This window comes from Leptodactylus fuscus, chromosome 2 (assembly GCF_031893055.1).
Source record: "Leptodactylus fuscus isolate aLepFus1 chromosome 2, aLepFus1.hap2, whole genome shotgun sequence".
Classification (NCBI taxonomy): Eukaryota; Metazoa; Chordata; class Amphibia; order Anura; family Leptodactylidae; genus Leptodactylus; species Leptodactylus fuscus.
The window spans coordinates 96,710,692-96,832,374 of record NC_134266.1 but is presented as its reverse complement, the minus strand read 5'-3'; the positions used below and the strand labels follow the sequence as shown (position 1 = coordinate 96,832,374).

At 41.7% G+C, this 121,683-nt stretch overlaps 1 protein-coding gene across 1 annotated transcript; it reads left to right on the top strand.

The window, feature by feature from the left end:
* The first annotated feature begins 45,150 nt into the window (after nt 1-45,150).
* On the top strand, nt 45,151-114,088 carry KCNC4 (potassium voltage-gated channel subfamily C member 4). Its single transcript, XM_075264215.1, has 3 exons — nt 45,151-46,014; nt 47,108-48,038; nt 113,652-114,088. The coding sequence occupies exons 1-3, from the start codon at nt 45,406-45,408 to the stop codon at nt 113,900-113,902; spliced, it is 1,791 nt and encodes a 596-aa protein (XP_075120316.1). The 5' UTR covers nt 45,151-45,405; the 3' UTR covers nt 113,903-114,088.
* Nucleotides 114,089-121,683: the final 7,595 nt, after the last annotated feature.

The window sequence follows — 121,683 nt, the reverse complement described above, 5'->3', positions numbered from 1 at the left end:
GCGATTTCCAAAAACATTCCGATTTTAGAAATCACAGCCTGTCAATTATACCTACGGAAACTTCAGTGGTTTCCCTATAGGAATACAAGCACAAAGTAAACCTCTGCGGACTCTCTGTAAGAATCGCTGAGGGAAAAACCATAATGCGTTCCCGCCACGTTTTTTTTGCTGCGGCCTGTTACGTGGAGTCTATAGCCATAAGGAGTAAAAGACCAGGTATTGTGTTAAATAATATCAGTATAATGTAAGTCATTAGCCTTGTAAATAAAAAGAAGCAAAAACCTTATAGCAATAAATAAGATAGGTGGAAAGATGTATAGTTTACAGATGTGATAGCACAGCATGAAATACAGTAAATGAGGATAAAAAGAGAACTTATTCACCAGCACATTAGACTGCTGCACATATGGTTACTGTTATATACTAAAATATGGTAATATTACAATTCTAATAAAGCACTGTAACAATTTACATGATAATGTAAAGGTATTGGTCCCAGAAATGGGACAGTTGCCAAGCAATAATACAAGAGACATGTAATGATTAACCTCTTTGGACTATTTCAGTAGTTGATGACAATGATATCCTATGAGTAACATCTGGCCAAGCTCTACCTACTCCATACTGTAAGGCCTTATTCATACAAGAGTGCCTAACATCCCTGAAAAATGGCCATGTTGATCTGTTAAAGCCCATTGAAAGGGCTTATTCACATAACTAACTGCTGGGTGATGGACGTGTTTTTGAACTGCAGTCACACAGCCGCTTTAAGTCCCATGACTTGGGTTGACACACATAACTCTGTCTATGTCCGTCAAAACGGACAAAGATAAAGCAAGTCAGTTTTTTTTTGTTGGCCGTGAAAAACAGTCCATTAAAGAAGGTAGACATTCATGGTTGGGCGGATGAGGCCTAAAATGGATATATTTGCTCAAAGGGGTTGTCCAACTGCTTTTTATTGATGATACTCAGGATTGCTCACCAGTAAGAAATAGTGGGGGTCTTTTACCCAGGACTACTACTGATCAGATGTTTGAAGCGGCAATAGTTACATAGTAGATGAGGTTGGATGAAGACATCAGTCCATCAAGTCCAACCTATAACCCTACAATCCCCTACAGTGTTGATCCAGGGGAAGGCAAAAAAACTCCATGAGGCTCATTCCAATTGCCCCATTTCAGGGGAAAAATTCCTTCCCGACTCCAAGCTGGCAGTCAGTATAAAAACCCTGGATCAACGTGTCCTTAAAATCTAGAATTCATTACCTGTAATAGTGTTGTTATGGTCTCCTCAATGTTTACATCCCTCACCATCTGTTTTATAGTGGCCATGCAATGTAGCCTTGGACTTGATGTCACCTTATCTGCAATATACAGTAGCAGAAAAGGGATAGGATTGACAAACAAATCTCATCTACACTACAAAATGAAATTGATTTTAGAGTTACTATTGACAGCCCTTTCCCCTTCCTCATGTAGAATAGTATAATACTATTTATGAAGACGGGCATGGTGCATGGCGGTATTCATATCTTTGGCGCTGGGGAGAGTGCACCTTATTTATTAAGAGGTGCACCTCTCGTCGTAAATAAAGCACGTTCTCCACCATGGCCATACACATGCACTGAAATCTATGCCAACTCATAGTTGCTATACATTGCAGCCATCATATACACCAGTCAATATGTACAGCTGAGATATACATTTTAGTCCTAGTTAAGAAAGTTGCATTAAACAAAGACCTTACTAAGAAATATTAATGGTATTGCGGAGAAGCGTCCTACCATTAGAGACCACCACTTACAGCACTATGGGTTATATGTGTTGAATACAGCAGCTTGTCAGATTCTGTCTGGAAAATAAAAGCAGCTGTCTGACATAGGAAAATGGTGACAGATTCTCCTAGCTTTATACATCTCTGACAGTCTCTCACCATTTATTTTCCCTGTTGTCTTGTCTGAGAATGGATTTTGTTAACTGCAGGAGGTGAATATCTTATATAACATAATTGTTGTTTTTCCTTACATAATAAATGTATGATGTTTCAACCTTATGTAACACCAAGAACTATATATTTCAGGTCAGATAGGTTTTACTTAAAGGGTCTTTACAGCAAGAATTGCCATTAATGCCTTACTGATGTGGGTCAGACATCTGGGACCTGCACTTGTCTTGAAAATGGGGGTTGGGTACTCCTGTCTTCTTAAACCTGGATTAAGAGGTGGCCATGCTTTTCTCTCCATTCATCTCTGTAGGAATTCAGAGAAATGTATTGCTTGCTTGGCTCTATTCAGGACTCTGAATGAATGAAGAAAAGCAAGCATCCACCTCTCCATCCACATAGACCCTGACTCCAGATCTCGGGATATGTTTAGATCCCAAAACCGAGCCCTGCACCTATAAGGCACTTATGGCATGTTTTCTATATCTTGCATATCTTTGTATGTCTATATGTTTTTTTTTTAAAATAGGTAAATCCCTTTCTGACTATGTTCTCACCTTAACTTTAAAATTCACGGGGGAAAATTTATCATTCCAGTTTTCTGAAGCAAGAGTGGCATATTTTATGACCACTTTGTTCATTTTCTGACTCATTCACCATGGTCAGGATACCTCAACATGAGAAATCTGTTATAACTTTTGCCACAAAATTGATATGAGGACCTACCCCAAGAATTGGTCACAGCTTCAAAAAAGGATTAGGATAAGTTCATACAGGTTTTTTGGTCAGGATTATTCACCTCAAAATCCTGACCAAAAGACAGCTCCCATTGAAATCAATGGGAGCCGGTCAGTTCTTTTTTCCGGGAGCCGTTTATTCCGGCTCCTGGAAAAAGAAGCGAGATGCTCATTCTTCAGGCCGAGTCACCTTGCGATTCGGCTTGAAGACACTCCCGACTAGGCCCATTCATTGGGCCTAATCCGGAGCAGAGTGCGCGACTGGATGCCGTGCATTCAGTTGCGGCTATCCATTTTTGGTCTCCGCCTCAGGTTCCGGACCTAAAAACCCTGTGTGAACCCAGCTTTAGATGCCTTTTTATAGGAAAATAGCATTGATGGTTATGGTTAAGACGTGCCTCTTAATAATTCTGGCATGTGTGCCACCAGCGCTCGCCATGTTAAGACTAGCATACTCTACACTGGTCTTAATAAATCTCCCCACTGTATTCTCCATGGCAAAAATCCAAGGCTTTGGATGTGCAGTTTGCATTGCAGGAGACACACATGAGGATTGCCCTTGTTGTTATCCAGATTTCATAATATAAGTCGAAACCTACATGAAATTTAATTGTGTGAACATAGCCAGAGGTTAATCCCATGACCGCCTTTTGAATTACATTGGTTGTGAAGCCATCTTATCGTGTTCTCAAACTGTGTAGACTCTCTGGATAGTCGCTATGGCAGATATACTATATAAGCATTTGTTACAGTGCTTTGTGACACTGGCTTATTGTTGCATGCAACCACCTTGCTGTGCAGTAGAGCTGTCTGCAGTTTTCCTGTAAAATAACGTAATAATTCATGATGATTTCCTGATATTTATGGGTGTCTGTATTAGGAAATAACTAAAATGTTTAAGTGCAGCAGAAAGAGAAGGTAGTATAGCCACTCCAGCCATGATCAACAGATCCTTTAAGCTTGGACTCATTTTCTAGCCTAGATATCCACGTTTAGACTAAGGCCCCACATAGTGGATCGCAGCAAAAAAGCGCCACGGGAAAAAACGCGGCAGAAACGCATCACCGTTTTCCTCACAGCTTTCCTCTGCGGACTTTCTGCTTCAAACATACCTATAGGGAAACCGTCAGTATTTCCAGGGGTATAACTGACATGCTGCGATTTCCAAAAACACAATGGATGTGGAAATCACAGCATGTTTGCTGCAAGTATTTTTCTGTAAAACACTGTGGTGTTTCCACCCAAACTGCAGCGTATAATATATATATATGTATATTATCAATATGTATAATTGATATGTAATCACATATGGAAGAATTTGAAGGAAGTGGCACATTAGCAATAATTTCATAGTTTGTTGATAAGATTAATCTAGATAAATATATACCCAGAAAAACTGTAAGGAATGCACAATACATAATCCTTAGCACAATGAAAGCACATTGTTTATATATCATTTCTGTAGTCTAGAAGCACATAGAAATGTAATGCTATATGATGGAGGACTCAGTCTTCATTACAGATGCTGTAATCCAACTCTCATCATTTATGGTTGTCACATATTACCTACCTCTAATGTGAGGAATATTAAGGATACTGACTAGGTTTTAAGACGTGACACAAATTTTTGCTTGAACATATGTAACCATATATGTGCTGTCATTGGCAAGTCTTCGAGTTTCAGTAATAGTAATTGTAATAAATGCTGTTTCTAGAAATATACAAATTTTCTATTTCAGTTGTAACTTGGCAATATAGGCCACTGGTTTCAATGTAATGAAATGGCAGGCCCAGTTTCAATAAGATGGAATTTTGCTTCATGCTATATGTGTATATTATGCAGAAGTTCAATGCAACACCCAGTGTGTTGTATGGTAACAAGTCTCCTGCACTGACAAATAGCTACACCTCATGGCAGAGACATATTGTGATTGTTGAGGAGTGTATTGGACATGCTCTTGTATCACTCCCTAATGCAACATATGACATGTATCTGTTGTCAGATACAATTTCTGCTCATTGTGTGCAATAGATATCTTCTATGAGTGTTCTCCAGTGCTCTGTTAGTATAGGCATCAACGTGTGTAAAAGATCACAGTACTCATGTACATGAAATAAACTCTGTTCTTACAAGAATGTCTCTTTGTGTTTCTTTGTGCCATTATTGTTTCTGTGTTTATCAGTATTGTACCTAGAATACAGACAGGCCGTGCTACAGACAGACCCCTATTTCTAATAGTTAAATGGTCATCCCTTAAAGACTCATCCAAAACCTCCTTGAGGACATGGCACCATTTTTAAAAACTGATGTGTTACTTTATGGGATAATAACTCTTAGGGCCCCTTCACATGGCTGATACGCTGGCTGCTTTAGAACGTGTAAACGTTCTGTAGCAGCGGCGTCTAAAGCAGATCGCATTGTTTTCTATGGGAGCCGGCAGACGCGCACTCGCCATAGAAATGAATGGGCTGCTTTTTCCATTCATTTCTATGGGGAGCGCACGTATGCCGGCTCAAATAGAAAACAATGGGAACTGCTTTAGACGCCGCTGCTACGGAACGTTTACACGTTCTAAAGCAGCCAGCGTATCAGCCATGTGAAGGGGCCCTTAGACTCTATAGCTTACCAAAGTGATTTTGAGACGGTCTTTTCATGATACATTGTACTCCATGTTAGTAGTAGACTTTTATATAAAAAAATATAAACGTCTACCACTATTTATGAACAATAGAAAATTTGGTGGAAATTTGGAAATTTTTTCAAAATGAAAAATTCTCTGCATTTCAGGCAAATATCAGTCATACCACCCAAATTAGTCAATAAACGTTATCTACCATGTCTCTGCTTTATGTTTGCATAATTTTTTTGATTGTGCTTACATTTATTTTGAATGTTCTAATGCAAACATATCTAAGAGCAATTTTTCAAATTTACAAGAAAATTTCCCAAACTAATTTTTTAGGAATCACTTCAGTTCTGAAGATCTTAAAGGCTTATGTATTAGAAATTCACTGAGAGGAGTAATACACTAAGACATAACCTTTATTAATATATTCAGATAAAAATAGAGGTCAGTATACACTTTAAATGAAAGAAGTGCGCCAGCTGAAACAAAATTATTGTTCCTCTAATAATGTTCCTCAATGCGTTTCGCCGTAGCTCATCAGGAAGTAGAATATCTGAGTACGAACGTAATGCATAATCGCACTCATTTTGCCATAACTCATTAGAAAGATGATACGGTATATGAGTACTAGCGTAATGCATAAATACACTTATTAGAACCCAGTTCGATCACTTAGTGTTAGTTTCACACTCCAAATGGCTACTGCCTGGGCTAATACTTTGGAGAAGTGGAGCGGTTTCTAGAAATGCCTGAAATGAAATCCACCATTCATAGCTATTAAGACATGTATATTCGCCAGGTCAAATAATTGTAGTCTCAGAAAGTTGGATTTGCACCATATACACTTAAAGAACGAAATAGCTTTAGATATAGAGAAGTATGAGACTACAACTCAGCAGGTATAGTCATCATTTTTATGATTTCATTTTAGGGGGTAGTGCAAAATGAAAATATAAATTTTCCCAGATATATGCTATTTCAGGGTCCGACTTGTCATACCAGCTTGTGGCATTGTATAAAGTCAGTGCCAGCCTACTCTTTTGCCTGGAAATATGTCAGGGCTCACAGCACCATAAGCATTTGTGGCCTAATTTAGTTACACTGCATATGACTTTTACAGATTTTGTAAACTACAGCCCTCAAGGGAAGCATCAAGGTCATAGCATGTATTTTTAACACAAGTGCAGCATTAATTTATTTTCCATTTGATGGTAAAAAGTGAAAAATACAATTTTTCAGAGCCTTGCTAATTCAGTTCCCAAAAGGTGCAGCCACCTTGTGTCAACAGAGACACACTCTCCAAAAACATTTAAGTGGTTATCCGAGGCACAACTGCTTGGGGAATGTTTGTTTCTTGACACTGGGTCAGTACAATTACAGTGATATGGGGAACTGAGGAAAAAAGAACATTTATTTTTGAATCACCATCTTCAGAGTGACGTAGTATTTTTACTTTTTTATTTTTGCATTTTTGGGGGATTTTGATTTATTTTTTCTTTTTTTTTTTTTTAAAAAAAAGTACTTTCAATTTTTTTTGCCCTACTAGGAACTTAAAAGATCGCTGGTTCAGTAATATAAAATGCAATACACATGTATTGCAATAGATATAACCTCAGCTTGCGGGGTTCCCCTAGCAGAATTGCTAGACCACATGCCTTATACAGACCTGGGGCAACAGATTTGGGCCCTGGGCTGCCACGGAAACATATCAGCAACCCTTGAACATGCTGTGGGGGTGGTGTGAGGAAGGGAGGCTGATTGTGGGTGGAACATGTCAGGAAATCTCTTAAATGCTATATAGTCATGTGTGATCAGCTCATGGGTGTTACAAGTGGGTTTTTTCTGTATCATACAAGCAACACTCAGCTCTTGTGCAGGTGTGATCACCATAACACAATAGTACTGTAAGGATTGGAGTCAGGGTCAGGCAGTGCAAAGTGACACAGCTGGGAAAGCAACACTGTGCAACTAATGACAAAAGGGGTCGTAGGCCCTGCAGCTATAACTATGCTGTAATATCTGATGAGATGAGGCAGACCAATGCACTTCCTAATTGAAGTGCGCCTACCACGACTCCTTACGCTTCTATCCCGGCGGCTAGGATAAGGGAAGAGGAGGCCCTGAAAGTCCTAGGGACTGGAGTCACGGGGTCACACCTAAACAGAAAGCACAGTGTAACTGCAATGCAAAACAAAAGACTAAACAGCATGGAACCAGGGAGGACCACAAGTCCCAGCAAGACACAGAAGAGAAGGCGAGGTCAGACGAGCAAGAGGTCGAGCCAGGAGATAATAATAAAGGTACCGAATCAAAAGACAAGGGATAGTCAAAAATACAAGTCGGGATACAAACCAAGGAACAGACCGAATACAAACAGACAGGGAAACAGATTGAGCAGGGGGACCAGAAAACCCAAAGTGAATGGCTGGCAAGGATCCATGCCTGGGTGGGGTTTAAATAGCAGCAGAGAACACACCTGAGGGCTAATGACGTGGAGACTGAGAGCAAGGAAAAGATTAACCCTTAATGACCTAAGCACACCCAATAGAACTCCTAACACGTCTCCCAGGGAGACGCCGCGCAGCAAGGAGACCGCGGCGACTCTGTATCCTGACAAGTACGTCATGGTGTTGGAAGTTACACAACTCCATGATTTACCAGTACATCATGGTGCAGGAATGCATTAATAGAGTGAATCTGGACCATAAGAGAATACATTTATCACTTCTTGATAATTTGCTGGTCCCTCCTTGTTACTAGGGAAGTTCTGTCCTTAGTTACCTATGAAAATGGGTTTATAGTGGTAGGATGAGGAGGCCTCAGTACACTTATATGGAAAATGCCAGCGTTTCCACATGTATAACTGACAAACTGCAGTTTTCAAAAATGTGGTAGTTTTTGAAAACACAACTTTTCCATCGTGGATTTATTTCTGCAATGTGTAGATGGGATTAGCCAGAATCCCATTCATTTTGCAGGTACTGCTTCCCAAAGAGAAGAAAAGTTAAAATATATCAGGGTAGGCTGTGTAACTAGGTTGCCGCAGCATTTAGGGAGAACTCTGCAACTGCTAGCTCCACCCATACCCATATGATCTACCACCACTCAGGCAGACATGTCCTGTGACCTGGTCCATCATATGCACTGCCACACATGTTGCTACATCTGCCTAATACCTACAACCACTGCCACCATTGAGGCAGACATGTCCTGTGATCTGGTCCATCATATTATGCCCTGCACCAATTTTTAATCTTTTTAAGTGGCTCACTGCCACAAATTTGACACCCAAATAACAATAACCCACGGTTGCACTTACAAGCTATCAGCAGTAAGACTCTGGACACAAAAGACACTTGAGGAAATTACTTCACTTGAAGTGTATGAGGGTATACAGTAGTTCTAAATGCCTAGCAGTCCACCATCATTAACCTAATATATTAATGTTTATGGTAGAGGTGATATTTCTTTATAGCAAATAATTTACTTGTAAGTGTAGTAGAATAGTTGGGGAAAAAAACAACCCGGACATGGGTGCATTCTTATTCTGAGTAATTGAATCATGGTACCATAGGTACCTATTACTTAACTATTAATTAAATTAACAATTCAATAAATAAATATCAATCAATAAATCATTCAATTAATTAAATTAATTAATTTGATTAATAAATAATAAATTAATCAATATTAATCAATATAAAAAATGTCCTATCAGCATTAGCTGATAGACTAACCACCTACAATTAACCCCTTGATATAATTAGACTTCCTAAGGGTGGGAGGGAGGCGGCTTGATTGAAGGTCTGTTCACGGACTGGCCAAAAAAGCTGATCTGGCCAGTATTTATATTTGAAATTCCCGCCATGACTGTCCTCTTTAACCAATCAGCTGAAGGAACAACCAATCAGCTGATAATCGGAAACGCCCACTTAGAAGCTTCCAGAAGAATCACATACTGACAGAAGTGAGCTAAACTTGACCTCAACCTGACTGAGGTGAGTAGAATAGACAGGAAAACTAAATTAATTCAAACAACTCTGACTTAAATAAAATGATATTAACCTGAGGAGAAAAATAGAATTTTATTATTAAAAACGTATTTCTTAGGTACCATGGCACCATGTGTCCCTCAAGCAAGCCTGCTCTGGGGGTCCCTTTCTTGGGCACAGGCAGTTTTATATACTGCTGGAAAGCCAACAGTGCGTTAAATTCAGCGCACTGTCAGCCTTCCCAATCTGTGCCCCGGGTGAAGAGCTATCGGTACCGTAGCTCTTCACAGTCAGAAGGGGGTTCCTGACAGTCTGTCAGGAATGTCCTTCTCCACAGCAGCGCCTATCGCGCTGTGCTGTGTGAGCGGGGAGGAACGCCTCCTCCCTCTCCTCACAGTGCTCGTCCATAGACGAGTATTATCAGGTGACAACTTCTACTTCTTCGATTTGTATAATTTTACAGCTGGTCCTTCTTGATGAGAAGATCACTGATGGAGTAACTAAAAATGAACTTTTATTAAATACCATTAAAAAAATTGATCCATAAAGATAACTAGTCCTAAACAAAAAGGTTTGGGGTAAACAGCTCCAATTATTCTGCCTGGTGTCTATTACAAACAGTTCATCAGGAGGAGTTAGCAGTGTGATCCTTTAGCGATAAGTGTGGTTGAAACCGCAGTTCCCCTGTCCTTAATGGTAAGCAGGGTACTGAGAGGTATGGCGCTGGCCATGGCGTCTCCATGGAATATAAATCTCAGTACCCTGCCCTAGCATCAAGGACAGGGCAACTGCAGTTTTAACCGCACTTATTGCTATTGAATCGCACTAACTCCTCCTGATGAGCTGTTCGTAATAGACACCAGAGAAACGCGTTGAGGAGAGCGATTTAATATGGGGCGCAACATTACTGTTTACAGACTTTAAATAGTGATGGTTTCTGGGAGCTATAAGTAATGCTCAGCTTCTTAATTCAGCGCCTCATGTTCAGCGTCCCTGAATATCTCACAGGGACCCTGTTCGTGTTGTATGTTTATCTGTGAGCGATAGCTAGTCACACATGTTTGGTTATGTAGGGTGGAGGTTATACAGACGCTGCTCAATATTTAAGTGGTTAATCCATTACATGCCACACGCAGATTAATTGGAGCTGTTTACCCCACACCTTTTTGTTTAGGACTAGTTATCTTTATGGATCTTTATAGTTATCAATCTTTTTAATGGTATTTAATAAAAGTTAATTTTTAGTTACCCCATCAGTGATCTTTTTGCGAACAGAGTAACAACCTGTCAGTGAGTTATGGTCCTTCTTGATGTTGCAATTTTAATGAATATGAAACTACTCAAAAAAAGGTGAAGTTGGGCAAGAATTTTGAGCCTCTATAATCAGCCCAGGCCATCTATATTAGAATAATTGTTGCCACGATAAGCTAAGGAGCCATGTGGAAAATCAAGCCTTATATCACAGTCAGACAGCCCATGTTCAGCCTCACAATATTATATGCTCTATGGATAGTAAAGCTGGGAGAGTCACTTTGAGAGAAGGACCTGGGTGCACTTGTAGATCATAGATTAAATTGCATCATACAATGTCAATCTGCTCCTTCTAAGGCCAGCAGGATATTGTCATATATTAAAAGGGAGTATGGACTCATGGGCTAGGGATGTAATATTACCATTATATAAGCCATTGGTGCAGCCCCATCTGGATTATGAAGTTCAGTTCTTGGCAACAGTTCATAGATATTATTTCCTAGATTTGGAAAAGGTTCAACAAAGGACCACAAAACTAATAAGGAGGACCTCAGTTATGAGGAAGACTAAAGGAGTCTGTTTAGTCGGGAGAAGAGGCATTTAAGGGGAAGATGTGATAAACCTATATAAATATATAAATGTCCTGTGCAAGAAATTTTGGGAAAAGCTGTTCCATGTAATATCCCCTCAAAAGACAAAGGGGCACTTTCTCCATCTGGCTACATCTTCTACAACAGTGCCTGAAGAATGTCAACTTTAAACCAAAGGAGTCATACAAGTTCTGTGCACTGCCATACTGGCTCTGTACAATTCTGCATAAGAAATAATATGGAATTGTTTTGCAATATATTTGCCTGTATGACACAAGAGGGCAGTGTTTCACACCTTGTGGATGGAATTAATAGAATTTCAACCTGTTGCATTTTTTCCTTTTAAGAAATAAATTGATTCTAACAAGGTGGCAACAGGCCATGGAAAAATACCGTTTTTATTCAACATGTAGGGAAAAAAATAATGGCTTTCTAATAGTTGTATACTTTATACTTAAAGGAGTTGGCCACTTTCAGACCAATATTGAGAAACAAATGTTATTGTTTGAACAATTAAAAGATATACAATTTTCTAATATACTTTCGGTATCAATTCCTCACAGTTTTCTAGTGCTCTGCTTGTTGTAATTTCTCGTGGGACCAAGAAAAATTTGAGACTTTCCAGGAGTCTTGTCGCCTTTATTTCTGGATTAATCTACATGCATCCCAGGCCCAAATGGTGGAAGTAGTTATATCTCTACTACAGGGGGATACACAAGCTTGGGCACTTAAACTCCCTCCTGGGGCTGAGGAGTGGTCTGATTTTTTTTTTTTTTAAAGTTAATTCCCTGAGCTCCTGTCATTAGGACACTCTGGCAATTAGATAAGGACAGGAGCTGGGTTGAGTTTAGGGTTCACTGTCTGTCTTCCCCTTCTTCCATTTTTCCAGCAGAAGCGCTAGGGAATTGCACAATTAGCAATTCCCTTACAGGAAGTCCATTTATTTAAAAAAGAACAATGCCTTCTAGAGATAACATGTAAAATTCTGCAAAATTTTTATTATCTATATATGCAAAAATATTTAACTTAACCACCTTAATTGGTCTTTTGTGATGACCAACCACGGTGGAGGCCTTTGGGTACTCGGGAACCATCCTCCTGGCAATCCAGGCCCTCTATTTCCTTCATAAAGTGGTGGTGAAACTTTCCCACTCATCATCTAGTTCTCTCTCCATTTGCATTGGTATTTACCAGGGGTTGCCTGCTATCTCCCCTTATTTTTGACCTCTGCATTAAACCGCTGACTGCCAGGATATGGCAGACCCTTGATATTAAGGGGATAAATGTCTGGGATATGAAATTTAAGCTCCCTCTTTTCACAGATGATGTCTTCCTCAGCCTCCCCTCCCCTCACACTACCCTACCTAACATATTGTGAGTATTGGACGATTATAGTCGCTTTTCCAGATATAGAATTAACTCCTCTGAAACCGAAGCTTCGAATATTAATATTCCCCAGTCCCTCCTAACTTTACTCTGTGGCAACCATAACTTTGTCACACCATTCAGGTGGCAACTTCAATACAAACCACTGTCTATGACAGACCATTTCCAGGCACTTGCTAAAGTAAATGTAGTCTCACAGCATCTATTTGGTGTCTTGCTATGCAATGGCAGCCACTGTTGTTGATTTAATGTGGTGTCATGAATGAGAAGCCAGTTTCCTGTAGCACTGCCACCATTTCCTGTCTGTGCCACCCTGTTCAGTAACAGTTGATCCTCCCACTGCTATGACATGGTGTCACATGACCCACAGGATACACAACAACCATAATTAATAATAGCATTCATATATACACTTATTAATAATTAAAATAACAATACAACAACTTTTAAGGTGGAAATAATTGGCCGCAAAATTTTATTTATAGGGTTACCAATAAAATAATAAATAAATAATTCATCAATTAAAATTCATCCATAAATAAACATTAAATAAATAAATAAATAATAACCAATCAAACCATAAAATTAAACAACTATAAACTGGAATATTACAGTCCTCCCAGCAATAGCTGGGCGACTAAAAACCCCACTAATAAAACTTCACAACAGTACTTTATAATTAAAATAGGGGAAGGGGGGTGGGCATTGTCTTCCTCCAGCTGATCTCCTCAGGAACTGCGACACACATATCAGCTGAGCCGTCCTTTTATAGTTCAATTTCCCGCCGTTAGCAAACAGCTGTCCAATCAGCTGATGAGCTCGTTACCGGGCAGAACATCTGGAAACTTCTAGAACCAACTCATGCCATGGGCACAGCTGACCTGGCTTTAACCCCAACGGTAAGCGCCACTTGTAGAATTACCTCACAAATAGGGGGAGGATAAAACAGACCAAACCATTAATTAGATTTAAAAACCAATTATCAATTTATGAATTAACTCCTGGGGACAGTGCCACCATGTGCCCCCCAACGTATTCACTCTAGGGGGCCCCTCATTCAGGCAGCAAGAGCAGAGCTCCCAGGGCTGAAAACCAGACAGTAGTGCACCAATTTATATCAACATAGTATGAATGAGGTAAAATCCTTTTAAATATATGTGTACAACTTCTAAAAGGAAGCAATGTGGAGATGGGGCTATGGTGAAGGCCTAAGATGGCAGCTGATTTCACCCTCTCCTGTCACAGTGGCTTTCACACCAAATCTATGGACACATTTGCCAGAGAACACATTTTCGCCTGTGGTTTTTGCACATGTACAAAACAAAACTATGAAATGTGCTGTAAAACCCCTCAGAAATCTACTGTGTGGGCTATGCAGGCTAGTAAGAAGGTAAAAAAATAAATTTCTAGGTTTTTGTTTGCAGATTAAATTAATAGCACTTTAACCCCTTCCCGCCGACGGCATTTTTTGATTTTCGTTTTTCGTTTTTGACTACCTCCCTTCCTTCCAGACCCCATAACTTTTACATGGCTCCCGGCAGTCATGCCAACTTAACGTTGACATTGGAGCTTGCTCCATGTGCCTGTGATCACCAACAAAATGGCGTCACCCATGCGCCACTGGGAAAATGGCACCTCAGTCAGCTTTGACCGAGGTGCCAGAAGAGTTAATGCCCATAATCGGTGTGGGCACAGACCGTGGGCATTAGCGCATGGTATCTGCTGTATGATACGGTGTGTATGATACAGCAGACACCAGACGGCTATGGTGGCCACCCGGCTCCTGGGCGGCCGCCATAGTTAAACACCCGGCATCCGCTGAACTAGTACGGCGGATGTCAGGAAGGGGTTAACAATTGTTGTGATAAATAAGCTTTACATTGCAGACATGATCTACTAACTTATACTGTATATAGGATAAACCAAAACTCTGTGCACAATAGAAGCTGTTTTTAAATGATCCCCTACCTAGGCCTACTTGCTTTTTTCTGGTGTCAATTGCTGATGTGTGAAGATGCTACAGCGGACTGGTATTTCTTTCTATTACTGTGGACATGTGGGACACTGTTACAACCTGGGAACCTACCATCACCCACCTACCCCAGGAGTTATGGAAGCTTGGCAAGAGAGCAGCACCATGTATACCTGGATGGTCTCTGACTTCCTTGGGGCAGTAGAACACTGTGGTAAGGAGGAGGAGGAGGGCTTGTGATGAAGGACATTTGGGGCATTTTTTGTGGTTAAAAGGACAATAGTGCTGATGCAAGATACCGAACTATCAGCTGTGAGCAGGAGATCTCACCACCTACCAAAGGAACTGCCACATGTTATCATGATAGCTGCATATGTCCCCCACCTCTGCAAAAATTTCTGCTTGTTATATCCACATGCTGTGACCCCCCTCCTCGTGTCCTACAACCAAGTCGGCTGTATTATTATTATTATTATTATAATTATTATTATTAACATCAATCTGCACAGAGAACTAAATGATCCTGCAGTGTGTCTGTGTTTCTTTCTTTTTTAGTTGCTATGATTCCTAGGATTTCTCTATCTGCCATGAGCTTGTATGTGTTTCTCTCTTGTTATATACTACTGTACCATCTATGAAACTGTATCACTGAAATTTCCCCATTGTGGGACTATTAAAGGAATATCTTATCATATCTTTAATATGTTCGATATCTTGGAACGTATGAGTGCACAATGTCTCATGTATGCATCGGCTATAGCACTATTAAGAGCTGTATTTTGGAACAACTATAAAGGTCAAGCTCCTGAAAGGACCAGCAAACGGATGAAGATTTAAATCTACGCATTGTAAGTAGCCTGGCCAGCACTTATGCTCTGTATTTCTAATGCATTGTATTGACACAATGATAACATTTTCACTAATATTCATTGTCATAATGGACTGCACACAAATTTAATGCAACACTGTCTAGATTGAGCATGTATATTCCTTCAGAATCATTCTATTTCTAAGATTTACTTAGAATGAAAGCAATGCACTCAACCAAGCATTAATATTTCATGAATTTCTATTATTTCTCCGTTACAAAAACTGGAACTTCTATATCAACCACTTTTACAGCCCTAAATATCGGTTGGAACTATGGCAAATAGCACAGAGCATAAGATGTATCTGCTTGTTGACCAAAATGAAGACTTCCTACTGTATTTGTGAATAGACAAATGTGGTATAGTGAATACATAGGTGACAGCGGGGTGCTCTACTACTTTTAATAAAGCTCCAGTGAAAGTCCGAGCTGAACATGTCCAGTATTTACTGTATTTTTAAGACAATAAGATGCATCTGACTATAAAACAGGTTTAAGCAAGAAAACATTTTGAGATTTATTTCAGATTAATTTAACCTTGGGGGTCAAATGGAGTAGAGGGGTTAATGTAACTGACTAGTGAAAGGGAACTTAGGGCGGGTTCACACCTGCACCCGGTCTTCGCTTTGTGGGTTTCCATCTTCTTCCTGAGAAACTGCACAGGAGACGGAAACCCGGCAGTTAGTGTCCGCCCGTGAGCGTCTTCTGGTCTCCGCAGCGAAAGTGTTTATTTTTTAAAAGTCCTGCATGTCCGACTTTGTGTCCAGTTAAAAAAAAATGGTTTCGCCATGGAGAGGGAGAAGACGCTCACGGGTGGACACTGGCTGCCGGGTTTCCGTCTCCTGTCCAGTTTCTCAGGCAGAAGTTAGAAACCTGCAAAGCGGAGACCGGGCATGGAACATGGAATTATATTGTGTGGTAAGGCACCAACGTGGCGTTACAGACGCAGATGTTGCAGTGTAGCTACACAAGGAATGGTAAATGTAAAAGAAACATTTCTACTTCTCCCTTTTGCTCAACCCATTCCTGGCTTTGGCTCAATAAACTGCAAGCAGTTTTTCCGCCATGTGAGACCTCAGCCTTAATACTTATGTTTTTCTTTTCAAGAGTAGGTTTGTCTCATATAGTGATTAATAACCCCCCTCTGCAACTTCACTGTCCTGTGACAGGCCGCAAGGCAACTAGATAGAAAAGCAGTCTCCACCGTCTACCCAATCTCCTTTAAAAGAAAAATATTCTTAAGCCCTACCCTTTGCTAAGCCAAAGATGGATCAAAATAGCAGCAGAATGAAGGAGTTTTTCAGCTAAATAAAAACATATTGAAAGCTGCTCACAATGTGGTCATATTGAAAAAAATGGTATTCGCCCATACTGATCCCAACACTGCTCCAGTTTAGAGAGATAGTGGAAATGTCAGGAGTGGCAAACAACAAATTGGTACATTCTGGAAAAGAAAAAAGAGAGCACTGATGTGCATGGGACATTAAAAAAGCCGAAACGCCCATAGAAGACAACAATGTAAGATGATCCTACAATCCTTTCCATGGCGAAGAAAATCTCCTTCGCAACATCCATCCAAGTGAAGAACACTCTTCAGTAAGTACTCCCTCAGTATCTAAGTCTACTATAGAGCAAAGATGAAACTAAAATTAATCAGAATGATGGGAAGAAGAATGCATGGTGACTTGGAACGATTCAAAGCATACTGCATCCTCTGTAAAGCATAGTGAAGGAAGTGTGAAGGTATGAAGTGTGATGGCATTGCTTCCAATGGCACTGGGTTACTAGTGTTTATTGATTATGTAGCAGAAGACAGAATTCTGCAATGTACAGGGATATACTTTCTCAACAGAGTCAACCAAATGCAGCAAGGGTTGATTGTATGGGTGGCACGGTGGCTCAGTGGTTAGCACTGCAGTGCTGGAGTCCTGGGTTCAAATCCCGCCTAGGACATCATCTGCAAGGAGTTTGTATGTTCTCCCCATGTTTGGGTGGGTTTCCTCCGGGTACTCTGGTTTCCTCCCACACATCAAAGATATACTGATAGGGAATTTAGATTGTGAGCCATATATGGGACAGTGACTGTCAATGTCTGTAAAGCACTGCAGAATATGAAGGCGCTATATAAGTAAGCATAATAAATAATAAGATTGTACAGCACTTTATAATACAGATGGACAATGACCCAAAACATACTGAGAAAGCAACCCAGGAGACAAAAACACCAACAAACAAGCAACAACTGAAGACTGCTCAGTAAAGGCTTGGCAAAGAGGTTTTCCCATCTTCTTGTTTCAGCAGTTTGCCTGCTGTCTCCTCTTTTCACTTCCTATATCCACCCCCCTGCGCTGAACAGGACACGGAGGTATCACAATACTTATGCAGATCAGATAATATGTAGATGCTTGTAGAGTTTGTCCTCCTGATGATCCTTGAGACTTACATGGTATACCTGAAATGTGACAATGATCCAATGATTGCTAGATTTTTTTTTAGTGTCTATGCTCCACCAATTAGGTTTTATCTGACTAGAAATGTTTTTGATAAATTTAATAGCATCTTCAAAGACCATAAACATTCTGACTTGTTACATGAGATCTCTCAGTTAAGTAGACTAGAGTAAGTTCTCATATTTCTCAAGTAGTGATTTGATTCACATTATTGAAAGTATGTAAAGTATTTACTTTATAATCTATCCCTAAAACAATCTGGAAATTTTTATCAGACATCATTTCAAAAATAGAGGAATGTGCCAAGTCAAAAGTTGACTTTATTGGCTCATGATGATATCTTGTTGGTATACTTGCCCCAAACCTCCCTTCTTGTTTTAATTGATGCTTTTAAAAGCATTTGAGTGATTCAGGTTCCAAAATCAATAACTCAAAATTCCAAGTGGGAAGAGAATTGATTTCATTAACTAGAACTTTCAATGTCAGGTCACCTACAAAAACTTTTACTTCTATTCAGACACACTTTTCGTATATTTCACAATGTCCTGATATGGGAGCACCAAATTGATGTAACTGTAACTTATCCTGGACTGTGCAACAACTGCTGTCGGGATTACACGTTGGCCCACTAATAATACTGTGTTTTTAAAGCTTAGATATTCCTTTTCTTTAACAAGTGGTGGCTCAGAAAATGGTCTGAGAAACTTCCCAAGATGAATGTAAAGAGACTACCAGCTTTAAGAAAAAAATATTTTGCATTACTCTGTCGGGAAATATGAGAAAAACACTGTTATCTTTAGCTTAGGAATGTGTTAAGAACACAAAATTACTGCGGGTAAAATCCACAATATCACAGATTTATCACAATCACATTTAATTAAAAAATGCATAATCTGGCTGGGATTTTCTGTTATCGGACCCCCAACTGAGTTTAATATTCTGATTGTCAAGCAGTGCCAAATTATAAAATTATAGTATATATATATACAGTACAGACCAAAAGTATAGACACACCTTCTCATTCAAAGAGTTTTCTGTATTTTCATGACTATGAACATTGTAGATTCACACTGAAGGTAACAAAACTGTGAATTAACACATATGGAATTATATACTTAACAAAAAAGTGTGAAACAACTGAAAATATGGCTTATATTCTAGGTTCTTCAAAGTAGCCACCTTTTTTTTTTTATTACTGCTTTGCACGCTCTTGGTATTCTCTTGATGAGCTTCAAGAGGTGGTCACCTGAAATGGTTTTCCAACAGTCTTGAAGGAGTTCCCAGAGATGCTTAGCACATGTTGGCCCTTTTGCTTTCACTCTGCGGTCCAGCTCCCCCCAAACCATCTCGATTGGGTTCAGGTCTGGTGACTGTGGAGGCCAGGTCATCTGGCGTAGCACCCCATCACTCTTCTTCTTGGTCAAAAAACCCTTACACAGCCTGGAGGTGTGTTTGGGTCATTGTCCAGTTGAAAAATAAATGATGGTCCAACTAAACGTAAACCGGATGGAATAGCATGCCGCTGCAAGATGTTGTGATAGCTATGCTGGTTCAGTGTGACTTCAATTTTCAATAAATCCCCAACAGTGTTACCAGCAAAGCACCCCCACACCATCACACCTCCTCCTCAATGCATCACGGTGGGAACCAGGCATGTAGAGTCATCCATTCACCTTTTCTGCGTCGCACAAAGACACGGTGGTTGGAAGCAAAGATCTGAAATTTGGACTCATCAGACCAAAGCACAGATTTCCACTGGTCTAATGTCCATTCCTTGTGTTCTTTAGCCCAGACAAGTCTCTTCTGCTTGTTGCCTGTCCTTAGCAGTGGTTTTCTAGCAGCTATTTTACCATGAAGGCCTGCTGCACAAAGTCTCCTCTTAACAGTTGTTGTGGAGATGTGTCTGCTGCTAGAACTCTGTGTGGCATTGACCTGGTCTCTAATCTGAGCTGCTGTTAATCTGTAATTTCTGAGGCTGGTGATTCAGATGAATTTATCCTCCGCAGCAGAGGTGACTCTTGGTCTTCCTTTCCTGGGGCGGTCCTCATGTGAGCTAGTTTCTTTGTAGCACTTGATGGTTTTTGCAACTGCACTTGGGGACACTTTCACAGTTTCCCATTTTTTCGGACTGACTGACCTTCATTTCTTAAAGTAATGATAGCCACTCGTTTATCTTTACTTTACTGCTTTTTTCTTGCCATAATACAAATTCTAACAGTCTATTTAGTAGGACTATCAGCTGTGTATCCACCTGACTTATGCACAACACAACTGATGGTCCCAACCCCATTTATAAGGCAAGAAATCCCACTTATTAAACCTGACAGGGCACACCTGTGAAGTGAAAACCATTTCCGGTGACAACCTCTTGAAGCTCATCAAGAGAATGCCAAGAGTGTGCAAAGCAGTAATCAAAGCGAAAGCTGGCTACTTTGAAGAACCTAGAATATAAGACATATTTTCAATTGTTTCACACTTTTTTGTTACGTATATAAGTCCACATGTGTTAATTCATAGTTTTGATGCCTTCGGTGTGAATCTACAATTTTCATAATGCTAATTAGACTGTTGCACGATACATTGTGCACTCCTCTCCTGTTGTTTCCTATGGGAGGCTGCTGTTGATGATGATGATGACTCACCTTCCTGTTTACCTCACACACATAGGAGATAATAGAAGAGAGGAGGCTGCTGGGAACTTCCTGTACTAGCTGGAAGCTCATTAGCATATTAATAAAAACGGACTTATTCAGAAACCACTGAGGCAATCTACATACTAAAGGTAGGTGTGGAATAGACTTTCTAAAGCCTATGCAAGCATGTGATTAGTTAAAAATGACTTTTCCCAGTGATAGAGCCCCTTTAACTGCAAGCTAGCATTTTATCTCTCTGTCTGACATTTTATAAGATATCATGAGTTCTGATATTAAAATAGAATAAACATCATGGCCCATTCCTGGATCTCCTCATACCTCACCGACCGCACATTCAGCGTCTCCCACTCGCACACCACCTCCTCATCTCGCCATCTCTCTGTAGGTGTCCCCCAGGGCTCTGTCCTAGGACCCCTCCTGTTCTCCATCTACACCCTTGGCCTGGGCCAACTCATAGAATCTCATGGCTTTCAGTACCACTGCAATTCCGATGACACCCAAATCTACATCTCTGGACCAGACATTACCTTCCTGCTGGCCAGAGTTCCAGATTGTTTAGCGGCCGTAGCCTCCTTCCTCTCCTCCCGCTTTCTCAAACTCAGCATGGAGAAAACAGAGTTTATCATCTTCAGCCCATCCTGTATGGCCCCTCCACCTGACCCATCTATCAAAGTTAATGGAACCACAATTACCCCTGTCCCACAGGCCCGATGCCTTGGGGTTACCCTGGACTCCGACCTATCCTTCAAGCCACATATTCAAGCCCTCAACACCTCCTGCCGCCTCCAACTCAAGAACATCCACCGAATTCGCCCCTTCCTCACCCAGGAAACTACCAAGATGCTCGTCCAGGCCCTCATAATCTCCCGCCTAGACTACTGCAACACCCTTCTCCATGGACTCCCAGCTAACACCCTCGCCCCCCTCCAGTCCACCTTAAACTGCGCTGCTCGCTTAATCCACCTCACCCCCCGATATTCATCGGCTGCTCCCCTCTGCCAGTCCCTCCACTGGCTACCTATAGCCCAGCGAATTGAGTTCCAGCTACTAACGCTAACATACAAAGCCATCCACAACCTGTCCCCTCCATATATCTCTGAACTAATCTCCCGCTACCTGCCCACACGTAACCTCAGATCCTCCAATGACCTCCTTCTCCGCTCTGCTCTCATCCACTCCTCACTCACAGAAGTCTCCAAGACTTCTCTCGTGCATCCCCCATACTCTGGAACTCCTTACCACGACACATAAGACTGACCCCCACAATCACAGGCTTCAAGAAGGCCCTGAAGACTCACCTATTCAGGAAGGCCTACAACCTCCAATAACACTATCACCGCACTGCCATCTGTACAGTCTCCCCCTCTCCTTCTGTCTCTACCCCCTTCCCTCATAGATTGTAAGCCCTCGCGGGCAGGGCCCTCTACCCCACTGTGCCAGTCGGTCATTGTTAGCATTATATCTACCTGTATATTCTGTGTATTGTAAGTAACCCCCAAATGTAAAGCACCATGGAATTAATGGTGCTATATAAATAAATAAATAAATCATTTCAAAATCAGAAGTAAATGCAGGCATTATTGTGACATGGTATCTTTCCATAAGCTTGAAGACAAAATATATTTCTCAATCTCAGATGTTAAAGGGATCCTATCATTGGATACCCTTTTTTTCCTGACTAGCACGTAGGAATAGCCTTAAGAAAGGCTATTCTTCTCCTACCTATAGATGTTTTCTCCGCGGTGCCGTTCAGTAGAAATCTGGGTTTTCTTCTATATGCAAATGAGTTCTCTCGCAGCACTGGGAGTGTTCCCAATGCTGCGAGAGAACTCTCTAGTGCCGCCTCTATCTTCTTCTGGAACACCCTCTCCCTTTGTCTTCTTCCGTCCTGGGTTTCGATCTTCTAGGCATGCGCAGTCAGCTCTGCCATCGGTCCTCGGGCAGAGCCGACTGCACATGCCCGCGGCCACAAGAAAATGGCCACTTACACAGCTGTAGCTTCTTTTTTCTGTGAGTGGGAACAGACCACTCATGGAAAAAAGAAATGACCGGCTCCCATTGATTTCAATGTGAGGCAGTTTTTTTAGCAGGATTTTGACGTGGATTCTGCTTCAAAATCCTGACCATTTTGCCCCATGTGAACTAGCCCTTAAAGCGACAACAGATTTCTATAACATTTTCACACAGAACACATACACTAGCTATAGTTTCTAGTTTCAGTAAACAGTAAAAAAACAAGGTTAACATTGGATCAAACAAGGTGCAAGTACAATGCGATGTAAAAGCAATAAGGAATATCAAATGCAACATCGGTACATGAAGGAAATATGAGCAAGCATATGGGGCATACAAAGGGAAAATTTAAATCTTAAAAAACAACCTAAGATGAATAAGAGAATGAATAAGAGATAAGAGAATGAGGTAGAGAATGTAGTAGAACAACAGAAAGAAAATCCAAAGACTCGCCAGGAAGGGAAGAGAAGGGAAAGAAAACTCAATCCAGTTCCACAATTAAAGCTGTTGACAGTAGGGGAGACCTGGACCCAAGGTGCCCAGTCCTTATCAAAGATGGGACGAATATCAGAAATGGTGGAATTGATCTTCTCATGAAGCATAATGGTGTCAACCCGTTTTAAAACCTTGGCCACCGAGAGGAAAGTTTTTCCCCAGTTGGAGGCAACATGGATTCGGGCTGCTATTAAAATTTATTGGAACAACTTAAATTGAGCGAATTTCAAAATGGGGGCTTAAAATTAAGGAGAAATAAGAGGGCCTGAAAGGGGAATGACTGTCCATAAGGCCGTTGCGCAATCCAATGGATAGCCAGCCAATAGAGTTGGGTATGAGGACAGGACCACCAAACATATAGTGTAGTTTTCCACAGTTTTTAAAGTCAACATGACATTACATTTTTAGCCCTTTGACCTCTCTGAATGATATATATAGGGTTGTAACCCAGCCAGTAAACCAATTGGCTGTTATTGTCATTGCAGTATTATTGTGTTTTTGGGATACAAACACACAACATGATGTCAAGTGTAATGGCCCAAAGACATAGTTGTAGTTAATTCTGTAAGGACTTTCAAGATATGAACATATATGAAACCAAAGGGAAAACCATCAATAATCCATCGAAAATGATGAGACTGTTAAGGATCAGTGTTATGTGTCTGAGGTCTATAGTTATATTTGGAGCTGTATCAATTTAAAGCTCATGGGTTTACAATTATTTCTTTCATTCTGTATCAGGTTAGAGTGGTTCTGTAATTATTGTGGGGTCTGTATTTATTTTGGAGTTTGGTTTGGTGCCCAAGGGCATAACTAAGGGGGTACAAGGTAAGTGGGCACTCTATTACAAATTTTGCATTGGGACCCAGGAGCTTCAGTTTACATATTGGCTTGGGTCTGTGTTTATTTTGGGAAATTAGAAAGTGGAACAGTGCACCAAATTCTTGTCTGCCTAATGTGAATTTATTATCTCTGTTGTGTAAGGGAATACAATTCACATTAATACATTACAAATCCTTCATCAGGATTCAATTACACAAGAACAAATATATAGAAAAACAAATGTAAGGCAATAAAGAACAAGATACAACCACCAGAATACTATAAATAGTATAGCTAATGAGTGCCGAATGGTTACCTTATGAGTGGAACTGTGATGGAAAATACACCGTATAGATAAGTTATGATTTTGGAACACCAAGCATAGTATAATTATTTAACAGAAAGTGCAAAAAAAAGTATGCTGCCTAATGAGGAGAATAGTGCAGATATACAATTTTACTTACAGCACATATTTAGGAACAACTCAAAAACATCATAGTAAAGTGATATTACATCATCCTGAACTAAAACATAATGAGGAGGGGACCATTCACAATCATGGACTAATAGCATCAAAAGAGAGACTAAATAACAGGATAATAAGTGTGTACATAACATTCATATGCCATGAGGTACGGTGTACGATCAACATGACATAGCTCCAAATGGAGTTGTGTTATAATAGAGACTTACAGAGATGTCAAACTGGGACAGTCCATCACAATTCATGGGAAAAGTGTGACTGGCATATTTTTAGGGTGTGGTATTTATAGGGTATAGTTATTTATATTCAGACCCCACATAATATTAGACCCCAGACTGGTTAAATAAAATAAACAACTGTACTATTTATGTTTGTATTTTTTTTAATATATTTTTTAAATTTTGTATTATATAATTTGTATTAGAAATATTTGTAGGCAAAACTGTTGACTGAAGTGCCATCTTCTTCACACATGAGATCCTCGATTTTGAGGTGACTCCTAGAAGAAGGCTCCTAGAATTGTTTAATTTTAAGAAAGTGTTTAATTTTGTCTCTATCTAGGGAGTTGATAGAAACACAAGCTGATCAATGAGTTTTTTGTATAAATCTAGGGCTAAATCATCATCAGTTACTTGTATGAGTACAAGAAGACTACCTGGAGTTTGACACCCTCCAAGAAGAATTTTATAGTTGGATAGCATCCATTAACTACTTCCCGCACCATGACGTAATAGTACATCATGGTAATGTGTGCCATAATACCCCATGACGTACTAATATGTCAAGGTCATGTTACACACTCAAATGCTGAGTGGGTGACATCGAGAGCGGGTGTTTGCTGACTGTAGCTGAACACTGATTGTGGGTGTTAACCCCTTAGATGCCGCTATCAATCATGACTGCTGCATCTAAGGGGTTGCCCTACCCAATATCTGAACCATCCCTACGTGTTGTCTCGGGGGAAGGGGGGGGTGCCGTGTTGTTTATATGGGAGCCTGTGGTCTTGTTCCTTGACCCCAGGGTTGCAATCTGTGGTTATACATTCCTATACTACTTCAGTATTTGAGTACATAATACTGAACCAGTGATCAGAAGATTGCGGGTTCAGGTTTCCAATTGGGACAAAAAAAAAGAAGTAAAAATACAAAAAATAGTATCGAACATAAAACACCATACATCTGATAACACAGAGACGGAAACCTGCCAGCATGTTTCAAGCCCATTCATTTGAATGGGCTTGAAAAGTCTCCGGCCGTGTGCGCCGGTGAGCATTTTATGTGCTCCGTAGCAAAACCGTTTTTTTTTAAACCGGACACAGAGTCGGACATGCAGAAAAAAAAACGGTTTAGCCGCGGAGCGCTTAAAACGCTCACCGGCTCTCACAGCATGACAGGTTTCTGTTTGCAGAAGACGGAAACCTGAAAACGGAGTTCAGGCGCTAGTGTGAACCCAGAATAATACTGTCTATCTCTTACAGCCACATCTGCAATGCCTACATGTGAACATGTGAAAGACACACATTCCTCTGTCCTATCTGTCCTGGTATATGCATCTTATCTTATCACATCTAAATTACTGTTCTGTTCATCCACAGGCTGCTGCCCTCACACAAATACAGGAAGAGAAAATCACACTGTCCAAGCAGCATCTTCCAAAACTCACCTTGAAAAAAAAACAAAAAACATTTGTACAAAATGGCACTTTCACTATAACACAGATGCCGAGGAAACAAAAAGCAATCTGCTCCACTTTTTCAAGTACGCAAACATTTAACAAATCTGTATCCACCCAATTCTCTAATCTCCGCAGACGAAGTCGCGGGTAACACCTAGTTATTTATAAGGGTAACTATAAATTATATGAGGGCTATTTATAAGGGAGCTGTATTATTTCTATGGGGTGACTGTTACTGATAAGGGGGGAACTATTACAGATAATATTACCGTTATCATTAGTAAGGGAGCTATTACTGATAAAAGTGTAATATTATTTATAAGCAGTGACTATTATTTATAAGAATGTGCTATAATAACTGATGACAATGTGCAAAAATATATTAGTCGGTACAAAGGTGCTTATTTGAAATGTGTGTGGGAAAATGGTGGTTGTTATTACTTTTTTGTTGGCAGAAAGGAGGCATTATTACAGGGGTTACCACTGGAAGACGATGGTGTTGTTTGTATATCAGCATTTGGGGCCCCGCTTTTAATTTTCCCAGGGCCACATTTTGTCTAAAACTGTTCCTGCTGACCAGTAGGGTTTCCAGGAGTCAAACTTCCGCTGATACTAAGTCTCATCAATATAATTAGCCCAGGTAATCACTTTAAGGGATATCATAAGGTATAGTTGCTTCAGGCAATAGTTCATACAATCATAGTGTTGCTGCGGATGGAGTTTGTCTGTATTCTTCTTGACACACGTATCATCAAATTTGTCATATATAAATAGTAGTTTAAAGGTGCTTAATGTTCTTCTGCAACCTGTTCTTTGGTTTTTAACTCCTTCCCGACATCCGCCATACTAGTATGGCGGATGCTGGGTGTTTAACTATGGCGGCCGCCCGGGAGCTGGGCGGCTGCCATAGCCGCCAGGTATCTACTGTTTTATACAGTAGAAACTTAGTGCTAATGCCCCCGGTCGGTGCCCACACTTATTTTGGGGCATTAACCCCTCTGGCGCCTCGTTCAAAGTTAACCGAGGCACTATTTTCCTGGCAGCGCATGGGCCTGCCATTTTGCTAACAATTGCCAGCACCCGGAGCAAGCTCTGGGGCCGGGATCAAGTTGTCATGACAGCGGAGAGCCTTGTGAAAGCTCCCCGGCCTGTCATTCAATGGATTCTATTGCAGGCTACTCTATGTAGCCTGCAATAGAAGATCCAGGTTTTTGCAATGCATTGCAATGGATTAGCACTATCGGCTTTCTAGCAGTGTATGTGCCCTGAGGAGGCAAAAGGTCTTCTTTAAGTTAGTTGTTGTTTTGAGCAAAGTAATCCCACAATTATTGGAAAGTATGAAGATGAAATGAATAATAAAAATAAAGCTTCATTGTAATAATGCTCCATAATTATTTACAAGGGTTGATCAACTGGACTTTATCTCAGTGGAGATACTCCACAGTTTCAGTAGTAAACTGCAGTATTAACAATTATAGTTTCTCTTGAAATTTTAGGTTTTTTTGGTTTTTTTTAAAAAGTTCATAACATTACATACCATTTGCTCCAGAGACCGCCATGGTAGAGGTGGCTATCAACTGAGAATGTATCTGAAACTTAATGAGAAGAAAGCAATGACAATGTTTGGTCATATCTTTGAGTTTATGATATACTATAATTTTATAATTTGGCACCGCTTGACAATCAGAATATTGAACCCAGTTCAGGTTCTGATAACAGTTGGAGGTACTGTTGAGATCAAGGACTGACCCATTAACCCACTAAGCCTGAGCTCTATCAGGAGTTGCACATCTAAATGGATAGAATAGCAGCGCTGCAAAACGGTAAGAACTTGCACAATATTTTGTCCCTTTCATTGTGTGTCAGCTCAAGATGTTTGGTGTGATGGTAAGTGAAAAAGGGAAGTTAATTTAACGGTCCTCTGTGAAAAGAATTCTGTTTTTCCCTCAGAGATAAAGAGTGATCGACTGTCAAGTGGTTGGTTTTTGGTCTAAAAAGGAAAGCCACAGGTCACGAGTGCAAAAAAAAAATAGTTGTTAAAAGATCCTTGTTTGAGCTAAGTTTGCATTGTGTATGTACCCGGCCTAAGCTGGCCTGGTGGATTAAGTCATTTTGATGATTGGACTTATTATATTTGTTGTTTTAAATGCTGTTGCTGAACCACACCCAGAAGACGGGAAGGAAAAGTTATTTGAGAAATTGGTAAACAGAAGAGACAACATACTGCAGAAACCAGAAGGGGATTTATCTGTACAGCAACACCCTCAAACATAAAGGATGAAGGGTTAGGAGATAGTGACAAGGATGCATATCTTGTGGTATTGGGCTGGGGAGAGAGAAGAAGAGGAAGAGAGCCAGTGGTGGAACTAAAGTCTTGTGGGCCCTGATGTAATCTTTTGTCCGGGGCCTAACTCCTAACTCATCCTTACAGTGAATTCTTGATAGTGATGGTTACGGGCGCAAAGGAGTTTAATCAACCTTAGTGTGGTTAGGGTAATCTGTGGGTGTTCTTGGCTTATGGGCCAGATGGAAGTTGCAAGCTCAATACTGATGGCAGTGCTTATGGGCCCCCTAAGGCTTCTGGGCCCCGATGCAACAGCACCCCCTGCACCCCCTCAAGTTAGGCCCTGGGAGAGAGCCCTGTGTTGGATGTCTAAAAGTTTTTTTGGGAATCTTAGGTTCAGGAATCTAGGGTTCTGGGTGGATCCAATGGGTTTGTCTTTCCTGGGAAAATTCTCTGGCCAGAGTGTGTGAAGTTCAGCAAAGATGGTGGATTCCTCCAATGTTCAGCCCAAGCCAAGCTTAAGAGGTGATAGTGCAGTGGGAAGGAAAGGAAGCCATCCTACTAATATGAAGGTTTGTGTGTTTGGATGTTTGTGTGTTTGTTCCTCAATCACGCAAAAATGGCTGAACGGATTTGGATGAAATTCGGCACATAGATAGATTGTAACCTCGATTAAAATATAGGCTACTTTTTATCCTGGAAAATGACATGGCTTCACGACTGTTATGAATTTTTGTTCACATACTATATTACGCTACTCTTATCTCAGCTTCTGAGAAAGTCAGGGCTGTTATCTCTCTGTGTAAACACTCAGCTGACCCTCAGTGGTGTGTGTTCACACATTTGCATATTATCTCATTTGCTCCAGGCACTGCTGAAAAACTGACGTGGGCAAACACCTTTAATCCAAATTGGCAGTTTGCCAATTTTCAACATGCCTGGAAAAAGAAAATGTAATTTGTTGCAAACAACGAGAACTATGAAGGAGCCAGAAGTCACAGAGGTCTCCTCAATCGGAGCTGACGAGGATCATCAGCGCCAACAACACGATCATTATATGGTGTCCCAGCGAGCTGCTGAGATACCGGAACAATCACGGGCACAGCGCGAGGAACGAGTGCAGCAGCAGGACAGCTTGAGAGCTGCCGAAATCCTGTAGCAGGCAAACCATCGATGGCAGCAATTTGCTGAATATAGGCGGATCATCAATGTCATCGATGTCAACAACCCGCAGACGTGAGCAGAGGCATAAGTTGATATGCATAAGTTAATGGAATGAGTGGGAATGCCAAAGGATGACAGGTTTCATCTGGAAAAATGGGAGCTGATTGAGAAGCAATAAAAGGGTTGCTTGGAAGACAGTGGTTTGAGTGGGCAAGTCAGGATGTGGTCTGAAGTGTTAGGTAGAGGTTGATGAACCATCCTCAGTAAATAATCCAGGAGGATGGGTGTGTCTGGTGTGTGGACAACAGAATCAGAATCCCAATTGGAGGGATAAATTGTTCAAATTGTGGTAGACCAAAAAGTAGACCAGGACTGTATCTGTTCATTACATGGACAGGTCCGGGATATTCACCCAATAATCCTTTTGTGAATCCTCAGCAAGCAGCTCCGGCTATAGTGGCCCCAGTGACAACCAGAGCTAGATCAAAGTCTGAAACTGATGAAGTTAGGAAAATTGTAGTGACAGAAGTTCCCAATTGTGACGATTGTGACAGAGATGAGGCAAAAGAACCAGACAGCTCACTAAGACAATATCAAATGTACAAATGGTCCCTGACTGACATGATGTATTAGCTCAAGACTAGGGTTGATCCGATCTTGAGATTTCAGGATCGTTTCTAAAATCCGATTTCCGATCATTTTCCATTCGAACCCAATCCCGATCCCAATTCCAATTCCAATCCTAATGCAAGTCAATGGGATTTTTTTAATAATCGAAGATCGGATTTTAAAAACAATCCTATTCACTACACAGCATGGAGTCTAAAAATTGAACGCTTTAATTTTTAGATTCCACACTGTGTAGTGATTAAAAAAAAATCCTCTGGCTACTTAGTCCCCCCTGGTGTCCACTTACCTGCACAGATCGCTGCTGCTGCCGCTCTGCTCTTGCTCTTCTTCTCTCTCATTTGCAGGCCTTCAGAGCGCCGTGCTCTGAAAGCAGGGACGAAGCAGAAGAGTAGATAGACAAGTCAATGTACAGTAATGCAGATGTAGCAGAGCCCAGTATACGGCATAGCAGGGAGGAAACAGAAGAGTAGATAGTATCACATAGAAATGAATGGACGCAGACTGCGCACAGGAGGTTAAGCGGACGGACTCCGGCACAGGCTATGTGCCGGCTGCATCCATTCATTCCTATGGGAGCGTGCTATTCAAAACGGCAGTTTTGAATAGTACTCACTCATCTCTAGTAGCTAACTTTGCTAGCTTGCTACTGGCCAAGCATTGTGGGAAATAAACTCCGACCTCGATTCGGCCTAAAAAGATCGGCATCAGAATTCCGATCGCGATCGTGAAATTTACTCGATCGCCGATCGGAATCCGATCCCGATTGCTCAACCCTACTCAAGACCCTACCAGACCCAGAAACTAGACCCATGCCTTTTGTGAAAATACTATATCAAATCCAGACTATGTTATGTGATTTAACTCTAAAATGTGATGCTATGTTAATTAAATATCAACCGAGAAACTGGACAGGGGATGGAAACCCGGCAGTCAGAATGGGTTTGAAAAGTGAGTGTCCATGAGCGTTTTGTACCTGTCCTTGGCGAAACTGGATTTTTTTCAACTGGCCACAAAATCCTGCATGTCCGTCTTTGTGTTTCGCCACGGACAGGTACAAAACGGTCACGGGTGCTCACTTTTCAAACCCATTCACTTGAATGGGTTTGAAAACTGTCTGCCGGGTTTCTGTCCCTTGTCCAGTTTCTCGGGGCAGAAGACGGAAATCCAGCAGGATTGCTTAAAGTGCACAAGGGCACAGATGTGAACCCGCCCTAAATATTCAAACTAAAACATATGAAGTTATGTTTTGTACTATATTATGTGAATAATGTACCGTATTTTTCTAACTATAAGACGCACTGGACTATAAGACGCACCTAGGTTTTAGAGGAGGAAAATAGGGAAAAAAAATTTTGAAGCAAAAACTGGTAAAATATTTAATATATGGGAGTTGTAGTTTTGCAACAGCTGCAAGGCCACATTGACAGGTGACCCTGCAGCTGTACGGGGATGCATAGAGCGTTTTTTTTGCGGGGCCAGCTGTACTTTTTAGTTATACCATTTTGGGGGATATCTATTGCTTAGATCACCTTGTATTGAAAAAAAAACCAGGAGGTGATTTAGAACTTTTATTTATTTCATATTTTTAAAGCTTTTTTTTTTTTTTTTTACTATTTTATTCCCCCCCGGGGGCTTGAACCTGCGGTCACTTGATCGCAAGTCCCATAGACGGCAATACAACTGTATTGCCGTCTATGGGACATTCTGTATATTAGTATTACAGCTGGTCATAGACCCAGCCGCAATACTAATATACAGCAGTGACAGGCCTGGGAGCCTCATTAGGCTCCCGGCTGTCACCCGAACAGGTCGGCTCCTGCGATATCGCCGCGCAGGAGCCGGCCTGCAACTTTACAGGTACGGGGCCGGTGGGGACCGGCCCTGGGGGAGAAGGGGCCACGGATACTGACCCGGCATCCGCTGTACTAGAGAGGCGGATGCCGGGGAGGGATAGACGCTGGGGCCTGAGACATCGCTACGATCCTCTGCCCTGCATGAAACCAGCGGCGGGGGCACGGAGGAGCCCCTGCCGCTGCTGGCTTCATGCAGGGCAGAGGAGCGCAGCGATGTCTCAGGCCCCGGCACCTGTAATGGCGTCTATCACTTGCCGACTTCCGCCTCTCTATTACAGCGGATGCCAGACGCCACCTTCAGACTATAAGACGCACCCTTCTTTTCCCCAAAAATTTTGGGGAAAAAAAGTGCGTCTTATAGTCCGAAAAATACGGTATCTACTGAAAGAGCAAAAAGGTGACAGTAAAGATTCTGAATCTCCTCAGTGTGGGAGGTAGACACCAAGAGAGAGAAGGGCCCATTCACCCTCCATCGCCAGACCAATCCACAAGCTGGGGTGTGGTGAAATCCCTAATGCTAGAATTCAAGGCACAAAAGATAGATAAATGTTGTAATTTATGTATTACAGGGAATATTCTGAATATTGTTGCTGGTTATGTATCTATGAATTTATGTATTATCCAGCTGATTATAAAAAGAGACAAACTCTTGTGTTTCCGCGCTGACTAAGTGAATTAGGTGTCACTCACACATCTGCACTGCAATGTATTAATGTATTTTGTGTATAATTTTTGTTATGATGTTATGGTGATTGGGGATAGATTTGATCCCTTATTTAAAGCTTTTGCCTATCTGCTGATATATGCTGAGTATTTACTAAACCTCATTGAATTGTTTGTAATTCTGGACTGTGTAGAAATTGGAAACTTACTGAATACTGAATTTATTTGGGATTACTATGGGATTACTACTTCTTCCGGCGCTGGGGGTCAAACTTCTAGGCCTCGGGCAGAGCTGACTGCGCATGCCCACAGGCCACAAGAAAATGGCCACTTACTGTGTAAGCAGCCATTTCTCTTGTGGCCGCGGGCATGCGCAGTTGGCTCTGCCTAAGGCCTAGAAGTCTGACCCCCAGCGCCGGAAAAAGACGTGTGAAGAGGCCGCTCCTGAAGAAGATGGAGGCGGCGCTGGAAAGTTAATTCGCAGCATTAGGGATGCCCCCAGTGCTGTTTCAGCGCTGGGCCCGCCTCCAGTGCTGTGAGAGAACTCATTTACATGTCAACGAAAACCGGGATTTCTACGGCTATTCCTATTCTTCCTATTCTTAAGGCTATTCCTACGTGTTAGTCACAAAAAATTGAGTTTTAATGATAGGATCCCTTTAAGTGTTTAAAGGTTCAAGAAACTATTCAAACCAGATCTACATGACCATAAAACTTGATATGGCGAAGTTGGATTTGCACCCATGGCCTGGTATCTGCTACCACTATGCACATCCCTGATTGAAACTATATTGTTTAATGCTGAGTGTGATGATGATGTGTTTTATCCTATTGATCCTAAATTGAGAGAGATAGCAAACACAAGTGTCCCTTTCCTGATAGCAGGGTGGGTAACCTCACCATGGTTGCAGAAAAACCTGACCACAATCCCGGGACGCACTCAGGTCTTTGTGTATAATCGGACTGTGTGGTTACCCGGGAGTGTCGTTGGAACTCTGAAAATGAGAAAGATACCAGAGGACAGGTTCCAGATTAGTTTGACAGAACCTCCAGATCCAGGGAAACTTCAGGGAACCAGGGAACGCTTCTAAACCCATGTTCATTGAAAGATACATACATAATACTTCATGGCCTTATAGTTATCTGTTCCGAAATGGAACTGAGGATACATAGCAACATAGAGTGTAATAAGCCCTTCCTCTTACACACCCAACACCAAAGCTTGTAGTAATCCAGATGCAGGCTATGGCTCTCTGCTAGGGGCAGCAGATGAGAGGTGTATTTTGATGAATGGGCACCGCAGATGGGACATTCTAATCTGTGGCAGTTGAGGGCTTATAAATGGATACCCTCAGGCAGTAGTGGCACCTGTACATTAGCAAAACTTACCCCTGCAACCTTTATAATCTCACACAGCACAGTTTTTAGAGATGTTTTTCCGACATATTCCTCAACATGTGCTAAGTAGGAGGGCCAAAGACAATAAACTTCGGAGAAATGGAAGACCTAATTTAGTATCCATGAGGACAGGTAACAAGGTTCGTAGCACAATATTTCTATGGCCAATGCTAATGCAAACTTAGGATAAATGAGTTGAGTCCGCTGACAATTTTGATGAACAGATATATAATCTTGGGGTTGCTAAATGTAGCTAGTACTGTACAAGGTATCTTGTAAATACTATTGTTTGGTTTATGCTGTTATGTAACATATAGATTATCAAGAAATATATTCACAGGAAAGAGACATCTTATGTGCACATGTCAACAGGTGCAAGAAACCAGGATGTTGTGATGTTCAACACAATAGTATATTCACATGACCTGAAATCTGGTGAAGAAACAGAATTAGAGTCCTGCAGTTTGTAGAAACTGAAGTACAGGTGTATTAAAAGCAGGTTATTGTATTGACATCACAAAAAGTTGGGAAATTGTTATAGAAATCTGCTGTCTCTGTAATATCTGAGATTGAGAAATATATTTTGTCTTCAAGTTTATGGAAAGATACCATGTCGCAATAATGCCTGCATTTACTTCTGCTTTTGAGATTATATTTATTCTATTTTAATATCAGAACATCAGAACTCATGATATCTTGAAAAATGTCAGAGAGATAAAATGCTAGCTTGCAGTTAAGGACAGGGCAGGGGATATATAACCAACAACCAATCAGGATTGTATGATGTATGTTGCTGGGAACAATCTTATGTTTTAGCCATGTTTACTCTTGATTAATATAAAGGTTCATGTTGCATGCCAAATAAGGAGGAAATAGCTTTAAAGAGATCCTATCATTAAAACTTTTTTTTTGTCCCTAACACGTGGGAATTGTCTTAAGAAAGGCTATTCTTCTCCTACCTTTAGATGTCTTCCCCATGCCACTGTTTTCTTCAGTATACAAATAAGTTCTCGCGCAGCACTGGGGGTGTCCCCAATGCTGCGAGGGAGCTCTCCAGCACTGCCTCCAACTTCTTCAGGAATGGGCTCTCTTCATGTCTTCTTCCGGCGGTGGCTTCAAACTGCTAGGCCTCGGGCCTAGGGCAAAGCTGACTGTGCATGCCCGCTTGCCACAAGAAAATGGCTGCTTAGATAGAATTGTAAGAGGCCTTTTTCTTGTGGCCGTGGGCATGCGCAGTCAGTTGCTCGAGACCTAGAAGTTTGAAGCCACCACCGGAAGAAGACACAATGAGAGCCCGTTCCTGAAGAAGATGGAGGTGGTGTTGGAGAGTTCTCTCGCAGCATTGGGGACGCCCCCAGTGCTGTGAGAGAACTCATTTACATACCGACAAAAACCAGGATTTCTGCAGAACGGCGGTGCGAAAAAGACATCTAAAGGAAGGAGAAGAATAGCCTTTCTTAAGGCTATTCCTGCGTGTTAGGGAAAAAAAAAAAATTTGAGTTTTAATGATAGGATCCCTTTAAGCACACTTACTGTGTTTGACTGGTCATTTGTGTGAGCTCAAGATATATATATATATATATATATATATATATATCTATCTCTAGTGGGGAATCGCTCAGGTAGATGCTTGTAGCAGTGCAGGAAATGGACACAGACACTGGATTGCACACGAGTTCAGGCTTTATTCTCATGTAACGCATACACTGCTTTTGCAAAGCCACAGGATAAACAAAACCCTTCTCGCCTGAGAAAACTAAGGAAACTTTTCCTTGACTATACAGAAGACTGGCTACCAGTCTCCCACCTTGGCAACAACAACGGGTGGCACACTACCTGCTTTGGAGGTCTGGTCTGGACAGTTCAACTCTGTCAGTGTGGTGCCACCCTGCTAGTCTTCACACTCAGACTGTTATTAGGGCCTGATTAGTCAGCTGACCTCCCTGGTGTGAGCCTTTACCATACACCCTTTAGGTGCCTGGCTGGAATGTACCGGTCTTCCCAGACCACACCCTTCACTCTCTCACAAATAAATACTTTCGTCTGCGGTGATTGTAGAAGTGGGTAAATACAGGCGTGGGTAAGGTTTTCGTACTGTGTATAAGGGATGGGATATGAAATGTAACTTTGTATCTTGTTTTTGCTGTAATTCTGAGAGCACATGAGACTTTTGTGTTGAATGTAATTTGTATTTCAGCTGTTATACGGTGTTGTGAGAAACTGTACATAGTGTCTTTGGGACAGAGGTATTTCAGGTTAATATACTTCGATATACGACATTGTATGATTTGTTATTTTGCGCCAGTACATGTAAGTTTTGGGCACAGGATACTCTTATGCAAGCAACATAAAGTCTGTCCCTGTGCATGACAGTTTAGTAACTCCATGTGCCTCTTATTAATAGCAATTAACCCCATAATGTCCCTCACATTAACCCCTGTGTAAGAGTTACTGATAGAGATGAGCGAGTACTGTTCGGATTAGCCGTTCCGAACAGCACGCTCGCATAGAAATGAATGGATGTAGCAGACACGCGGGGGGTTAAGCACGCTGGCTACGTCCAAGCGGAAGTATCAGGTGCATCCATTCATTTCTATGGAGCGTGCTGTTCGGATCGGCTGATCCGAACAGTACTCGCTCATCTCTAGTTACTGATATGTGAGAGACTTGGAGGTAATAATTAAGTATCTTCATTATTGAGGTCTTTTATTAGTCCCTACATATGTCTCACATATTAGTAACCTTTAGATGGGGCACACAGGGGTTAATATGAGGGACATGATGGGGTTTATTCCTATTAATGTGAGGCACATGGAGTTACTAACACTAAACTAATAACCCCAAATGCCTGACATTAATGAGAATAGTAATCCTATGTACCTGTGTGTTTTTCAGTTTCACTTTGCTAGCAGCTTCCTGTCCTCCTCCTAGAATGTTTGCAGGATGCAGATGGCAGGAGCTATCACTATAGCAGGCAGAGACCTGCATTTAACTCTTGCAGGTCCTGTGCTGCTGGTGTGCCAGTGAAATATGGCAGGAGTGCCACTCTTGGCACGTGTGCTAGGGGTTGCTGACCTCTGCTGTAGGGGGTAATATGAATTTTGTGGCTTGCTATGGTCCAAAGTGTGTGAGATTGCAGAGATAGTGATGTGAGTTTGGATTTTGTGGGGGTCCTGGGAAAAATGTATGTGCGCTATTGTGACGAAAAGTAGCCTATTGCGCAATCGAGTGTAGTGACTATGTTTGTGGAAAATTTCAGCCAAATCGGTGGAGCGGGTTTTGCGTGATTGACCGCCAAACATCCGAACATCCAAAGTCACAAACCCACGAACATTTCACATTTATAATATTAATAGGATATATATATATATATATATATATATATATATACACATATAGGTATTATATATACACACACACTATAATTATCTATAATTATATAATTTGGAACCACTTGACAATCAGAATATTGAACCCAGTTCGGGTTCCGATAAAAACTGTAATCAGACATCTGCCTGGTAATGACCTGTAAACCCAAGTATACATCACATGACCATGGACTGAGTTTATCCAGTGGGAGTAATGAAAGCAAACAGAGATCAAGGAAACTGTGAGGAAATTATACAAAAAGTATATATTTGAAAATTGCACAACTTTTTTTTTATACAAACCATAACATTGGTCTTTAATTATTGGTATAAAAGTGGTCAACCCCTTTAATGTGTGCTATCAGACAGGACTCTGATTGCAGGCATTACCACTGGATCTCCCATGTGTAAAACAGCAGAGACCTGGTGACCATGGCACCTCCTTAGGCATCATGTTTGAAGTCCCTACATCAGCTGTACTATTACTATGGATGTCAGAAGGGGTTAAACTTTGAATATAAGCATAGTATGCAAACAATTCATACTGCTTATATGACTCTCCAAACTTACTTCCAGAATCCACAGAGATGACTTGGGTGTCCAGTGCAGACCCAAATAGTCAGAGACAGGGACACAAAGTCTTGTGAAAACAGGTTTTGGCCTGTTCTGTTTATTAAGAATAACAGTAAAACAAAATAAACCTTACTTCAGGTACAAAAGATAAACATAAAACATAATCCTGCTCGTCTGAGCTCTAACTAAGCAAAACACAACTAATTATAAGTGTGGCTTACTTCTAGCCACATAAACAAAACTACAACAATGTCTGACCAGACTATAGTATTCCAGACAGATCCAGCTGCCTCCACTCTCTCCCAGGATCTGCCCAGAACTAGACTTTGCAGCCTATTATAAGCCGCTGATGAGCTCAAGCTCTCCCAGCTGTACTGAGGCTTTCCCAGAAGCCAGCTGGACCCTACATCCATGAGAAACCTGGACAATATGTAGCGATCCTCAGGTACCCTGCCTGTCACCTTCTCACACCTGTTACACTTCTGGCAGACTATACTGAAAAAGTGTCCTCTAAAGTGAAGCTTGAAGAATAGGTTCAGAGCAGAAATAATAGGACCAGTCTGATAAACTGAATTCTCAAGTACAAGGGACTGGAACAAGTCTCAGTACTCAAGTAAAGTTTCGATTAAACACAAGTGGGTCCAAACAATCAAGATGTCTTCTGTACTACACTGAAGTGGTAATGTTTATGAACAAACTAGCTGCCTCTAATGGTAAGGAATGAAAGTGCAGCACAATTCTACAAAGTATAAAACATCAGCCACTAGTGCTCAATTTGTAGAAAACAACAGACTGATAACACATGTGGGAGGTCCTGGCCTACCGAGGGAGTCATGCAGTCCCACGATCTACAGGCCTGGATATGTCATAACATGTCAGATCTTGACAGTGAGCAGGTATAGCTAACACCATGCACTGGATTCCTCCAGAGCTGTCTTGTAGAATACCTGGATAGACTATCTGTGTATCCACTGTAAATGGCAATAATTTACTAGGTTCTTTTTTTATTAAATCATGTCTATTTATTTTATTTTATAGACAACTTGCTGCTAATGACTTGTAGGAAAGATCTAATAATACTACAGAAGATCTCAGCTACTGTGTGCCGATAACTTTACCTTCTCCCTCACTGTGTGCTCTTGTTCTGTTATGTCAGTCACTTATTTTCCCCGACTTCTTCTTCTTTTAGTCAAATCCAAGGAATACTAGGTCACAACAGCCATTTATAGCAGCTTTGGAGATATAGTTGAGTCACAGGTCATAAGCAGATAATAAGAGTGAAATATGCCAGTTTGCTCTTCCCACAAACCTCTGCTCTCTTCTGAGATTCCTCCTGAATTTACTATCTGATCTAGTAGAGACTGGGAGAAAAAGGATGAAAAATAAAGACAATGTTAGGCTTTCCAATACAGAACTGTAGAATTATTAAGCATGCTGGTGGACTTCGCCATATCAAGTTTTATGGTCATGTAGATCTGGTTTGAATAGTTTCTTGAACCTTTAAACACTTAAAGGGATCCTATCATTAAAACTCAATTTTTTGTGACTAACACGTAGGAATAGCCTTAAGAATAGGAAGAATAGGAATAGCCGTTCGGTAGAAATCCTGGTTTTCGTCGATATGCAAATGAGTTCTCTCACAGCACTGAGGGCGGGCCCCAGCGCTCAAACAGCACTGGGGGTGTCCCCAATGCTGTGAGAGAACTCTCCAGTACCGTCTACATCTTCTTCAGGAACGGCCTCTTCACACGTCTTCTTCCGGCGCTGGGGGTAAAACTTCTAGGCCTCGGCAGAGCCGACTGCGCATGCCAACAGGCCACAAGAAAATGGCCGCTTACTTACTGTTCTACCGAACGGTGGCGAAGACATCTAAAGGTAGGAGAAGAATAGCCTCTCTTAAGGCTATTCCTACGTGTTAGTCATAAAAAATTGCGTTTTAATGATAGTATCCCTATAATATACTCATTAAAATAACATTGACTGTTACACAGAGTTATAAAGTGGGGAGAAAAGGGGGAATTACAGGTAAGGGTATGGGGTCTGACTACAGTAGTTCTTCAAAGGAATGGTGAAGGAAGAAAAGGCAGGAGATGCCAAGGTAGAATGTAGAATACATATGGTTACACAATAAATATGGCAAATACTATACAAGATATAAATACAACACGGCAACTTTGCAAATCAAACATCTTCTTCATTGCTCCTCCATAAAAGTAATATTAAGGTTTGTAGAAGTCTTCAATGTTTTTTTCACTGAAAAATATAGACCTTGCAATTGCATACTGAACAGGTAATGGTAAGCAAAAGCGAATTTGGCGAACTCATAATAATACTAACGTATTATGCAAATTCAGCAAACTTCTGCATATGACTTTTATCCTTCTACAACCATGGAGAAAAACTCCAGAGAGAAGAGTGTTGAAAAATTAAAAGACCTAAAGTGATAGTAGTATGGTCTAAATGCATTAATGTGCTGTAAAGTATCTTGCAGCGTTGCTTGTAGAGGACATATAAGCACTTGAGCTTTAAGGAGCATTTGGAATATAAGGCAGTTACTTATGTTCACTAAAGTGGACAAATGCTATTTGTATGAATGGAGACACCCAAGAACATCAGCCATATATCCAGGAAAGGATTCCAAGGCTTATGTACTAGTAAGTAGAAGAAATAATAAGCATTTATGAATGGGAGTAATGAGGCTAGGTAATTCCAGGGTCTGCACCATTCATCTTATCTACACAGATTAATGCAATGTCTGGAGGGTGGTACACAATTGTGACCTTGTACAATAATTTGACTTGTGGCAGATTCATATTTATAATTTGGTATTTAAATTACTTATGATAAAATATTCCACATTATGACAGTTTCATTTACAGTCTGCATCCAGTTTACTATAAGATTTAAAGAGAACCTTTCATTACACTCAATATATCTATATTAAAGGGAGTGTATGAGCAGATATATCCATATACAGCTACTAACAGTGGTATGCAGGCAATACATAAGCTTTTCAAACATACCTTTCCTGTGCTTTGGCGACATGTTAGTTTGCAGAACTAAAAATTCTCTATGCAAACAAGCTAAATGGTCCTATGGTGAATGTCTGAGGTAAATGCACTAGAACAGTGGTCCCCAACCTTTTTTCCAGCAGGGACCAGTTTCAGCAAGATCATTTGTCTATGGCCCGGTAGGGGCGGGAAGGGGTGTGGATGGGGCAGGGAAGGGGTGTGGTTGAGGGGCAGGGTTAAGGATGGGGGTGATCGCTGCGCAGACCAGAAGACGCTCCCCGGTGGACACTTTGCACACTCATTCAAATGAATGGGTTTAAAAAGTGACCAGTTTCTCGGGCAGAAGACAGAAACCTGAAAGCGGACACCGGGCGCAGGTGTGAACCAGCCCTCATGCCACTGGGTCCACACTTTTATCCTCAGTTGTGAATAAAAAGTATGGTTATGTACATTACAGCTTAGTAACTCCATGTGCCTCATAGTAATAGCAGTTAACCCCATCATGTCCCTCACATTAACCCCTGTGTGCTTTACATAAGGGTTACTGATATGTGAGACATATGGAGGTAATAATTATCTTCATCATTGAGGTCCTTCATTAGTTCCTACATATGTCTCACATATTAGTAACCGTTATGTGAAGCACACAGGGATTAATGTAAGGGACATGATGGGGTTAATTGATATTAATGTGAAGCACATGGAGTTACTAAAACTAGTTTAATAACCCCAAATTCCTGACATTAATAGAAGTAGCCCCGACCTCCCTCCCCGCAGTAGGTACCTGGTGGTTTTTCTTTTTCACTTTTCTCTACGGAGCTCTTCTCCTCCTCCTGAGGGAGACTTTGCAGGATGCAGACGGCAGGAGCTGAGCTGTAGCAGCAGCAAGGCTTCACATGGCCCCGCACCCATTGCTAAACTTGACTGCGGACCGGTGGTTGGGGACCCTGCACTAGAAGACTCAGGCATGGCCCTGGAGCACCATTTAGTTCAATAGCTACATATGGACAATTCTACGAACATTCCCTTGAAACTTCTCCAAAACACCACCTCAGTATTCAGGTATTATTTCTTCCATTTTCAGTTCCACCATATATTATATATGCTTTGAGAAGACCCAACCCCCATAGAAGAGCATTATTCAATGCAAATGTTTGTGATTATCTCCATGGAATAATGATGGACCTTGTTTTCACTCTGTTACTCGGTTTCCTCCTTGAAGGATTTAACAACTGGGTATTACCTAGTGAAGGGTCATCCTTTCACACTTTGACACTGTCTATTAATATAGGCTGAGGCCCCACGTTGTGGAAACGCAGCTTCTTTTGTTGCAGATTTAGCTGCATTTTTTTGAGCCAAACCTAGGAGTGGCTACATAAGGAATGGGAAATATATAGGAAGTTCTTATACTTCTCCCTTCTGCTCAATCCACTTTTGACTTTGGCACAAAAAACCGCAACAAAAAAATCTGCATTTCCACAACGTGGGGCCTCAGCCATACTGTGCAGACGGTATCAGAATGCACAGACACACCCTTTTGACAGGGAAAATGGTAACACTAAGTTGTCAGTTTGGCATTTCTAGGAGTAACTCAGAAATAACACAAGACACAGTTCTGAGAGAAGATGCTCTGGAATTGTTTCATAAGGAATACAAGTATTTACTAAAATCAACACGTGAAACGGGCTGACGGGAAATAAATCAAAGCATTCAACTTTATCTATCACACTTTTCTGTTACATACACACACACATATATATATATATATATATATATATACACACACACAGTATACATATAAATATATATATAGTTGTAATTGTAATGCAATTATAATAGCAGTTTAATATAGTTTTATAGTAATACTTTACTGTTTGAGATACAGGTGTATATACACAAATACCTTATAGTGTAGTATGCAATAGCATAAGTGAATCTTTAGTCGTGATATAAACATCTATCATTGTCTACTCGTCTTACAATAAATGCTATTGTTGGCAAGCTTTGGATATTTCTATTCATATCTTCAAACCAAGGAATCTTTCCTTCTACTTTATATAGCAAAGTTACCTGTTCTCATCTTCTAAGAAGCAGTCCAGGAAACTATAGTGTAGATGTTATGTTAACATCCTCTCCATCCTCCTTGATGTCTTTATACTTCAGTATCCTATTTGAAAGCTTTACTAATGAAGACAAGCCACTTTATCATAAGGATGTTGTATTGATCTGCACATTTTGCATGCCCTTGCAAAATTCCTGGGGTCCTCCCACAGGTTTGTGTTTATATAAATGACAGCCAGCAATCCTGAAAGCAAAGGAGAACCAGCTGCATGACAGCAGAGCTCGCAGCATCCAGGGTGAAAGGGTTACAGCTCACAGTCTGCCTCCACCTGCTGCAAGGACAAGCAGCCCCTAGTTCGGGGAGTGACGCCTCTCCATTAGCTCCAGCTCCAGTTACCGAGGACGGGTGACATTGGAAGGGCACCATCCAGGAGCCTCAGCTGCTGCTCTCAGGGTATGTGCTGCTAAGCAAACTTCCCTCACATCCATCTTGGAATTGAGGACTTGGTGCCTGGCTGCCCTCCTGGGAGATTGTAGACCGCAGGCAGCACGAGAACCTTCATTACTTCAGGAGAAGACCAATTGTTGATCTCGCAGCCGCAGCGTCAAGGAAACGTGTTCTCACATCTCAGCAACTTCCATCCTGTTCTCTACCTAGGAAGAAGGGGCCTACGCGCTGCCTGAGAGCAAAGAGGTCTTAATATCTGTGTGGGAAGGAATCTTAAGAACAGCTCGCTCGGCGGCTAGAAGAGAAAGGTGCCTGTACACACTGCTAGCATCCGTGTAGTAGTCTCAGCATCAATAAGTAGTGTTAGTGTGAGCTCAGGTGGAGTAGGCTGCAGCAGGGTGTGCGAGCAAGTCAGTGTACAGGTGGAGTAGGCTGCAGCAGGGTGTGTGAGCAAGTCAGTGTACAGGTGGAGTAGGCTGCAGCAGGCTGTGCGAGCAAGTCAGTGTACAGGTGGAGTAGGCTGCAGCAGGGTGTGTGAGCAAGTCAGTGTACAGGTGGAGTAGGCTGCAGCAGGCTGTGCGAGCAAGTCATTGTACAGGTGGAGTAGGCTGCAGCAGGCTGTGCGAGCAAGTCATTGTACAGGTGGAGTAGGCTGCAGCAGGGTGTGTGAGCAAGTCAGTGTACAGGTGGAGTAGGCGACAACAGGGGTATTCATTGTACAGGTGGAGTAAGCTACAACAGGGTGTGCGAGCAAGTCAGTGTACAGGTGGAGTAGGCTGCAGCAGGGTGTGTGAGCAAGTCAGTGTACAGGTGGAGTAGGCTGCAGCAGGCTGTGCGAGCAAGTCATTGTACAGGTGGAGTAGGCTGCAGCAGGCTGTGCGAGCAAGTCATTGTACAGGTGGAGTAGGCTGCAGCAGGGTGTGTGAGCAAGTCAGTGTACAGGTGGAGTAGGCTGCAGCAGGCTGTGCGAGCAAGTCATTGTACAGGTGGAGTAGGCTGCAGCAGGGTGTGTGAGCAAGTCAGTGTACAGGTGGAGTAGGCGACAACAGGGGTATTCATTGTACAGGTGGAGTAAGCTACAACAGGGTGTGCGAGCAAGTCATTGTACAGGTGGAGTAGGCTGCAACAGGGTGTGCGAGCAAGTCATTGTACAGGTGGAGTAGGCTGCAGCAGGGTGTGCGAGCAAGTCATTGTACAGGTGGAGCAGCCCTACGTGCCTCAGCGGCTACTCAGTTACTATAGTACTCGCACAGGTGGAGCAGCCACCTCAGTGCTGTGGCACTGTGTACTGTAACGCCAGCATACACCTCTCATTACACCTCAGTGCCAGGGCTGTAGTACTGTGCACTATAACCCCCAGCATACACCTCACATCAGTATAGGACTGTGCACTATAACCCCCAGCAGACACCTCAGTGCAGGACTGTGCTACTGTGCACTATAACCTCAAGCATACACCTCACATCAGTATAGGACTGTGCACTATAATCCCCAGCATACACCTCAGTGCAGCACTATAACCACCAGCATACACCTCAGTACAGCACTATAACCCCCAGCATACACCTCAGTGCAGCACTATAACCCCCAGCATACACCACAGTGCAGCACTATAACCTCCAGCATACACCTCACATCAGTATAGGACTGTGCACTATTACCCCAGCATACACCACAGTGCAGCACTATAACCCCCAGCATACACCACAGTGCAGCACTATAACCCCCAGCATACACCTCATTACCTCGTACCATTACTCTGCCTCCAGCGATCGTGTTTGTTGTCGTTTGTGCCATGATTGCTGGTTGAATTCGCCAATTGCCATAGACAATTCCTCCTCATCATCACGGTCACTCCCATCCCCAGCGTCTTGCTCTCTGCAGCTCTCTCCTCCTCCCTCCGTCACCTGTTGGCAGATCCGTGCTGTCTCATACCCCAGACAGTCTCTCTGGAAACCCCTGAGACTGTCTAAAGGGGTCTTACCCGGAGAAATCTATGATTAGTTCGGTGTGTGTCTCATCTTACCGTGGACGAAAGTCTGGGAACAAACCCCCCTCCAAAACATGTCTGAAGGAGGAGATGGCAAAGGGGGAAGACTCCGGCAAGATCATCATCAATGTGGGGGGCACTCGGCATGAGACCTATAAGAGCACCTTGAGGACGTTGCCTGGCACTCGCCTGGCATGGCTGGCAGACCCTGACACTTCCAGTCAGTTGGACTGTGACTCGGAGCAGAACGAGTTCTTCTTTGATAGGCACCCGGGGATCTTCTCCTATGTCCTCAACTACTACCGCACCGGGAAGCTGCACTGCCCGGCGGACATCTGTGGCCCTCTCTTTGAGGAGGAGTTGGCATTCTGGGGCATTGATGAGACAGATGTGGAGCCTTGTTGCTGGATGACCTACAGGCAGCACCGGGAAGCTGAAGAGGCTTTGGATATTTTTGAGAACGTAGAACCAGAAGATGGAGATGAGGAGAAGGACTCCACACCTGAGTTACTGTGTATAGAGGAAAGGGCAGACAGGTCCAGAGGTCGTTGGAAGAGATGGCAGAACAAGACCTGGGCACTGTTTGAGGATCCCTATTCATCTAAAGCTGCCAGGGTAAGTTTTGCTATGTAATGAATCTTTGAACTTTCCCCTAAGATCTTAGGGACTTGAGAGCAATGCCCTGTAGGAGTTGGCATACCTTCTAAAACCCTGATGCCCTCAATGACCCCAAAAGGTGGTAGAGCATTAGTAAAAGTAATGGAAACATGAGGTTCTGGTTTTGAGTCTTGCTACTCTGTGGAAGAGAAGTAGTTCCTGCTATATTTGTACCTCCTCCTAAAGGCTTTGCTTCTGTCATCCAGGGGTATAGTTATAGGGGGTTTAGAGTGAGCAAGCCCTTGAGCTTTAGGGTCCAAAGGTCTCTCTAAAACATTAGAAGACACCTGTATTATACATAGCACATAAGTGGGAGCACCGTGACATATTTTGCATTAGGGCCAAGGGGCTTCAAGATGTTTGTTTCCATCCATGGATAAAGCTGACCAAAAAAATTGCAGTTACGTTATATTAAATATGATAATACAACTCTTTCCATCCACATAATTATAAAAAATAAGTGTGACAATGTAAATCACTGTGTACACTCTTTTCAGAACCTTAGGCAACATGGTAATGTTTATTACATACAGTGAATTATGGCAAACCATCAGTCACACTACCCCTAAACAGACCTGTGATATCAGCTGTGGTACAGTGGATGAACCAGAGAATTGATTAACAGTTTAGGAGGTACAAAGGCACCCACAAGTTTACTGTTAGTATGGCATCATGATGAAGGCTTTATTTAGAGGTTTGAGTGGTATCCTATTCCCAAAAAATCCAAAATATATTTCCGCCTATTCATACCAAGAGCATGTGTGGATGAGTCGAGGTTTTCTCACATATGTAGAATCATCGAAACAGACTCTGGGTATCTCACTTTACTATTGGCTGAATGCCCAGCAACCTGAATGACCTAAGTGATTGCTCAGGAAATAGGCGGACTGTAGCTGCAAATGAAAATTAGTTCATTTTAGGACATGTAAATAGGATACATATTGCTCGCTGAAACCTCATGCAGACAGGTTTTTGTTCCATAGATACATTTTCCATAATTTGAATGTGTGCAAATGGAAAATCTTTGCTTGTCTTTTCATTTCTGTTGCAGGTAGTGGCCTTTATTTCTCTTTTCTTCATCCTACTCTCTATTACCACTTTCTGCTTGGAGACCCATGAGGCTTTTATTGTGGAAATAAATGTAACAGAACTGGTCATAGATGGAAATGTGACACAGACCTCAGTGGTAACGGAAGTGGAAACAGAACCAGTTTTGACGTATATAGAAGGGGTTTGTGTTTTTTGGTTCACCCTGGAATTCATAGTCCGAATAACCTGCTGTCCAGATAAATTGGTCTTTGTGAAGAACCTTCTCAACATCATAGACTTTGTGGCCATTCTGCCATTTTACCTAGAAGTGGGTCTCAGTGGCTTGTCATCCAAAGCTGCAAGGGATGTTCTGGGTTTCCTACGCGTAGTTCGCTTTGTCCGGATTCTACGTATATTCAAACTGACAAGACATTTTGTTGGGCTGCGAGTATTAGGGCACACTCTACGTGCCAGTACAAATGAGTTTCTGCTTCTAATCATCTTTTTAGCTTTGGGGGTTCTTATTTTTGCCACCATGATCTATTATGCAGAACGAATAGGGGCAAAGTCATCAGATCCAACTGGAAGCAACCACACACACTTCAAGAACATTCCCATAGGATTCTGGTGGGCAGTGGTAACCATGACCACACTTGGGTATGGGGACATGTATCCACAGACCTGGTCTGGCATGTTGGTGGGGGCTCTGTGTGCCCTGGCTGGTGTGCTTACCATCGCAATGCCTGTTCCAGTCATTGTGAATAATTTTGGAATGTATTATTCTCTTGCTATGGCCAAACAAAAGCTTCCAAAGAAGAAAAAGAAACATGTCCCTAAGCCTCTTCAGCTGGACTCTCCAACTACTGCTAAATCTGAAGACACATCACATCGTAACAGTACTCAGAGTGAATCATGCCCATTGGCTGGAGTGGATGCCACAGAAAAAAGGACAGGTAAGATGCACAACAGACATGTGCAGTGACATATAGGAACTGTTCACATGACACCTGTCCTAATTCTCTTTAGCTAGACAATTCTTTTTCAATATGAATTATATATAGTCCCAGAAATAAAATGCTAAAATGTGCCTTCAGTCACAATCTGTAATGCTGTAAGTGAGTGTCTCATACAAAGGCTTTGGCTACTTTGATGCTGCAGGGGTTTTCTAGACTACGCGACTGATGGCCTAGCAATAGGTTACAAATCAGTATCAGATACTAGTACTCTTAGGCCTAGTTCACATCTGCGTCGGTAATCTGTTTGGGAGGGACCCCCCCCCCCCCCCGAATGGACTACGGAACGCATTTGCAAGCGGTGTGCAGTGAAAGCAGACGGACCCCATAGACTCCAAAGGAAAGTAGATCATGAACTACTTTTCTGTCCGCATGTTCCGTGCGGAGACCATGCAGAAAGCACATGGACCCCATTATAGTCTTTGGGGTCCGTGTGCTTTCACTGCACACCGCTTGCAAATGTGTTCGATAGTCTGTTCGGGGGGTCCCCATGCAGACTCCCCCGAACAGATTACCGATGCAGATGTGAACTAGGCCATACTGTTGTCTCCATTTTTAAACTACTCTGAAAAACAATGGAGATTGGTTGTTATGGCCAGTTTATCCATTAGACAGTTTTGCTAAATGCAGCCTAATATTAACTAAACATGTAGACACTCATTTATTAAATTATAAAGTATATTAATGTCTTTGTTACCCATAACAAGCAATAGAAGCTCAGTTTTCAATTTTCAAGCCACATTGAATAAATGAGAGCTGAGCTCTAACTGGCTGCTATAAGTAAGAAAGTATTAAGCGGAATTTACACAGGGTTTTTTGGACCGGATTTTGACGCGGGAAGTTGCCTCAGAATCCGAACCAAAAAACGCCTCCCTTAGCTTGCTGCAACTGTCGCAGCATTATGACCGTCACGGCATTCCGCTCCGGATTAGGCCCAAATGAATGGGAGAAAGGGCAGGTCGCTTCTTTTCTTCCACGAGCGGGAAAAAAACTGCTCGCGGAAAAAGGAAGTTACCGGCTCCCATTGAAGTCAATGGGAGACGGTTTTTTGAGCCGGTTTCCGCGTCAATATCCGGTCCAAAAAACCCTGTGTGAATTCAGCTTTACTGTTAGGCTAGAGCCCCACGTTGCGGAAACACAGCTTTTTTTTGTTGCAGATTTTGTTGCGGTTTTTGGAGCCAAAGCCAGGAGTGGATTGAGCAGAAGGGAGAAGTATAAGAACTTCCTCTATATTTCCCATTCCTTTTGTAGCCGTTCTTGGCTTTGGAATAAATAAACGCACCAAAATCTGCAACAAAAAAACATGCGTTTCTGCAACGTGGGGCCTCAGCCTCAAACAGGTTTTATAAAATAGGCCTCATTTCCTACTGGTCCTTGAATTTTCAGCTCATTGTTTAAAAAAAAAATAAAAAAAATATATATATATATATATATATATATATATATATATATATATATATATATTGTGTGTGTTTATCATTGTTAGGCTACACTAAAAGTATATGGAGACTTGATCCAATATTCATACATGAGCCTTACATTTCTCATTCCAAACCATGGGCAAATGATAGCATCTACTCTGAGATTACTTTACCCAAAATATTGGAATTGCATAGTGTGAATTTGTATCCATTCACCAACACCTTGTACAAGGCCTCGCATCGAGTCCCTTTCCTATTGACTGCAAAAGCTGCGGTTTGGGCTCTCAGATGAGTTTGGGTCCAGTCCAAGTTCTGTCACATATTAAACACACCATTTTTATGAACATTCATTGTACTTGGGGCAATATCACGCAAGGGTCAAAAAGTTGTTTTATAGTGCTTAGAATAGCAAAGTGTCAAACCCAATGTAATAGAACCTTAGGCTACATCCATACAACCATAGTGGTTTTTACTGTCGGCAAATACTGATCCGCAAAAAACACATCAGTATGCTCCCCTATACTTGTAGGACGTGCTTCATAATTTGCAGTCCTTGTATATGGCACAGACACATGGCCACATATATGGGTCCATACTTTTATTCACAATTGTAGATAAAAATTACGGTTGGGTACACAAGGCCTTAGATGTGCATTAACACTAAAGCAGCTCTACCTGCCCCCTCCCCACTTTTTGATTTTCTCTTCACTGGAAATAAGTGGCACAATTCAAACCATGAAACCTACAGTAGCCAGTCCTTTATTCCCCTATAATACTGGGAAGTTGGTACTTCAGTTGGTGTTTTTTTTGCTCCACAGTTTGATACTGGTAAAATTACTCCACTACATCAGTGCTTAGCACGGCACATAGTGATCTCAGTAATTTGTCATCCTTTATGTTTGATAATAAGTGTTGCAAATGAGGACAGAAGATTTACATACAGGGGAGATTTATTGACTCTGGCTAATATTTAGACAGTGTGATCTTAGACCAAGCAGATACACCAGACTTATCACTGTAACTCATGTTGGAAGAGAAATTTGCTTTAGGCTGCCTAGGTGGTATTCTTTTGTCAAAATGTGGTCATTAAAGTTCTGGAGCGCATTGTCACACTCTAAAGCAAAAAAACAAACAAAAAAAAACGTGTCTTAAACAGATAATAAACATAGTGCACAGCATGTAGGCCACATTAAGGTTGGAGGCCCCAGGTGACGTTTTACAGTGCCTGCAAAATGGATGGGATTGTAGTGATTCCCATCCACACATTGCAGGAAAATACACTGCAATTTCCAAAACTGTCACGGTTTTGGAAACCGCAGGTATGTCAATTATACCTATGGAAATGCCAGCAGTTTGTATGGCAGTCTAGAAATTATTACATATATGCCAAAAATACAATCATATACAGATATTAAAAAAACAAAAACACAATGAGCAGATTCATGTTGACCAGGTGGGGAAATGAGAAGCCAAAAGTGATGTGCCCAGGGTGCAAAAACAACTCTTTTTCAAACGAACTTCTTGCTAAAACATTGTAACATTTTAGAGTAAAACATAAGCCCATATTTACTAGTGTTTGTGTATTTACTATATACTAAGTGTTTGTATAGGAATTCTGAACTTAGTTGCACTTTTATTTTGATACAAATAAGTTTACAAAATGTAGTATTAATTTGCACCAAGGAAGAACAGATGCCTGTGCCTTGCTAGAAAAAAACTGAGGTCTCGGTATATACAATAGCAGTTAAAATAAAGATAAAGTCAACCATTAGTTAGTTTTGTTTGTTTGTTTGTTTAAAAAACAAAACAAAAACTTGAGAAAATAGTCTGACTGCTAGAAAATGACTGCATGGTTGTCCAAATACTAGACAGCATTAGTAAACATGGGCCATAGTACTCTGTGATAATGGAGACTGTCAGTAATTTGTGCTGCCAGTGATTTCAACAGTTTGAACTTGCCGACAGGTTCCCTTTACTTGGTGTACCTCTGACCTGGTAGATATTTGATGAACTACCGTAGTTTGTTCTGCTCAGTACAATCAGATTACAAGGCTGTCTACCTGATTTCGTTCAGTGCTCTTTGTCATGGACTTGACAGAAATTGTCCACCATCTTTGGGCCACTTAAAAACAATGTAGATGATTTTTTATGGTATTTGTTTAGGAATATTTTAAGCAGGAATGTCTCCAGAAACATACCTACAATACCATGCTTTCCAGGGCAAGTGATTTGGATTGTCACCAATAAAAGGCCTTGATACATTTGTGTGTTGTCATTTTGCTATATTTTTAAGCATTTGGCTAACCTACAAATTTGATCTGTGTTATGTATTCTCATCACATGTGGAATGTCTCAACTAGCAATCATTGTATTGTGTGATTAAGTTAATATTGCATTGTAAGATAAGTATATATTTCTCAATAAACCCATCATGTGTGTTCTAGCATGGTACATGTAGTAAACAATGTATTTGCATCAAGTTTTATATTTCTACATCATTTTTATTATGAGGTATAAGTGCTGTCAATAATTGAACATGAAAACCACTGGCACTAAACAAAAATAATTGCATTATATAACAATAAAGTTATGTTATTCTCGCTATAAATCTATGAGTAAATTGCCAGCTGGGTGTTACTGGTTGGGATGTGTCCCTTGTTACGCTCACATTGCCTAATCATTGACATTGACATTGACATTGCCCTTTTACATTGAAAATTGTAACGCCCAGTTTTCAATTTATTCATAAATTCATATTATAGAGGAATAGCATAATCTAGAGTTGTGGAGAATGCAAGTAGTTCTAAAAACAGACATGCTATGAGCGGTGACAGATCATCTTTATGTAGTCACCAAGTCCAGAATGCTGCTGAGGCCCTGAATATTTTTTTATTTTATTTTTTTACATCCATACACCTTTTCAAAAGCTATGGCCCTGGTATTATCTCTTATTCTCCAAGTACGCGGTAACTTTTTTTCTTACAGAAATAAATGGTGAAGAATAAGAGTAAATTTACAGATAAACTACCAGGGGCCGGAGTTTTTTGAATGAGTGGACGGATTAAAAAAAAAAAAAGTCAAATTGTTCACAAATTGGTGTACAGCAATGAAATGTGTGGCAGCTAGTATATTTTACTTGATAGAGTCTCCCTCATGTTAGAGTGTCTTGTTCTGATATACTGTTAGCATTTCACAGAAAACACTTTCTAAACAAGCACAAGGACATATGTTCACTGTGTGACCTGATTGACAAGTCTCCCCTAAAAGCAAACAGATGGAGCTGAGCAGCAGACTTAACTCTCTGTACCCAAACTCATCTCGATGTACCTGGCTCATCTTTTAAGCTCTTGATTTTTCCAAAATGCAGCATCATTTCAGAGTAAAACCTAGCTCGGTGTCGTCAGGGACTGTGTAAGGACGGTAGCTAGCCAGCATCAGAGGCAGCATGATATTCTGACAGCTGCAAATGGAAGGGATCAGTTGGAAATCAAGACCACTTGATCTCTGCAAGATTTCTACACGTTTGTATCAGAAAAACTGTGGGCCGCTTGTATTTTTTTCCTTTTGCATCATCTATGTCTGAGTTTAGTGTTCCTTTTAACAAGATCTGTATAACTAATATCGTCAGAATCACAAAGTTGGCATCATTGCATTGACCAAAAACAGCAAATATCTTTTGGAAAAAGTGTTATCAATGATTTTAATAATGTAATTATATTAGTGAATCTATATTTTTTCAGATCTGTATTTTATTCATATGTGTAATAAACCAGAGTTTCACTTTAAAGGGGTGTTCCAACTCATGAAAAAACTATTACTCACCTCTCCCTGGGCCTTCATTTCCAGTGGTGGTATGTTGAGTTTCCAGTTCTCCCTGCAGTGTGGGTGCCAGGTGATCGCTGTGGCCAGTCAAAGGGCTCAGTGGTCAACTCTTCACAAATTGCACGCTACAGCGGTCCCCTAGAACAAATGGGACATTACTGATGATGTCAGCCACAGGTAATAACATCATGGGGAGAGGTGAATAATTTTTATGTTTATGATCTTCTCCACAACATTATTACATAATAAGAATACGAGTCGGAAGAACCCCTTTAAGTCTCTACAATGATGATGAGTGGGTATTTAATCAATGATAGCACATTGGTTAGATGAGGCAGAACATCATCAAAGATAGCATAAGTTATAAAAATAAGTATAACATTTTTTACAAAAGCTGGTTTACCCCTTCAAGACTTGCATACCATTGAATCATTGTTCATTCATCTATGCATGTGAAACACAATAAAATATAATAATAATTGGTTATATAATAAGATATACATATTCTCATTTGTGTTTGTGTCTGTTTTCTTATTGTTGGCGGTGAGAGTAGTGATTTTTGTCTGCCTTGGAAATATTAAAAAATGAAGACTGTCACAACCTGTTGTTCTAAAAAGTGAATGTTACATGAAATGGATCAACTGAATCAGCGCTGTAGCTGACCACTATTAGGTCATCTGGTGACCTCACTGACCTGTCTACTCACCTCATGAACTGTCTGAATGTGTCCATTAACCCCCTAATAGTCTTTTTTGTTTTTTTTTAAAATGTAGATTGTGAGCCCCACATAGAGCTCACAATGTACATTTTTTCCTATCAGTATGTCTTTGGAATATGGGATGGAAATCCATGCAAACACGGGGAGAACATACAAACTCCTTGCAGATGGTTTTATGCCCTTGGTGGGATTTGAACACCAGGACTCCAGCGCTGCAAGGCTGCAGTGCTGACCACTGAGCCATCGTGTGGCCCCCCCCCCTCCCCCTAATAGTTTTTAACACATCCTTCTCGGGGATTAAGCAATGTAAATTACACTTTACAGGAGCAGGAGATGTTCAGTGAAACTGCAGAGGAAGCAGTCACTTTAAGCCACGGGCGGGGGCTAGAGCTGTGATCATGGTCTTGTTTTAAAGCCAAGAATCCCATTATCAATTAGAAAACATGCTTGCCATTTAAAGGGATTCTCCCATTAAAATACTTTTTTTTTTTCTAAATAACACGTAGGAATAGCCTTAAGAAAGGCTATTCTTCTCCTACCTTTAGATGTCTTCTCCATGCTGCCGTTCGGTTGAAATCCCGGTTTTCTTCGGTATGCAAAAGAGTTTTCTTGCAGCACTGGGGGCGGTCCTCGGCACTCAAACAGCATTGGGGGCATCCCCAATGCTGTGAGAGAACTCTCCAGCGATGCCTCCATCTTCTTCAGGAACCCGCCTCTCTGCGTGTCTTCTTCTGGAGCTGGGTTTCAATCTTGTAGGCCTCAGGCAGAGCAGATCATGCATGCCTGTGGCCACAAAATTATGGCCGCTTACTATGTAAGGCCATTTTTCTTGTGACTGTGGGATTTCAACCGAGATGTCAAACGAACGGTGGCGCGGAGAAGACATCTAAAGGTAGGAGTAAAATAGTCTTCATTAAAGGGGTTGTCCCATCACAAGGATCCTATCTATACTGCTTGTTAATGTGAATGTAAGACTTTTCCTAAATACAATGCTTCAGCAAAACTGCTTTGTTTGTCCACTATCTTACTTTATTCATTTTTTTTTTTTTTTTTTTTTTTTTTTTTTTTTACACATCCCTTGACTTATCTTACCCTTTGGGGGGAAGGGGCCGCCAATACAGACCCGGCATCCGCTGTAAAAGAGAGGCGGATGCCGGGGAGGGTTAGACGCTGGCACAGGTGCACAGATGCCTGCAATATCGCTACGCTCCCGCCCTGCATGAAGCCAACAGTGGCAGGAGCGATGCTGCTATTCCGGGGGGGGGGGCGGAGGAGCGGAATAACAGCATCGCTTTTGCCGCTACTGGCTTCATGCAGGGCAGGAGCATAGAGATGTTGCTGGCATCTGTGCCGGCGTTTACACTCCCTGGCATCCGCCTCTCTATTACAGCGGATGCCAGGTCTGTATTCACATATGCAAAGCCAAGCGGCGAGATGCCGCTGGACCTGCGTGCACGCTCATAGACCAGTCTAGCCTTCACAATGCGAATACAGACCGGGCATCCGCTGTAATAGAGAGAGGCGGATGCCAGGTCTGTATTCGCATTGTGAAGGCTAGACTGGTCTATAAGCGTGCACGCAGGGCCAGCGCCATCTCGCCGCTGGCTTTGCATATGTAACCCCACCCACCAATGACGCAACAAAGCCGGAAGAAAGAAGAATTTACAGCAACGAAGACTGGTGAGTATGCGACGTGGGACAACCCCTTTAAGGCTATTCCTACTTGTTATCGAGGAAAAAAAAGCATTTTAATGGTAGAATCCCTTTAACCCCTTATATGTTGTGGCCAGTGCTGACCAGGGCACCTAATGTTTTAAAGGGGTATTCCCACCTCACATACTCAGCAGTCTTCACTCTTGTAAAATCTTCTTTCTTCCTGGTTTCTTGCATCATTTGGTGGGCGGGGTTTCACGGGCAACCTGCCGTTTAGCTCTGCCCCCAAATTCTCGTGTAGCTCCGCCCACCCACATTGGACTATGAAGTACAGGCAGCAGCAACTCCATTCTGTGTTACATACAGAGACTGCCTGTCTCTGCCATAATGAACATAATTGAATTAGCTAGCCTGATAACTGGGAGAACAGAAGAAATGAAAGCAGCTCCTCTCCCCTATCTGAGTGCAGGACCTAGGTCACATGGTGTAGACACAGGAATAGCTAGATACACAGGCTCGCTCCCTGCACTTAGCCCCTCCTCCCTCCCCCCTGAGAGCAGCAGATACATCATTTGACTCAGGAGCAGCTAGGTCAGGGCTATGGCCACAAAGAATTGAATAAAGTAAGATAGTGGACAAACAAAGCAGTTTTGCTGAAGCAGTGTATTTAGGAAAAGTCTTACATCCACATTATCAAGCAGTATAGATAGGATCCTTGTGATGGGACAACCCCTTTAATCTACATGATATACCAAAGTAAACCTTAAAATTCTGGTGCCAAAATTTATATTTTTTGTTCATCTCACCTCTTAAAAACAAAAAGTAACAGAACTTTTTAAAAAGTCTTATGTACCGACAAAATACAAGGTCGTAAAGCTGCATTGAAATAAAATTTAAAAAGTTATAAAAGCTGGAATACAGAGAAGAATAAAATGTTACTGGTTTAAAGGGGTTGTCCCATCTCAAGGATCCTATCTATATTTCTTTAGAAATGCTGCTTTGTTTGCCTCTTATGTGACCTTTTTACATTGTTACACAGCGTTTCTATAACCACTGACCTATAGGACAAGTGATGTATTTTACTCACTGCACTTGCCTGCAGGACAATCAGCTCAGCAAATTGCAGTTTGCTGATAAAGCCAGGTCTGTTATCTCTTTATGTAAACACACAGATAACACTGAGTCTATTCTGTACAAGCATCTGCATATTATCTTAACTGCATAAGTATTGTGATACCTCAGTGTCCTTCAGCAAGCTGGGAGAGGAGGGGGGGAGTGAGAAGAAGAGACTGCAGGCAGACTGTTGAAACAGTGAGCTGGGAAACCCCCTTTAAATCTAAAGTGCATTAAAGGGTAAAATGTACATAAGACATCAGAGTTATGTTCCAGCTATATTTATTTCAGCCATAAATTTAAAATCTGCTGTAAAAACCATGACACTGACTGTGACATTTTCAGGCGGGTTTTTGCAATTTTAGGCCGAGACCCCGTGTTGTGGAAACTTTTTTTCTTGCAGATTTTGCTGTGGTTTTGAGCCAAGCACAGGATTGGTTTGAGCAGAAGGTAGAAATATAAGGTTCTTTCTATACATTTCTCATTCTTTTTGTAGTCATTCTTGTATTTGGCCCAAAAGAAAATTGCAGTCACTAAACAAGTTAGGGAAGAACTACCCAATAAAAAAGCACAGTAGTGCAACCTGTTTTGCAAAACCTGCAGACATAGAAATATCGCTACATACTGAAGTTCAGCTAGCTGATGGGTTCGTTTTCTGGACTTGCCAATAATGAATATCAATGCAGATTTTATCTCAGGAAAATATTACAATAAATAACATACTAATTAAAACCTTAAAAATAAAGGAATGGGCATTACAGCTGCCCAATAGGGGTGTACTAAATATTGATGGAACATACCAAAAAATGCTACAAAATTGAACTAGCTATAAAACGTTAGTAATTGATGTCTGTTTTAGATGTCAGCAAAGTTACGTTGAATCAGACCTATATTTTTTAAAGAATACACTGCAGAAATTCAAGGCTGAAACTCAGATATGCAGTTTTTTTCTGCTTTATGTGAGATTTGGCATATACCCCATTCACCTGCATTAGCTGTGGTACGTTAATCAGTAGATAGTGGGCCCAAATTCTGACAGACTCTCAAATGAGTAAATGTGGCCTTAGATTATGGCTGTATTCCGTATTGTTCCTGAAGTACTGAAAGCAAAGCTGAAAGTCAATCAGACTCCTTGATGTTGAGATCTAGGTACAGTGGGGTCATAGCATTCCCAGGACTCTTTCTCCAAAGGATGGTCGCACCAAATATTGGTTTGATCTCTTTTTTATTCATTCACTTTATTTTGTCAGGTTGCAAGAGTTGATACTTCCATTTCAGAAAGGATTCTTATGTGCTGCATTTTCCACTCATGCCTAAATCATTTGCACAGTACTGTAAGGCTCCATGTACACAAGTGCTTTGTCAGTGTGTCTGTCTATATTCTAATACTGCAAACATATGACCTCAGGAGCAATACTCAGGTCAGATCCTATTCCTGTCCGTTTTTGCAGTCTGGGCTCCATAATAGAAAATAAAGGGGTCACAGATGGGACATAGATATCCATGTGCTGTCCGTGCCATTTTTCCACAGATTCCAATGTAGTCTGAAACACCATAACTACCATCACGATCATATGGATGTCATGAATATAGCTATAAAGCCCTGATATGATGTCTACAGTTGTTTAAAAGTTCTGCACAATGAAGATGCATTTGGTACCTAGTAAGCTACCTACCTAATGCCTGCATATCCTATGCAGTTCTTCATATGCAATACAAATAATACATGTGACCTTCCTGCACAGACAAAATAGAAATCACATGAAAGTACAATCTCATGTGCTGACATAAATTGCAGCTTTTCGCCCAGGCCTTAAAGCAAACCTAACCTTTTAACAATTTTTGCATAAATCAGTAGCACACTGTATGTACATATGGAATAACACTATTTCTGGCCATACTATATGACTTGTATTCTTCAATCTTTAGCAGTCGTTCATGCTGCAGGCTCTAGCCCTAATTTTCAGTTGTTTTAAAGCTATAAGTGGGCTATTTCTTATAGCACACAAAGTTGAGGATAAACTGCTCAATAACTCTCTCTTTCACTCAAAAGTTGCAAGAGGACTATAGGACATTATAGAGAAGTACTTGCCTGCCTTTATGTGGGTGAGATAGAAAGCTTCCCATTTTTTCTACTTGCAGTCTCTTTAGTGACTCTGTCTTTTTTCTCTAAGGTCTCGCTCACATCTGTGTCGGTAATCCGTTCGGGGAAGTCCTCATGGGGACACCCCCAAACGGACTACCGAACGCATTGGCAAGTGGTATGCAGTGAAAGCACATGGATCCCATAGACTATAATGGGGTCCGTGTGTTTTCAACGCGATCTCCGCACGGAACATGTGGACAGGAAAGTACTTCAGAATCTACTTTTCTGTCCGCATGATTCGTGTGGCGATCTCTTGGAAAGCACACGGACCCCATTATAGTTTATGGGGTCTGTGTGCTTTCACTGCACACCGCTTGGCAATGCGTTCGGTAGTCCGCTTAGGGGAGGTCCCCATGCAGACTTCCCCGAATGGATTACCGACACAGATGTGAACGAGGCCTTACGCTAAGGTCCCATCGGACTACCCACAGCTATAAAGCGCTGCGGGAAAAACTGCGGCGGCAACGCAATAGCGGTCCTTCTCGCAGCACTTTAAACAGAAAGTTTGCAGAGTTTTCCTCCATGGACTTTCTGCAGCATTTCCGTAGATATAATTGACATGCTGTGATTTCCAAAACGGTTTACCGCAATGCGGGCGTGGGATTCACAAGAATCCCATTCACTTTGCAGCTACTGTAAAACATCGCAATTTTTCCAGCGGCATTTCTGACCCATGTTGCCACAGCCTAAAGGCCAAGGCCCCACTTTGCGGAAATGCAGCTTTTTTTTGTTGCAGATTTTGCGGCAGTTTAATGAACCAAAGCCAAGCATGGTTACAAAGGAATGGAAAATATAAAGGAAGTTCATGTACTTCTACCTTCTACTCAATACACTCCTGGTTTTGGCTCAAAAAAACGAAGCAAAATCTGCAACAAAAAAAGCTGTGCTTCCGCAATGTGGGGCCTTAGCCTGACACAGCTGCTGCTACCTCATCCCCTTTACATAGGAATTTCACAACTTTGCAACCTTCTGTCCCTATTAGGCCGCATTCAGATGGGGTCCAAAAAACAGCTAGCCGAGACTGAATGACGGTGCAGTGCACCAGCATCCAGTTGTTGCATTCCACTCCGGATTAGGCCCAAATGAATGGGCCTAATCGGGAGGGAGGAGTCGCAAGGCGGATGTCGCGAGGCGAATCCGCCTGAAGAAATAGCATGTCGTGAAAGCACATGGATCCTCATAGACTATAATGGGGTCCGTGTGCTTGTTGCCAGATCTCCGCAGGGAACATGCGGACAGGAAAGTAGTTCACAATCTACTTTCCTGTCCGCAAGATTCGTGCAGGCAGCGTGCGGCAAGCACATGGACTCCATTATAGTCTATGGGGTCTGTGTGCTTTCACTGCACACTGCTTGCAAATGTGTTCGGTAATCCCTATGAGGACTCCCCGAACGGATTACCATAAGTAATCTTGATAATCCCCAAGATTTTTGGAGCAATATTCTGTGTCTTGACGAGACAAAACTAGAACTTTTTAAAAGGTGCGCATCCTGTTATATCTGGCATAAAATTAACACAGCATTTCAGAAATAGAACATCATACCAACAGTCAGACATGATGGTGGTATTGTGATGTCTGGGGTTGCTTTGCTACTTCAGGACCTGTATGACTTGCTGTTGTGAATGGACCCAGGAATTCTGCTGTTTACCAGAAAATCGTGAAGGAGAATGTCCGGCCATCAGTTCTTGACCTTAAGCTCAAGTATTCTTGGATTCTGCAACAGGACAACGATTCAAAGTAGAGATGAGCCAGTACTATTCGAAACAGCCGTTTTGAATAGCACACACCCATAGGAATGAATGGAAGCGACCGGCACGCAGACTTTTGCGTGTCGGCTACGTCCATTCATTCCTAAGGGTGCGTGCTATTCGAAATGGGAGTTTCGAATAGTACTGGCTCATCTCTACTTTGAATCGTTGTCCTGTTGCAGAATCCAAGAATACTTGAGCTTAAGGTCAGTTCTTTTTTCCCAGAAAAAGAAGCGAGATGCTCATTCTTCAGGCCACATCGCCTCGCGATACAGCCTGAAGACACTCCCTGTTCTGACTAGGCCCATTCATTGGGCCTAATCCAGAGCGGAGTGCGCGACTAGATGCTGGTGCAGTGCACCAGCATTCAGGTGCGGCTACCCGTTTTGTGGTCCGGAACCTGAGGCAGCATCCGCCTCAAGTTCCGGTCCAAAAAACCCTGTGTAACCTTACCCTAAAGATTTTAGAATGACTTAATCAAAGTCTGAACTTAAATCTGGTTGAGATGTTGTGGCATGACCTTTAACAAGCTGTTCATGCTCAAGAACCTTCCTATGTGATGAGTCAATTAAGCAAAGAAGAGTGGGTTAAAATTCCTCCAGAGAGGTAAAAGACACAGTGCCAGTTACTCAAAACGCCCAATTGCAGTTGTTGTCGCCAAGGATGTCATAACCAATTATTAGGTGTAGAGTGCAATAATAAATGAAAGGATTGAAAAACTGCATTTTGTAATCGTTCAGGATATCTTGTCTAGTATTTCAATAAAGCAAAGACCAAAAAAATCTGTAAAGAGGAAAATATTTTTTCACAGCACTGTTTATTTATTGTCAGCAAATACCGTGATATTAAAGGGATATTCCAGTTAATTTTTAGTGATAAAGTATTCACAAGATAGTTCATCAATAAGATTAGTGGGGACTTGACACATAGGACCACCATGGATCAGCTGTTTAACCCCTTCCCGCCGCAGGAATTTTTCGATTTTCGTTTTGGACTCCCCCTCCAAACTCCATAACTTTTTTTATTTTTCCGCTCTCAAAACCAGATGAGGTCTTAATGTTTAAGGGACAAATTTTTCTTTATAATGGTACCATTAATTATTCTGTACATTATACTGGGAGGCTGGAAAAATTCAGAATGGTGTGCATTTGTGCAACGTTCTTACGGGCTTTGTTTTTACGGCGTTCACTCTGCAGCCAAAATGACATGTCACCTGTATTCTATCTTTCGGTACGATTCCGGGGATACCAAATTTATATGGGTTTATTTACATTTTAACCCCTTAAGAAAAATCCAAAACTGTGCAAAAATGTTTTTTTTTCTAAAAGTCACCATATTCTGATACCTGTAACTTTTTTTATACTTCTGTGTACCTGGGTGCATAGGGTATCTTTTTTGCGGGACCAGGTGTGCTTTTTAGTTATAAAATTTTAGGGAATTGCTACAGAGAGTAACCTGCAATAGAAAATAATGAAAGACAGGCCTAGGAGCCTTCACAAGGCTCCCGGCTGTTATGTTAACGAGCACTGGTGGTTATGGCGGCCGCCTGTCTTCCAAGCAGATGTCGGGAAGGGGTTAATGGGACTGTGGGGCTTGTGTAAATGCAGTGACTCCTTCACCAACATCATACACTGTTTCATAGCGGCCATATGATTTATTACATCCTGTTTACTTCTATGCAATGAGACTGTAATTAGAAAACACGGTCGCTATGAAACAAATGTCGTGCAATGTAAATAGTGAAGGAGCCACAGCATTTGCATGAGCACTGCTGCCCCATAGAACAGCTGATGAGCATGGATCCTGGGTGCTGGACTTTACTGATCTTCTATTGATGACCTATCCTGAGGAAGATACGTCATCAATAAAAATGAACTGAAGTACCCCATAAATATAAAATGGGGTCTACACAGCTGCAGGGATATCAACTAGTGCAGAGTTGTAGCACTCTGGTGGCAGTTTATTAGGATTAGTGTAAAGTTTGCCAGTCTTAATAACCAGCCACACCACAATGACACGTGCCAAAAATATTAATAAGTATGTATTTATGCCTTTTAATAATTTTGTTGCATCTCACGGGTGGTCTGTGTGCCAGAATTTCAAATCTATGCCAGTCCACTTGTTAAATCCATGTGAAACCTTAAATGGGTTATCTAGTTTCAAAAATTAATGGCCTACCTCAAAGATAGCACTCTAAATAAATCCCTATGACCTGGGAACTATTTGTTCAGCCAATCAGACAGCAATCCAAGCAGAACAAAGTGGCATCTAAAACATGTACTATAAACATTAATAGCAACAGTGTGTGTCCCACCAGGGTCAGGTATTAGAAAAATTACATGTACACTCACGGTCCTCCCAAAACACAGTATGTATTTAACAGGACACGGTGGTCCCAGAAATAAAACCAGTAGGTCTTACCGTGTCCGATGTGAAGAGGCGCCAAATGAGTGTAAGAATGTATGGATGGAGATCAGCCCAGACTAGGCTACAGGAATGACACAATAAGGGAGAAAAAGGGATAGAAAAAAGCTGTATATAGAGGAAAAACGCATAGACCCTAATTGTAAGGGAACAGAACTAGCAATATCCTAAATCCTACCCAGAGTCACCGCCCTAGTAAGCGTGTGCCTCGTCTGGAACCCATCCCTAATCTGGATATGCTAAACACTGACCCTAAGGGCTCGTTCACATCAGCGTTCGGGTCTCCGTAGTTCAGGTTTCCGTTTCCTGCCTAAAACAGAGGCAGGAGACGGAAACCTGCAGGAGTCTCTCTCACCCATTCATTTGAATGGGGGTGAGCGTTTTAGGCTCTCCGCCGCGAAACCGGGTTTTATAATCCGGACACAGAGTCGGACATGCAGTACTCTGTGTCTGGATAAAAAAATCCGGTTTCGCGGCAGAGAGCCTAAAACGCTCACCGCCGCTCACGGCCGGACCCGGTCTGAGCTTTCCGACTTCTGGCATGCAGAAGACGGAAAGCTCAGAACGGACAGGAGAACGCTAGTGTGAACCTAGCGTAAAACAAACAGAACCAAAAAGTGTCAGAAGTGTGACAAATCAAAAATAAATGTTTAAAACACATACAGTGGGGCAAAAAAGTATTTAGTCAGTCACCAATAGTGCAAGTTCCACCACTTAAAAAGATGAGAGGCGTCTGTAATTTACATCATAGGTAGACCTCAACTATGAGAGACAAAATGAGAAAACAAATCCAGAAAATCACATTGTCTGATTTTGTAAGAATTTATTTGCAAATTATGGTGGAAAATAAGTATTTGGTCAGTAATAAAATTTCATCTCAATACTTTGTTCTATATCCTTTGTTGGCAATGACAGAGGTCAAACTTTTTCTGTAAGTCTTCACAAGGTTGGCACACACTGTTGTTGGTATGTTGGCCCATTCCTCCATGCAGATCTCCTCTAGAGCAGTGATGTTTTGGGGCTGTCGCTTGGCAACACGGACTTTCAACTCCCTCCAAAGGTTTTCTATAGGGTTGAGATCTAGAGACTGGCTAGGCCACTCCAGGACCTTGAAATGCTTCTTACAAAGCCACTCCTTCGTTGCCCTGGCGGTGTGTTTTGGATCATTGTCATGTTGAAAGACCCAGCCACGTTTCATCTTCAATGCCCTTGCTGATGGAAGGAGATTTGCACTCAAAATCTCACGATACATGGCCCCATTCATTCTTTCATGTACCCGGATCAGTCGTCCTGGCCCCTTTGCAGAGAAACAGCCCCAAAGCATGATGTTTCCACCCCCATGCTTTACAGTAGGTATGGTGTTTGATGGATGCAGCTCAGTATTCTTTTTCCTCCAAACACGTAAAGTGGTGTTTCTACCAAACAGTTCCAGTTTGGTTTCATCAGACCATAGGACATTCTCCCAATACTCTTCTGGATCATCCAAATGCTCTCTAGCAAACTTCAGATGGGCCCAGACATGTACTGGCTTAAGCAGTGGGACACGTCTGGCACTGCAGGATCTGAGTCCCTGGCGGCGTAGTGTGTTACTGATGGTAGGCTTTGTTACATTGGTCCCAGCTCTCTGCAGTTCATTCACTAGGTCCCCCCGCGTGGTTCTGGGATTTTTGCTCACCGTTCTTGTGATCATTTTGACCCCACGGGGTGAGATTTTGCGTGGAGCCCCAGATCGAGGGAGATTATCAGTGGTCTTGTATGTCTTCCATTTTCTAATTATTGCTCCCACAGTTGATTTCTTCAATCCAAGCTGGTTGCCTATTGCAGATTCAGTCTTCCCACCCTGGTGCAGGGCTACAATTTTGTTTCTGGTGTCCTTTGACAGCTCTTTGGTCTTCACCATAGTGGAGTTTGGAGTCTGACTGTTTGAGGGTGTGCACAGGTGTCTTTTTATACTGATAAGTTTAAACAGGTGCCATTACTACAGGTAATGAGTGGAGGAAAGAAGAGACTCTTAAAGAAGAAGTTACAGGTCTGTGAGAGCCAGAAATCTTGATTGCTTGTAGGTGACCAAATACTTATTTTCCACCATAATTTGCAAATAAATTCTTACAAAATCAGACAATGTGATTTTCTGGATTTGTTTTCTCATTTTGTCTCTCATAGTTGAGGACTACCTATGATGTAAATTACAGACGCCTCTCATCTTTTTAAGTGGTGGAACTTCCACTATTGGTGACTGACTAAATACTTTTTTGCCTCACTGTACTATGCACCACCCGACATGCATGTTTCGTTGGTGTACATTCAATTACACACAACTCATCAGGGGATTAGGCATAATGTGTCACAAACACTTGTTACACATACTCACGCAGTCTGAAGCATAGTATTAGCCAACTTGCGTATAATAGAGAGTAAAACCCATACACACAACTCACTACCAGTCACCACTGTTATCAGTCAGCAGGAGACAGGCCAGATAAAGAGATTAAGTGAGGGGGATAAACCAACGCGCCCTTGTTTAAGGCATACAATAGCAATGAATACGCTTAAGCCCGCCAGAGTGTCAGCAATACAATCACTCAGCATATACTCCCTCAAAGATAGGCCATCAATATAATATCTGCAGGGATCTGGCCCCTGCAGGTCACCAAAATCAAGGCATCGCTTGTGGGTACAAACTGTAGCAGTGAGTGTAGGACTTGCCGCTCTATCCGTTGAAGTCTACAGTACTTGCACTCACCGTTACAGTTTTCCTGCTCTGCTTCAGTATTGGTGATTTGTGGGGGTATCCTTTTAAGGGTTTTTCCATTTCTTTCTCTCACCTGCCTGCTATTTCTTATTTTCACTTCCTCGTAGGCGGACTTTGACTGTTTGATAGACAAGGCACCACCATGAAGGATCTCAGTAGATACAGAAATTGCCTTTACAAAGCAAGATTAATTATTACAATAACCAAAACATCTAATATGAATGGTGATCAAATAATATGCACAGTAAATGTATATTAAATTACACAGGCTTGGAAAAAAAACACATGCTGCCAGGACCCAGGACATAGAATGGAACTGCATAAATCTCCACACTTATCTCTATGTGGTAACAAGCACCCCCTGTCCAAGCCTTTATCAGTAAAATGAATTTAGTTGACCTGATTGCCTTGTACCTAAGAGCAGGAGACAACAGCTCTGAGAATTCAGCTTCCCTTCAGAGAGCAGTGAGTCTAATCACCCATCCTAAGATACCAGGCCTACATAAGAGACCTAGGAAACATTGTATAATCAATGGGAGAAAAATTTCACATAGTAGGGGCCTCATGGTGGCTCAGTGGTTAGCACTACAGCCTTGCAGCACTGGGGTCCTGGTGTTCAAATCCCGTCAAGGGCAAAAAACCATCTGCAAGGAGTTTGTATGTTCTCCCCATGTTTGCATGGATTTCCATCCCATATTCAAAAGACATACTGATGTGGGGGGGGGATAATAATGTACATTGTGAGCTCTATGTGGGGCTCACTATTTACATAGGTAGACAAAGCAATGTATGTAAAAAAAACTCATGAATTTAGATAAGCTAGCAGTTTAGATAGGATCCTTGAGGTGAGAATACACCTTTAAGGAAGCAGGATGGAGGCCCATTCTTGAGGTCTTTGCACTGGGTCCACCAAAATGTTAAAGTGGCACTACATTCATAAATAAAAAAAAAAAAAAAAAAAACACAGTTCACAAAGAAGTTTTAATATTTAATACAAACCAGATACAAATTAAAATCTAAAACTTGCATAAATACTGTAAGTGCAAAGGTCAGCATGCCAGATTTTGATAAAGCATGGGATGTAAATTCTAAAATAGGAAGACAAAGGTGATTCTGTGAAGGCAAATAATATGAAATGCAAAATGTAAAGTAAATAATGTAGTATAAATAAGTAAAAGAGGCATATAAACTCAACCAGTATCCCGAAAAAAGTCCCCCTTGTGATCAAATCATAAAGAAATGTAAACCAGCCCATCCTGTAATGACCATGTGGGGAAGGAAATCGGAAGACATAATAACGTCTATACATTTTATTGTTTACATACCGTGAACTGTGCTGCTCACTCGCACGGCAATGACTGTAACGGCAAGTGTAGGTATTGAGGCACTGTCCCATTGAAATCTATGCAGTGCTGCAGTACCTACACTCGCCGCTACAGCTTGAACGAAGAGTAAGCAGCGCAGCTTTCAGTATATAAACAACACAATGAACTGCGCAGTCTCTATACTGGTGATCAGTGCTTAAATTGGGAAATTTTTTTTAAGGGGAACATACTCCCCCATCCCACCAGAGACCCTGACCGACCAACAACCACAACCTTATTTCCCCCCCACCAGCATTATTGCACACACTATTATGGGGCATACTACTTTGTGCTTGGGCCACTATGGGGCATAATACTTTATGCAGGGGCCACTATGGGACATAATTTACAACTCATAGGGGCCCATGCGCATAGTATTGTGCCCTATTGTGGACACTCATGAACAATTATTATACTCTGGGGTCTTTTCAGACCCCAGAGTAATCGGAGACCCAGGGAGGATACAAAAAACACTGTTACTTACCTCTCCCTGGCTCCAGCGTACTCCATGCAGATGTCGGCCATTTTCAATCATGTACGGGGTGCGGGATGCCACTTGAGCAGGGGCTTGCGTTGTATCACAGAAGGACATCACCAAGTAGGCTTGAAGCTTTCCGGAGTCTGGAGAGGTGAGTAACTGTGTTTTTTATGTTCTGCTCATTCCGCTTCAGACACATTCTGGCCCAATTTAACCACTGCTGGTGATTCTAAGGATAAGCCGTTAATGTTAGAAACTGAATAAAACCATTAATAATAAGGCTGGATTCACTTCTGCGCTGGAATTTTTATTTGTCTGTTCCTTAAAGAATAGCCACAAAAAATACTGTGCGGGTACATGTAGTATGTAAATTCTAGATGTCTGTCAGCCATGCAGATATCTATAGCATTAATTCATAATATCCTGTACCTGGAGAAGGTTAACCTAGGGCTGTAGTTACCTCTAGGAGTACCATGCATGAAGCAGATTTATCTCACTGTGTGCTTAGAAAGAACCATGGTACCTTACCATATTTGCATGTCCTCGTGTACTATTTACATGGTAAAGTCTATTACTAGTATAAAACATATACGGCAATTTTTTCCAGTATTACCACTGCTCAGAATAGCACATCTAAACCATTGTATGGTATCAGCAGCAGGGCAAGATAGACTAATAGTAGTGCTCAGCCGGAAAGTAGGCTTTTCATGCAAGTAATGCCGCTTGTATATCAGCAGCAGTAATAAGGGCAGTTAATAAATGCACACATACTACTAGTATCTAGAAGTCATTTCCACTAAGGGCAGGTTCACATCCGCTCCCCGGTCTCTGCTTTCAAGTCTCCGTCTTCTGCTGACAGGAGACGGAAACCTGACAGACTGTGTCCGGCTGTGAGCATTTTGTGGTCTCCGCAGCGAAACCATTTTTTTTACCGGACACAAAGTCCTGCTTGTCCGCGGAGACCACAAAACACTCAGAAAAGAGAGAAGAACACAGCACCGAGCCGTTCCTGGTGTAGTACTTTCAGTATATGAAAAGACAAACAAGGACAACAGGTGACTGCTCACCTGATCAGATTGTGTGAGACACAACAACCAATGGACGTATCAATCAATAAGGTGAAGTAGGGCAGCTGCTAGTCTTTGTCACAGGGACGTCTGAACAGATAGAGAAAATGGACCAGCCTCCAAGGGGATAGGCATAAACCAGCGCTCATCCAATCGGACAGGTACAAAAGGCAATTTTATTGAGCACGACGCGTTCCGGGCTTCACAGCCCTTTTTCAAGTGCAAGACAATCCTGCCACAGTGGGCCAGAAGCAGGCAGGCAGGATTGTCTTGCACTTGAAAAAAGGCTGTGAAGCCCGGAAAGCGTCGTGCTCAATAAAATTGCCTTTTGTACCTGTCCGATTGGGTGAGCACTGGTTTATGCCTATCCCCTTGGCAGCTGGTCCATTTTCTCTAACAAAACGCTCACAGGCGCTCACGGGCGGACACTTTGCAAACCCATTCAAATGAATGGGATTGAAAAGTGACTGCTGGTGTCCGTCTCCTGTCCAGTTTCTCGGGCAGAAGGCGGGAACCTGAAAGCGGAGACCGGGGCACAGATGTGAACCCGTCTTAATAGCAAACACATCTGACGCTGGGTTCACACCAGCGCCTGAACTCCGTTTTCAGATTTCCGTCTTCTGCATGCAGAAGACGGAAACCTTTCATGCCGAGTCCAGCTGTGAGCGCTAGTGAGCGTTTTATGTGCTCCACGGTGAAACCGTTTTTTTTTTAAACCGGACACAGAGTACTGCATGCCCGACTCTGTGTCCGGTTTAAAAAAAAACGGTTTTGCTGCGGAGCGCATAAAACGCTCACCAGCGCACATGGCCGGAGACTTTTCAAGCCCATTCAAATGAATGGGATTGAAACATGCCAGCAGGTTTCCGTCTTCTGCCCCTGTTTTGTGCAGGAAACGGAAACCTGCAGAACGGAGTCCGGGCGCAGATGTGAACGAGCCCTGAAATGTACTGCTTTTATAGTAGCAAAACAGTAATATTTATCATCTGTAATTTTCATTATGAGAAATATAGAAAATCGAAGTGGCCAGAAATATGGGAACACTACAATAAATGTTAAAGTATTTCTTCTTCCAGAACAATGATTAGGTCATAAAAACGTATTGTGTGCATTTGTGTATTTGCACAGAGATCACTTCTTGGTGCTTTTACATTGTTATATTGACCAAATATACAATAATGTACCCAATCCTCATGTCCTGTTTATAAGTTATGACCCTAGAAATGTCTATTCTATGTGGATATTGCAGGTTTGTCAGTTTACCATGTAGTTATACTTTATGTGTGCAGAAGGTTCACGTAAGTTTGTGTATAAAGAACATTGTAGTGTTGCAGAAATGGCCGCGATGTCCAAATGTATGGAGTTCAGAAAATACACGCTCCGTTTTGACGGCACTCTTCTCTTGTCAGATTCTATCAGTTACCTGTTCAAGCTCTGCACTGACCTCTGATTGCTAATAAGCAAATCGATGGCTGGCATCTAACAGCTCCCAAGTACATCTAAGCCTTTTACATATGGTGAAAACAAATCCTTTAATATATTTCATTATTCAGTGTCCCCTATTGGCAATTTCACTCAGAGAAAAGACTATACAACAGCTTAAAGGGACAAATAACAGAAAAGATACGCACAAAAAATATATAAAACTAACAAATTTTATTAATTTCAAATAAAAAACATATAACAATAAAATATTGCTAAAAAGCAGATAATGAATAATATCCCTTTTTCTGATATTACAAAGACAGCCCAAAAATGGCCAATGGACACAATAATAATATCCCCTATTTAGAGTTGTACTGGGGGCGTTCCCAGGCACCTCTCACATCATACTCTGTTCACGCCCTCCTCCCTTGGTTCTTGTATGTAAGTCCCTCCTCCTGCTTTTGATTCACAGCCTCTAACTGTCTCTTCCCTGCTAGAGACACAGGACCTGTGACATACCTTCCAACTTTTAAACAACAGAAAGAGGACCATATGCGCGCCGCAGCAAATGTAGCCCCGCCCACTTTTATGTTGACTCCGTCCATTCTCATTCATTTTTCATGTCCCCCGACACAGTATAATCCTCCTACAGTCACCCGCACATTATATGTCTCCACATTGTAATGTCCCCCTTCCAACTGCCCCACAGTATTAAGTCCCTCCCCTGGTGCCCCAGTTTAAACATGAAACTGGATCAGCTGGAGGGGGACATTAGCAATGGGGGTAGTAGGAGGGTGCAATAAATAAACGGCAGATGAAGCAGGACATTAAACGGGGGGCAACTAGAGGGGACATTAAACCGTAGGGGTAGCTGGAGGGTGACATTAAACTGGGGGCAACTAGAGGCAGACAGGTCCCCCTCCAGCTCCTCCCACGGTTTAATGCCCTCTCCAGTTGTCCCACAGTTTAAGTGCCCCCTTTATCTGATCCATTTCATGTCCCCTCCTCCATCTTTGCCCCCGGTTTCATCTCCCCCCCCCTCCATTTCTCCCTCAGTTTCATATGCCCTTTCATCTGCCCACAGTTTCATGTCCCCCCTCCATTTCTGCCCCCAGTATAATGAAAAATACACACAGACACTCTCTCTCTCTCCATCCTGCATCTCAGATCCCCCCCTTCCCCCTCCCTTCTCAGTACCTTACACAGATCTCTTCTCTCTTCACTGCACTGACATGCCCACCTATTCACGTGACCGTGTGATGTCACACAAGGTCCATAGTAAAGCGTTCCTCCGATCACCGCAGCCTCTTATCTGATTGATCAGTAAATCATTAAAGGGACATACCGGGACATGTAGGGAGCTGCGCGGGACGGCGGGACAGGGGCAGGAAAGCGTGAGTGTACCATGGAAATCGGGACAGTTGGGCGGTATGCCTCTGATCATGTCACTACTGCTCTGTGATTGGCTTGTCCCTGTGATGACATCACTACAAGGTCCTTCTAAGTAGTGATCTATGCAGAGCAGGGGCTGCAGCTCCCTTTTTCTATCATAGCATAGATATACTGTACACATGGAGATCTATGATAGACACAGGGAGCTGCAGCCCCTACTCTGTATAGATCACTACTTAGAAGACGACGAAGGGCCTTGTAGTGACTTCTTCACGGGGACAAGCCAATCACAGAGCATTTTTTGTGGCCACTTACAAGAGCATGCGCAGTATGCTCCTGTAGTTCTATGGCCGCCCGCATATGAAGTCGGCTTTGCCTGAGGCCCGCTGGCAGAGCCGAATTGCACATGCGTTGAATTTTGACCCCTCGCACAAAGAAGACACGAGAAGAAGCCGTTGCTGACAAAGATGGAGGCGGCGCTGGAGAGAGTTCTCTCACAGCATTGGGGACGCAATGGACCAGAAACATGTTCTTTGAAGTGACATATCATACTTCTGTACCTGGTAGCCTGATGGACGAGTCTAGGTTTGGTGAATATTAGGAGAACATTACCTGCAGTGTCGTAACTACCACCTGGAGGGCCCCTGCTGAGTTTTTTTTTTCTTTTAATAGGCCATTACTTACAAGGAGTAACCCCAGCAGGTAAAGGGCCTTATTTACTTATTAATCCCCGTTCCTGCTGACAGCCACGTCCGCTATCCCTTCTGCCCTCTTGGAGGTCCCTTGTGTCCCATATCATGTAACTGACATGGAACTCACGGGACCCCGTGGAGGGCACAGAAGGGGAAGCCAAGATTTTTCATTCATGCGGAGGGGCCACTCTGGGACACTATACTGTGCGGAGAGGCCACTGTGGGGCATTATACTATGCAAAGGCCACATTGAGACATAACAGAGTTTGTAAATGGAGCATTATACTGTTTGGGGGCCAGGAAAGGGGACATCATGTGTGTGTAGTTTCAGGTGTTAATTCCAACTTCCACTAAATCTGTGACTAAAAAAAGGGTGAAAATATAAAGTAACTAGACTCTGCAGGTTTTGGAGTGGATGATCCGCCTATATTCAGCAAATTGATGCCGTCGATGATTTGCCTGCTCCGGCGTTTTGGCAGCTCTTAATCTGTCCTGCTGCTGACCTTGTTCCTCGCAGCATGCCTGTGAATGTTACGGCATCTCAGTAGCTCGCTGGGACGCCATATAATGAGCTTGTTACTGACATTGATGATCCCTCTCAGCTCTGCTTGAGGAGAAGTTTGTGACTTCTGGCTACCTTCATAGCTCTCGTTGTTTGCGGCAAATTAGATTTTCTTTTTCCAGACATGTTTAAAATTCACAAACTGCCAATTTGGATTAAAAGTGTTTGCCCATGTCAGTTTGTCTGCACTGCCTCGAGCAGATCAGATAATATGCAAATGCATGTACACTGATGGTTAGTGTGTGTTTACACAGAGAGATAATAGCCCTGAGACCTGAGATAAGGCTGTAATATAGTATATGAACATAAATTCATAACATTCGTGAAGCCATGTCATTTACCAGGATAAAAAGTAGCCTATGTTTTAATTAAGGTTACAAACTATCTATGTGCCAAATTTCATTCAAATCCGTTCAGCCGTTTTTGTGTGATTGAGGAACAAACACACACATCCAAACACACAAACATCCAAACTTTCACATTTATAATATTAGTAGGATGAGTAGGATTCTGAGCATGTCAGTTATATGTTTGTTGTATGTGCCCTTTTCTTTGGCTATGTGAACTAATGGAAGTTATTGTATGCTTCTAGACTCACTCAATGCAAGATCTGTCCTTGGCATTGGCATTTTCATTTTAGTTGATACCAAGGATAACTAACTCATCATAGCCCTCATTTGCAGTAGTTATTTGTAATATTTACAGGACTTTGTAGAGCTGCCTGTGCATTGTATAATAAAATTATATTGATATTAATTGATCATTTATTACAAAATTGTGAAACAGTTGAATTACAGGCCGATACATGAGAAATTTTTAGCTTTGATTTTGCTGCATAATCTGTTGGGAATATTAAACAATAATACTGAACTGTTTCAAAGGAAGATTATTCTAAAATAGCTCTAAGAATAAGACTTCTTGAATTTACATAATCATTATATTGGACACTATAAGCACAGAGAATTTAATACTAATGGCTTACACCATTAAACACTTTGAACATTGCTCCATCCAATAATAGGTCAGAGTTATTTCATTAGTGAATGTGATACTAAGTTAGCTTATTAGAATTAGAATTTAATAGAAATTCTTACTTCAGCTACAGTATTTCTACTTATGGTCCAGAAGTATATGTCCCCTTCCAAATTACACCCAGTTTAATGTCCCCGTTCAGCAAACTCCACTGTTTAATGACCCCCTCCAGCTGTACCAGATTAACTCGTTCCTGACATTCAGCGTACTAGTATGGTGGGTGACGGGTGTTTAAATATGGCAGCCGCTCAGGAGTCGGTCGGCCGCCGAGTCTCTATGGGCATTAATCCCTCTGGCGCTTCGGTCAAAGCTGACTGAGGGACCATTTTACTGGCAGCACGTGAGTGATGCCATTTTGCCTGGGATCGCCGGCATCCAGAGCAAGCTCTGGGGCTGGCATCCCATTCCCATGATAGCCTTGTGAAGGCTCCCGGGTCTGTCTTTCATTAGTTTCTATTACAGGCTAATCTACATATATAGACTGCAATAGAAGTGCCAGATCTTGCAAAGCATTGTAATGCATTGCATTAGTGTTCAGACCCCCTGGGGTTCAAGACCCCTAGGGGGTCTAATAAATGCATAAGAAAATTTTAAAAAACTATAAGAAAAATAAAAAATATTAAAAGTTCAAATCACCCCCTTTCCCTAGAACATATATAAAACTGCCATTTTTTTCCCAGGTTTGCCTGTTTTGAATATGAAGTAATCAAAATTATCGCAATTCCCCAAAAGGGTATAACTAAAATGTACTACTGATCCCGCCAAAAAAGACGTCCTATGCATCCCCGTTCACGGAAGTATAAAAAAGTTACGGGTTTCAGAATATGATGACTTTTAGAGAGAGAATTTTTTTGTACAGTTTTGGATTTTTGTTAAGGGGTTAAAATGTAAGCAAAACCATATAAATTTGGTATCCCCAGAATCGTTCCGAAACATTGAATACAAGTGGTATGTCATTTTGGCTGCACAGTGAACGCCGTAAAAACGAAGCTTGTAAGAAAGTCGCACAAATGCACTTTTTTTTTCAAATCCACCCCATTCTGAATTTTTTTCCAGCCTCCCAGTATATGGTACATAATAATTAATGGTAGCATCATGAAGAAAAATTCGTCCTGCAAACATTAAGACCTCATACGGCTTTGAGAGCAGAAAAATAACAAAGTTATGACATTTGGAAGGAGGGTAGTCAAAAACAAAAAAACAAAAATCGAAACATTCCTCTGACAGGAAAGGGTTAATGTTTCCCTCCAGCTGCCCTCCAGTTTAATGTTCCTCTTCATCTCCCCTCAGTTTAATGTGTCCTCTATCTCTCCAAGTTTAATGCCCCCCTCCATCTGCCCCCATTTTAATATCCCACCTCCATCTTCTCCCAGTTTAATGCCTTCCCCTCCAGCTGCCCCATTTTAATGTCCCCCTCCATCTGCCCCCCTAGTTTTATGTTCCTCTTTATGACTCCTCAGTTTAATGTCCCCCCTTCATCTGCCCCCAGTTTAATGCCCCTTCCATCTGCTGTCAGTTTAATGCCCCTCTCATCAGTCCCCAGTTTAATAGTCCCTTGTCATCTGCCTCAAGTTTAATTTCCCCCTTCATCTTCCATCAGTTTAATGTCCCCCCTTCATCTATCTCCAGATTAACATAATAAAACACTGATCTCATCTTTCTTTGTTCCCCTGCTGCTCTGTGCAGTCTTTTATCCTGGACTGTTCAGGGAGCTGCAGGCACCGCCGACCGCAGGACAGGACCCGAAATCCAGGACTGTCCTGCTGAAACTGGGACGGTTGGGAGATATGCGAATATAGCATTGATATGGCTTTTACCTGAATCAGTTATCATATGACATCTTAGTTTGAGTGTGACTCTCATCAGTGCTCACCTTGCATGAAACAGAATAGAAACCATTGTCATTCACAAGCAAATTCATATAATAGGAAACTGTTATGGCAGCACTAGAGTTGCTATCAGCTACCTTGCGCAAAACACATTTGCATCTCTTTTCACTATAAGCCAGGACCTCTAGGGGCACACCTGAACTAATGAGGAATCAGGTTCAGGGCGTAATGCGGCGGGGGGTTGGTTCATAGGTGTTCATTATGGGGCATACTACTGTGCACAGGGCGAACTATGGGACATACTACTGTGTACTGGGGCCACTATGGGGCTAATCCTGTGTACACGGGCCACTATGACACATACTACTGTTTACTGGGGCCACTGTGGGGCATAATACTGAGTACAGGGGCCACTATGGGACATACTACTGTGTACTGGTGCCATTATGGTGCATAATACTGTGTACAGAGGGCCACTATGGGACATACTACTGTGTACTGGGGCCACTATTGGGCATAATACTGTGTACAGAGGCCACTATGGGGCATAATACTGTGTACAGGGGCCACTATGGGGCATAATAGAGCGCGCAGGAATGTGGCGGGGGTCGGTTGGTTGAGGTCTTCGGGGTTGGTCAGAAAGAGGGGGGGGGCCCATGTCAAAAGTTCGCCTAGTTAGTTCCTATTTACGCCACTGATCAGGTTCAGGTTCATTAAGCAACCAATCCCAATCCCTGGACTGCCCTGCTATATGAAGTTAAACCTGCCCTTTTTTCCCCACATCAGCAAATGATATAGTGGAGTATATGATGTTTTGATCACTTTTTGTACCATTTTTTTGGAGGTGTATCAGTGAAAAAAACATTGATTCAGCCATTCTGATATTCTTTTTGGCTATGGTGTTCACCGTATGGGATAAATATTTTTATATTTTCTTCAACAGTTTGGGCATTTTGAAACCTGGGGATGCCTAATGTTTTTATATTTTTTGTATGTAATCTAGAGAAATGGTGGTTGATGTAATTTTTTTTCTAGAAAAATTCCTATGTAGCCATTGAAGGCTGCCAGTTGCCATGGTAACAAAATGGCTTCACCAATCCTTCCCACAGGAGAAGGGTTAAAACAGTTTTCTGGGATTAAGAAATTAGATTAGCAGGGGTATGACATCTGAAACCCCCACAGATCAGATGATTGAAATGGCAGCAGGGCTTTGTTGAGTGCCACTTGCACTTCTCTGGCCATGTGACATCACATTTATTGGTCTCATAGCTTGTTTGCAGCTCATCCACATACAAGTGAATGGGGTTGAGCTGCAATCCCATGCACAATATAACCAAAGATCTTACACAAATCAGGACTATAATAAGAAACTTCATTTTATTAAGTAAAAATATCAGAAGAAATATAGAAAATAATATAGAATAAAAAATACAGATCCTCTTCATCTCCTCCCAATTTAATGACCCCCTCCATCTGCCCCAAGTTTAATGCCCACCTTCAACTGCCCCTGACGAAGCCATTTTCTGGCAAAACGCATGTTGTTGTTTTTTTCCAGAGGATACTGGTGTGTATTGCCCTTTACTATATCTACCTTTTGGTTATATATTTACAGAGCTTAGTTGTGACCATACTTGGAATTTGCATAGCAGTATGTTTCTTGTTTCCATGTAGACCCTTGTCTGCTAAGGTTTTATAAATATACAGTCATGGCCAAAAGTTTTGAGAATGACACAAATCTTATATTTTCACATGATCTGCTGCCCTCTGGTTTTTATGTGTGTTTGTCAGATGTTTTTATCATATACAGAAATATAATCATATTATGAGTAACAAAAGCTTATATTGACAGTTAGAATGAGTTAATGCAGCAAGTCAATATTTGCAGTGTTGACCCTTCTTCTTCAGGACCTCTGCAATTCTCCCTGGCATGCTCTCAATCAACTTCTGGACCAAATCCTGACTGATAGCAGTCCATTCTTGCACAATCAATGCTTGCATTTTGTCAGAATTTGTAGGTTTTTGTTTGTCCACCCGTCTCTTGATGATTGACCACAAGTTCTCAATGGGATTAAGATCTGGAGAGTTTCCAGGCCATGGATCCAAAATCTCTATGTTTTGTTCCCTGAGCCATTTAGTTATCACCTTTGCTTTATGGCAAGGTGCTCCATCATGCTGGAAAAGGCATTGTTGATCGCCAAACTGCTCTTGGACGGTTGGGAGAAGTTGATCTTGGAGGACATTCTGGTACCATTCTTTATTCATGGCTGTGTTTTTAGGTAAAACTGTGAGAGCCGATTCCCTTGGCTGAGAAGCAACCCCATACATGAATGGTTTCAGGATGCTTAACAGTTGGCATGAGACAAGACTGGTGGTAGCGCTCACCTCGTCTTCTCCGAATAAACTGTTTTCCAGATGTCCCAAACAATCGAAAAGGATTCATCAGAGAAAATGACTTTACCCCAGTCCTCAGCAGTCCACTCCCTGTACCTTTTGCAGAATATCAGTCTGTCCCTGATGTTTTTTCTGGAGAGAAGTGGCTTCTTTGCTGCCCTCCTTGAGACAAGGCCTTGCTCCAAGAGTCTTCGCCTCATAGTGCGTGCAGATGCACTCACACCTGCCTGCTGCCATTCCTGAGCAAGCTCTGCACTGCTAGTAGCCCGATCCCACAGCTGAAACACTTTTAAGAGATACAGCTGGTATCTATGAATATACAGGGTCTGGGGTTGCTGGTGGGGTGGCATAGACACAAAAGTCCAGTTTCTTTAGTCAAAAACAAGGGTAGAGTTCAGAGCTCAAAAAGGTAGTGCAGCAACAAAAGGAAACAATACAAAAATAAATCCCTGCCTGGCTAATTCTAATCATAGAATAGGTTACCTCACCTAGAATAACAGGAATACGAAAGCCAGTAGAATCTTTCAGGACACAGCTCCAAAAATATGACCTCTCTGTTGGCTCTCCAGCCAAGCTCTGCCTAAAGTCTGCTGCTGGAGCTGGCCTCTTAAGCTCCCTTGATGAACAGACTCTCTGCAGCTGAGTCGCTGCCCGAACATCCCCAAAGTGTGGACTGGAGGGGGGTGGAATGACAGATCCCACTACCAACCTACCTGCCATTCCTAAAAATTAAGCCCAGTACTTAGCATTTACCAGAATCCTCAGCAGACGAAAGTTGTCTGCTGAGAACAAACATTGCTTCTGGAGTTTTCTCATCTCACCCACCTTAGTGGTCTGGGTGAGATGTACACCCCCTCCATTACCTGACCAGCCATCAGCTTACAACAGATACTGTCGGGAACACAGGAGGTTCTGAGAAATAGAAGGGGAAGGATAGCTTAGGATAAGGAAAATTAGCTAAGTGTGTGGAAGTGTAGCACAAAATGATCAGGTATGTGATAAGCCTGCCTAAACAGATTTGATTTTAGGGCAGTTTTGAAGCTGCTGGAGTTTGATATTAATCTGATTGTCTTGGGTAATGCATTCCAGAGCAATGATGCAGCTCGAGAAAAGTGATGAAGACTCGGGTAGGATGTTCGGATAACAGAGGATGTAAGTCTAAGGTCATTGGCAGAATGGAGAGGATGGGGGAGGGAGGAGATGTAGGGAGGTGCAGCACTATGGATAGATTTGTGGGTGAGTGTGATAATTTTATATTGTATTCTGTGATGGCTGGGCAAAGTACAGTATCTGTGTACAGGTTTGACAGAAAGATTAGTCTGGTGTCTATTTAGGATAGATTGTGGAGCGTTTAGCAAGAGGAAGACCAATTAGAAGACAATTGCCATAGTCAAGATGAGAGAGAATCAGAGCGACAATGAGGGTTTTTGATGTTTCCACAGTGAGAAAAGATTTAATTCTAGAGATGTTTTTTAGGTGCAGGTGACAAATGTGTGAAAGCGTCTGATTGTGTGGGGTGAAGGTGAGATCGGAGTCAAATACAATGCCAAGGCAGTGAGAATGCTGCTTCGATATTATGATAAGGCCACAGACAGAAATGGGGATATCAGGATTATGTAAGTTAGTAGATGGAGAGAACACAAGAAGTTCAGTTTTTGAAAGATTCAGTTTCAGATAAAGAGAAGACATGATGATAGAGACAGCAGAGAGACAGTCACTGGTGTTCTGTAGTAGTGCAGGGGTAATGTCATCGGATAAGGTACATAGCTGGGTGTCATCAGCATAAAGTTGGTACCGAAAAGCAAATCTGCTGAGGGGGCCTAAGACTGAGCCCAGGGGAAGCCCAACAGCTACAATAAGAGGAGAATTCTTATCAGTGAATGATATGCTAAGTACGAGTAAGTGAACAGAAAAATAGGAAGAAAACCAAGAAAAAGCGGTGCCCCTGAGGCCAATAAAGTAGAGCATAGTGAGATGGAGTTGGTGGTCTAATGCTGCTGAGAGATCCAGAAGAATATGTAGTGAGTAGTCAGCTTTAGATTTGTCATCAGGAAATCATTTTCTTTACATTTTACACAGCGTTGGGGTTGCATTTGCAGACAATGTATATATATCTTAATAAATTTGGTACAACTTACTCTAGTACTATTTACACTTAGAACAGTATTATACTAAATTATATTGTGTGGGGACCCACTGTGGAGTATAGTATACTGTGTGTGGGTCACTGTGGAGAATATTATATTGTGTGGAGGCCACTGTGGAGCACATTATACTGTATGAGGGCCACTGTAGAGTATATTATACTGTGTGGGGGCCACCATGGAGCATATTATACTGTGTGGGGCTACTGTGGAACATATACTGTGTTTGGTGGCCCATCACTATATATATCACACAGTATCCGTATCCATTTTGTAGGCTGTAACAACATTGCAAGGTCACTGTTAGATTGTTGTTAGATTCCATTTTATGAGAAATTAAGAAAGTAGTTTTTAATAAAGAGATATTCTAAACAGGGATGTAATATGTGCATTATTGTAGTGCAATATTCATGACTACAGCTTAACCAATTGCATGTATGCATAATTAATGGATGGCATCAATTTAGGAGGATGAAATAATAAAGTGAAATGTACCACAATGAGAAACAGTAATAAAATCTGTGGTGAATAATATTTGATTAAATGCTGTATCCAGCTTTGAGTAGTCTTATTGGATCTCTCAAGACCTGAACTTTAGGCTTCAGTTTTAAGAGTTTTATGTCAAACATAAAAACGCTTTTATACTTGTTGACCATTTCCTCCACTACTTTTTATATATACAGAGCGGCTTCAGTAACAGCACTGGAATCACTTAGTGCTCTCAGCTGTCTACTGTGCCAATTGGCTGCAGTGATCCTGTTGACATGATGTCACTGCTGTTGCCTCTGTATATGCAAGGCCTTGATCTGCATAAGGAAAGGGCAATGGACTGAGTGGTGAGAGGAGGAGCTGTTTTGTTTTAAAAATAGTCACGTGGATAAATAAAAGTGAAAGGAGGGGGAGAAAGGTATAAAAGACAGTGAGGGGCTTTAGGCCTGTGTCTAACCTCAGCTCTGTGTGAGGAGCAAGTGCCCCCATTAGTTGCATGGGGAGTGGCGCCAGGAGGGACGCCCATAGGGAAACATCTTTGAAGTCTACTAGGTCCCGGCCTAACTTTCCTCTTTTTCAGAGTTGTCTTCATTGGATGGGGATCGCCATCATCGTCACAGAGACCGGCGTTCTTACGGACAATGAGCAGTTGGCATGTGACAAGGTTATGAAAGAGGTTTCCCTGGTCCGTATGGCAGGGCATTTTGTGATTTTGTGTTACTATTTCAAAGTTTTTAACTCCTTTTTGGAGTGGATGGTGCACTACGAATGGGCATTCTTGCATTATCTTGACGATTTTGTTGTTTGTGGGCCTGAGCGGGTCTCTTGTTTGTGGTTGTTTGTTACACACCTTTCAGTCTCTGTTGAGGAGCATAGGGATTCCCCTGTCATCTGAGAAGACCGAGGGTTCCACAATGAGACTGTCTTTTTTGGGGATTGAGTTAGATACAGTTGATTTTGTTTTCAGGTTACCAGAGGATAAGGTTGTCAGGCTGTCCTCTTTGGTGTATGATTTTCTGTGTGCCAAGAAGGTAATGCTGCAACAGTTGCGGAGCCTTTTGGGCCTGCTGAATTTTGCATGTCGTATCCTTCCCACGGGCAGGCCCTTTTGTAGGTGTTTGTCTCTATCCATCAAAGAGGTTTTATAGCCTAGCCATTTTATTCGTATTACTAGGCCCCTTAGAGATGACCTCTTGACATGGCAGGCCTTTTTGCGTACTTTCAATGGGCAGGCGCTATGCCAACAGGGAGAGGTAGTTAGTTTAGATTTACAGCTGCTTAACGACGCTGCTGGGAGTGACGTGTTTGGGGCCATATATGAGGATTCCTGGTGTCATGGTGTGTGGCCTGCTTGTTGGGCGGATTTGGGCAATCTGATACTCCTGGAGTTGTTTCCTATCATAGCAGCAGTTGATCTTTGGGGTGATAGGATGGCTAATTGCCACATCTGTTTCTTGACGGATAACAGTGCGGTGGTTCAGATCAATAGTGTCATCTTCTTCATTGCCTATTCTAGCGCTGTTGGTCTTGTGTTGCTTGCAGCATAACATATGGTTTAGGGCCAAGCATGTTCCTAGGGTACAAAATTGTGTGGTGGGGGTGCCGAGGTTTGAGGTGGCATTAACTGTTGGCTGAGGTGGTGGCAACAGGCTGCCTGGCTCGCGGGCCCACGGTTATTTTAGTTCATGCCGGAGGCAACGAGTTAGTAGCACTTATACGCCACGACTTGCAATTGCTGTCGACCTTTTTCCCTTCTGCGATAGCTGTGTAGTTGAGATAGTGCCTAGGAAGGTTTGGAGGGGGGCCAAAGACCCTCTGGCTATTGAACGGGCTTGCACGTAAATCCGGCATGTGCGAGCCTTTGGTGGTGTTGTGGTCCGACACCACAACCTAGAAGGGGATAATGCCGATTAATTGATGGAGCATGGTGTCCATTTAAATCTGATAGGCAATGACATATTCCTCCTGGGGTTGCAAGATGATGGTGAGTGTGTGTAAGTGCTTTTGGGTGGGGTTGGGTGCAGGCAGTCGAAAAGGATACTTTGCCTGCTTCTTGGCGGGAGTCCATGCCCAAAAGATGGAGATTTAGGTCCTTCATGCCCACTGCTTCTCAGCGGGGCATTCTGGTGAAGTCGACAGGAAGAGGGGAATGGGCATGGACTTTGTGTTTTTGGTGTTATCGGATGTTTATTCTGCTTTGATACATGTTGTTAATTTACGTTGGTCAATAAATATAGTGACCAACCCCACGTTTACCCACACCAAGGTCTCTGAGTCTTTATTATTGGTTGGTAGGTTCTTGGGGTTTTTGCCTTAAGCACGTTACTAGGGATTTCATGGTAAGGGAAGTCCACTCAGTCCTCAAGGGCCTGATCTGCATAAGAAAAGGGCCATGGACTGAGTGGCAAGAGGTGGAGCTGTTTTGTTTTAAAAATAGTGATGTAAACAAAAGTGAAGGGGGGTAGAAAGGGATAAAAGATAGGGAGGGGCCGTAGGCCTGTGTCTTACCCTCAGTTCTGTGTGAGGAACACCCACCCACCCACCCTGCCCTTATGTTTTTTCCTCCCCAGTTTTTGGTCTTTTGGTCTCATTTTTCTTTTTTTTTCAGGTTCCTTCGTGTGGTGGGAGTCCATGACACAGTGACATCATATATTTACAGGGTTGGACTGGCCCAACGGGGAGCCAGTGAATCCCCTATTGGGTCCTGTGCCTTTAGTAGGCCGGACCACACTGCTTCTTTTAATAGGCAGTGGAAGTCTAGTAACAAGAATCATAATGATCGTGGTCACAGGGGGTTCGACTGGAATGATACGAGCCTGCTGGAGGTGACCAGGATCCTTGAGCATTGTGATATTAATCGGGGAAAACCTAGTTCCCTTACCGCTTTACATATTGTTAATGGAAAGGGAACCTAGCAGTATATTGGCCCATTCCAATAGTGCTATTATTATACACTGGGACCCCAGAGTACAATAATCCGAGGCTCAGGGAAGGTGAGTAAATAAGACAAAAATGTATTCTCACCTATCCTAGGACTCCGACAGCTCCCACCATCTTCTTTGGAGCTCTTGCAACCTGTGACTTAGGTTACGTGTCCCAACTGTCACTGCTGGGGCCTGTGATTGGGTCCAAGTAGTATTGTGTAATCAGTGTAATGACGTCAGCACGCCCCATGCTGAGGTCAAATCGCAAAACCCAGTAGTGACATTTGCTGCGTGTGACCTCAGTCACAGGCAGAAGATGACTAAGGCTGAAGACAGCCGGATGGAGTGAGGATGGCCAGAGAGGTGAGGTAAGGTGAGTATAAGTGTTTATTATTTTCTATCATTTTATATGTATTTGAGTATTTTATAATGATTGGGGCCCCTGCAGGTAGCATATTATACTGGTTGGGGTTACTGTGGAGCATATTATGCTATGTGGGGGCCACCATGGAGCATATTATACTGTGTGGGGGCTAATGTGGAGCATATTGTACTGTGTGGGGGCCACTGTGGAGCATAATATACTGCGTGGGGTCACTGTGGAGCATATCATAAATGTGGAAGCCAGTGTGGAGAATATTATACTGTGTGGGGGATACTGTGGAGCATATTAAAAAAATGACAGGCCACTGTGGAGCATATTATACTATGTTGGGGCCACTGTAGAGCATAATATACTGTGTGGGGTCACTGTGGAGCATATCATAAATGTGGAGGCCAGTTGTGGAGAATATTATACTGTGTGGGGGATACTGTGGAGCATATTATACTGTGTGGGGTCAATGTGGAGCATATGAAATAATGAGGGGCCACTGTGTAGCATATTATACTATGTGGGGGCCATCATGGAGCATATTATACTGTGTGGGGGCCATTTTAGAGTGTATAAGTCTGCCTGGGGCTACAGGGAAGCATATTACACTGTGTGGGGCCCATCATTATATTAATCACATCCCATCTATTTTATAACTGACTTGTGATATTATTACAAGCTGTAATTACATTTCGTGGTCACTATAAAACAGATCTGTGTGATGTAAATAGTGAAGGGGTCTTGACACTCACAATATCACCATGTTCCCTTCAAACAGTTGATCAGCACGGGCTCTGGTTGTTAGACCCCCATTGATCTCTTAGAGTTCTTAGACTGTTAGGACACTGCAGATCAGATGTTAATTAAACATTTTTTACATTTCTTGTATGCCTTTGATTCCATTAGTTGGGCTTGAAATGGTATCCTATTTCCACACCTAACTCCTAAGTCACTTTTGAGGGTCTGTTAAAACCAAAAGGTAAAAATGTGATAAAATAAGTTAAATTTCGTCCCTCTCCTTTGTTTATGTTTTATATGATTATGTTGATAATGGTAGTTATATGAACAATTATTTGCCAAAAATAAAAAACAATGAAAGATTGTCCTAATAATATCCTTTAAGATCCTATTTGTGGTAAATGAGTGGGAAGTAATTATGCCAAGCCTGTAGTCTACAAAACACCATAATTTGGGTTGCAACCTTGCACACCAGATAGTTTAAGGATCTGGAAAGTCGTGACAGTTTAATTCTGTCCTAAAAGCATTTCTTTTAGGACAGAATTACATTGAATATTACAACTGAAAGCATTATTAAACTCTAGAAAATCTAGGAATCACTTTATGCCACTAGAGCAAAACAATATCTGTATGTGGCTTCTGAAGCAATGGTTAGAGAATGCATACAACCATGGAAGTATAAATATATAATTGACAAAATACAAAGTTCTAGTAAATGCAAAGTCAAACTTTATGTATCCATCAGTAGGTACTCATCCACTGATTTTGACATAGTTGGAATTTTTTTCTCTAGTCCCCACCATGCTTGAGCAATGGGTGCTGTTAGTGTTGATTCAGTATGTCAAAAAGAAACTGTCGGGTGGGTGCACAAACAGGTACCAACTACTTGACAATAGAGAGCCTGATTATTTGTACTTTGTATAGCGCAATCATATTCTGCAAGGTTTTATATACATTGTCAGTTACTTTCCCATATAGGGCTCACAATCTTAATTCCCTATCTGTATGTCTTTGTAGTATGGGAGGAGTTCAACACAAATATGTGGAAAACATACAAAGTCTATGCGAGATTATGTTGTCCTTGGTCAGTTTCAAGTCTAGAACTTCAGCACTGCAAGGTGCGGTGCTAACTGCCATGCTGCAGAAATTGTTGTTTGGGGCTAGAGAAAAATTACAGTTGCACTGGAGTCAGTGAAGGGATCCTATTAAAGGATGAAAAGAAACATTTAATGGAGGTCCTCTTTAAATAGATGTGGCATCCGTTACTACTCATTGGCAGAAAGTAACAGATGTACATATCTGGCTGTTCATATGTCATTTCCTTTTCTTTTTCAAGTGCTTTTCCTTACTGGGATTTTGACATTATAGACAGTTATGATCTATCCACAGAACAGGTCATATCTTGCTAATCAGTGGGAGTTCTACCACTAGGACCCCCACCATTCTAGAAAACAGGACCCATGGTCCTTGCGTGAATGGAGTAGAAAGTCACACATGCATAACTTGCTGCTCCTTTTAGACAAGGAAAATGAGACCTCATCTGATCATTGAGTCCTCCCCCAAACAGCAAGTTTTGACCTATTCAGTAGATAAGTTAAGATAACCCTTTAATATTCCCACCATGGGGAAATTCAGTGTGTTACAGCAGCAAGGAATCTGAGATCCCAGGTTCAACTCCATCTGTGGGATTTGTAAAAAGAAAAAGAAAAGAAGAAAAGAAAAGAAAAAGTCCAAAAAAAGTAAACTTTTCCAGAATAACTGAAATCGTTTATTTTAAAAAGGTGACATTTTATTTGTAAAAGTGGTAAAATATAATAAAACTAATATATATTTGTAAAATTATAAAATTGTGGTTTTTTTTCACAATGACCTCCTTCCAAAAAAAAGTTAATAAAATCTAATCAAAACATTATATATACCATAAAATAAAGCAAAATAAAAGTCGCAACTTGTCACATAAAGAATGAACCCTCTTGCACTTTTTATGCATTTTATTGTCAGACGGTGATGTTGTCTGTGTCTGTCTGACACCACCAACCTAACAGTGGTCAGCATAATTTTACTAAGGGTTGGTTTACATCTGCGTTGGTACCGTATTTTACGGACTATAAGGCGCACTGGACTATAAGGTGCATTGCCCATGAGCGCCTTATAGTCCGTCTCGGTTCATATATAAGGCGCACCGGACTATAAGCCGCAGTCCGGTGCGCATTATATGTTATTGAAAGCGGCGGCAGGCAGACTTTGCCAGCGGCCGCTTAACCCCCCGCGTGCCAGCCGCTTCTATTGGAAGCGCTCGGCAGGCGAGGAGGGGCTCTATCAGCAAAATCATGCTGATAGAGCCCAACCGTAAAAGTTAGATTAAACTACCCCCCCCCCCCCCCGTTTTAAAATAAAAGCCTGAAACAGAATGTGAAACTTACCGAGCGGTGCAGGGTGGGCGGGCATTCAGGCCTCCTCTTCCTCCGATGTTCCGTCCTCCTCCTCCGCCGCTCGCTGATAATGGCCTGGGCGCATGCGCAGTAGTAGAAGCATTATGATATTGCGCATGCGCCCAGGCCATTAGTTCGCGAGCGCCAGAGGAAGTGGTCAGGACATCGGAGGAAGAGGAGGCCTGAATGCCCGCCCGCCCTGCACCGCTCGGTAAGTTTCACGTTCTGTTTCAGCGTGACAGCAGGGCTGCCGGACACTTCCCATTCATTTCTATGGGAGCCGGCATGCGAGCGCTCCCCATAGAAATGAATGGACTGCTTTTTTCCATTCATTTCTATGGGGAGCGCTCGCATGCCGGCTCCCATAGAAATGAATGGGAAGTGTCTGTCCATTCATTTCTATGGGGAGCGCTCGCATGCTGGCTCCCATAGAAATGAATGGGAAGTGTCTGTCCATTCATTTCTATGGGGAGCGCTCGCATGCCGGCTCCCATAGAAATGAATGGGAAGTGTCCGGCAGCCCTGCTGTAACGCCGGTGTGTACGGCTGTGATACACGCCGGCATTCCGTAGTGTGAATGCACCCTTACGGTGCCTTTTATGTATGTATGGAAGCGGCACGCAGACTTTGCCGCCGCTTCCATCCATATATAAGGCGCACCGGGCTATAAGCCGCACTTACGATTTCTGAGGAAATCGTAGGTTTTTATGTGCGCCTTATAGTCCGGAAAATACGGTATTCCGTTCGGGGAAGTCCGCATGTGGACTATCAAATTCAATTGCAAGTGGTGTGCAGTGAAAGCACATGGATCCCCATAGACTATAATGGGGTCCATGTGCTTGCCTCCAGATGTCTGCAGGGAACATGCAGACAGGAAAGTAGTTCACAATCTACTTTCCTGTCCGCATGACTTGTGCGGAGAGCGCGCGGCAAGCACACAAACCCATTACAGTCTATGGGGTCCATGTGCTTTTACTGCACAGCGCTTGCAATTGCGTTTGGTATTTCATTCGAGGGATCTCCATGCGGACTCCCCAAATGGATTACCAAACGCAGATGTGAACAAAGGGTAAACCTACAGCATTGATTGCTCAGCTTAAAAGTATCTTAAGGACTGACTTGTTTTACTTTATATGGCAATAACTTTGAGATGCTTTAATTTAAAAGTGATTTTGAGATTGTGTTTTTGTGACACATTGTACTTCATGTTAGTGGTAAACATTGATGAATATTTTTGTATTTATTTATAAAAAATATTATAGGAAAGTTTGAAAAAATTGCAATTTTTAAAATGTGAAATGTTTTTAAGACAGATAAATATTATCTCCAATATCTCTGCTTTATATTGGTATCATCTTTTAATCATGCTTTAAATTATATTGGACATAACAAAGCTTACAAGCATAACAGATATACAAGAAAATTTCCCAAATTAATATTTTAGGGACCACTGCTGCTCTGAAGGGGATTATAAAGGCCTATATATTTGAAACCCCCATAAATTACCCCATTTTCAAAACTGAACCCCTCAAATAATTCAAAACAGCATTTGGGCAGTTTATTAACCATTTAAGAATTTCTCAGTAATTAAAACAATATTTAGGTGAAATTTAGTCATATTTTAACCCGAAAATTAACACATGCATCTCACAGTTTGTTGTGCCATTTCTCCAGATCACAGAAATACCCCACATGTGAATGTAAACTGATCACAGCAGCGTGTAGAAGGGAAGGAGCACAAGTGAGCATCTGAAAAGCAGATTTTGTTTTCAGTTGCCTGTCTCATTTGCAGAGCCCCCGAAAGTGAACCCATTTTGGAAACTACACCCCTCACAGAATCTATCCAGTGGTAAAGTGAGCATTTTGACCCCACTGTAGTTTCACTGATTTTTTTTTACCGCCTTGTGATGGTAACAAAGTAACATTTTCTACATATCCTTGTCACCATTATTGATAGGGATCCTTTGCTGTAAGACTACCAGAGGGTGCTGTGATGGTGGATTCATTGCGCAAGTTAAAGAGGGAACTGGATGTCTTTTTTTAAAGGAAAAATATTACCTGTTAGGGCTATTAGATTTTTGGAGATGGCAAGTTTATCCTGAGTTTTATGCTGACTGTTGGGTTTTGGGAAGACTATGGGCACTGATATAGACCCTATTCTTTCCCTACCAACCCATACACTGATCAGAGCAAAATAGGCAGCTTTACACAGATAATCCACTGGCAACACTACAATACCTGCACCCCTCTTTTCTATAGAGGAGTATAGGGTTAAGGCGATTACGGGGTTCTTTCTGGTATTTTTACAGACAATAACCATTTTATATTGAATTCTCATAGAAGAATATATAATGGACAAAGCCAATAGCTATTATAGTTACAACTTATACAATGATTGAAATTGCCAAAGTGCTTTACCCTGGCTCATCAGATGCTTTTCAGCTTAGACACAAGTAACTGGAAAACAGCTACACATGTCAACATCATATATAAACAAGAAGACAACCATATACAAGTTGGAAAGGATGTGCTCAATAAATAACCAGTTACAAAAATGTGCCATGAATGATAAGACGATGCACAGAAGTATCTTAGCCAACAAACTTATATATTAAACAGGTGGCGCAGTGTACATTGTCAAACTGTTTGTTGTAAGATACAGATAGCAACCATAAGGCCTTCTCAGCTGGCACATGTAGTATATTGGAAGGAATTCCTCAAATAGTGGGATTTGCCTTGTATATATGAATATATGTATGGATATATGTGTGGATATTTCCTAGCTGCAACGATATTCAAAAAGCACTGGGTTTGTGATGTCAAATAAGGAAATAAGACCTTTGAATTCAGACTAGTTATACGGTATTTTAAGTGAAGCCCCTGCCCTTGGCATTGCATTTTAGGAGTTGTCTAGCCATCTGTTAGAAAAACAGCTTTGGTTACAAAATAAGAGAATAAATCTTACCTTACCGATCCCCCAGTTGTCCTGTTTCAACACTTCCTGGTTCCCCACTGGTCTCTGTACTTCCTGGTCCAATAGTGACATTCTTGTATGGCCATGTGACTGTTTGCAGTCAATCTCCGTCCACAGCCTTAACCTGCTATATCCACGGAACGAATGCAGTGGTCACATGACTGTTTTTGGGATGTCACCACCAGACCAGGAACTTGAGAAACTAGTATGGGAGCGGGCGATGTCTAAACAAGAGGTATCAGGACCGGGAAGGTGATTATGACTTGTTTTTTTAGTTTTATAACATGGTAACATATTTTTTTATAAAGACAGATCCATAACAGGATAGGTGCCAGTATTGATAAATTTCTTCCATTAAACTTAGAAAAGAAAAGCACCTCCATAACCACTGATCCCCAAAAAAGAAAAGAGCAAACAGCCTCATTGCTCCGATAAAGCATCAGTTTACTGTATGCCCATCAGATATGTGTTATTCTTTAGTACTTTGTACCTATTAGCACTATAAAGTAGGCTCCACTGGGATCAATTTTGGGCAGCGTCTGGCCATGCTATTGGCATAAAACATTATCATTTTCAGTACTTTCATTGATCGACCCCTGTTAAATATCTTGTATTTGCCGGTGAGACTTGTGTCCACTGTTAAATATCCGGACCTGGCCTTGTCCACGATAGGAAGAAGTCAGCTTGTTATAAATCAGTGTAGAGGTTTATTAATATCTTGAAGGAAAACACAGGAACAGGGAAAATGTCCAAATAACACAAATATCAGTCAATTGTCAATAGCTTACATCTTCAGAGAAGTTAAATCATCTGGATATCTTGTAGTTACAGCTTGGTTCATGCTTGTCATCTGGTTGGTGGACTTGGGCTGGTTACGACGTCCATGGATGTCCATCTGCCTGGACCACCCACCCTGGTGTTCCCAAAGACAGACCTCCTGGTCTTCCCCTGGTCTTCCCAAAGACAGACCCAGACATGTGTATTTCTTACTCATTTATATTCATGAGAGTGGGTGTTACCTTCCATCTTGTAGCTATGTAAGGAGATTTCTAAAATAGTGTACTCTAACCGCACCCATGTTCCAAGAATATAAGACTATGATGTCAGTAGAGTGTTAACCCCATGTCTGCTAGAGAATATTGTAAATATATAATATTTAACATTTCCCCCTTTTGAGAGTGAAATATCTGTTTGAACTCTCAAGATATACCATACAACAATATTCATACAATTAGATTATATCTTCTTTCTTCTTTGCTGAATACTGGAACTTAATTTTCATTAATTGTCCATATAACAATAATTTCATCAATTTGCAATAAATTTTGTCATTAATAAATGTTATGGTATATTATGGTAAACTGTGATCAAAGATGAAAACAATTTGATCCACTATCTAACCTACACCTGATGAAGGCTCTTCTTTCATCGTCTGGTCTTCTGGTCATCTCTTCTTCCATCATAATAGAAGGCTTATTACCACAAAATGTAGTTCTTGACTTAAAGTCCTTTAGATTTCCTCTGTGTTGCGCAGATATTATAACGTTGTCCATTAAAGTTCATATTATGAAGATATTGATATAACAACAAAGTCCATATGTTTCACTTCACCAAGACATAGACTGTAGAGGAGTTTCCTTCTGTAATTCCCTTGACCACCTGTCACTGTAGAACAACAATGTGACACTTCTGGAGCAATACTGCAAAAGCAAGGCAAGTGTGAATTCTGACATCATCCCTGCTGCTTGTCAGTAAGGTTCAGTCCTGGAATCTCAGTCTCTTGGATACACAATATCTGTGTTCGGGTTTTATCATTCACAACCCTTTTGCTCACCAAACAACTTGAAGTCTTGAAATAGAGAAGATTCCACCAAACATTGATGAGGACGTCTTTATATTTGTCCAATCATCAGCTGATCAAAGGTTCCAACCTCCAGTAATAATTTTTAAACACAGTCCTTGGCATAAGCTTAAGCATATAGCATCATACCTTCAGATTTTGTCTTTTCCCGCACATCTTCTTCTTGTAACTGTTAAAGTCTTTTTATTAACATTTGATATCAAACTTTATCATAATCTTGGACTTGATTGAAGATAAGTTTTCTTTCCCTAATAACCAAGCCAAATTAGGCAATTTACTAAACTATAATATCACAGTGTACCATATCATTCATTTATATCCAATAATTCTCTTTATATTGTATCAATATTTATATTCGACTTGTAAAATATTGATATTCAATACATTTATCAAACTATCAGATAATCAGATAATAGTACTTTGGATACAATTATCTATGTAAACATCATATATCAACATATATCTTTATATCTATATGCATGAATATATATGTGTACTTTACTTGTGATGACAAATTGCAACATGACTTTGACATATAATGTGATTATTAATTACCATTCTATAGACAATCACAATATTTATTCTTTAGTTAGAACTTTTCACCAATTATACTAAACATATGTTCCTATATGAATGTGTTATCATACTTAATCATACATTTTCCTAAAGTTTAGTCACTTTATTTACCTTTTTTAATAAGAAATAATTTTATTTTGAACATTACTTTATTAAATATCATTGTGTTCTTTATCTGAGACACAATATTAACCCTTTATTCATAAAACGTATGTGCCTAAAGTTTCCTCTTAACACCTCGTCTCTTCACAGACTCCTGTGACCTTTTTCACCTTTCAGATACCTCCAATACCAAGAATAGAGACAAGACTTAAGACACTTGACTCTGTCTTACACTTAACTGTATATATTCTTGTGTACTGGCTGTATATGAATACCATATATATGAAATAAGTATATAAAACATAAACATTTCAAAATATGTCACATCCTATAATCAGAAGTTTAAAGAATAAACCAGAGACTATCTCTCTTGATATCCCATATCCTTTGATGATATTATACTTCTCCTTTCATGAAGATGATTAGCTTATCTTATTTGCATATAAGACACTTATGTTTTCCCAATGTTTGTTTTCCCAATGTTTGTTTTCCCAATGTTTGTAGATGTTGATGTGTGTAAGTGTATGCAAGTGTGTGCATACATGTAAGAATACATAATCAATAATAATACAATAAAACAATAATACAATACTGGCTATAGCTAACTAGATTTTCCCACCATAACTAATATATTTATTATCCCATGATCCAATTACCCCAATAAACCTTTATTATTTGTCAGGTTTGAACAAATATATTGAAGATTATCTGTAATTTCTCAAAAGCTACTTTTTCCTACAGAATGTTCACCTAAAATAACCTTGCTTTGTAGTGCAGCTGTCACCTTTTCTCTCAGCTCATGTGACTTAAACACTTGGTTTTCCTGTAGGTATAAACATATGAGGTTCCTTTCAATGGATTTCACATATATTTGCTAATTTCCCAATTTAATATAGAGGATCATATAAGATAAAAAATAGAAAGAAATAGAAAAAGAAAATAGAAATAGAAAATAGAAAGCAATAGAAAATAGAAAGAAAATAGACGTCTCTTTGTTGGATATATTTTCCTTTTTTCCTTGTTGGATGCATCCTGATTTTCTTAGGCCTATTTGTGATGTCACAGATCTGTTGTATACACCAGTGGACACATAACACACATAACACTTATACTGACCAGCCCATCAGGGTCACAGGTCACAATGTGTTGCTGTCAATCAACTGACCACATGAACGAACACTTATTCTCACAGTAAGTAAGAGCTCCATGCCTAGTTGCATGCCTTCATACATAATGGATTATAACTTGAAAATCCTAAAAACATGGACTTTACATGAAACTATTGAAAAACATGCTTAAGGTAAGTTATAACTTATATCACTTTATCATGCATTGTTATTAGTCACACCATGTTAATCTCTTTACTCATTAATAGTTAGACACTCCATGCACTCTTTTGGCTATAAGGAAAGAATGATGAATGAATGGACATCACTGATTGAACTTCTGCATTTTTCCATATATCTATATCTGAAGAGAAAAATAGATAAACTTTAGCAAAAACCAAATTAATACAATATTGATTTTAACCAATGGAAAAGTTTAATAACTTTATGGACTCCTAATACTATTTGATCATATTCATATATTGTACATATATTCATATACATGTCATATATTCATATATTGTATATAACATGCTCCTTCTCTCTCTGCATCTAGAGAGTGGACTATGACGAAAATCTGTCACCACACATGAGACTCTCCTCCTGTGTGTATATATATATACTGTATATAATAATATGATCCATAGTATTATTCACAATAGCATAATTAGGATTATTTATAAACATCATCACATAATCATGTGGATTATACCTGATCATTGGACTTCTCCTCATATAAAAGGGATTTCTCTTTATATAGCCAAATAGTACGTAAGTAAATCTCAATAGACAGTCATTCCTTCAGAGATACTTTTAAATTCGACCCCTGACCTCCTTTCAGATATATATTTTTAAGTTAAACCCATGAACTTCCTGTCAACACGTCCATCCATAATAGCCTCGCCAGGTCATGAGAGAATGCCAAGCTTGCCCTTTTCCTAAGAATATAAGACAGGTCAGATGCCATTGGGTTACTGAAAAGATCTGACATTTTGGAGACAACTGGTACATTCCCAGATACAATCTTTTGACTATCAATAGATTTGGTTGGCTGCAATTCTTTAATTTCAGTTAATACTGGAATTTCAATTTGTGGACTTTCCTGCATGGCATATGGTTTATATGCAACATGTAATTTCCTACGTTTCTCATAGATTTTGTCACTTTGGCCAATACCTTTCCTCCTACAAATAGGGGACACTATAACCGGATTTGACAGATGCCTTTTAATAGGCTTTGCTTTTTGCTTTGGACATACTCGGTTTGCATTTGACATATGTTTCTGATGTCTTCTGGCCATGTCCAATAAACTAGCAGCTTCAAATAAAGTCTTCTTATCTGAGGCACTGGCAAGGGTGACTGCATCCAAGAATTTGAACTTTTTAACAAAACTTTTCACCATAGATGAAGAGTTCACCTTTTGAATGACAGTTTTGTATGTCCTTTCAAATTTAGACATGAATGCATATGTACATTCTTTTCTGCCAATCTTTATCTCATTCAGTATGTCAGGTGTTGGCATGCTGTCACCTCTAGTGCACCAGATTAATTTCTTTAATCTCTCCACATCACTGTCTTTTAACCAATCATTTGACTCGTTATCATAAGACATTTTTGCAGACAAACGTTCTGTAAAATCAATAGGAAGCCATAATTTAAACAGTTTATTTCTCTGTTCAATATTTAGATCAAATTTCTCTGCATGGCTTTCAAAAATTTCTGAGTTTCTACACACATGGATCTTTACATCATATGTGGGAATGGCTTTACTCAGATTCATCAAATATTCCTGAGATTTTAATTTCAATTTAGTTTCTTGTATCATTCGTTCCTCACCATCTATGGCCATTACTGCCACATGGTGCTCTTTATCAACATATTGAGATTTCTCATCTGTCTGAACAGATTTATGCATACTATTACTTAATTTCTTTTCTGTTACCATGTCATTAAAAATCTTTACCAAAGAAGCTATATTCCTAAATACCTGCTTCTCTTTTGTAGAACAAATTCTATTTTCAATCTTAGAATTTGCCTGCTCACATTGTGTATACAAATCTTGCCATATACTCGCTAAATTGTCACTAGACACAATTTTAAACTCAACGTTACACTTTTTAGACAATGACTCAAATTTTTCCATACTTTAAAAGTAAAATCTTTACTCACCACTGTAGAAAGCTTCACCTTCAGCTTATCCTTGGAACAGTTGGTCCCTGTCATCAGAACGTCTCAGTACGTCTGGCACTTGTGGTCCTTCTGTATTTCCTCACAGGCTTTCCTCACACAGGCTTCCAGGCTATCATATAACACGTGCAACAGTCATCTGTATCTCACCAATATAGGTTTCTTTTCGAAGTCTTCCTGAATCTTGCAATTCATACAACTTGCAAAATACTCCTCTCCTCCCCCTTAATTGCAAGTGAACGGAACGAGAAAAACAGGAAAAAAACGACCGTGCTGGGCTCGCCACTGTTAAATATCTTGTATTTGCCGGTGAGACTTGTGTCCACTGTTAAATATCCGGACCTGGCCTTGTCCACGATAGGAAGAAGTCAGCTTGTTATAAATCAGTGTAGAGGTTTATTAATATCTTGAAGGAAAACACAGGAACAGGGAAAATGTCCAAATAACACAAATATCAGTCAATTGTCAATAGCTTACATCTTCAGAGAAGTTAAATCATCTGGATATCTTGTAGTTACAGCTTGGTTCATGCTTGTCATCTGGTTGGTGGACTTGGGCTGGTTACGACGTCCATGGATGTCCATCTGCCTGGACCACCCACCCTGGTGTTCCCAAAGACAGACCTCCTGGTCTTCCCCTGGTCTTCCCAAAGACAGACCCAGACATGTGTATTTCTTACTCATTTATATTCATGAGAGTGGGTGTTACCTTCCATCTTGTAGCTATGTAAGGAGATTTCTAAAATAGTGTACTCTAACCGCACCCATGTTCCAAGAATATAAGACTATGATGTCAGTAGAGTGTTAACCCCATGTCTGCTAGAGAATATTGTAAATATATAATATTTAACAACCCCTGATGATGTAATTGGTATTAATTAGAGATGAGTGAACACTAAAATGTTCGAGGTTCGAAATTCGATTCGAACAGCCGCTCAATGTTCGTGTGTTCGAACGGGTTTCGAACCCCATTATAGTCTATGGGGAACAGATACTGGTTAAGGGGGAAACCCAAATCCGTGTCTGGAGGGTCACCAAGTCCACTAAGACAACCCAGGAAATGATGCCAACACCTCTGGAATGACACTGGGACAGCAGGGGAAGCATGTCTGGGGGCATCTAACACACCAAAGACCCTCTATTACCCCAACATCACAGCCTAACAACTACACACTTTACACACTCAATACCACCTCTCTGACAGTAGGAAAACACCTTGAAACATGTGTATTTGGCACTTGCAGTGAGGAGAGCTTGTCACCAGCAGTGAATTTGGCCCTTGTAGTAAGTTGAGGTTGGCACCAACATTTGTTTTGAAAATCAGGGTGGATTGAGCCTCTAACCAGCAGAGTTTGGGCAAATTCATGGTGGAGGGAGCCTCTAAAAACCATAGTTTGGACCAATTCATGGTGGAGGGAGCCTCTAAAAACCCCAGTTTGGACCAATTCATGGTGGAGGGAGCCTCTAAAAAACCCAGTTTGGACCAATTCATGGTGGAGGGAGCCTCTAAACAGCCCAGTTTGGACCAATTCATGGTGGAGGGAGCCTCTAAACAGCCCAGTTTGGGCAAATTCATGGTGGAGGGAGCCTCTAACCAGCCCAGTTTGGGCAAATTCATGGTGGAGGGAGCCTCTAAAAACCCCCGTTTGGACCAATTCATGGTGGAGGGAGCCTCTAAACAGCCCAGTTTGGGCAAATTCATGGTGGAGGGAGCCTCTAACCAGCCCAGTTTGGACCAATTCATGGTGGAGGGAGCCTCTAAAAACCCCAGTTTGGACCAATTCATGGTGGAGGGAGCCTCTAAACAGCCCAGTTTGGGCAAATTCATGGTGGAGGGAGCCTCTAAAAACCCCCAGTTTGGACCAATTCATGGTGGAGGGAGCCTCTAAAAACCCCAGTTTGGACCAATTCATGGTGGAGGGAGCCTCTAAACAGCTCAGTTTGGGCAAATTCATGGTGGAGGGAGCCTCTAAAAACCCCAGTTTGGACCAATTCATGGTGGAGGGAGCCTCTAAAAACCCCAGTTTGGACCAATTCATGGTGGAGGGAGCCTCTAAAAACCCCAGTTTGGACCAATTCATGGTGGAGGGAGCCTCTAAACAGCCCAGTTTGGGCAAATTCATGGTGGAGGGAGCCTCTAAAAACCCCCAGTTTGGACCAATTCATGGTGGAGGGAGCCTCTAAAAACCCCAGTTTGGACCAATTCATGGTGGAGGGAGCCTCTAAACAGCCCAGTTTGGGCAAATTCATGGTGGAGGGAGCCTCTAAACAGCCCAGTTTGGGCAAATTCATGGTGGAGGGAGCCTCTAAAAACCCCAGTTTGGACCAATTCATGGTGGAGGGAGCCTCTAAAAACCCCAGTTTGGACCAATTCATGGTGGAGGGAGCCTCTAAAAACCCCAGTTTGGACCAATTCATGATGGAGGGAGCCTCTAAACAGCCCAGTTTGGGCAAATTCATGGTGGAGGGAGCCTCTAAACAGCCCAGTTTGGACCAATTCATGGTGGAGGGAGCCTCTAAAAACCCCAGTTTGGACCAATTCATGGTGGAGGGAGCCTCTAAACAGCCCAGTTTGGACCAATTCATGGTGGAGGGAGCCTCTAAAAACCCCAGTTTGGACCAATTCATGGTGGAGGGAGCCTCTAAAAAACCCAGTTTGGACCAATTCATGGTGGAGGGAGCCTCTAAACAGCCCAGTTTGGACCAATTCATGGTGGAGGGAGCCTCTAAACAGCCCAGTTTGGGCAAATTCATGGTTGAGGGAGCCTCTAACCAGCCCAGTTTGGGCAAATTCATGGTGGAGGGAGCCTCTAAAAACCCCCGTTTGGACCAATTCATGGTGGAGGGAGCCTCTAAACAGCCCAGTTTGGGCAAATTCATGGTGGAGGGAGCCTCTAACCAGCCCAGTTTGGACCAATTCATGGTGGAGGGAGCCTCTAAAAACCCCAGTTTGGACCAATTCATGGTGGAGGGAGCCTCTAAACAGCCCAGTTTGGGCAAATTCATGGTGGAGGGAGCCTCTAAAAACCCCCAGTTTGGACCAATTCATGGTGGAGGGAGCCTCTAAAAACCCCAGTTTGGACCAATTCATGGTGGAGGGAGCCTCTAAACAGCTCAGTTTGGGCAAATTCATGGTGGAGGGAGCCTCTAAAAACCCCAGTTTGGACCAATTCATGGTGGAGGGAGCCTCTAAAAACCCCAGTTTGGACCAATTCATGGTGGAGGGAGCCTCTAAAAACCCCAGTTTGGACCAATTCATGGTGGAGGGAGCCTCTAAACAGCCCAGTTTGGGCAAATTCATGGTGGAGGGAGCCTCTAAAAACCCCCAGTTTGGACCAATTCATGGTGGAGGGAGCCTCTAAAAACCCCAGTTTGGACCAATTCATGGTGGAGGGAGCCTCTAAACAGCCCAGTTTGGGCAAATTCATGGTGGAGGGAGCCTCTAAACAGCCCAGTTTGGGCAAATTCATGGTGGAGGGAGCCTCTAAAAACCCCAGTTTGGACCAATTCATGGTGGAGGGAGCCTCTAAAAACCCCAGTTTGGACCAATTCATGGTGGAGGGAGCCTCTAAAAACCCCAGTTTGGACCAATTCATGGTGGAGGGAGCCTCTAAAAACCCCAGTTTGGACCAATTCATGATGGAGGGAGCCTCTAAACAGCCCAGTTTGGGCAAATTCATGGTGGAGGGAGCCTCTAAACAGCCCAGTTTGGGCAAATTCATGGTGGAGGGAGCCTCTAAAAACCCCAGTTTGGACCAATTCATGGTGGAGGGAGCCTCTAAACAGCCCAGTTTGGACCAATTCATGGTGGAGGGAGCCTCTAAAAACCCCAGTTTGGACCAATTCATGGTGGAGGGAGCCGCTAAACAGCCCAGTTTGGACCAATTCATGGTGGAGGGAGCCTCTAACCAGCAGAGTTGGTGGAAATCAGGGTGGAGGGAGCCTCTAACCAGCAGAGTTGTGGGAAAGCAGGGTGGAGGGAGCCTCTAACCAGCAGAGTTGGGGGAAATCAGGGTGGAGGGAGCCTAGTATTAGCAGAATTGTGCAACGCTTATGGTGGATGAGTATGAGGATGCGGAGGAATTGGAGAGGTTGAGTACAGACATGGAGTTTCATGTTGGGGTGCTTTACACAGGTGGGCCCAAAAATGAAGGCTCTATCCAGTGGTGGTTCATTTTTATCAAAGTGAGCCGGTCGGCACTCTCAGCTGACAGACGGGTGCGCTTGTCAGTGATGATGCCACCGGCTGCACTGAACACCCTCTCAGATAGGACGCTGGCGGCAGGACAGGACAGCACCTCCAAGGCATATAGGGCAAGTTCAAGCCACAGGTCCAACTTCGACACCCAATACGTGTAGGGCGCAGAGGGGTCGGAGAGGACAGGGCTGTGGTCGGAAAGGTATTCCCGCAACATGCGCCTATACTTCTCACGCCTGGTGACACTAGGACCCTCCGTGGCGGCACTTTGGCGAGGGGGTGCCATCAAGGTGTCCCAGACCTTAGACAGTGTGCCCCTCGTTTGTGAGGACCGGTGAGAACTTGGTTGCCTACTGGAGGAACTACCCTCCCTGCCGCCAACGTCACATGCTGGAAACATCTCCATCATATTCTGCACCAATTGCCTGTGGCAAGCATTGATGCGATTGGCCCTCCCCTCTACCGGAATAAAAGACGAGATGTTGTTTTTATACCGGGGTCAAGGATAGCAAAGATCCAGTACTGGTTGTCCTCCATGATTTTGACAATACGCTTGTCGGTTGTAAAGCACCCCAACATGAACTCAGCCATGTCTGCCACAGTGTTAGTTGGCATGACTCCTCTGGCCCCACCGGAAAGTTCAATCTCCATTTCCTCCTCATCCTCCATGTCTACCCATCCGCGCTGCAACAATGGGACGATTCGAAGTTGCCCGGAAGCCTCCTGTATCACCATCACATCATCGGACAACTCTTCTTCCTCCTCCTCCTCCTCCTCCTCCTCCATTAAACGCAGTGAAGCGGACAGATGTGTGGACCTACTCTCCAGCTGTGACGGATCGGATGCTATCCCTAACTCCTCTGTGTGATTTGAGTTATCCCTGATGTCAATCAGGGATTCTCTCAGAACACACAAGTGCGGGATTGTAAGGCTCACCATCGCATCCTCAGAGCTCACCCTCCTTGTGGACTCCTCAAAGACCCGTAGGATGTCACAAAGGTCTCTCATCCATGGCCACTCATGGATGTGAAACTGAGGCAGCTGACTTAGTGGCACCCTAGGGTTTTGTAGCTGGTATTCCATCAAAGGTCTCTGCTGCTCAACCACTCTATTCAACATCTGAAACGTTGAGTTCCAGCGTGTGGGGACGTCGCACAAAAGCCGGTGTTGTGGCACATGCAGGCGTTGCTGGAGAGATTTTAAGCTAGCAGCGGCTACTGTCGACTTGCGAAAGTGGGCGCACATGCGCCGCACTTTCACCAGTAGCTCTGGAACATTGGGGTAGCTCTTTAGGAAACGTTGCACCACTAGGTTGAAGACGTGGGCCAGGCATGGAACATGTTGGAGTCCGGCAAGCTCCAGAGCTGCTACCAGGTTCCGGCCGTTATCACAAACGACCATGCCTGGGCCCAGGTGCAGCGGCTCAAACCATATTGCCGTCTCATCGAGGAGGGCATCCCTCACCTCGGAGGCAGTGTGCTGTCTGTCCCCCAAGCTGATCAGCTTCAGCACAGCCTGCTGACGTCTACCAACGCCAGTGCTGCAACGTTTCCAACTCGTAGCTGGGGTCAATCTAACAGCGGAGGAGGAGGCGGAGGAGGAGGCGGTGGCGGAGGAGGAGGCGGTAGAGGAGGAGGAGGGGGGTGTTCTTCTGGTGTCCCTGCCAGGAATGTTAGGCGGGGAGACGAGGTACACCGGGCCAGTTTGGGAAGCAGTCCCAGCCTCAACTACATTCACCCAGTGTGCCGTCAGTGAAATGTAGTGTCCCTGTCCGCATGCACTTGTCCACGCGTCGGTGGTCAAGTGGACCTTTGTGCAAAGCGCGGAACTAAGGGCCCGCCTGATGTTGAGTGACATGTGCTGGTGCAAGGCGGGGACGGCACACCGGGAGAAGTAGTGACGGCTAGGGACGGCATAGCGAGGTGCCGCAGTTGCCATCAGGTCCAGGAAGGCGGGAGTTTCAACAAGCCGGAACGCCAACATCTCCTGGGCCAGCAGTTTAGCGATGTTGGCGTTCAAGGCTTGCGCGTGTGGGTGGTTAGCAGTGTATTTCTGCCGCCGCTCCAATGTCTGAGAGATGGTGGGTTGTTGTAAAGAAGCGCCTGATGGTGCCTTTGATGGTGCAGGAGAAGGAGATAAGACAGGAACAGGGGAGGATGAGGGAGAAGTCAACAAAGTGGCGGAGGCAGATGAAGTGGTGTCCTGGCTCGTCCTCTGGAGTGCATCGCCAGCACAGTCAGCAGTGGCAGAGGCAGTGGCAGAGGCAGTGGCAGTGGCGTGAACGGCAGGCGGCCTTTGTCCTGCCGTTGCTGCCTGCCACTGATTCCAGTGCTTGGATTCCAAATGACGGCGCATTGAAGTGGTGGACAGGTTGCTCTTCTCAGAGCCCCTAATCAATTTCGAGAGGCAAATTGTGCAGACAACACTATATCTGTCCTCGGCGCATTCCTTGAAAAAACGCCACACCTTCGAGAAACGTGCCCTCGAGGTGGGAGTTTTTCGGGGCTGGGTACGAACTGGAACATCTTGGGAGATTCCGGGTGTGGCCTGGCTTCGCCTAAGCTGCTGACCTCTGCCTCTGCCTCTAGCTACCCTTTTTGGTGCTGCACTTGCCTCAACATCCACACTACTTTCCCCACTTGACATCCCCCCTGTCCAGGTCGGGTCAGTGTCCTCATCATCCACCACTTCCTCTTCCAACTCCTGTCTCATCTCCTCCTCCCGCACAATGCGCCGGTCAACTGGATGCCCTGACGGCAACTGCGTCACATCATCGTCGATGAGGGTGGGTTGCTGGTCATCCACCACCAAATCGAACGGAGATGGAGGAGACTCTAGTGTTTGAGCATCTGGACACAGATGCTCCTCTGTTAGGTTCGTGGAATCGTGACGTGGAGAGGCAGGTTGAGGGACAATGAAAGGAGCGGAGAACAGCTCTGGGGAGCAGGGACAGTTGGGGTTATTGTTCTGTGAAGCTTGGGAATTTTGGGAGGAAGGAGGACAAGACTGTTGGGTAATAGGAGGAGAGGAGGCAGAGTCTGACTGGCTGCTGGACAATGTGCTGTAAGCGTTCTCTGACAGCCATTGCAAGACCTGTTCCTGGTTCTCGGGCCTACTAAGGTTTGTACCCTGCAGTTTAGTTAATGTGGCAAGCAACCCTGGCACTGTGGAGTGGCGCAATGCTTGCTGCCCCACAGTAGTAGGCACGGGACGCCCTGTGGCTTCACTGCTACCTTGCTCCCCAGAACCATTCCCCCGACCTCGCCCACGGCCTCGTCCACGTCCCTTTCCGGGAGCCTTGCGCATTTTGAATTCCCAGTTAGAAATTGGCACTATATACCAGTAGCAAAAATTGTGGGTGCACGTAACCCCAATATATTCTTTGAATTCCCAGTCAGACAATGGCACTGTATACCAGTAGTAAAAATTGTGGGTGCACGTAACCCCAATATATTCTTTGAATTACCAGTCAGAAACTGGCACTATATGGCAGTAGCAAGAAATGAGGGTATTTGTAACCCCAATATATTCTTTGAATTCCCAGTCAGAAACTGGCACTGTATACCAGTAGTAAAAATTGTGGGTGCACGTAATCCCAATATATTCTTTGAATTCCCAGTCAGACAATGGCACTATATACCAGTAGTAAAAATTGTGGGTGCACGTAACCCCAATATATTCTTTGAATTCCCAGTCAGACAATGGCACTATATACCAGTAGTAAAAATTGTGGGTGCACGTAACCCCAATATATTCTTTGAATTCCCAGTCAGACAATGGCACTATATACCAGTAGCAAGAAATGAGGGTATTTATAACCCCAATATATTCTTTGAATTCCCAGTCAGACAATGGCACTGTATACCAGTAGTAAAAATTGTGGGTGCACGTAACCCCAATATATTCTTTGAATTCCCAGTCAGAAACTGGCACTATATGGCAGTAGCAAGAAATGAGGGTATTTGTAACCCCAATATATTCTTTGAATTCCCAGTCAGAAACTGGCACTGTATACCAGTAGTAAAAATTGTGGGTGCACGTAACCCCAATATATTCTTTGAATTCCCAGTCAGACAATGGCACTATATACCAGTAGCAAGAAATGAGGGTATTTATAACCCCAATATATTCTTTGAATTCCCAGTCAGACAATGGCACTGTATACCAGTAGTAAAAATTGTGGGTGCACGTAACCCCAATATATTCTTTGAATTCCCAGTCAGAAACTGGCACTGTATACCAGTAGTAAAAATTGTGGGTGCACGTAACCCCAATATATTCTTTGAATTACCAGTCAGAAACTGGCACTATATGGCAGTAGCAAGAAATGAGGGTATTTGTAACCCCAATATATTCTTTGAATTCCCAGTCAGAAACTGGCACTGTATACCAGTAGTAAAAATTGTGGGTGCACGTAACCCCAATATATTCTTTGAATTCCCAGTCAGACAATGGCACTATATACCAGTAGTAAAAATTGTGGGTGCACGTAACCCCAATATATTCTTTGAATTCCCAGTCAGAAACTGGCACTGTATACCAGTAGTAAAAATTGTGGGTGCACGTAACCCCAATATATTCTTTGAATTCCCAGTCAGACAATAGCACTATATACCAGTAGCAAGAAATGAGGGTATTTATAACCCCAATATATTCTTTGAATTCCCAGTCAGACAATGGCACTGTATACCAGTAGTAAAAATTGTGGGTGCACGTAACCCCAATATATTCTTTGAATTCCCAGTCAGAAACTGGCACTATATGGCAGTAGTAAGAAATGAGGGTATTTATAACCCCAATATATTCTTTGAATTCCCAGTCAGACAATCGCACTGTATACCAGTAGTAAAAATTGTGGGTGCACGTAACCCCAATATATTCTTTGAATTACCAGTCAGAAACTGGCACTATATGGCAGTAGCAAGAAATGAGGGTATTTGTAACCCCAATATATTCTTTGAATTCCCAGTCAGAAACTGGCACTGTATACCAGTAGTAAAAATTGTGGGTGCACGTAACCCCAATATATTCTTTGAATTCCCAGTCAGACAATGGCACTGTATACCAGTAGTAAAAATTGTGGGTGCACGTAACCCCAATATATTCTTTGAATTCCCAGTCAGAAACTGGCACTATATGGCAGTAGCAAGAAATGAGGGTATTTATAACCCCAATATATTCTTTGAATTCCCAGTCAGACAATGGCACTGTATACCAGTAGTAAAAATTGTGGGTGCACGTAACCCCAATATATTCTTTGAATTACCAGTCAGAAACTGGCACTATATGGCAGTAGCAAGAAATGAGGGTATTTGTAACCCCAATATATTCTTTGAATTCCCAGTCAGAAACTGGCACTGTATACCAGTAGTAAAAATTGTGGGTGCACGTAACCCCAATATATTCTTTGAATTCCCAGTCAGACAATGGCACTATATACCAGTAGCAAGAAATGAGGGTATTTATAACCCCAATATATTCTTTGAATTCCCAGTCAGACAATGGCACTGTATACCAGTAGTAAAAATTGTGGGTGCACGTAACCCCAATATATTCTTTGAATTACCAATCAGAAACTGGCACTATATGGCAGTAGCAAGAAATGAGGGTATTTGTAACCCCAATATATTCTTTGAATTCCCAGTCAGAAACTGGCACTGTATACCAGTAGTAAAAATTGTGGGTGCACGTAACCCCAATATATTCTTTGAATTCCCAGTCAGACAATGGCACTGTATACCAGTAGTAAAAATTGTGGGTGCACGTAACCCCAATATATTCTTTGAATTCCCAGTCAGACAATGGCACTGTATACCAGTAGTAAAAATTGTGGGTGCACGTAACCCCAATATATTCTTTGAATTCCCAGTCAGACAATGGCACTATATACCAGTAGCAAAAATTGTGGGTGTATATAGCCCCAATTCTATTGCTAGGGGACTTGCAGGGTATTTCTGAGGTGAAGGTGGGGGGGCACACCGTTGGAACGGTGATTTGGGGTGTATATATGGGGTATACGGGAATACACTGTCAGTGTGTTCCATTCAGGATCCTGGGAAAGCTGGGTTGCGGCGATTGAGCCCGTCAGTGCCACGTTACACTGACAAGCTTCTCCCTGGAATTGAAGTTATATGTAAGCCCAATATATTCTTTGAATTCCCAGTGAGACAATGGCACTATATGGCAGTAGCAAAAATAGTGGGTGTATATAGCCCCAATTCTATTGCTAGGGGACTTGCAGGGTATTTCTGGGGTGAAGGTGGGGGGGCACACCGTTGGAACGGGTATCGGGGGTATATATCGGGTATACGGGAATACACTGACAGTGTATTCCATTCAGGATCCTGGGAAAGCTGGGTTGCGGCGATTGAGCCCGTCAGTGCCACGTTACACTGACAAGCTTCTCCCTGGAATTTAGCTCTTACAAGAGCTGTTGTGGTTGTCTTCTCCTTCCTATCCTAGCCTGTCCCTGCCTACCCAGAATCTAAGCCCTAGCTAGCTGGACGGAAACCTCCGTCCTCGGTGAATTGCAAGCTCAGAATGACGCGAACCTGGGCGGCGCTGTTCTTTTAAATTAGAGGTCACATGTTTTCGGCAGCCAATGGGTTTTGCCTACTTTTCTCAACGTCACCGGTGTCGTAGTTCCTGTCCCACCTACCCTGCGCTGTTATTGGAGCAAAAAAGGCGCCAGGGAAGGTGGGAGGGGAATCGAGTAATGGCGCACTTTACCACGCGGTGTTCGATTCGATTCGAACATGCCGAACAGCCTAATATCCGATCGAACATGAGTTCGATAGAACACTGTTCGCTCATCTCTAGTATTAATTAAACACTTCAGGTTTAGTGCAGGGGTAGACAACCATTGGGACGCCAGCTGTTGAAAAACTACAACTCCCAGCATGCATAATTGCTCTGCTGTAATTGGAACACCCATGGAAATGAGGGGAACATGATAGGAGTTGTAGTTTCACAGCAGCTGGAGTGCCGAAGGTTGCATACCCCTGGACTAGAGATTCCTTGATTGGTGTACTGTTGCCTCGGGTTTTAAGTGGATCTTTGGAGGTCTGACCCTGTTAGCGTGGCATTCGTCCAATAAGTGGCCTTAGGGTGACCTCCTATTGGTTAACTGATGCAACATCTCCTACACACTTTTTAGAAGCACTGTCCCGATACTTGTGGTTAGGGATGTGTAAATATCTTTTTTCTCCCTATTTGGAATCATATATCCTGTGATTGCGTCTTACCCCTTGGTGGAGGTTTTTTCTTGTTTTCGCTTTTTGGTTCCCTATCTGGTATTTTGGGGTGGGATACATTTTATGATTACCAGAAAGATGAAATATTTGTTAAAGGTTAAGTTTTACTTGTATTATTGTATCTCACAGTTTTCACAGTGAATGTCATTTTTTAGCACTACAAAGTGATAGTGTCATAGTCATCATTATGTGATTATATTGTATATTATTTTCTCCAGTGAACAAATGTAACAGAAGCAGCATTTATAATATGTAACATTATATTGAGAACAGGAGAGTGATGTTTTGAGGTCAAAGTAGACATTAAATAGCTGCTAAGACAACAGAGCAGCCCTGATTGTATATCATTTTTAATACTTGTTGGGTAATATTCAATAGTGTTACATTGCTATTTAGCAAGTGCTTTACTACACTCCATTCAATTTATCATGTGTCTTTGTGTCCTAAATATTAATACTAAAGTATCTGTAAACAATATGTACAGTATCTGTAAATCAAATTTTACAAGTTGTTGTAAATGTAATAGTGTATACATGGCAAGACAAAATTAAAGATAGGTAGGTAAACTATCCGGGGACTTTTAAAACAGCAAAGCTTTATTAATAATTAATTTAAAAGCATATTAAAAAAGACTTAGACGCTCCTATAACAATTGTCAGTCAGAAGGTAAGTATATTCCTAAGAAAAACTTCCACAGGGGTATTGTTGTATTTTCCAACCAACCTCAGAAAAAATCCCCTCTATCAAAATAAGGGTATATGTCCTTTATCGTTACTAGTCTTCCACTATGGATATTAGGAATGTATACCACATTATAGAGGAGATGGAAATTCTATAGAGTACCTTCCCTTCTTCTATTTATTTTTCCTCTAAGGGGAGGTATTGTCCCTGATTTCTTTTCAATTCGTGGGTAACAATATATTTTAGGAATTGTTAAGTACAGTGGTGAAAATCAGATATACATAGGGAAGTAGGAAAATTTGCTTACCTCCTATAGTTAACTACTGACACAGTCATCTGGAAATCACCTAGAGGATATATATCCTTAGACCGGGTTCAAACGATGTCTTTTGGCACGTAATGTGGTACGTAGACGCCGCGGGAGCTTTTGCGGGCCATATACGCTCCCATTGTTTTCAATAGGAGCTGGTACCGTATACGCGGCGCTATTTTGCGGCTGTCACAAAATCACGGCCGCAAAATAGCGCCGCGTATACGGTATGGGCTCCCATTGAAAACAATGGTAGCGTATATGGCCCGCAAAAGCTCCCGCGGCGTCTACGTACCACATTACGTGCCAAAAAACATCGTGTGAACCCGGCCTTATTCTGATAATGCTGAAGAATGTGTGCAGAATCAGGGTGTAACAAGCAGCAATATCTGGAGACCAAAGTGGAGGCACAGCTTGGACAGGAGTAGGGATAGGTGAATAAATTATTGGCTACTTCCTGCTGGAATAATCCAGTAGGTGGTGACCTAACATATCACTGTGTGAGGGCCAAAGAAAGGTGGAAATATACCATGTGGGGACCAGAAGAATAAGACAGTATTATACTGTGTAAGAGTAAGTAAAAGGGGGTAAAATACTGTGTGGGGACTGGTAAAAGGGGTAATATACTATGGAGACCACAATGCGGTTTATGATGTAGTTTTTAAACTACAATCAGACCATCTATTTGATCATGAATTCGGCAGGTTCGGCCAACAATGATCTAATGTATATGCAAACCTTAGGATAGGAGGATGTATGCTTGAGCTAGGAGACAGTTGTGATGGTTTATAAATTTAGAAGGACTTTCTACGTGGGACAACCCCATTAATAAAGTATACTCATGATTACATTAAGATATAGATTGTACTGTCAAATGGTGATGGTCATGGTAAGAAGTCATTAAGCAAGGTCTTTCGAGAATACTACATTATACTTCTTTTGGACTCTTCTGTAAAGAACTGTGATGATTCTGAGAACATTGATGCTGACACTAAGCATATTATCTGTTCTGATGGTCCATATTACCATTGGTAAGCCATACTCCTGACCTGACTACCATTTTTATCTGACCTAAAGAACTTCCCTGTCTAAGGCTGCTGAGACATTGTTACCATCTGGCTATTTTATTAAAAACCTTTAAAAGACATCAGTATTGCTAACAGTAGTTTTTCATGCATTTTTTCTGGCGTTTTTTTTCCCCCTACAATAAAGAAGGATATAGTAAGACATCTGTAAAAATAGCAGGAAAATTTTAATGCAATATTGTGTTCAAAGACCAAAGTATAAGTGTGATACCTTCACTGACTAACCTGAAAAATTACATTTACAGGCTTTCAAAGGACAGAAACTCCTTTGTCATGCGTTTATAAATGAATGACTGAGAACACAGCACAACACTGGCAAAAATGAGGTGATACCTTAGAGAAGGTAGTATAATAAAATTGAGGTTATAAAGGTGAGGAGTCTTTTGTGCTTGTGGCACCTGCTACATCTGTTTGAGTTCGCCAAGTTATGGGCATGGAGCCATTCTGGAGATCTGTGACATTGAGATAATATCTCATAATGTGCTTTTTGAAGTCGTACGCAAGAGGAGAAGCCATGTGAGTTGTTTTTTAAATAAACTTGTAATTTTCTTCTGTCAGCTTCAAATCCAGTTCTACTTCCCAGGTTCTTAGAAACAGTAGAATGCTAAGCTCAGGAGGCTGGAGCAAAAACTGCTTACAGCTTTTCACCTTCCAGGTAAAGGGAAACCAATTGACCATCACTTTTTTGAAGTCTGTCAAGCCTGGATAGATGAGGTGAATCAGATTATGAGATTTGACTAACTAATAAGCTAGCCTAGTAGAAACCATGACTCCTTCTTGAAGATTTTGTCCCCCTGAATCAAGGTAGAGTCTGTCTCAGCTTCTCCATGCTGATGTCCTAGTTATGTTGTGTTATATATCAGTTTTTTTCTTTCCTGACTGCAACCTCTCAATAGATACTTGTAAGTACCAGGCATATTTAATATATGATAGGGAGCACTGCCACTGTTTCCTCTCCCTCCCCCTACACCCCTCTTCCTCCCCCTCCATCACATACATCTCCCTCCCACCCCAATTTTGCCTCTAATGGTTGTTTCTAAATCTCATTGTTCATGCACGTATATAGCTGTTTTTCATGTTGTTTGGACTTAGCATCTGGTAATTTGTTACTCTGTTACAGTTTGTGAAAGATACGTGTGTGTGTTATTTGCCAATACAATTTTATGAGACTCTTGTTCTTCTGTATTGTAAATTTTTTTAAAAAAATAATAAAAACTGTGAATTAAAAAAAAATAATAATAGTAAGAGTGAAGAGTTGGGAGGTCAGTGGTTTGGAGTCATGCAGGAGCCTCAGTGCTTTGAAAACTTGCAAATGTATTTTTCCTGGTTAGTCAATAAAGGTATCATACCTACAACATGTTTGCCTTTTTGACACAATATATCAAATATTGCATGATGTTTTTCTGGCTAGCATGGTACTACACTATCTTTCTCTATATTTAGGTTGCTTTAGTTAGCATTTCAGCACTGGAGTCCTGGGTTCGAATCCTGCCAAAGACAACATCTACAAGGAGTTTGTATGTTCTCTGTGTTTGCATGGGTTTCCTCTGGATACTGCAAACACATACTGATAAGGAATGAAGATTGTGAGCCCTATTTGGGACAGTGACTATATAAGAAAGCATAAAAAAAAACTTGTGGGGGGGGGGGAGCCAAGACAAAAATCTATGTATTCTCCAAATCAATTGAGATTGAGGCATCAGAGGAGGGATGGAAGTGGAACAGTTGGGTACTCCAGAGACAAAATGAAGTTTACCTGACCCAAATCCAATGTCACCCTTAGAAACAACCTCCAGTCCAGTGGAAGATAATGGAGTCAGTTTTTGATTTTAAGTAGTGATGGTGATGCTTTTATTGAAGGATATACTTTTAATGCGAGCAGCATAGTTTCAGTGTGGAGAATATGATACATTCACAGCATAGACAGTGAAAGAGTTAATACACAAATGCATCCACACATCACATGATGCTCTGGTGAGAAACTAAACTGTTTGTAAGACAAGAGGTGAGACCATTTCCCAAAAGAATAAAACATGATTTTTTTTTAAAGGCAAGCGCAAGCCAAGTCAAAAAGTCAAGATATTCCTTCTATTTTTAGCTTGTTACAATTGGCTGCTGACTGAGGCATAGGCAACAGCCTGATACACCATGCTACCAGGTAAAATAATGAAAACCTAGAGTATAGTTATTTTTTATCATTAGATCAGTGGTGTGATGAAACTAAATAATGTACATCCTAGCATTTTATAGGGTTTGCTATACTTTATACTATTAGAAATCAGCTCCTTTTATCAGTATGTGCATAATAGAAGGTAACAATATTCTCTGCTACCGATACCGATTGATATTAGCACTAGAATTAGTTTTATATATATATACAGTCCTATGAAAAAGTTTGGGCACCCCTATTAATCTTAATCATTTTTAGTTCTAAATATTTTGGTGTTTGCAGCAGCCATTTCAGTTTGATATATCTAATAACTGATGGACACAGTAATATTTCAGGATTGAAATGAGGTTTATTGTACTAACAGAAAATATGCAATATGCATTAAACCAAAATTTGACCGGTGCAAAAGTATGGGCACCTCAACAGAAAAGTGACATTAATATTTAGTAGATCCTCCTTTTGCAAAGATAACAGCCTCTAGGTCGCTTCCTGTAGCTTTTAATCAGTTCCTGGATAAAGGTATTTTGGACAAACAATTCAAGTTCAGTTAAGTTAGATGGTCGCCGAGCATGGATAGCCCGCTTCAAATCATCCCACAGATGTTCAATGATATTCAGGTCTGGGGACTGGGATGGCCATTCCAGAACATTGTAATTGTTCCTCTGCATGAATGCCTGAGTTGATTTGGAGCAGTGTTTTGGATCATTGTCTTGCTGAAATATCCATCCCCGGCGTAACTTCAACTTCGTCACTGATTCTTGAACATTATTCTCAAGAATCTGCTGATACTGAGTGGAATCCATGCGACCCTCAACTTTAACAAGATTCCCGGTGCCGGCATTGGCCACACAGCCCCAAAGCATGATGGAACCTCCACCAAATTTTACAGTGGGTAGCAAGTGTTTTTCTTGGAATGCTGTTTCTTTTTGGACGCCATGCATAACGCCTTTTTTTATAACCAAACAACTCAATCTTTGTTTCCAAAATGAAGCTGCCTTGTCCAAATGTGCTTTTGCATACCTCAGGCAACTCTATTTGTGGCGTACGTGCAGAAACGGCTTCTTTCTCATCACTCTCCCATACAGCTTCTATTTGTGCAAAGTGCGCTGTATAGTTGACCGATGCACAGTGACACCATCTGCAGCAAGATGATGCTGCAGCTCTTTGGAGGTGGTCTGTGGATTGTCCTTGACTGTTCTCACCATTCTTCTTCTCTGCCTTTCTGATATTTTTCTTGGCCTGCCACTTCTGGGCTTAACAAGAACTGTCCCTGTGGTCTTCCATTTCCTTACTATGTTCCTCACAGTGGAAACTGACAGGTTAAATCTCTGAGACAACGTTTTGTATCCTTCCCCTGAACAACTATGTTGAACAATCTTTGTTTTCAGATCATTTGAGAGCGGTCTGTCCATGTTCGGCGACCATCAAACTTAACTGAACTTGAATTGTTTTGTAGAAAGAAATGGTCCAAAATACCTTCATCCAGGATCCAGGAACTGATTAAAAGCTACAGGAAGCAACTAGAGGCTGTTATCTTTGCAAAAGGAGGATGTACATATTACACATGTACATGTAAATATTAATGTCACTTTTCTGTTGAGGTGCCCATATTTTTGCACCGGTCAAATTTTGGTTTAATGCATATTGCGCATTTTCTGTTAGTACAATAAACCTCATTTCAATCGTGAAATATTACTGTGTCCATCAGTTATTAGATATATCAAACTGAAATGGCTGCTGCAAACACCAAAATATTTAGAACTAAAAATGACTAAGATTAATAGGGGTACCCAAACTTTTTCATAGGACTGTATATATATATATATCGTTCCAATAACAAGTTTAGTAAGACTAACATATATAACAGTAATTTATTGCATCATAATGTTCTTAATTAAGTTTCATGTTTTTTTTTTCACAGATTCTAAGCAAAATGGCGATGCCAACACAGTAATGTCAGATGATGACCATGAAGAGCCACCTCCATTCCAACCACTAGAAGACAACAGAATTATTCGAAGGGCCAGTGCCAAAGACAAAAACAAGTCCGGGGCCTCATGCTTTCTTCTAAGTTCTGGAGATTACACTTGTGCTGCTGATGGGGGAATAAAGAAAGGTATACGAGATATAGATATAGAGATGGACTCACAGATTCTCCTAGGTCCCTCATAAAATAAATATTCCATAGTAATTTTGACCTGGATGTATATTAAATCTCAATTTCATAGTCTTCCCATAGGAAATTGATGAAAACTACATAGGTGAAGTGTTACAATTTGTCTCTGGTCACCTGTGTGGTAAAATGTTTCTTATACGTATCTTTTATCTTTGTCTGACGGAAAACTGAAATAAAGTTCATTCTGTGTAAGAAAATAAAGTAATTGTTAGTAAGAAGTTTGTTGGTTATTGAATTCATCAGAAAGAAGCCTGAAGTCAATAGATTTGGAGCTAATACATTACCTATGGTTTGTGTCAGGTACACCAAATAATATCATCTGGGGGTAGTCTTAAAGCCAAAATCCTCACCAATCACTTAAAAGAAGGGCCCTAGAAACTCTCCTGAGGGCCATTGTGTAGTTTCGGCTCATTTACTTTTACAATTTACATTTACGTTTATTTCAGTAAAACTTTCACAGATCGACTGAAATGAATATATCATGATATTATAGATATCTTTAAGCTACAGATGTCACAATATCCATTATGAAGGAATGCATAGTAACCAATAATGGATTTACCTGCACCACTTTAGTTGATGCATCTCCATCCATCATTGCCAGACGTGACTCACATATTTCTGATATTCTTATTACCTGTTACATGGATGTATTCTATTACTGATCTACACCGAATGTGATGCAATGGTGAATTCATGAGTGAGGCTTATATCAGACCTACAACAATATTGTGCTTGCACTGCACAATTCAACCGGATGAGTAAATCGACAGCTGTTTGTATTTTTACATGATCCTCAGAGTGTACACTAAAGAGTGCATGCAGTGCTTTCTCTTCTCCTTTCAGGGAAAAGCCAAAGGTTCACACCATATGCAAAACCGCTTACTGTAGTTCGAGCACTCAAATCCCACTAATATGCATCATGTTAATGCACTCCTTTCTGACAGATACACATTTATAGAACAAACTGCTATGAAGACACATCCTTTTGTGTACATATAAATACTAATTTTTAAAAAACTGTTGATTTTGACTCGATTTGGTCAGCTGTCTGTCCCTTTCCGCTTTTTGGTTGGACAGAGAAGTGTATCCTAACATGCTTTTCTGTACTGGAAAAAAATGGATGAGCGAGTTGGTTTTTTAGAATGAACATACAATGGATTCTACATCCATTTGAAACCATTTTCTTTTTAGACCCAAAAACTTATTATATTCTGGGGTCCTGTCATATCCTAAAGTATAACAAGTGGAGGCCCAGGGAAAGTAAGTAAAAATAAAGGTTCTGCTCGCCTTGCCCCACATCTCGAAGTTCCATGGTCCCCTGACATCCTCTTGTGGCATCTTCCAGCTCCTGGATAACGTCCTGCTCCCTGGGGTCACTGCTGAGGCCTATGATTGGGCCTCAGTGCTCATGTGGGACACATTGATGTCACAATGATTGGGTCTCAGCAGTGAGACCCCTTTCTTTTTAACATTCACATAGCCATATGACTGCTTCATATTTGTGAGGCAAGTTGTACTTTCTAATGGCATCATTTAAAATTCCATACCGTATACTAGGAATCTGGAAAAAAATGATTAACTAGATGCGGCCAAAATAAAATATACATACGTTCATACTTTAAGCCAGAATTCAAGTGCAGCCATTATTGTAAAGTTCATTATTAGGATGAATTCATCATCAGGGGTCTTATGGATCCAGTACATTATCATACACATACACACTATACCTGAAGAAAGTGAAAAATATTTATAAGACCAGATATAAATAGGTAGGTAGTTGTAGGTAGATAAATGTAGGTAGTTGCTAAAAGTATAAATAGCATAAAGAGCTTTACATTGTAATAAATTTAATATATTCATATAAATGTTAAGATGTCATAATGCAGACCGTTGTATTTCCTAGAGACAGTCAATGCATTATTGATGGGAAAGGTACCAATATAAAAAGTAGTTCTAATGGAATTAAGTAGTGCATAAAATTATATTTAGATTTGATCTGTAATGTGTTTATAACTGTACTGAGGTCGTCTTATGAGGACTAACTTATACTCATTCAGAATTTAGAAGAAACTAAATCTGGCCATAAACTTGAGATTTTGTATAAAGCAGAATATATGCAGCTCTAACCACTGTGGAATGACCTGTATATGTTTTCCATCTGTTAAACGAGCAAATGGGCTGCACAGAGAAACCCCACGGGGTGGACAATAGTCAAAAAAACAAAAAATTACTCCAGCATGCCCAATTATGTATAAAATTTTACTTTTACTTCAAAAATGTAAAATCATAGCATAGTACAGACATGGATCCCGAAACGTGTAAGCTTATATATTTTTTTTTTTTTTTAAATGTAGATTGTGAGCCCCACATAGAGCTCACAATGTACATTTTTCCCTATCAGTATGTCTTTGGAATATGGGATGGAAATCCATGCAAACACGGGGAGAACATACAAACTCCTTGCATATGGTTTTCTGCCCTTGGTGGGATTTGAACACCAGGACTCCAGCGCTGCAAGGCTGCAGTGCTAACCACTGAGCCACCGTGTGGCCCCCTAGCTTATCTGTTTTTTGTACGTGCCTGGATCCATGTCTGTACTATGGTTTTAAATTTTTGAAGTAAAAGTTAAATTTTATACATAATTGGGCATGTTGGAGTAATTTTTTGTTTTTATAAACTTGAGATAGCTGTCAGCAATTTCTCATGACTTCCTAATACACATGCATGCTTAGTGGGCTGAACTGGGGGAGAAAGTCACTGCTAGACTTCATGGTAGTAGCCTATCTCCCCAGGATAAAAAGGTTTGGGTAGTTGAAATTTTTACATCTCCCGATGTTCTGCCAAGCCCCTATACTCCTATACACATTAGACATGTTTTTGTGGTGAGGGTCTTTGGCGGTAGAGATGGCAGTCCTTAGCAAGCTATACAGATGAGATAGGGAGCAGACATGCAGCAGACAGCTATATCATCCAACTCCCATGTACGTTTGTTCAGTTTAGTCATGTGATACATGTCTACTGAATAAGAAACGGGAGACAGCTATGGCCGGACATGTCTGACAGTGGCTTATCTCCCTGTGGACAAACTAATCTGCCATTCAGGACACATATACATCAGATGGTTGGCGAAGCTGCTGAAATCTAACTTTATTAGGTTATTTCATTTATATGAATAGCCACAGCCAAGCCACACAGGGAAGCATTTCATGAAGCTTCTTTGTAACGTTAACAGACCTTCTTTTTCACTGTAGGTTTAACACTAATGTCCCATGTAGCACACCACAGCTAAAAAAATAGTCAAAAAACACACAGGATATTTGTGAGTGTTGTTCATTGCATTTGTGCTGCGATTTTCTCTGTAGTTTTTGTTCATTAATTAAATCTATAGGGAAAACACCAGCGTTTCCACAGGTGAAATTGACATGCTACGTTTTTCAAAAATTCAGTAAAATTCATTATGGGGCCCACTATACAGCTACAGGCAAATATTACCTGGCGCTCATTCACAAATTCCTAACATGGCACCAACATAAATTTATTGTTCAGTTGTGAGGATGTGTGCTCAGACATCAGCAGGCCTCAGGTAGCAGCAAGATACTGCAAGATGGTTTTATATACCGCTAGAAAACCGACAGTGCGCTAAATTCAGCTTTCTAGTGGAATATAACTACATGTGCCTGACGACTTGTGAAAAAGGGTTCTATAGGGGCAACAAATAGCAAATGAACATCAAGGAGGCACTGAACAAAAAGACACTTAGAGTAAGTTCACACAGCAGAGGTTTTTTGCATCAGGTTCCGCTGAAACAGAGCCCATTTGCTGAAACAGCAGTTACCTGAAGACACCCCAGACCTTACAGGGGTCCACCGATTTTATACAAAAAATGGGAGAGAGACTCCGACACAGATGTGAACAAAGCCTATGAATCAAGTGTAAAAAATAAAATCAAAGCCTACATGGCTCACATCAATTATAAGAGAACAGAAAGTAAAAAAAAAAGTTCTAACTTGTAAAATGAACTAGAATAGAAAACCCCACATAAATTGCTAAAAAAAAAATTACCACAATTTTGTTGTATATATTGTTAAGGAGTTTATATAATCTCTGTCTCCTAAATGGGTGATTAAGTTACAGCAACAAATCTGTCCACTCCATACAAAAATTGTCTCAGGCTGAAGTCCGACATTGCAAAAAACACATTGTTTTACAGTACCTGCAAAGTGAATGGGATTCTAGCTAATCCAATTCACACATTGCAGGAAATCTGCAGCAAAAACACTCATGTTTTTTAAAAACCCAGAAGGTCAGTTATACCTGTGTATAATAAGGGCAGAAAGTCGACAGAGAAAGACTCAGACCCCAGAGTATAATGTCCGGTGATGTGACAAACATGAAAACCACTATTACCTACCTATCCTGGGCTCTGGCACACTCTTTGCAGCTTTTGGCTCTCTTCAATGTCGGCAAGCACTGCAGCCTACCGCTGCTATCTCGGTAGTTATGCCCTGGTTTACCATGCATCCCACTGCAGAAGGGGGAGCAGAGGCGGCCATGAGCAGGTAAGTATATAGGGCCTATTACTCCAGCAGGTAATGGCCTATTAAAAAAAAAAGTTATCTTCACCTACAGGGGTCACGCTGGGGGTCACTTCTGGTGTCATTTCCCTTGTAAGCTCTAAATCTGGGGTGTCCGCTGTTCGCACAACTTATCCCTTCCTGCAGCAGGCAATTGTGTTGTAATGATTTGGTGATTTGGGGGGGTTTTGTCTTAACATTACTAGATGCTATATTTTTCTTAATTTTCTGGTGATGTGGCCATATAAGGGCTTTTTTTTATGGGATGAGATGTATTTTGTAATTACATCATTTTTGAGTGCCTATAATTTAAAGAAATGCAGTGGTGTTCTTCATATCAGACGGCAGTGTCCCAGCACAATGTTGTAAATAGTAGTCCACAAATTTTCACAAAATCCTTCAATTCCCAAGACTATAGGTCACCATGGAGAAGGGGAGGCATTTTTTTGAACTGAGTAATAAATAAAATGTCGGTTGAATAGGATAATCAATCATCATCAGTCCATCCTTAAATTTAGGACTAATTATATGATCCTCAACTTCTCTTTTAATCCTTTCACGACATCCACTGTACTTGGGAGCTGGGCGACCACCATAGCCGCTGGGTGTCTGCTGTTATGGGAAGAGTCAAAAGTGAAACACGAAAATTGAAAAATGCCTGTTGTGGGAAGGGGTTAAGGATGTGTTTTAGTTCATTCTTCTAAAGACACAAGGGATCACTGAATAATCTTTGATAACATTGGTTTTTGGGGAGTTGACAAAAAGTCTCCCATTCATACATCTGGCCTGGCCTGATCACATTTCCCTCCTTATCTGCTGATTTGATCACCACATCCTTCATCTCTCTGAGTTGTTTCAGGGCTTGCCTTTGCACCAAAATTAAATTTGACCTATTCACTTTAGTAGAGATAGATTCTAGATCTCTTTTGACTAAATAAGAAAAAAAAAATTCAATTGGTGGATATAGAGAGAGAGGGGAAAATGTTGTGATCGGCGGCACAGATGAAGAGATAGGGAGGTTCATTCATAGCCTGACCGCTCATCCAGTAATTCAATCAAAGTGTGGATAGTTTGTCGGTTCCCTGGCACTTCTGGAGAAAAGAGAAGCTCATCTTTGATAAAATGTTTTTTAAACATAAGCTTACGAGAAAATAATGCCAGATCCTAGACTGTGTAAAAAAAAAAAAAAAGAAACATCTAATTTGGCTGTAGGGGAATAAGACAATCCTCTGCTTAAAACTTCTAATTGAGAATTAATTAAAGTATGACTCAATAGATTGATTACTTTTAGTCGTTTTGAAAGGTATACAAAGGGTCTCCTTCTGGAGGCCCAGGTTTGTCTTAAAAACCACCACATCCTTCTTCAATAGATAAAGAAGCAATCGAGGAGGACTGTGATTGAGAACCATTTCTCTCACATTTATTGTGCCATAATATATCTTGCTAGAATGAAAATCCTTGAAATCACACTGGAATATTTTAATTTTTAACTGTAATTTTTATTAAAGAATTTTTGGAAAAAAATATGTACAAGAAACATAGAGAGAAAAAAACATGCAAGTTTACAATGTCAGCATGGAAAGAATGATATTGTGTAACTGTATATACAACTACATATCCTGGCTAACAAGCAGGGGGCAATCACAGGACAAAGGGGAAAAAACAAGGCAAGGGTGCTTTAAAAACAATACGAGTGAAAGGATATAATCACGTCCATTTTTTGACCATCCATTTTACACGATCATCAAAGAAGCAGACATGCCCTATCTTTGTCCGTTTTGACAAGTCCAAAAATAGATATGTGAATACATTCATAGATTTTATGAGTTATAAAATGTCCATGTGACGGCCACAGTAGTGAACAAGGCTGCCATGTCCTTTTTTCACAAATATTATGTCCATGAGAAACGTTATTGTCTTGTGCTTAAGACCTAAGTTATTCAGTACACTACACAGTGGGAAGACGCGCTAACTGTGTTTATACTGTTGAACATTCCTGGATGCCATTCAGTAAGCATTTCTGTAGGTTTTTCAGCTAAGGTTATGATAGATAGAATTCCATCTTGTACAGAGTAATTATAGTTGAACATTTGTGAGTGAACCCACATTGCCACATCAGCCCTCTACAAAAGAACAGAGATATAGAAATGGTGTTTCTTAGCACTATATCTGAGATCTGAGTACTCACGCTGCTTAAGTGGGCTGCAGAACAAAGCATAAAGACATGAGATTATACGGAAGATGAGACATGATTGGTAGTGTCTATATTAATGACATGTTAATCACACAGTCACATGTTACCCACATATGCAATGTAAATACCTGAGCATATCCTTGAACTGGAGTTTAGCTTTAACAAAAAAAACAAAAAAAAAAACACATAAAGGCTAAGTTCTCACGTGAATACCATGAGGCATAATATGGTCTGGAAAAAAAATGCTTCCTAATTAGGAAGCGGTTTTTGGACCTTGAGGCATTTTTTGGAGCAGTTTTAAAAACCGCTTCAGAAAATGCTAGGTGGTTTTTCCCTCCCGGACAGTGAATGGGCCGTTAAAAATCGCATTGCGGTTTTTGGCAAACACCGCGCCAAAAACCCCGACGCAGTTTCTGAATCCCATTCACTTCTATTGACTTTCTGAGGTGGAATCCGCCTCAAGAAAGGTCATGTCGGCCAATCAATGCTGGTTCTGCCGGAGGCTTGTTTGTGAGGATGTGGAGTCTAAGATCGGTCCACAGCAGTCTCCATTGTGGTCCGATCTCAGGTATAGCAGAGTTGACACAGCTCTGCTACATCTCAGGTATAGCAGAATTGACACAGCTCTGCTACATCTCAGATGTAGCAGAGTTGACACAGCTCTGCTGCATTTCAGGTATAACAGAGTTGACACAGATCTGCTACATCTCAGATGTAGCAGCGTTGAGCGCACAGCACTGCTACATCTCAGGTATAGCAGAGTTGAGCGGGAGCTGACTTTTTCCCATAGGAATGCATTGACCAGTGATGATTGGCCACATGCCATACAGTGTACAGCATTCGGCCAATCAACGCTGGTTCTGCTGGAGGCTCATCTGTGAGGAGGCGGAGTCTAAGATCGGTCCACAGCAGTCTCCATTGTGGTCCGATCTCAGGTATAGCAGAGTTGACACAGCTCTGCTACATCTCAGGTGTAGCAGAGCTGTGCACTCAACTCTGCTACATC

Bases quoted from the DNA above. Each gene is read 5' to 3' on its own strand.
- KCNC4 (XM_075264215.1), top strand. From the start codon at position 45,406: ATGATTAGTTCGGTGTGTGTCTCATCTTACCGTGGACGAAAGTCTGGG. The intron at 46,015-47,107 runs GTAAGTTTTGCT...TTTCTGTTGCAG, and splicing joins ATTCATCTAAAGCTGCCAGG to GTAGTGGCCTTTATTTCTCT. The intron at 48,039-113,651 runs GTAAGATGCACA...TTTTTTTCACAG, and splicing joins TGCCACAGAAAAAAGGACAG to ATTCTAAGCAAAATGGCGAT.